Raw genomic sequence first — 144,179 nt, 5'->3', positions numbered from 1 at the left:
TCCATGGGAGAATAGTAGCCTGCATTGCTGCAAAAGGTGGATATACACTGTACTAGTGCCGACATTGTGCATGCTCTGTTGCCTGTGTCTATGTGCCTGTGGTTCTGTCAGTGTGATCATGTGATGTATCTGACCCCAGGAATGTGTCAATAAAGTTTCCCCTTCCTGGGACAATGAATTCACGGTGTTCTTATTTCAATTTCCAGGAGTGTATAAAAAAGCTAAGATAAGACATTGGATCAGTATTGCTTCGCATATTCCTACATTTGTCCGGAACTCAATCTGATGTTCCCCAAGGTCAGTCTGAACCACAGTACATTAGCAAAATGTAGCTTTCCTATTGTTCAGTTTATCTTGTTTGATATGTTTTCCTACCTTTCTAAAGAATCAAATCCAATCTTCTCCGAGATTCGTTTCTACCACTACTTTCAGTCTTAATTTCTGTAGGTACATAACGTGAACGATTCCTAAGAGACTACCGATCTAGCTGAGTTTTACCTATTATCTGGACAAAAATAGAATACAAAGAAACTTGTTTCACTCAGTTTATACGGTATCGTCAAGAAGTATGGATCATATGACATCCAGAAATGTCTTCTTCTCAACAAGATGCTTCGGAAAATACCAAAATTTCCAAGAAAAGTTGAAAAACGGGTAGAGACACTCAGAAAATGACTGCGAGATTACTGGATAAAGTTTGAAGCTCAAAGAAAGGTGTGGTTAAAATGACATGGCCCGCAACTGCTCGAAACGAAAGAGGAAAAGAAGGAATACGAAGAAACATTGCGAAAAAATTGTATGGGCAATTAGTCCCACGCATTATTCTTATTTCATTTGGGCACGCCCCCGTTTTCATTATCTACGGAGCTCGTAAACAAAAATCCTCTGCAATAACAGTATTTATTCCAGCTTCGCAAGCTAATCATCTGCCTCGTTTTTACTATGAAACTTATTTTTTATCTTTCTTTCTAGACTCTTGATTGCTTAAGTTTATCGGGTGTTTTCGGTGCAGGCTATTATTGACACTGATGAGGCTGGCTTGTCCTCTAATTAGTGCAGGCTGAGCAAAAAATCCTGGGCGACATTGTTCTTAATCGCTCATAATTAACGGTGGGCAATCAAGTGCGAGCGGACTCTGCCACTCATAACGGATTTGGCGGATTGGTTGATGGTCATATACTGTCCTCCAGACTTTTTTTTGAGTTATCAATCTTCTAACTGGTTTCATGCGACCCGCCACGAATTTCTCTCCTGTGCCAACCTGTTCGCCTCAGAATAGCTCTTGCAACCTGCGTCCTCAATTATGTTCTGGATGTATTCGAATATCTGTCTCTCTCTCTCTCTGCAGTTTTTGGCCTCTACAACTCCCTCTAGTGCCATGGAAGTCATTTCCTGATGTCTTAAAAGATGACATATCATCGTGTCAGTGTTTTCCGCACATTCATTTTCTCTCCGAGTCTGCATGGTTCCTCCTCATTCCGTACCTTACCAGTTCACCTAATTTTCAACATTCTTCTATTGCACCACAACTCAAGCGCTTCGCTTCTCTTCTGGTCAGGTTTTCTCAAAGTCCATGTTTCACTACCATGCAGTACTGTGCCCCAAACGTACATTCTCAGAAATTTCTTTCTCAAATTAAGGCCTATGTTTGACATTAGTAGACTTCTCTTGGCCAGGGATGCTCTATTTGTCATTGATGGTCTGCTTTTGATGTCCTCTTTGCTCAGTACGCCATTGGTTATTTTGCTGCCTAGGTAGTCGAATTCCTTAACTTCATCTACCTCGTGACCATCAATCCTGATGTTAAGTTTCTCGCTGTTCTCATTTCTCCTACTTCTCATTACTTTAGTCTTTCTTCGATTTACTCTCAGTCCATATTCTATACTCATCAGACCGTTCATTCCATTCTGCAGATCATGTAATTGTTCTTCACTTTCACTCAGGATAGCAATGTCATCAGCGAATCGTATCATTTATATCCTTTGACCTTGAATTTTAATCCCATTCATGAACGTACCTTTTATTTCCATCACTGCTTCTTCGATGTACAGATTGATCAGTATGGCGGAAGGCTACATCCCTATCTTGTGCACTTTTTAATCCGAGCACTTCGTCCTTGTCGTCTTATTATTCCCTCTTAGCACTTGTACATATTCTATATACCCCGTTACTCTCTGTAACTTATCCCTACTTTTTCTCAGAATTTTGATCATCTTGCACCATTTCACATTGTCGAACACTTTTTCCAGGTCGAAAAATCCCATAACTGCTCTTGATTTTTCTTTAGTCTTGCTTCCATCACCAACCACAATGTCAGAATTACCTCTCTGGTGGCTTTACCTTTCCTAAAGCCAAACTGATCGTCATCTAACATATCCTCAATTTTATTTTTCATTCTTATGTATATTATTCTTGTCAGCAACTCTTACGCATAAGCTGTTAAGCTTACTGTGCGATAAATCTCGCACTTGTCAGCTCTTGCAGTATTCGGTATTGTGTGGATGAACTTCCCTCAATGAGTTTAGAAATTCTAATGCAGTGTTATCCATCCCTTCTGGCTTATTTGATCTTAAGTCGTCGAAGTCCCTTTTAAATTCTGATTCTACCTCTGGATCCCCTATCTCTTTTGTATTGACTCCTGTTTCCTCTTCTATCGCATCAGACAAATCTTTCCCCTCATAGAGGTCTTCAATGTACTCTTTCCGCCTATATGCTCTCTCCTCTGCATTTATCAGTGGAGTTCATTGCACTCTTCATGTTATCACACTGGCTTTTAATCTCACCGAAGGTTGTTTTGATTTTCCTATATGCTGAGTCAGTTCTTCCGAGAATCATTTCTGTTCCGATTTCTTCATATTTTTCGTGCAACCATTTCTTCTTAGCTTCCCTGCACTTCCTATTTATCCAGTGTCTTGCATATCTGTAATTCTGAATTTCCCTGAACATTTTTGAACTTCCTTCTTTCATCGATCAGCTGAAGTATATCTTCTGTTACCCATGATTTATTCGCAGTTACCTTCTTTGTACCTACGTTTTGATTTCCAAGTTCTGTGATTGCCCTTTTTAGAGATGTCCATCCCTCTCAACTGTACTGCGTACTGAGCTTTTCCTGATTGCTGTGTCTAGTCAACTTCACTCCTTAGAACTTCCGTATCCCACTTCCTTGCCTATTGATTCTTCCTGACTAATCTCTTAAACTTCTGCCTACTCTTCATCACTACTACATTGTGATCTGAGTCGATATCTGCCCCTGGGTACGCTTTACAATCCAGTATCTGATTTCGAATCTCTGCCTAACCATGATGTAATTTAACTGAAACCTCCTAGTAACTGAAATTTATTACAACCTCAGTAAGTCTTTCTCCTCTCTTATTCGTCATCCCAAGCCCATATTCTCCTGTAACTGTTTCTTGTACTCGTTCCCCTACAACAGCATTCCCATAACTATTAGATTTTCAACTCCCTTTACGTACTGTATTACCCTTTCAGTATCCTCATATACTTTATCTATCTCTTCTTCAGCCGCCGACGGAGGTCCGAGTCCTCCCTCGGGCATGGGTGTGTGTGTTGTCCCTAGCGTAAGTTAGTCTAAGTTAGATTACGCAGTGTGCAAGCCTAGGGACCGATGACATCAGCCGTTTCTGTCCATAGGATCTTACCACAAATTTCCAATTTTTCTATCTCTTCAGCTTCAGGTTGCGACGTCGACATGTATATCTAAACTGTCGCTGTCGGTGTTGGTTTGCTTTCACGTAACAGTTCACTGTAATACACTCTTTGCCCTACTTTCCTATTCATAACGAGTCCTACTCCCGCCATACTGTTTACTGCTGCCGTTGATAGTACCCTATTCCCATCTGATCATAAATCTTTGTCTTCTTACAATTTCACTTCACTGTTTCCTACTGTATCTAGATTGAGCCCCTGTATTTCCTTTTCCAGGTTTTCTAGCTTCCCTACCACGTTCAATCTTCTGACATTCCGTGCCCCGACTCGTAGAACGTTATCCTTTTCGTTGGTTATTCAGTCTTTTCTCATGGTCACCTCCCCCTTGGCAGTCCCCTCCCAGAGATCCGAATGGCGGACTATTCCTTAATCTTTTGCCAATGGAGAGTCATCATGACACTTTTTCAATTACAGCCCACATGTCCTGTAGATATACGTTATGTGTTCTCCATATATCATCTGGTTTATCGTTTGCAGTCTGATTTGTCTGTTACAGGTTGTTCAAAAAGTGACCCAATCTTCCGGGAAAATGCTTAAGTCACAAAAGTTGTTGCCCCTTTTAAGGGACATAAGGAAGATAATGACTCAAACGCAAATATCTTTGTGGTAACTGAAAGTTTTATAAATAAAACATATTGTTTCAAACATTTTTATTTGTACTGATAAAAAATTGCTGGGACATAGTTGTCCCTATGTACATTAAAGGACAGTTACAGAACACATTACACTTTATAGATCGGAGAGCTACGAAAGTTGTGTATCTGTTGTGTATTTAATGTGAAATTCTGCAAATCAGTTTTTGTTTGAAGTAAAGCATAAATCAACATCAAACTGCGCACAAATATTGTAAGTGTGATCTTGAACATGCTTTGAGGCACAATAACCACATCTTTTCGTCATGTCCCATTTCATCATTTGGACTTAATTACAATATGTCCGCAACCTTCTTGAGGTTTTATAGCCACCAATAAATTTCTTTGTCGACTTGAATAACTGCCAGTTAGAGTTATTGTAATGCATTTTCTCAGCTGTAGAGATGAGAATGATGATTTCAATGCCGGCCGGCGTGGCCGAGCGGTTAAAGGCGCTACAGTCTGGAACCGCACGACCGCTACGGTCGCAGGTTCGAATCCTGCCTCGGGCATGGATGTGTGTGATGTCCTTAGGTTAGTTACGCTTAAGTAGTTCTAAGTTCTAGGGGACTTATGACCACAGCAGTTGAGTCCCATAGTGCTCAGAGCCATTTGAACCATTTTGATTTGATGATTTCAATCCTACGTCTGTTGACATTTTTAATATCTTACAGACGCCTTTGAAACTGATTCGTAGTTATTTTTAAATTCGTGTATAGTTGTAATTACATTTTTGTTTTGCTGAAAGACGTACGAAAATATGTGACGTTGCATCTCCGACAATAATAGAATTCTGATTGAGAAAAAAAAAAAGAATCAGAAATTAATTACTCTCCCTATAAACCATAAAGAAATCAGTTATCAAGTACCTGACTGCAAGTTTTAAAGTATTCTCTAAGAACTCCTAACAGCTGTTCTGCAATGCTCCTGTATACAATGAACAACTTACTTCGTCTTGCCGCTGCAACTGCGTGATTAGCAACACGGTGAAAATACTTCAAAAGCTATACTGCGATCCATGCAGAGTGCAATCATGGTCATAATAATTGCAATAACTACTGCCATATTTTTTATATAGAGAAACTGAATGATCAGGAGCAGTTTGGTCAAGAAGCCATAAACAGTGTAAAACATTTAAAGAAACCAGTAAAGTCTTTAATTTATTATATTCTCAAAATGGATTATTTAAATACACACAGACTTACAAAGACTTTAATTATTTCACGATGCATATGCTCAATAAACACGTCTCTGGCCACAAAAAAAGTAGGAATATTACTCTCAAAGTATGCATACACAAATCTGACAAAAACACTCCAGTGCGCAAGCAAGCAACAGTTACGTGCAACAAAAAGGCACATTACCCAAAATTCTCAATTAATACTCGTCTCCTACGGCGCTACTAAGATCACTGTAGGCTGCGACCTCTCATGTCGCGCGGCTTCTCTCCACCGCAGACTGCGTCCGAGCACTTCCGGATCCTCTCAACAACTGTTCGTTCGCTGGGATAATAATATCTCAGATTCAGAGTTTGTATATGCACACCACAGCAGAATCATTGGTCAACTTTGCAAAGAAGTATTAACACACAACTTTAACATTATTCACACCCTTGTCAAGAAGATCAAAGAAAGTTCTCAGGTAATTCTCAATCTTTGCCTTTCTGTCGGTCTTATAAGCCACTTTCTTCTGATCCGTAAGGTCCACCCCTCACGTCCATTTGTTGTACTTTCTCTTCATAAAATGACACTGAATACTGATCTTTTCAGAAGAATTAGACTGACACCTCTTCACAGTCGTACAAGTCATTAGGGAAATAAAATTATTCAGTAGATAAACTGGTTTGTTATTGACCCATTTGAGGATTCTCAGTCCATTGGTACTAACACTGTATGAATCGCTTCTTTTCATTTTGGTTTCTCGATGAAATGCCATTGGGATGTTTTTATGGTTGGTGCGTGTTCCGCAGGATCTATTATTTTCTAAACCAAGATAATACTAGAGTTAGAAAAGTTATCTATGTAAATATCACATCCCAGTAAGGATGAAGATTTTGTCAGTTGTAGAACTACTGATTCACCGAGTCCAATTTCAGGACCTGAGTTTTTTCTGTCAGTGTACGAATCAAACACAAATAGATAACCAATTTATGAATTACACCTGCAACACGTTTTGAAACCCCATTTGATTGGCTTATTTTTAACGTACTGTCACTAAAATTATCTTCTTTGAACCTGATCATATGCTCATTTATAGATTGGCCACTAGTTGCAATAAGAGATTCCTGGAAAGTTTTGTTCAAATGGACAACTTCAGGTCTCACTTTATACGCACGGCCTTTCTTTACTGACTGATCTGCATTGTTGGAAAAACGTAAGTACTTTAGATCACATTAGATCGGTGTAGTGTCGTAAACTGAGCTGCATAAGGAACACCTAAATCATGTTCAATTGCCCAGTAGTTTCTAAACGCAGGTAAAAATGTGGTACCCAATTAACAGGTCCATATCAAGAAATGCCTTGATTTCATCTTCATTTATGCTGAATGCATTGCAAGATTGTTCTGCAGACCGAATACTTGCAGGAATTAATATTTCGTGCAACAACGCTTTTAGACCGAAAGTGGAAGAAAAATGTCAAATGGCTGTAGAATTTCACCATTTCTACTGATAATAAACAACAGCACTTTCCCAATTTCATGATTCATATTATCACTAAAGTGTCCTCTGTTGGTACGTTATGGTCAATTTAAATTCTAGTAAATCTAGAAGCATTCAGGTACCTGAGAATTTGACTCTGATGCGACTTCTTCTGACTGCCTTCTTTTGCTTAGTGGACTAAGCGTTTCTTTTCCAGGATATTGTATAATAATATGTTCTCTTTCATTTTCCATATCTGCTAGAAAAATTTTATCCTATTCATCTACTAACAGATTATCTTTGACATAGCTATTGCAGGCCTTCAAAATCTGTATAACTCTTTCATCAGTGATTAAAAATTCTTTTTTTCTGAAGCGCATGACACAAGCAGACTTGAAATTATACTAGTACAAAGCTTTTTCCGCTTATTTAATGAAGAGAAAGATAGTAAATTTCCAACTGAATTTAAAATACTATTCCGCTTGGTTTTTTACGTAATAGTAACGATTTCATACCATAACATGATATCGAAATGCATGTACAAAATTTACCATTCTGGTAGACTGGGACAACTACGGCCCGCAGAATGAAAGTAAAGATTTCCACTGATGAATTGCAGTATTTTCTAAACAAATGGTGCTGAGTAAAAGAGATACTTACATGAATACAGTTTCAAGCTTTGGCGGTAAGGCAGAGACTACAAAACCCAGACAATAAGAGGATAAATGTGTGTGTGTGCTTGAAGCAAAAATCACCAACAATAACGAACGACTGGTGGCAGTTATGGTAATTTTTGCCCCGAAATATGTATGAAATTAAAGAAAACAAATATCTTTGCTTCAAGTAGATTACCTGTAGCACATCTATTGCGACTACAATTATCAAAGTAATTTATAAGTGGAACAAATGTGTCCCATGTACGTGAAAGGGTTAAAGGTTATCTTCATTATGCTGTTCACATAATTGGTTACAATTTTATGAGTTCCTAAACATACCTCGTAACGTTTCTTGAGGTATGTTTGCAACATGTCATTCAGTTTCATCCTGCAATTCGGAAATAATGTGAGAGTGAGCTTTCTTGTTGAGCAGCATCCTTAAGGGGGACAAATGCGAAGTTGCAATAGTTTAAAAAATCTTATAAAATCCAAATTTTTCAAGGCAATATAACAAAATTTCGCACAGTGGTTAAGGAGTGTTATATGGAAATACACATACGTTTTCATGCTTGTTGAAGTAATACGTTTTTAATGTTAAACAATTGAAATTTTTTCAAGAAGGTGTGCATAAATGTTCCTTTATTGAAAAATCTGTTAGAACGACAGTTTATTTTTGTACAAAGTTTGATATACCATTAAGAAAGATCCGTGCTACAGAATACTGATATCTTCTTTTTCTAGATTTTTACAGCTCTTCAAATTTTTTTGTAAAAGAATACCCAATCTTAGGGTTTTTCTCGTATGTAAATGCCTTATTATTGTCGTAAATAAAACTTCCTTGCACAGAATGTTTCACTACCATATTGAATAAATGCATGTCAATTTCAGTTGTATACTGTCAGTGGTTTGTGAGGGATAGATACAGTCTTAGACATAAAAACTGGCCGCCGGCCGGCCGCCACAGAGACTAAGTCCGAGTCGTTCACTTAAGGTGGCCAATAAAACTGACCGCCCCTGACAACTCTTAAGTCCGGCCATCTGCACAATCTGGCAACACTGTTAGATGCGAACGTATTAGGAGGAAGTATTGTCTACTTCCGAGATGTTCTCGGCTTGTGTGAGCCCGTAGTCTAGTGGTTGCCGACACGGTAGCTCAGCGTGTACGGTCAGAGGGTTAGGAGCCCTCTGTAATAAAAAAACTGAGCTAATCGATCAACAACGAACTTAGATGGGTGTCTTACGACGTCCGCCCCGAGCAGATTCAACGAAGGAAAGCGAACAAAATGAGATTAAAAAAAAAAAAGCGTGTTCGGTCAGAGAGTCAGTTGGCCTCTGTAATAAAAAACTGAATGGAAGGATCGATCACCGAACTTGAACAGGATATCTTGCGACGTCCGCAACGACCAAACACAACGATCAAAAAAAAAAAAAGTGATAATCTTCGTGCATTCTAAACTTATGGTTGCCTGTTCGCGTCCAACTTTTTTTTTATTTTATTTTTTTTAACCACATTTAGGTCTAAGGTTATGAGTCTGATTGAGCATCGAAGACAATTCGCTTAACATTCTACCCACCAGCAATAACAAGTATTCCAGAAACAATTCCGCAGGACAGCTCGTGGCTGCGTCGCGATCATAACAGCTTACGCTCGAGCGTTTCCTCGCGCTGCAGTGGCTACCGGCCACCGGCCAGACGCCACCCTCCGCCTGAAATCCGGCGCCGCCCATGTGAAGGCGGCGTCACGCTGCCAGTGTATGTATCAATGCCATTTTCGAATTTGAAGTTCTAGTTATCATCTTGCAGTTAAGCATTGGATTTTGCATACTTGAAAATCATGAACTACAGTTAAGCATTGTAAAATTGAGTCGCAAGTGGAGAAAGGTGTAACATCTGCTACAAAACATTTACTTTGGTATAACACAGGGGTGAATGTAGAGGAGCCAGCTAGAAAGATTTGAACTGTGTTTGGAGCGAGTGCTTTTGGGAAAAATACGCCAGAAAAAGATATTCTTGTTTCAACAATGATCGTTCTGGCATGAACGATTTTCCACATTAAGGAAATCTCGACTACTGATATATGTGACAGATTACCATTTTACCATCATGCAACATTTGCATTCAATAGGCAAAGTTCAGAAGTCTGGTGTAGGAGTACTGCATGCTCTAATTCGAAACAACAAAAATCAGCGGAGTGACTATTATTGAACGTCATCAGATCGCTCATTGAGCATTCCTTTGCAGTACTGTTACTGGTGACGTGTTATGATGCCTTTATCGTTAACTTCCTAAGAAGAAATGAAAGGCTGAGCCCACCAAAAGACGTAGACTAGAGCAAAGAGTAGTGTGAACACAATATTTTACATTTGATAGCTCCAAAAGTATGTTTTCGGCAACGAATTCTCCCCAAGGGGTGTGTGCAACACAGCTGGAATTTGTTGTCAACAACTGAGACAACTTTCGGTCGCAGTGTAAGAAAGTCGAGCAACAAAACTACATCACCTGTGCTACTGCATGATAACTCACTATGTTGGTTTGAGAAACAAAACTATCCAGGAGATTGATAGGAAAGTCGTCTCTCAGGCACTTGTTTTGATAGGGAAGTCCTTTCTCAAGCACTTGTCCCTCTCGTCATATATTCATAAAATTTTACCTTTCCCGCTCTTGATCCATCAAACGTCAAGGCAATTCATTTCTAGACGAAAATACTCTTAAAACTACACTGGTTTAATGGCATCGTTAGAACCAGTGGGTTTCTACAGGCGTAGAATTCGCAAACAACTTTAGCACTGTCAGATTGTTTTAAATATCGTGAAAGAAAATTCAGCTGCTGATTAATTTCTCTTTGATGATTACTCTTGCGATTAGTAAACTAATGGAAAATGCAATTAAAATGTTCACTGTACTAATTCAAATTAAATTCAGCTTACTACAGAAACAATCACGACAGCAGTCTATCTTAATAAAGCATTAAGTGTCTGTAAGACGATTGAGCCTATTTTGAAACGAATTAGTAGGATATTACCGACTTCGAAAAGATCTGTATTTATTTCATTTCCTGTATCATTCGCAAGTATTATGAAAATGTGGCATTTCATAGATAAAATTATGTATTCACAACAACAAAAAATATGTCGGCAGAAAACAAAAGTGGCATTATGAAATTGGCAGTACCGTAAGGTTTTCGCTCTGACACTAAGGGTTACTGTAAGTAGCAAGACGAATTTTGCTCGAGCGTTATCTTACGATTCCCTTATTGAGTTTGTATCTGCCTACTTGTAGCTCAGTTACAAAAGAATTAAAAATCTGGCTTTCAGCGAGTCTCGAAAAGCGAACGAAAGCAGCTTGCACCTGGTAGCCAAGCATGTTACCTGGGAGCTGGTTTTTTCCTAAAGTGGGAAGACATCCTTTTGTGGTTGAATTGTTGGCATAAGTCAGTCAGACGTGTGCCGTTGGTCTAAGCGTTTCGGTATGTTGAATTTGTACCAATGATTTTTCTACAGGCTTTTTCTGTTCAAAATAGAGAGTTGAAGTCTCCCATTAGTATTTTCACGTCATCTTGGTGAATTTTGCTCATAGTATTTTCTAGTGTGTTCCGGAATTTTTCGACATTTTTGGTGTTTTTCTTATTTTCGATGTTGGTGGGGGCATGTGCATTGATGAGTGTACATTTTTTACTGGGGCTCTGAATGAGCGTAGTCGTAATTCGATTGTTGATGGGTGTCATTTCTTTGACAGAGTTGACAATAGACCTGTGTTCGAGAAAAGCAATGCCGAAGATTGGTACGCCTTTCGCTACATTTTGTTGTATTTTGCACTTGAAAATGCAATGGTTTCCGTAATGCAAGGTTTCACTGTCAGTTAGTCGTGGTTCGTGAAGAGCAAGGATGAGAATTTTTTGTTGGTCTATTTCTTTTGTGAGATTATTTATTTTTCGTGCTTGGATCAATGTATCGATGTTTAGTTTTCAAATGCATGTTTTCTGCTTGGCGGGAAATTTACAAGAGATCTTCGATATTCTCTGCCGTGCTAACCTCGACTCCCCTGATTCCGAAAATCCAACTGCCGCCTGTCGACAGCTGGGTTGTGTACCATCTGGGGTAAATTTTACTTTGCTTGCACAGTTCATGTTTGCTTGTGTTTCGCTGGTTTGGCTTGGGTGATACCAGGACCGGACAGGACCTGAGGATGTTGAAGCCTTTGGCAGCAATTATTTTCAGCTAAGCTCATTGAGCTAACAGACGGTGACCAGAGTATCGGTGATTTTCACTCAGGCGTGTCTGGATTTTGGCTTCAACGGATTGAGTAGCCGTTCAAGATTGTGTTTGTATTTGGTTCACCCCTAGTATTTGATTTCCTCGGTACCACCCATAGGGGGGGAGGGTTTCCCCTATCGGCCCCACGGGATTTTTATTATTATTATTATTGTCATTATGTCATCAGCAAATCCGATATGGTGCATCTTCCCATCGCTGAAATAGATGTGCATCGTTCGATTCAGTATTTCCATCATATAAATATGGGTTATAATTACGTTACATTGCTGCTGGTAGACATATTTCTTACTTTTTCTTAGGCAGTTGCTACCTGTTACTCCATCATAGGAATTTATGTGCGCTGCATTGTTGCAATACAGACGTTCAGATTATCTGATTTCTGTAATTTCATTTCGATACCAGATCGTTCTAATCGGATTCAGCAAGTCGGGCTTAATGTGGATATACGAATACGACTCTCATCATTTGATAGACTGGGTAAATCACATTCTTAATCGGACGGTTGAATCTAGATCACTTATTTATGACAGGGCCTGAATTCTTAAACCCTGTGGAAAATAATAATACAATGTGCTTATTACTAATATGTTACTTAAATATAAATATATGAACGAACGAGATAACAGTTTATTTACAGGATCAGAGCCCCATCCATCATAGCAGAGCAACAGTTTATTTACAGGATCAGAGCCCCATCCATCATAGCAGAGCTGTGCGAGATTGGTTTCAGGGCCAAGAGAGGATAAAGCTGTTGCCGTTTGTTCCACGATCACCGAACATAAGCCAGATAGAGAATATGTGGACAGAGGTAACAAGGTCATTGCCATGTGGACCTACAAATGCAAGCGACCTTTGGACGAATATAGAAAACGTATGGTGGGAAGTAAACCATCACGCTACACTGTCAACGACTTAATGAAATCATGGCCCCTACGCCTTCGAGAAATCTTACGTAATGATAGTGGGTGGGTTGGTCACTAAAAGTATACTCGTCCACAAAACCCATGTGGACAATTATCTGATAGTCGGTCAAGCTTTGCTTTGTCGCAGCTCTTTAGATACAAGTCCATTTACTTTCAGTCTCCTCCTTACAATTCTTGCAATGCAAGGTAATTGAAAAATCTCATCCACTTGACGCCAACTGAGGAATTGATTGGTGTATGTGTTGTTCAACACACAGTAGTTGTCACCCTCACTGGAATCAGTGACTGTTTGTGTGTGTGTGTGTGTGTGTATGTGTGTGGGTATTTTCGTGTTCACGCACAATCTGAATCAACACTATTAACATTAGAGAGACAACCAACAATAAATATTGCTTCAAATATGACTAAAGTATTTTAATGCGATGGGAAGTTGCAAACTGAATTTTTACGCAACCCAAGACCTGCATATTACGTTAAGTAAGATGTATTAACTCCATAGTTTCGTTAGCAGAGACAGTGCGCTCTTGTTGTCGAGGCTCGCGACAAGTGCAGCGATTAGCAGTGCCCAATGCCGCCGCGATTTGTTTATGTTGGCTGAGCGTGGACACTGCAGCAGACGCTTCGCCACAAACAAAAATAAATCACCTTGGCTCTGACTGCAGTGAGCGGATATTACTGCCTGCGTGTTCTTACAGTAACCAACGTGAGATTCTACTCACAGGTGCCATGGAGCAATTGCAACGGGTATCATGTCATCAGTCATCAGAATATTAACCAGTGATGAAATGTCCACTCTATTTGAATCCCAAGAAAATAGGAACCTTCTCAGAAAGGAATGTGAGGTGATATCAAAATTTATCCAACATACAAAAATTAACTGTAGGAATTTCGTGTATGCAGTAGTAGCACACAAGGAAATATTACGTCTTGGAAGCGTATATTTCATTTCCTCGTCTCATATAAACGCCCTTGTTTTAGTATGAAGTGGGAAAATAAACACGAAAAACTAAAGTTCCTGAGAAGCATATCAGTCATTTTCTTTTCTCATTTCTTAACTTTTGTTTTAGTATGAAGTAAAAAAATAAACAGTTTAAGTTTGTGAAGCATAATATGACACCAGATTCTTATCGTAGGCGCTATCGGAAACACAAAAAGCAGGGAGCTGTCCATTCTTTTGTCCAACAGTCTGTCTCCTTTCATGCATTACTCTCGCTAAGAGATTCTTATTTAAGGACTTGTGGGCATCAAGTTCTTCAAGCCTTATGTTATTGTGCTAATTACGGTATGGAAAAAATGTAACAAAGACGATTTCCCCTAAAGCAGTGGGGATATTTGCAAATGTCTGTATTCAGCAATGACTGCCAGCTGCCACAACACGTCACAGAATCCATGCGGCAGGCAACACAACTGTGCGTGCACTAAAAAAAATGGTTCATATGGCTCTGAGCACTATGGGACTTAACATCTATGGTCATCAGTCACCTAGAACTATGAACTGCTTAAACCTAACTAACCTAAGGACAGCACACAACACCCAGTCATGACGAGGCAGAGAAACGTGCACTTCAGATTTCATTCAGTAAGACGTCAGGAGATGGATGGAAACGTCAAATTAACGTCGCTTTCCGAGTCGTATTCAATCCAGAATGAGGTGTTATTAAGGTAGTTGAGCGTTCTAGCAGTTACACTTTTGTAATTCACATATGAGTATTCCGATAGCTAAAAGAACCCGTTATTGTGAAACTATCGGGAACTGCATTAATATCAAACTGCAAGAACTTGAGACAATACGTGGACTCTTCTGTTCGCTGGATGACCTATTACTGTTATTTAGGATTCTCTCCGTCCTAGGCGTAATGCAAATGGAACTTCAGAGGCGCTTTCCGCTATTCTTGACAAACATCAGCAACTTGTAATCACTGCGAATTACAACTGCGTGATGATATGGCTCAGATTGTCAGTAGATGTGGTGGTGTTATGCTGTCAAACTGCTTACAGTAACGTTAATGGTGGCACATATAATTAAGCGCTGACTACCTACTTAAGAAAAGATAGTGTTGTGGCGTCGTCGATTTTATTTGACCTCAGCTTGAGTAATCCGATTTAACGAACATAGTACTCCATTCGCGGGCTGCTAATGATACAGTATGACTACAGAGATCATCGTGCGGGTATTACATTAATTCTGCAAAGAATTGCTTTACAAATATTACCCTCTGCAATGCAGCTGGAATGACTCATTACACAGGTACGTTGCACTTGGTTAAGGGTTCAGTTCGCTGCAATCCTGCTTCTACTGTTCGTAAATACTTGTATACTTCATAAATGGTTCAAATGGCTCTGAGCACTATGGGACTTAACTTCTGAGGTCATCAGTCCACTAGAACTTAGAACTACTTAAACCTAACTAATGTAATGACATCAGACACATCCATGCCCGAGACAGGATTCGAACCTGCGACCGTAGCCGTCGCGCGGTTCCAGACTGTAGCGCCTAGAACCGCTCGGCCACCAAGGCCGGCATACTTGTATACTGACCATTCGTTATTTGACTAAATATAAACTACAATCTGATTCGCATATATATGACATGGATTAGCGCCGGCACAAAGCAGTGACTAAGGGTTGGATGCCGTTGAAGTCCCGTTGCACTAGTGGCAAGACAAATGTTCGCAAATCACCTCTACTGCCTCAAAAAGCAATTGCATCTTAAATATCGTAGGACCGACGTCCACACTGTCACAGCGCGTTGAAATACAGCTAAGACGGCAGATGAATATTTGTGACCGACTGGGCTTCGAACCTGGACCTCCTGCTTACTAGACAGATATGCTGATCACTGCAATATTATTTTTTAAAAAAAGTTTGAGAAGACTTTCAGCACCAGGTAGGCGGTGGCAAAGAGGGCAGGGGTCAAAGATCCGAGGCCTGGCCTCAATGCCTCCCACATACCTGTCACTGAGCAGCTGCATTATTCCCATGTATTCCACGTTTGCACCCGTATATGCCTTTAAATTGTGGAACAAAATTGAAGTAGTAATTAAGGTAAAATAAATTACATATTGCCGCCTCCAATGGCGTGCGTTTCTTGTAGAACATAACTTATAACAGTGAAAAGGGTTACGGAAAAATACATAACAAACATTCGTCCAGAAATATATACACAATTTAAGTTATTATGCCCTTAACCACAATCCGAGTTGGAGTCTCTCTTCAGTTACAGCTAACCAGTGCGCACCTATTGCACTATTGTAAGAACCGAGATGCAGTATTTTGGATTTAAAATTTTGTAAATTCGTTGTAAGAACTTATGAGACCAATCTGCTTAGGTCATCGGTCCCTAAGCTTACACACTACTTAATCTAACTTAAACTAACTTACGCTACGGACAACACACACACCCATGCCGGAGGGAGGACTCGAACCTCCGACGGTGGGCACTGTCGGGACACAGCAGCCAACCTCTTTACCGCACCTATCTACACATGCTCCTCGTCAGACGCGAATTCCCATCTTTGCATCTTTGCCGCATACCACATGCGCGGTACCCCCCCCCCCAACCCCCTCCATCCACCCACACCATTATTCCACTCGCTCGCGGCCACACTGTATTCCCGCTAGGGTCCGGACGATGTTGTGCGTCTAGCGCTGAAAACTATCTATGACCCGTCGAGACCCAAATACACTCCTGGAAATGGAAAAAAGAACACATTGACACCGGTGTGTCAGACCCACCATACTTGCTCCGGACACTGCGAGAGGGCTGTACAAGCAATGATCACATGCACGGCACAGCGGACACACCAGGAACCGCGGTGTTGGCCGTCGAATGGCGCTAGCTGCGCAGCATTTGTGCACCGCCGCCGTCAGTGTCAGCCAGTTTGCCGTGGCATACGGAGCTCCATCGCAGTCTTTAACACTGGTAGCATGCCGCGACAGCGTGGACGTGAACCGTATGTGCAGTTGACGGACTTTGAGCGAGGGCGTATAGTGGGCATGCGGGAGGCCGGGTGGACGTACCGCCGAATTGCTCAACACGTGGGGCGTGAGGTCTCCACAGTACATCGATGTTGTCGCCAGTGGTCGGCGGAAGGTGCACGTGCCCGTCGACCTGGGACCGGACCGCAGCGACGCACGGATGCACGCCAAGACCGTAGGATCCTACGCAGTGCCGTAGGGGACCGCACCGCCACTTCCCAGCAAATTAGGGACACTGTTGCTCCTGGGGTATCGGCGAGGACCATTCGCAACCGTCTCCATGAAGCTGGGCTACGGTCCCGCACACCGTTAGGCCGTCTTCCGCTCACGCCCCAACATCGTGCAGCCCGCCTCCAGTGGTGTCGCGACAGGCGTGAATGGAGGGACGAATGGAGACGCGTCGTCTTCAGCGATGAGAGTCGCTTCTGCCTTGGTGCCAATGATGGTCGTATGCGTGTTTGGCGCCGTGCAGGTGAGCGCCACAATCAGGACTGCATACGACCGAGGCACACAGGGCCAACACCCGGCATCATGGTGTGGGGAGCGATCTCCTACACTGGCCGTACACCACTGGTGATTGTCGAGGGGACACTGAATAGTGCACGGTACATCCAAACCGTCATCGAACCCATCGTTCTACCATTCCTAGACCGCAAGGGAACTTGCTGTTCCAACAGGACAATGCACGTCCGCATGTATCCCGTGGCTCCCAACGTGCTCTAGAAGGTGTAAGTCAACTACCCTGGCCAGCAAGATCTCCGGATCTGTCCCCCATTGAGCATGTTTGGGACTGGATGAAGCGTCGTCTCACGCGGTCTGCACGTCCAGCACGAACGCTGGTCCAACTGAGGCGCCAGGTGGAAATGGCATGGCAAGCCGTTCCACAGGACTACATCCAGCATCTCTACGATCGTCTCCATGGGAGAATAGCAGCCTGCATTGCTGCGAAAGGTGGATATACACTGTACTAGTGCCGACATTGTGCATGCTCTGTTGCCTGTGTCTATGTGCCTGTGGTTCTGTCAGTGTGATCATGTGATGTATCTGACCCCAGGAATGTGTCAATAAAGTTTCCCCTTCCTGGGACAATGAATTCACGGTGTTCTTATTTCAATTTCCAGGAGTGTAGTTATACAGGATGTTTGAGGAGGAATAGTAAATATTGTAGGAGGTAGTGGTATAGACAAATTGCAGAAAAACTGCCATATAACCCCCTGTATATGGATATATGTGTGGTGTCTGTTCTTTCGGGAGTGACCGAAAGAAAAGACACTACGAATCCGGGTTCGAACCTGGTCAGGCACAATATTTCATCTGGCGCCGTTGTTCTATTTTAATGCGCATGACAGCCTGGACATCTGTCCTTCAATCTTTAATTATCTATTTCGATTCGTAGTGTCTGTTCTTTCGGAAATGTCCGAAAGAACAGACAGACAGACACACACAGATAGACACACACAGACACACACACACACACACACACACACACACACACACATTTTTATCTTAAGTGCTATTCGGAAAATGTTTGGCAATTCAGTGATAATGCCAGACTGGAGCTGCATCAACCTACTCATTTTACTAGATATAGCTGTAATTTTCTGAACAATTCCTGTTTAATAAGTGACAGGGACAGTGTCTCTCATCGTTTACTTTGTCGGAAACCTGCTTCTCTCTGCCCTAGCCTACACTATACCAATGAGTGATTTCTCACATTCTTGATACCTCACTGGACGTGCTACTGCAACTGTAGCCAAAGATTCAAATCCCGCTGGAAAAGTATGTTTCAAGTCAGATGGTTTTGCTCCTCCCGTACTGTCATTGAAAACGATCACAACGAAATTAAGTATAGGTATCTTATGAAACCCTTGAGTTCATACTGTGGTGCTGTGAAGTTGAAAAAAGTAGTTTTTCACAATTATCAGATGACAGATGGAATTTGTCAGATTCCACTAATTACGATTGCATTATTAACTGTTGATTCACAGGCGCTTTTCTGCCGCTTATTGTAACTGTTATTTGAATGTTAGAGCTGGAAGAATAGAAACATAGAATTTTCGCCATATGGAATGTTCTAATTCACCCTAAGTCTTCACGTTTCGGACAAAGGCAGAGTATCCGTCAGGAAAGCTGACAACAATAAGACAGGCCATGCCTGTCTTCTGGTGGATGTGCCAATGACAGTTATCTCAATAACAATATTGCACAGCAAATATACATTGCCAACTCAACCACTGAAGAAGCTCCAAAACTGTGAATCGCGTCTGGTGAATACGCTTTCAAGGTTTCAGTCCGATTAAGTCAGTAAAACACAAATAATTGCCGCAGTTATTAATTTATGACATTTAGTTTGCATTCAGTGCATCGATGTATTACAAGTAATTGCACTCTAGCCCCTAAACCTAGTTACAGAAATGCGAATAAGACTCATTTACATATAATGAGGATCTTGCGGCCCTTCCACCCGCAACTTTGAAACGAAGCTATAGTCACTTCCGAGGTCACTCACAGAACACATCAGCTGGTATCCTTCCTGGCGGTATAACTGAAACTTGGCAACAGCGCAGAATATGTTTGGCAACTCCGTGACCGACGAGTTACTTCCTTGATGGCACAGAACTATCCTGCTAAATTCACTTGATATTATCGTATCATTTCAATTTAATACTGAGTGATTTTCGCTTGAGATGCGACATAAGGATATCAGTTAATCCTTTTGAGTCCACGAAAGTCGTGTCACATGGGAAATACAACTACTGTCGCCTCTTATGTTGCGGTTTATCTGCCATAGCGCTTACTGGGTCAATAAGTAAGTGGAAGACACCGCGCCTATTCGCTAGCTCCTAGGTAACGTGCTTGCCTGTCAGGTGCATGCTGCTCTGTTCGGCTTTCACAGTCCGCTGTTAGCAGCGGTGGGGCAAGGTCGTCGTACCAGTGTCCCCCTGTTAGCGCACCGCGCGCGCGAGTGTTTACTGTTTACCTTCCGCTGCGGCGAGTGTCACGCGTCCGTGTCTCGGTAGTGCCATGGCGCACTCGTATCGCAAGTCCACAATTAAGATCACATTTCAAGCGGACTACGTAAGACCTCGAGCACTTGACATTGAACGTTTCATCCGGGAAGAACTTCATATTGCACCTCAAGACATCATTGGGATCCACTTTTCTACAACACAAAGTGTCGTCTACATAAAACTAATCAATGAAAAGGCGTGCACTGATGTTGTGTGCCGACACGCTCATGGACTTAAATTTAAGCATCCTGATGGTCACATAGGAACTGTCACGATCGACCACGCTGGATTAGGCCTTCGCACTCTGAGGGTCTTCGAGCTGCCATTCGAAGTCCCGCCAGATGTTGTGATGACAGCTTTCAAACCGTACGGCAACGTGCTATGCCACTTGGCTGAAAAATGGCCAACGTTTGAGACGTACCCCGTCTTAAATGGAGTGCGACAAATTAAGATTGAACTGACGAAGCATGTGCCATCCTATTTAGTAATTGGCGGCTGCAGAGCCATTGTCGTGTACGACGGACAACCGCGTACTTGCGCCGGCTGTGGCGCCGTTGGATAAGCAGCTGCCAGCAGTAAGTCGTATACTCCTAGCTCACTTATTTGTTATATTGTTTAATTCTTAATTTCTTTGCGTGTTTTTGGTACTTACATTGTTTATTTCATAAATTTCGGGCGTATTATAATATTTGAGAGTTGCAGCATCGCGTTTTAGTACCTGAGTAAGTGTAAATTCGCGTAGTTTTCTGTCTTCTGTTTTTGTTTTGAACGGCCAGTGTCGGTTGGTCACAGCCAGTGTGCTCCCTGCCGCCATTGGATAAGCAGCTGCCAGCAGCAAGTCGTATACTCCTAGCTCACTTATTTGTTACATAGTCTAATTCTTAATTTCTTTGCGTGTTTTTGGTACTTGCATTGTTTATTTCATAAATTTCGGGCGTATTATAGTATTTGAGAGTTGTAGCATCGCGTTTTAGTACCTGAATAGTGTAAAATCTCGTAGTCTCCTTCCGCCGCCGAGCAGTGTGTCAGCAGTGCGCAATTAGGAGCATTACTGCATTTACTAGGCAATCTTGTATTTTAATACCCGTTTAAATTTTGTGTCGAATTGTTTGTGCTCTCTGTAGATTAGTTCAGACGTTCTTTGCACAACAGTTTTTAGCATGGGTAGGGACTGCAACTGCTATGTTCGGATGCAGGCTGAGTTGGCATCCCTTCGCTCCCAGCTTCAGGCAGTGTTGGTTTCGGTCACACAGCTTGAGGCTGTTGCCAATGGGCATCACTGTGGGGGTCCGGATGGGGGTTTGTCGGGGACGGCCAGCTCGTCCCACGCATCCCACGATCGGACTACGACTGTGGCTGCCAGGATACTGCCCACATTGAGGCTGACCCCTTACCTGTGGTAGAGTGGGAGGCCATCTCGAGGTGTGGCAGGGGGCGAAAGACATTCCGGAGGGTTGAACGGAAGGCCTCTCCAGTTTGTCTGACGAACCGGTTTCAGGCTCTGTCTCAGGCTGACACTGATCTTAGGCCGGACATGGCTACTTGTCCTGTTCCAGAGGTTGCCCCTCAGTCTGCAAGATCCGGGCGGTCACAGAGGGTGGGCTTACTGGTAGTTAGGAGCTCCAACGTCAGGCGCGTAATGGGACCCCTTAGGGATATGGCAGCAAGAGAGGGGAAGAAAGCCACTGTGCACTCCGTGTGCATACCGGGGGGAGTCATTCCAGATGTGGAAAGGGTCCTTCCGGATGCCATGAAGGGTACAGGGTGCATCCATCTGCAGGTGGTCGCTCATGTCGGCACCAATGATGTGTGTCGCTATGGATCGGAGGAAATCCTCTCTGGCTTCCGGCGGCTATCTGATTTGGTGAAGACTGCCAGTCTCGCTAGCGGGATGAAAGCAGAGCTCACCATCTGCAGCATCGTCGACAGGACTGACTGCGGACCTTTGGTCTGAATCAGAGGCTGAGTCGGTTCTGCGACCGTGTGGGCTGCAGATTCCTCGACTTGCGCCAAAGGGTGGTGGGGTTTCGGGTTCCGGTGGATAGGACAGGAGTCCACTACACGCAGCAAGCGGCTACACGGGTAGCAGGGGTTGTGTGGCGTGGACTGGGCGGTTTTTTAAGTTAGATGGCCTCGGGCAAGTACAGAAAGGGCAACAGCCTCAAAGGGTGCGGGGCAAAGTCAGGACATGCGGGGACCAAGCAGCAATCGGTATTGTAATTGTAAACTGTCGAAGCTGCATTGGTAAAGTACCGGAACTTCAAGCGCTGATAGAAAGCACCGAAGCTGAAATCGTTATAGGTACAGAAAGCTGGCTGAAGCCAGAGATAAATTCTGCCGAAATTTTTACAAAGGCACACATTGTGTTTAGAAAGGATAGATTGCATGCAACTGGTGGTGGCGTGTTTGTCGCTGTTAGTAGTTCAAAATGGCTCTGAGCACTATGGGACTTAACATCTATGGTCATCAGTCCCCTAGAACTTAGAACTACTTAAACCTAACTAACCTAAGGACAGCACACAACACCGAGCCATCACGAGGCAGAGAAAATCCCTGACCCCGCCGGGAATCGAACCCGGGAACCCGGGCGTGGGAAGCGAGAACGCTACCGCACGACCACGAGATGCGGGCACTGTTAGTAGTAGTTTATCCTGTAGTGAAGTAGAAGTGGATAGTTCCTGTGAATTATTATGGGTGGAGGTTACACTCAACAACCGAACTACGTTAATAATTGGCTCCTTTTACCGACCTCCCGACTCAGCAGCATTAGTGGCAGAACAACTGAGAGAAAATATGGAATACATTTCACATAAATTTTCTCAGCATGTTATAGTCTTAGGTGGAGATTTCAGTTTACCAGATATAGACTGGGTTAGTTCAAATGGCTCTGAGCACTATGGGACTTAACATCTATGGTCATCAGTCCCCTAGAACTTAGAGCTACTTAAACCTAACTAACCTAAGGACATCACACACATCCATGCCCGAGGCAGGATTCGAACCTGCGACTGTAGCAGTCGCGCGGCTCTGGACTGAGCGCCTAGAACCGCTAGATCACCGCGGCCGGCTATAGACTGGGACACTCAGATGTTTAGGATGGGTGGTAGGGTCAGAGCATCGAGTGACATTATACTGAGTGCACATCCGAAAATTACCTCGAGCAATTAAACAGAGAACCGACTCGTCGAGATAACATCTTGGACCTACTGATAACAAACAGACCCGAACTTTTCGACTCTGTAAGCGCAGAACAGGGAATCAGTGATCATAAGGCCGTTGCAGCATCCCTGAATATGGAATTTAATAGGAATATAAAAAAAAGGGAGGAAGGTTTATCTGTTTAGCAATAGTAATAGAAGGCAGATTTCAGACTACTTAACAGATCAAAACGAAAATTTCTGTTCCGACTCTGACAATGTTGAGTGTTTATGGAAAAAGTTCAAGGCAATCGTAAAATGCGTTTTAGACAGGTACGTGCCGAATAAAACTGTGAGGGACGGGAAAAACCCATCGTGGTTCAACAACAAAGTTGGGAAACTACTGCGAAAGCAAAGAGAGCTTCGCTCCAAGTTTAAACGCAGCCAAAACCTCTCAGACAAACAGAAGCTAAACGATGTCAAAGTTAGCGTAAGGAGAGCTATGCGTGAAGCGTTCAGTGAATTCGAAAGTAAAATTCTATGTACCGACTTGACAGAAAATCCTAGGAAGTTCTGGTCTTACGTTAAATCAGTAAGTGGCTCGAAACAGCATATCCAGGCACTCCGGGATGATGATGGCATTGAAACAGAGGATGACACGCGTAAAGCTGAAATACTAAACACCTTTTTCCAAAGCTGCTTCACAGAGGAAGACCGCACTGCAGTTCCTTCTCTAAATCCTCGCACAAACGAAAAAATGGCTGACATCGAAATAAGTGTCCAAGGAATAGAAAAGCAACTAGAATCACTCAACAGAGGAAAGTCCACTGGACCTGACGGGATACCAATTCGATTCTACACAGAGTACGCGAAAGAACTTGCCCCCATTCTAACAACCGTGTACCGCAAGTCTCTAGAGGAACGGAAGGTTCCAAATGATTGGAAAAGTTCCAGTTAGTCCCAGTCTTCAAGAAGGGTCGTCGAACAGATGCGCAAAACTATAGACCTATATCTCTGACGTCGATCTGTTGTAGAATTTTAGAACAGGTTTTTTGCTCGCGTATCATGTCGTTTTTGGAAACCCAGAACCTACTCTGTAGGAATCAACATGGGTTCCGGAAACAGCGAACGTGTGAGACCCAACTCATTTTATTTGTTCATGAGATCCAGAAAATATTAGATACAGGCTCCCAGGTAGATGCTATTTTCCTTGACTTCCGGAAGGCGTTCGATACAGTTCCACACTGTCGCCTGATAAACAAAGTAAGAGCCTACGGAATATCAGACCAGCTGTGTGGCTGGATTGAAGAGTTTTTAGCAAACAGAACACAGCATGTTGTTATCAATGGAGAGGCGTCTACAGACGTTAAAGTAACCCCTGGCGTGCCACAGGGGAGTGTTATGGGACCATTGCTTTTCACAATATATATAAATGACCTAGTAGATAGTGTCGGAAGCTCCATGCGGCTTTTCGAGGATGATGCTGTAGTATACAGAGAAACTGCAGCATTAGAAAATAGTAGCGAAATTCAGGAAGATCTGCAGCGGATAGACACTTGGTGCAGGGAATGGCAACTGACCCTTAACATAGACAAATGTAATGTTTTGCGAATACATAGAAAGAAGGATCCTTTATTGTATGATTATATGAAAGCGGAACAAACACTGGTAGCAGTTACCTCTGTAAAATATCTGGGAGTATGTGTGCGGAACGATTTGAAGTGGAATGATCATATGAAATTAATTGTTGGTAAGGCGTGTAACAGTTTGAGATTCATTGGGAGAGTCCTTAGGAAATGTAGTCCTTCAACAAAGGCGGTGGCTTACATAACACTCGTTCGACCTAGACTTGAGTATTGCTCATCAGTGTGGGATCCGTACCAGATCGGGTTGATGGAGGAGATAGAGAAGATCCAAAGAAGAGCGGCGCGTTTCGTCACAGGGTTATTTGGTAACCGTGATAGCGTTACGGAGATGTTTAGCAAACTCAAGTGGCAGACTCTGCAAGAGAGGCGCTCTGCATCGCGGTGTAGCTTGCTCGCTAGGTTTCGAGAGGGTGCGTTTCTGGATGAGGTATCGAATATATTGCTTCCCCCTACTTATACCTCCCGAGGAGATCACGAATGTAAAATTAGAGAGATTCGAGCGTGCACGGAGGCTTTCAGACAGTCGTTCTTCCCGCGAACCATACGCGACTGGAACAGGAAAGGGAGGTAATGACAGTGGCACGTAAAGTGCCCTCCGCCACACACCGTTGGGTGGCTTGCGGAGTATAAATGTAGATGTAGGATCGGCCTGCATTCAACGCCGACTGACTCAGACACCGGTTGGTGAAGTTCCATCCCTGGCGACGCCTACTTCACTCCTCATCACGTATGCAGCGGCTGCAACCGCAACAGCTGTTCCTGCCCAGGATCGTAACACCATATTGCAGTCAGTGGTCGATGACAGTGTGGCGGACAACATATCCCCCCCTACGACGTCATCGGCAGACTTGCCTCAAGACGGTGATCAATTGTGCCACCAAGACGAGCCTAAAGAGAAGATGGAAGTAGAAACGGAAATTGTCCCGACCTCTACCTTCTTACCAATGGAGACCGCATCAGATGATTTTCGCCCGCACTCTGACACAGAACAACATGTCCGGAAACAACGGTCCCCTCGAAAACGCAAGAAACGGCGCCATACGCCATCCGATGATTGCCTGCTTCGGATGTGTGACCCGGACGAACATCCCTGCGTCGGACGACACTTACGACTCTACCACCACAACTCACCCTTCCCATCATGATGCTACGGCGGATACAATTTCTGAGCCTCGGTCTGACAACATCACTTCTGCTACTGAACATGCGCGCAAGCGCCCTACTGACAGCACTAATCAACAGTTACCAATTGCTGCATCTGATTCTTGGGCGGATGATGTCGAGGATGAGCCACAGCACCAGGAGGATGCCGAAGGCAGAGATGCTCCCTCGGCTGTTCCCAGCACCAATCAACCACAGTGACTACGGCTGTATCGTCAGCCTCTGTGGGGCCGCCCCTGCCGACCACACCTGGCCTCCTACACAACCCAGTTGCCGACCTGGCTGACCCAACATACCGTCTAGCGACGATTAACATCAACAACATACGTGCCCGACATAAACTAGCGATACTACAGGATCTACTCAACGCAGCAGACATCGACATTGCGCTCCTTCGGGAGGTCGCAGACTTCAAGGGACCCTATGGCTACAAGACTTGGGTCTCACATGCGTCTGCCAATGGCAGTGGTGTGGCGATCCTCCTCCGCGAAGGTATATCCGCAGAAGACGTCGAGTATCTCCCTGACGCCAGAGGCATGGCTCTTACTATCCAAGGAGTCAAACTTATTAACATCTATGCACCGTCAGGATCTGGTCGGCGTCGCGAACGATCCACCTTTTTCGCTCATACAATCACGCCCCTCTTTATGGGCCGTAAGGACGCCTTGATAATCGGAGGGGACTTCAACTGTAACCAAGCACCTAAGGATCAGTTACCACATCATTCTCCCTGCGCAGACTTACGACAATTATAAATAATCTTCAATTGGTGGACTCGTGTGAACATGTTTGTGGCGATAGGCCCGGATTTACTCACTACATCAGCCATTCCTCCAGCCGCATCGACCGGATTTATATCTCGCGCTCCATATCTGTGGGGACAAGAGTTGCCGAAGTTTGGCCCACAGCTTTTTCTGACCACGAGGCCTACATCTGCGCTATTACCCTCGGCCGCCAGAAGGTATGGCACAGCCGTGGTCCTTGGAAGTTGAACGTCGCCTACCTAGCTTCTCAGGAATGCCGTGGGACTCTTGTAGCCGCCGGCGTGGCACCTACCGGTCTACACTGTCGTTGTGGTTACTCTGCGCCAAACCAGCCCTCCGAAAGACCTTGATAGGCTACGGCCGAGATGTTGCAGCATGGAAGAGACATACCATGGACTTTTACTACAGCATATTAAGGGAATGTACAACACTGCCGTACTCACTTGCACGGAAGGTGACAGTGAACCGTGCCAGGGCACAGATCATCAGATTAACACGTTGCCACCTTGAGGGTGCGATCGTCAGAGCGCGCACTCGAGACAGAGTGGCCCAGGAGGAACCGTCCATGTACCACGTCATTGCAGAACGACGGCGCCGACGCAGGATACTGATCCAAGCTATCACGACGGAAGACGGACGACGCCTTGACACCCTGCGCGACATAGGAAACGCCCTTCATGCTCACTTCACTAGGCTGTACTCGGAACATCGACATCCCCCAGAGGTGATCGCCGAAGTCTCTCAGCTCACTTATGGCACGATCTCTCCGACAGCGGCGGCGGATTTGACTGCAGATGTAACGGAAGACGAAATCATTGAAGCAATACAGGCTGGGGGTGCTCATAAGTCCCCGGGACCTGATGGCCTTCCTCTGGAATTTTACCGGACATACCAACAATTGCTGGCACCAGCATGGACTGATATTTGCCGCGATCTTATGTCTCCTACGACGCAGATTCCTGGGGCTTTCCTAGAAGGACTGATTGTGCCCATACACAAACCACGAGGCGGATCAAGGATCAGTGACTACCGGCCATGGCCTTACTCAGCAGTGACTTGAAGATTTTCACCCGGCTTCTGGCGGCACGCCTAAAGCGATCAGTACGATGTATTGTGTCACAGGACCAGGCTTCGTTAGGTGGTGACCATAATAATATTCGCACTGCATTGTGCCGATATGTAGATATGATCGCGCTAGCCAAAGCTCGCCAACTGTCGGGGGTTTTGGCCTCACTCGACTTCAGCCAGGCCTTTGACAGAGTCGACCACACATTTTTGATGGAGGTACTGCGACACATGGGGTATCCGGACGTCATAGTTAATGTACTGATGCGTCTCCTACGCGGCGCGACGTCCAAGGTGTTATATAATGGCCGTCTCACGCCGCCGATAGAGATCCAGCGATCGGTGAGACAAGGCTGCCCTCTTTCGGCGATATTGTACGCCCTCGTCTTGGAACCACTCCTCTGCGGCCTCCGACAACGCCTGACTGGGATGTCCCTTGGTGGACACACTTTTTGCTGCACTGCCTATGCGGATGATCTGGTACTCCTTCTTCGCAATAATGACGATGTTCGTGCAGCACTGGCGTGGGTGGCGACCTATGGCGCGGCATCGGGGAGCCATCTCAATCTCCACAAATAACACGCCCTGTCTATAGGCAGACGCCTACCCGACTAGAGCGTCGCACCGCTACGAATCAGTGACATAATCCGCTGTCTTGGCATTGATTTCACATCTGACATGAAGCGTTCAACAGCCCTTAACTATAGGCGTTTATTGAATCAGATGAGAGCAGGAATAAGTGACCACCGTCTGAGACATCTAGACCTCCTGCAACGGACACGGTATGCTAACGTCTATTTGGCGTCATGTATCCCCCATTTTACACAGATACTCCCGGTACCACATACCCTGGCTCACCGCATGTTGGCGGTTTTGGGATCCTTTGTTAATACGGGCATGTTATTTAAGATTCGTTACGAGTCCCTAACCCTCCCGAGGAGCAGAGGAGGTTTAGGCCTTTGTCATGTACAGGACAGAGCGAAGGCCCTGTTGCCGGCTGGTGTGGCCGTGCGGTTCTAGGCGCTTCAGTCTGAAACCGCGTGACCGCTACGGTCACAGGTTCGAATCCTGCCTCGGGCATGGATGTGTGTGATGTCCTTAGGTTAGTTAGGTTTAACTGGTTCTAAGTTCTAGGGGACTGATGACCACAGATGTTAAGTCCCATAGTGCTCAGAGCCATTTGAACCATTTTTTTTGAAGGCCCTGTTCGTCAACTGTCACCTGCAACTGTGGCGACGAAGTTCGAGGTGCCTCACAAGTCTCTTACTGGAAGCCTTACGACCAATCTCACTTGCACCCCTGTGATGATATCGGACATCCCAGCACCTTTCTTCTACATTAGCCAATTCTTCCTTGAATTAAGCTACATCCGCATCGCACTACTACCCACACGCTTGATGATGACAAGGGCGATGTATGCTGCCATGCAAATGAACAGGACGCCGAATATGATTGAAAGCAAACACCCCACTACAAAGTGGCGCGCTGTGGCTCAAATGGCTCTATGCACTATGGGACTTAACATCTATGGTCATCAGTCCCCTAGAACTTAGAACTACTTAAACCTAACTAACCTAAGGACATCACACACATCCATGCCCGAGGCAGGATTCGAACCTGCGACCGTAGCAGTCGCGCGGCTCCGGACTGAGCGCCTAGAACCGCTAGACCACCGCGGCCGGCTCCGGCGCGCTGTGTGGCAGGCAGTGAATGCCACCACCCTTGATACTGACGTGCAGTCTGCATGGTACGTAACTGTTAGTGGGAAACAGTTGTGCCAGTGCCGCCTACATCACATCCACCTCGCTGATACACCCTTGTGTGCCACATGCCAAGTGATTGATACGGACGAACATCGTTTCGAATGCGGGTCGGCAAAGGACGTTTGGTATTTGGTGCGTCAGATATTGGCTTTTCTCACACGCACGGCTCCCGACAGGGTAACTACCCGATCACTTCTTTTCCCCGATGAGATGTATTTCCCAAGAGCAAAAACGAACTCTGTGACGTGGGTCAGCGGTCACGCTGTTCACTACCTATTCGGTAATGGCGAAAAGACAGTACCCGATTTTTGGTATTACCTCAACGAACGACATTGTGCGATCGTCAAGAACCCTAAATATAGGCAATATTTTTCTAATTTTCTTTGGAGAGCATTCCATAATCCGCCTCGCAGCTGGGTTATCGATGACATGAGAAGACAACCATAGCACCTCTTCCCAGTTCCTTTTTTTTTTTTAAGAGATTGAACAAACAACGGAAACAACACAGCAACGAGAAGACAGTCATCGAAAAATTCGCAGCGGGCTATAGCATGGAGCATCCTTTGTCGTAACGGGACGACTTACTATTATTCTTTTTATGTAGCCGAAGAGGAGCGGCCTTCCTTTTATCCATTTGTATAAAAATAAAAAAAAGCAGAAAAACAAACCTTCCAAAATACCTTTTCCTTTTTTTGTTAAAAAAAGTGGTTAGGATAGCTAGCTATTAAAAAAAAGCCAGATTTTTAATTGTTTTCTAGCAGAGCTACAAGCAGGCAGATAAAAATTCAATGAGGAAATCGTAAGACAACGCTCTATCAAAATTCGTCTTGCTTCTTTTAGTAACCCTTAGTGTCAAAGCAAAAACCTTGAGCTACTGCTAAATTCATAATGCAACGTTTTTGGTTTCTGCCGACATATTTTTTGTTGTTGTAAATACATAATTTTATCTATGAACTACCACATTTTCATAATACTTGCGAAGCAAATCATGTGAAGTAACACTTCACCAACTTGTTGGGAAGGTGGAAAAAGCACTACCCTTTCTGGATGCTCTCTGTTCTTCCTGGATGTCGAGTAATATGATCTTCGAGTAAATGGTTAGATATGAAGAACATAGTGCTGAATGAACTCGTAGATGAGCTGAATGCGGGAGACTGCTCTTGAAAAGAAGAAGTAGACGATCTATTCACAGTAAGACTTAGAAAATTTGCTAGTACTGTTAAACCTATGTGCACTGAACATTGTGAAAAAGTATTTAAAGACGAGCCCCACGAAAATTGGTGTAGTATTATTTATGAGGATGCATGTATAGCACACATACTGAAAAATTATGTTTCTCTATGAAACTTTAGAGAGGGTTGTAGTGTATCTAGAGGTAGCCCTGGATGGAAAACTATTATGAACACCTCACATAAAGAATATTTTCCACTGCGAAAGATAATCTTATAAGCACTAGAAGCTGCTGTAGGGTAAACTGGGGTGTAAGCCCAGTGCGTACTGGATATACATCCCTGCAAAAAGACCAATGATAATTTATTGGCCTATAATATGAACAAAGTCGAACAGAAGGTGGCTGCTAGGGAGTCTGGCAAAGTGCAGAGACTGGCCTGCTTTCACAAACAGATGGAATTAGCAGGACATCCACTCTTGGAATGGGTATTATGCTAGACATGCCCGCCTTGCACCTGTGGCTTAAAATGGAGGCAGCGGCAGGGACACAAAGGCTAAAAATTGGAAATAACTGGATATATTTAGAATATAGGAATCCCACATCAGTAAGGCGATGGCTGGGGAAATGCCGACTAACTACACTAAATAACATCTAGCTGTTTCAATAAGCTTTGCCGTGTAACAGTTGGGAGCAGGGAGCAGTGGAAAAACGAACCACAACACCGTGCAGGAGACATAATATAGTGGTTTACTGACAGGTCCAAAACAGATGAAAGTACCAGGTCTGGTGTACTGGCTAGTATCTCTTTAGGGAAGATGGCCACAGTATTACACGTTTTTTTTCTGTCAGCATGTGCAAGGAGGTTAATTAGAGTAGACCCTACAAAAATCGTATCATCTACTTTTATTCAGACAGCCAAGCAGCTCTGAAATCTGTATCTACCCCTGCAACTAGATCGAAGGTCGTTGCAGAATGCCATGAAGCATTTTCTTTCGGTCATGTCCGAAAGAACAGACACCACACATATATTCATATACAGGGTGTTTCAGGTGGAATAGTAGATATTTTAGCAGGTGGTAGTACAGACGAAAAAAATTCAATATAAATGCGTCCACTTTTTAATGAGTACAGAGATACAGCTGTTGGTACGTAACGCTAACAAACTCAAAGCAAAGGCAAATGAGGACATTGAAAGTTGATTTTCAAAAATTCTCCAACCACCTTCAATGCACAATTGACTTCTCTTGATAACACCACGTGTAGCTCTACTGAGGTCGTCTTTGCGTTCTTTTATGAGGCCTGCACTATTCATAACCCGAACGATCAAATCGGCTCTTGTGTTTACTTGTTATTTGTACACTTGGCCTTTAACCATCCCCGCAGGCAAAAATCCAAAGAGATAAGGTCCGAGGACCTTGACGGCCAAGAAAAGTGCCCATATCTAATGATTCACCTTCCGGGAAATGTTAGGTTTGGATAATGTGTTACTTGACGACTAGAATGTGCAGGATCCCCGTCATGCTGGAGGAACATACGCATTCTTGCAGCCAAATGAACCTGCATTTCGGTTCTTACAATAGTGCAACAGGTGCGCACTGGTTAGATGTAACTGAAGAGAGACTCCAACTCGGCTTGAGGTTAAGGGCGAATCCCAAGCGCATGGCCACGAACAATTGGGAGCGGAAACTTAATTTTATCGGAACCTTGTTGAAGGACCATGACATGCGATTGTTAGACCGACTGCAGAAAGTTCACTTTATAAATACATACATACTTAGCAAAATATATCATGTCGTAGCAGTCTTACCGATACTGCAGGTCACTGCACATAAAATATTAGCTGTAGCCTCTTGGTATGTGTGGAAAAAAAATATCTTCAAAGTATCCCTCCACACGGCGACTTTGCAGAGGCAAAACGGAGGACTTGGAATTAAAGACGTGCTTTTAAACTAATACATGCCACTAAGACAGGCATCACGAAACTTCTGTTCCTCTCGTTAGATACTGGGAATAGGAACGCTCCTGTTAATGTAGCATGCCAGCCTAGATTACGTCCGAAAGTACTATGGCGATTGGAGCTGTATTAGGCTGCGTTCACACTACCGGCCGGGCCGAGCCGAGCCTGGCCGGGCCGCCGCCCGCTTCGATATCAAACACGTGGTTTTGAATTGCGGTGTTCACACTGGCGGCCGGGCAGCGCCGACACGGCGTGAGCCTCCCGGAGCCGAGCCGACGACATTCCGAGTGTTTAATATTGCCGGCGCGAGCCGACCGCAGGCGCGAGCCTGTGGAGCAGCACTACAGCTTCTGCAGTACACGCATCACACGTCTCCCTTCTGCTTTCTTCACAAGTGTGACTGCACACGTCTTTTATTTTAAGATGTTACCTCACATTTCACAATCAGTGAGGAAAAATTACGTTTATTATGATGGTACATGCGAAATTACTTTTATTTCATTTATTTAATCTACCGTATTTACATGCATTTACAACAATAGCTTGCCAGCGATCGCGGCATTGCCGCCACTGAATAGTTCGCACTTACTTGTAAACGGAGGCAGATATGAGTGTCACTGAGGGACGGAAATGTGTCCCTACCAGATGACAATGCATTGTAAAGTCATGTTGTGGCACGTTACTATAAGCTGTTGTCTGTGACATCTTTTTGCGATGTTCTTACTTTAATGGATGCAGAATAACATATACATGACATTAACTTGTGTCCATCAATTTGGTATCAGAATTTCGGCTAGTATGACAGTAATGATGCAGTTTCCAGATTATGGAACGAAGTAGCCAAGGAGTGTGTTTCAGATAGTACGCACAAATAATTATTTTCCTTTATAATTTTATTTGTTTTATTTACAGTGAAATGAGATACAAAAAAATACAGTAAATAGCAAAGTACTTTCAATTCCAAAATTTATTTGAGAGGTTTTTTAATTATTTTAAGTTGCATTTTTAACGAAATATTCAACAAAAGTGTTCCTGACAGTTTTCGAACGTAATGTGGAATTTCTGTTGAATGTGGCACCAGCTGTCTGCATATCAGCATTGTTACAAAACTTTTCAGCTTCAACATTGCATCCTTCTCTGTCAGTGACAATATTATGAAGTAGACAAATGCACTTGACTATGTGATCAGCTACGTCAACGGATGTTTCAATTTCCTTCCTCAGTAGTCTCCATTTATTGGTCATTATACCAAATGCACATTCAACAACTTTTCTTGCTCTGGAATGCATATCATTGTATAGAATCTTCTCGTTGTCCAAATTTCTCCGAGGAAAAGGTCTCATCAAATTCTCTAATAAGGGGTAAGCTTCATCTCCAAAAATGACGTACGGTAGTTCCTGACACATTCCTTCAAGTCTTGTTGGTAGCGGTAATAACAGCTCCCCGTTTGTAAGTTTCTTATATAACATACTTTCTTTAAACACACCTGCATCAGACTGTTTACCGTAGGCACCAACATCCACAGCTATAAATTTGTAATTTGCATCAGCAACTGCTTGGAGTACAATCGAATAATACTGTTTGTAATTGTAAAACATGCTGCCAGAAAGTTTAGGACATTGGACACGTATGTGCTTCCCGTCTATACATCCAACACAGTTTGGAAATCCCCATCTCGTATGCATTTCACTGGCAATTTCTTTAAATCGAGAAACAGTTGGCGTTGGTAAATGAATGGGAGCAAGTGACTCCCATATGGCCATACAAACGTCTTTCACCAACACTGATACGGTGGACACTCCTAATCGGAATGACGATGCTAGTGCATGAAAGGAGATGCCAGTGGACAGATACCTGAGAAAAAAAATCGTAAAATGTGTTACTCAAGTGTGGTGTTGGGCGAAGTTTTTACAGTTTTGTTTGCACAGTAGATATTTACTTAGTCCATGTCATTTCATAGTTATACAACAATAAATAATTAAAGAGACATTTTCTTGCATCCTTCTATATTATTTCAATTAAAATAATGAAATCGAAATGCAAAGACCTGAGAGACAGTTACAGAGAATAACTTGTATAACTTGGCAAAATAAGGTCATGTGATCCAGGGAATAGTATATTAAAATGCAATTCCACTCGGGCTTTGTTCTGTAATATGATTTTCCTAAGTTCCAAGAGCCATGCACAGTTCCTTGCCAGTGGAAATAGAACCACTGAGTCAAAGGGCATATCAGTCTGTCTATCTTACAAGGTAATGGAAAGAATTCTGTGAGGTCATCAGTGGCTCCACATGATGAACCATCGCCACTGCCAAGCGCTGCATCATGAAGAAAAACGAAGAAAAAGTTGGAAAATTCTGAAGGAGTGTATCTGCGATTCTTCGTTGAAGGCACAGCAAGACATTACCCAAAATGACGAAGCTAATTACTTACTGATGATTCTCTGGAGTCCCATAAACTCTCTTCCCCTCAGAGGTAAGCGTTTGTGAAATTTAAAATACAAAAGCATGACTACAATTAATTGGAGGTAGTGAATGCTGCACAAAGTTCTACTGCAAACCAAAAAGTGTGTACTAACGAATCTTATCGTTATACACAATTTTTCTTCTGCTGTTATACTTCTGCGAAAATTTGTGTTCTGTTTCGAAATGTTGTCTTGAATGTTCTGCAGCACATACTGAAATGTATTATGATTCATTCTGTAATATGAATAAAATTTTTCAGGATAGTTTTTAAGTTCTTCATGTAAAGAAAAAAACTCTCCTAAATGTCTGTCGCTATTTATGGGATGAATCCATAACCTCCTAGTTCTTCTGTACTTCAAAACTCGACGAGTTACTGCAGAGTCAAAACAATACCAATAAAAAAGTGAAGACATTGTTCTACACGACAGCACAGACTAGCCAAAGGAGAGCAGCTGTTGACAGCAGCTGCGTTTTCTAGTGACTTGCTTGTCAGCTGTCGAAGGGTGGGGATTTTTTTTAATTTATTTATTTGGCTTTCGGCAACTAGCAGCCATTTAGCCAAAGAGTAGGGATTACCTTGACGGTGCAGCGCAGCCCGCCAAGGAAGGAAAAAAATAATGAAGAACAATGAAACGCACATCTGTGTCGATCTACAGTAGTTTCATTAACTCTCCATATTTTTTTTTCTGTCAAAGTAGACAACGAGACTACGGAATTGCGCTTCAGTTTCTGCAGTAAACGTATCACAAATCTCCAGTTTGTTTTTGTGATTAGTTTTACACCACTGATCACTAGTAATTAGTGTTTTTCTGTCCTGCATTATATGACTACATTAAACCAAGCTGTAACCGCTCGAACTCCGTGGCTTGCGGACGCGGCACTGACGCCACTGAATATCTCGCATTACTTGTGACCAGAGACAGATATCAGTGTCATTATCATTTCAAAAACTTTTTGGTACTTTTAGCTACATTTCATTAGCAACAATGTATGGTCTAAAACGGATCTAACAGTAAGCTACCCGCTACATAACTTTTTCACTACAAGATTTGTAAATCAAGTGCACAACGTTGACAAATAGCATCATTTCACAATGACTGTTAAGAAATATGAAAAGATAAATGATTCAATACGAAGCTAAGAAGTTTCACTAGCACGTGTACAAAAATCAGATTTTTTAACAGCATAATTTCTTCAAAATCGGCTGGGAAGCGTTACGAAACTAAGAAATCACGCGAAACAAAAAGTAGACTTTTTCTTTTTTCACGACGTAAGTTACGCTTTTAAGGAAAAAATGAGTTCATAAAACGATGTGGCGCAGTCTTATATACCTCTAAGAATTTTTAGAACATGAAAATCGGAGAAGTGGATTTTCCCCCATTCCGCCGACCCGGCTCGGCGCGGCGCGCAGTGTGAATGCCGAGACAGTACGCGTCAGCCCGGCCCGGCCCGGCCGGCAGTGTGAACGCAGCCTAAGACTTCCACCAGCACAAACCAACATTAGAACCGTCTATGATTATATTACCAGACATCGTCTTCACAAACCAATTCCGGTAAATTAACCTACAAAAAACTGGAGGAACGTCTGGAAAAATATCACCAATAAAATTCTACCAACTAGAGTCAGTGCCGTATGGTGCGACGTTGTAAACGAAACCATACCCTCAGCGGAACGACTATGGAAAATCAAATTGAGACCATCTCCATACTGCGACAAATGTCGGCTTGTAGTAAGTGTAGCGCACATCTTCTTATGTGAAAATAGAATTAGAATTTGGAACTGGACTAGGAAGAAATTAGCACTATCAACAGAACCGCAGAAAGTCATATACCGATAACTGAAGCTTTACAACCCGACTGGAAATGTTATCCGTCCGCAAAGAATAACAGTTACTCGTGGCTTCTGGGACAGTTTGTCTTTTACGTCGTAATAAACAAAGCTTAGAACTTAGAAGAGTGCATGTTTTATATTGCAGAAGAACATTTTACGCTGAAGAAGAATAACAAATATAAGGCATCGTTTCAAATTTTTGTATCTGTTGCTTTATGTGGGCTACGAAGAGGTGGACAGTTTTCTTGATTAGAAGCAGAATACTATATTTTCACTTTTTTTTAATTCCTGTAATATTCTTTTACGTTGGTTCTAAAATCAGAACTGTTCTAATTTGGCAAAACCCCTCCGGCTCCGAATTTTTTTTCATTTATTGAAAAATATACCCCTTCCTTACAGACCTCATATGCATCCAGTGCAAAATAACGTAAATTGTGAATATATTTCTGAATGAATGTTTGTTATGTGTTTTTCCGTCGCTCTTTTCACTGTTACAAGTTATGTTCTACAAGGAACGCACGCCATTGGACGCAGCAATCTGTAATTTATTTTACCTTAATTACTATTTCAGTTTTGTTCCACAATTTAAAGGTATATATGGGTGCAAACATGGAATACATAGGAATAATGCAGCTGCTCAGTGACAGGTATGTGGGAGGCATTGAGGCCAGGCCTCGGATCTTCAACCCCTGCCCTCTTTGGCTCCGCCTCCCTGGTGCTGAAAGTCTTCTCAAACTTAAAAAAAAAAAAATAGTGCAGTGATCAGCATGTCTGTCTAGTAAGCAGGGGTCCAGGTTCGAAGCCCAGTCGGTCACAAATATTAATCTGCCTTCTTAACTGTATGTCAACGCGCTGTGACAGTGTGGACGTCGGTCCTTCGATATTTAATATGCAATTGCTTTTTGAGGCAATAGAGGTGATTTGCGAACATTTGTCTTGCCATCAGTGCAACGGGACTTCAACGGCATCCAACCCTGCTTTTTGCGTTTCCGATAGCGCCTACGATAAGAATCTGGTGTCATATTATGCTTCATAACCTTAAACTGTTTATTTTCTTATTTCATACTAAAACAAAAGTTATGATATGAGAAGAGGAAATGACTGATATGCTTCTCAGGAACTTTAGTTTTTCGTGTTTATTTTCTCACTTCATACTAAAACAAGGGCGTTTATATGAGAAGAGGAAATGAAATATACGCTTCCAAGACATAATATTTCCTTGTGTGCTACTACTGCATACATGAAAGCCCTGCAGTTAATTTTTGTGTGTTGGATAAATTTTGATATCACCTCACATTCCATAATATTTCCTTGTGTGTTACTACTGCATACATGAAAGCCCTGCAGTTAATTTTTGTGTGTTGGATAAATTTTGATATCACCTCACATTCCTTTGTGAGAAGGTTCCTATTTTCTTGGGATTCAAATAGAGTGGACATTTCATCACTGGTTAATATTCTGATGACTGATGACATGATACCCGTTGCAATTGCTCCGTGGCACCTGTGAGTAGAATCTCACGTTGGTTACTGTAAGAACTCGCAGGCAGTGATATCCGCTCACTGCAGTCAGAGCCAAGGTGATTTCTTTTTGTTTGTGGCGAAGCGTCTGCTGCAGTGTCCACGCTCAGCCAACATAAACAAATCGCGGTGGCATTGGGCACTGCTAATCGCTGCACTTGTCGCGAGCCTCGACAACAAGAGCGCACTGTCTCTGCTAACGATACTATGGAGTTAATACATCTTACTTAACGTAATATGCAGGTCTTGGGTTGGGTAAAAATTCAGTTTGTAACTTCCCATCGCATTAAAATACTTTACAGTCATATTTGAAGCAATATTTATTGTTGGTTGTCTCTCTAATGTTAATAGTATTGATTCAGATTGTGCGTGAACACGAAAATACACACACACACACACACACACAAACAGTCACTGATTCCAGTGAGGGTGACAACTACTGTGAGTTGAACAACACATTCACCAGTCAATTCCTCAGTTGGCGTCAAGTGGATGAGATTTTTCAATTACCTTGCATTGCAAGAATTGTAAGGAGGAGACTGAAAGTAAATGGACTTGTATCTAAAGAGCTGAGAGAGCAAAGCTTGACCGACTATTTCCCGCCAAGCAGAAAACATGCATTTGAAAACTAAACATCGATACATTGATCCAAGCACGAAAAATAAATAATCTCAAAAAAGAAATCGACCAACAAAAAATTCTCATCCTTGCTCTTCACGAACCACGACTAACTGACAGTGAAACCTTGCATTACGGAAACCATTGCATCTTCAAGAGCAAAATACAACAAAAGGTAGCGAAAGGCGTACCAATCTTCGGCATTGCTTTTCTCGAACACAGGTCTATTGTCAACTCTGTCAAAGAAATGACACCCATCAACGATCGAATTACGACTACGCTCATTCAGAACCCCGGTAAAAAATGTACACTCATCAATGCACATACCCTCACCAACAACGAAAACAAGAAAAACACCAAAAATGTCGAAAAATTCCGGAACACACTCGAAAATACTATGAGCAAAATTCACCGAGATGACGTGAAAATACTAATGGGAAACTTCAACTCTCTATTTGGAACAGAAAAAACCTGTAGAAAAATCATTGGTACAAATTCAATACACCGAAACGCTTAGACCAACGGCACACGTCTGACTGACTTATGCCAACAATTCAACCACAAAAGAATGTCTTCCCACTTTGGGAAAAAACCAGTTCCCAGGTAACATGCTTGGCTACCAGGTGCAAGCAGCTTTCGTTCGCCTTTCGAGACTCGCTGAAAGCCAGATTTTCAATTCTTTTGTAGCTGAGCTACAGTCAGGCAGATACAAACTCAATAAGGGAATCGTAAGATAACGCTCGAGCAAAATTCGTCTTGCTACTTACAGTAACCCTTAGTGTCAGAGCGAAAACCTTACGGTACTGCCAATTTCATAATGCCACTTTTGTTTTCTGTCGACATATTTTTTGTTGTTGTGAATGCATAATTTTATCTATGAAATGCCACATTTTCATAATACTTGCGAGTGATACAGGAGATGAAGTAAATACAGATCTTTTCAAAGTCAAAAGTCGGTAATATCGTACTAATTCGTGTTAAAATAGGACCAATCGTCTTACAGACACTTAATGCATCGCTACAGTCTGGAACCGCGTGACCACTACGGTTGCAGGTTCGAATCCTGCCTCGGGCATGGATGTGTGTGATGTCTTTAGGTTAGTTAGGTTTAACTAGTTCTACGTTCTAGGGGACTGATGACCTCAAGAGTTAAGTCCCATAGTGCTCAGAGCCCTTTGAACTTAATGCTTTATTAAGATACACTGCCGTCGTGATGTTTTTGTATTAAGCTGAATTTAATTTGTATTAGTACAGTGAATATTTTGTTTGAATTTTCCATTAGTTTACTAAACGCAACAGTAATCATCAAACAGAAATTAATTAGCAGCTGACTTTTCTTTCACGATATCTAAAACAATCTGACGATGCTACAGTTGTTTACAAATTCTACGCACGTAGAAAGCTACTTGTTTTAACTATCTCATTAAACCATAGTAGTTTTAAGAGTATTTTCGTCTAGAAATGAATTTCCTTGACGGTTGGTCGATCAAGAGCGGGAAAGGTAATATTTTACGAATATATGACGAGAGGGACAAGTGCTTTAGAGAGGACTTCCCTATCAATACAAGTGTCTGGGAGACGACTTTCCTATCAATCTCTTGGATAGTTTTCTTTCTCAAATCAACAGAGTGAGTTATCATGCAGTAGCACAGGTGATGTCGTTTTGTTGCTCAACTTTCTTACACTGCGACCGAAAGTTGTCACAGTTGTTGACAACAAATTCCAGCTGTGTTGCACACACCCCTTGGGGTAGAATTCGTTGCCGAAAACATACTTTTGGAGCTATCAAATGTAAAATATTGTGTTCACACTACTCTTTGCTCTAGTCTACGTCTTTTGGTGGGCTCAGCCTTTCATTTCTTCTTAGGAAGTTGACGATAAAGCCATCACAACACGTCACGAGTAACAGTACTGCAAAGGAATGCTCGATGAGCGACGTGATGACGTTCTATAATAGTCACTCCGTTGATTTTTGTTCTTCTGAACTTTGCCTGTTGAATGCAAATGTCGCGTGATGGTAAAATGGTAATCTGTCACATATATCAGTAGTCGAGACTTCCTTAATGTGGAAAATCATTCATGCCAGAACGATCAATGTTGAAACAAGAATATCTTTTTCTGGCGTATTTTTCCCCGAAAGCACTCGTTCCACACACAATTAAAATCTTTCTAGCTGCCTCCTCTACATTCACCCCTGTGTTATACCGAAAGTAAACGTTGTATTGCAGATGTTACACCTTTTTCCACTTGCGACTTAATTTAACAATGCTTAACTGTATTTCATGATTTTCAAGTATGCAAAATCCAATGCTTAACTGCAAGATGATAACTAGAACTTCAAATTCGAAAATGGCATTGATACATACACTGACAGCGTGGCGCTGCCTTCACATGGGCGGCGCCGGATTTCAGGCGGAGGGTGGCGTCTGGCCGGTGGCCGGTAGCCGCTGCAGCGCGGGGAAACGCCCGAGCCTAAGCTGTTATGATCGCGACGTAACCACGAGCTGTCCTGCGGAATTGTTTCTGGAATACTTGTTATTGCGGGTGGGTAGAATGTTAAGCGAATTGTCTTCGATGTTCAATCAGACTCATAACTTTAGACCGAAATGTGGTAAAAAAAAAAAAAATAACAGTTGGACGCGGACATGCGACTCTAAGTATAGAATGCACGACGATTACCTCAAGACCTTGGGCTCCCTCCAGCCGTATCATCTAGGAAGTAGACAACACTTCCTCCTAACACTTCCACATCTTACAGTGTTGCCAGATTGTGCAGATGGCCGGACTTAGAGTTGTCAGGGGCGGTCAGTTTTATTGGCCACCTTAAGTGAACGACTCGGACTAAGTCTCTGTGGCGGCCGGCCGGCGGTCAGTTTTTATGTCTAAGACTGTACATAAAGTTGCGAAAATGTAAGTTATGGAAAACCTGAATGAAAGATTTGACAGTGTTTGTACTAGGCCTTACCTTATCTGGGTGAACTAGTGCAAACCATATGCAATCTCCTCTTACTCCCCAAGTAGACTTTTCTTCGCTTGTCCCCTTAGCTTAACCTGATTTTCAAATGAGTAACAATAATGTCAGTTGCATCAATTCTCCTGTCCTCGATTTCCTTCAATATCGACAGTGTGAATGCTCCTGGATCAAATACTAGCCTCTATAGGGTCCGTAGTCTGCCAAGATTAACAAAGTTATAAACTAAACAATCATCATACGCTGCAGTTTCATGAGCAGTTGTGGAAACAAATGTTGTCCTGGGGCATGGCTTTCCTATCAGTTATTTGTAACTTACACACACTTTTGTAGAAGATCTGGATGTGCTAAGTAACGAAATATTCCTGACATTGTGACAGCATAAAACGAAAAAAAAAAAAAACAGCGGGAATAAATAAGATGAGGAACTACAGAACAGCCAAGGGGCGTGGCCCCATGCAAGTTTTTGACAATTATTATTTTCGTCGCACTTAGAAGTGCAATTGGAAAGTAATATTCAGAAACTGAAATTTCAGTATTGTGTAACAAATGAAAATCCGTCAACAAAATTTTCGCAATTATGGTCGCTTTCACTTGCGTACCCCCTAAACGTATCCCAAGAAGAAAAAGTCAGTTGGGGTCGAATAGACTGAAGGTGCCACAGACAAACAACTGGAAAGTCGTGGTGTTGTTGGCTCCTTGAGTTCTAGCACTGTCTTTCTGAAGTCACACAGACTGTAGCAGGTATTTAGGCACAGTGTTGTATCATCTGTCTGCAGGGCCTACTACTCACTGTCTCATGAAACAGTGTGAAGAACATTCACATAGGTGACGCTGCTCACAAAATTCACACTTTTTTATTGGATCCGAGGAGAGTCGTGCATTTGAAGTGCATTTCCGCATCCCCAACGCATTCATTATTTGCATTCACATATCTGTCAAGGTGGTGCTAGGCCTCGGCAGGCCAAAACAGGAATCGAGCTTCTCCCCATCTGATATTACGGATTGTATGAACCACTGACAGTACATTCTACGTTTTCCATCGTCTTCTAGTGACGATTCATGACCAGATCGAAATCTGTACTGATGCATCTTTAAACGCTCGCGGCTTGTCATCTGGGTACTACTAACGGGGAGGCATCAATTGATAGGCAAAAACGCGAGGGACTCACAGATTACACAGGTTTACCGTTGATAAACGTTTCTGGTGTGAACATTTTTAGTTTAACAATTTTTGCTCCACCTGACATGTTTGTTGTCTCCTGGAATTCATACGGCCATTTGATAGTGGACGTGTCTGTTGCAGCCTTATCTTACATTCTTTTGAAGGCGCCGGCCGGTGTGGCCGCGCGGTTAAAGGCGCTTCAGTTTGGAACCGCGTGACCGCTACGGTCGCAGCTTCGAATCCTGCCTCGGGCATGGATGTGTGTGATGTCCTTAGGTTAGTTAGGTTTAATTAGTTCTAAGTTCTAGGCGACTGATGACCTCAGAAGTTAAGTCGCATAGTGCTCAGAGCCATTTAAACCATTTTTCCTTTGAAGGAATTCTTAGTCTCGACAGATTTGGTGCTTGTGATGTACTAGGTGAGATTTAATCCCCTAGTGTAATGTGTAGCCCATTTCTTCCTTAGTGAAACAAGAAACATACCTGAAATAAAAAAGAAATGGTCTTCCGTAATGGTGCATCACATTTTAAACCCTCTTGGGCTTTAGAAACCTACTAACATAAAATATAAGAAAGAAATTTCTGTGCTTGTACGTCTAAAGCGCAGCACTGTAATGCCGTGAACAGCGGACTGTAGGAAAACCGGAAAAGAAGGGAACTGACGTGTTGGAGATCTGGTGGTGCAGAAGAATGCTGAAAAATTAAAGTGAGCTGATAAAAATAGGACGTGATTTTGCCACAGAAACAGCGAAGGGGCATGGAAGGGACAGGTACGAGAGGGAGCTCTATAGGGCAAATACCAGAGCGAAAGACAAAGACTGCAATTTACCACACGTATGGAGGAATATAATGTATGACATGGACATCGGTCGGTAAACGATTTCCAAGTTAGAGATCATTTTCTATTTCTTTTCTTAATTACGTTAATCACGGGAAACATAGAGAAACAGAGCGAACCAGCATTACATCAAACGTTTGCTTACATGAAATGATAAAATACCCTCTTAGTTACGTTTGGTTAGAATGTTAAGTGAGTTATAATTCTTGGGTTCATCATCAGTGTTTGTGGTTTCGAACGAACAAAGTTAGTCTTGACGTCTCAGTCACTTCATTACTTGCACTGACAAACGAATAACTTCATTGCTTGTCAGACCGAGATTTTCACTCTGCAGCGGAGTGTGCACTGATATGAAACTTCCTGGCAGATTAAAACTGTGTGCCGGACCGAGACTCGAACTCGAGAACCTTGCCTTTCGCGGGCATGTGCTCACCGACTGAGCTACCCAAAAACGTCTGACGCGCCGTCGTCACAGCTTTAATTCTGCCAGTGTCTCGTCTCCTACCTTCCAAACTTCACAGAAGCTCTTCTGTTAACCTTTGAGAACTAGCACTCCTGGAAGAAGTTTCATATCAGCGCACCCTCCGCTGCACAGTGAAACTTTCATTCTGCAAACGTCCCCCAGGTTGTGGCTAAGCCATGTCTCCGCAATAGCCTTCCTTCCAGGAGTTAAAGTTCTGTAAGGTTCGCAGAAGAACTTCTGTGAAGTTTGGAAGGTAGGACACGAGATACTGGCAGAATTAGAGCTGTGAGGACGGGGCGTGAGTCGTGCTGGGGTAGCTCATTCGGTAGAGCACTTGTCCGCGAAAGGGAAAGGTTCCGAGTTCAAGTCTCGGTCCGGCACACAGTTTTAATGTGCCAGGAAGTTCCTTCACTGCTTTTGTTGACATGCGACTAACTTCATTGCTCTACCAGCATCAAACACATTTCATTAACTGTTCAGTGTTCATTAAGGACTGTGCAAGCACGTAGCTTCATCTCTTTCGGGTTCATTATGGACTTTGCCTCCGGTACAGTGCAATGGAAGTGTCTTCAGGTGCGGAGTTGATAGATGTTAACTTACTGTACGGAACAGCAGATGGTAATGGCCGTGGCATTCAAAGTTAGTATCAGGAGAGATTTCCAGAACGGCGGTGCCCCGACGGAAGGAAATTTGAAGCCATTGGTCGTCGTCTTTGGAAGCATGGGACGTTTAAGCCTACTACTCATTACTGTGGGATGCCTGGAAGGAAGAGGAACCTCATCTGGGGGACGAATGAACGTGCATTTGACGACAACCCTAGCGTTAGCGTAATATAATTAACTGCAACAAGTAATGTTGACCACCTGATTGTGCTACATGACAAGCTGCTGTATCATGCTATGCTGATACATTCATTTCCCGTCCGTTTGCCATAGTGTGTTGAAAGAGTTGTAGAAACTGAGCTCTAACATGGAAATGAAGCGTTTCCGAACCCACAACCGTGTAATACATTTCCTTCCTCTACGTGTGAAAAACGTTTCCTAAAAGCTTGATCATGCCGTGTATGCAACCGCCGTTTGAGTCTCGTACAGAATCCCGTGTGGAGGACATAGTGATAGACATCCCTGTGGTTGTGAAGCAGCTGAATGGGTTGAAAATATATAAATCGTCATGTCCTATGGGATTCCAATTCGGTTTTACAGAGAGTACTCTACTGCATTGGTTCCTTACTTAGCTTGCATTAATCGCGAATATCTTGCCCAACGTAAAGTCCCGAGCGACTGGAAAAAAGCACAGGTGACGCCTGTATATACGAAGGGTAGAAGGACAGATCCTCAAAATTACAGACCAATATCCTTAACATTGGTTTGTTGCGGGATTGTCGAACATATTCTCAGTTCGAATATAATGAATTTCCTTGAGAGAGAGAAGTTGCTGTCCATGCATCAGCACGGCTTTAGAAAGCATCGCTCCTGCGAAACGCAACTCGCCTTTTTTTCACATGATATCTTGCGAACCATGGATGAAGGGTATCAGACGTATGCCATATTCTTTGACTTCCGGAAATCGTTTGAGTCGGTGCCCCACTGCAGGCTCCTAACTAAGGTACGAGCATATGGGATTGGTTCCCAAATATGTGAGTGGCTCGAAGACTTCTTAAGTAATAGAACCCAGTACGTTGTCCTCGATGGTGAGTGTTCATCGGAGGTGAGGGTATCATCTGGAGTGCCCCAGGGAAGTGTGGTAGGTCCGCTGTTGTTTTCTATCTACATAAACGATCTTTTGGATAGGGTGGATAGTAATGTGCGGCTGTTTGCTGATGATTCTGTGGTGTACGGGAAGGTGTCGTCGTTGACTGACTGTAGGTAGATACAAGATGACTTGGACAGGATTTGTGATTGGTGTAAAGAGTGGCAGCTAGCTCTAAATACAGATAAATGTAAATTAATGCAGATGAATAGGAAAAAGAATCCCGTAATGTTTGAATACTCCATTAGTAGTGTAGCGCTTGACACAGTCATATCGATTAAATATTTGGGTGTAACATTGCGGAGCGATACGAAGTGGGACAAGCATGTAATGGCAGTTGTGGTGAAGGCGGATTGTCGCCTTCGGTTCATTGGTAAAATTTTGGGAAGATGTGGTTCATCTGTAAAGGAGACCGCTTATAAAACACTAATACGACCTATTCTTGAGTACTGCTCGAGCGTTTGGGATCCCGATCAGGTCGGACTGAGGGAGGACATAGAAGCAATTCAGAGGCGAGCTGCTAGATTTGTTACTGGTAGGTTTGATCATCAAGCGAGTGTTACGGAAATGCTTCAGGAACTCGGGTGGGAGTGTCTGGAGGAAAGGAGGCCTTCTTTTCGTGAATCGCTACTGAGGAAATTTAGAGAACCAGCATTTGAGGCTGACTGCAGTACAATTTTACTGCCGCCAACTTATATTTCGCGGAAAGACCACAAAGATAAGATAAGAGAGATTAGGGCTCTTACAGAGGCATATAGGCAGTCATTTTTCCCTCGTTCTGTTTGGAAGTGGAACAGGGAGAGAAGATCCTAGTTGTGGTACGAGGTACCCTCCGCCACGCACCGTATGGTGGTTTGCGGAGTATGTATGTAGATGTAGATGTAGATAGTAAAGCATAGTTATTACAGGTCAGAGCATCCTGGATTTAACTTACACCAGGAAGCTAAACTTCAAAAAACAACAGACCGCTTACACCATTTTTGGCCATGTGAGAAACCAGTCAAATGGCTACTGGTCCACCAAAATTACTCACAATTTGTATCAAATTTCTCGTCATGATAATAATAATAATAATAATAATAATAATAATAATAATGGAGTGTGGTATGGAGTTTCTCGTGGCTGAATTATCGGCCGATGTTCGAAACAACAGTTAGTACAAACGTTTATCTTCGTATTTTAGAGAGCATGTCTCACGTACAGCAACATAAACAGCAGGACTTTTTGTCCTGCAAGACGGAGCCACATGGCACACGTCCTGCCAGTCGTTGTATCCATGAGACCTTTCTAGTCGCCGGTCTTGTCTGCTGGTGGCTTTTATCCATGAGGACATTTAAAATGTGTACGAAAATAACCGTAAAACGGTAGACCAACTGACGGGTAACGTACATCAGACTACTGAAACGATATTACAGTTCTACTTTAAGTAAGTCTGAATGCAATTTCATAAGCCCGAAAATTCGTAGATATTCATGGCGACCAGGAAATAAATGTGATTTTTAAAATTCTGTAATTTTTAAAAGTGTTTTCTAATTTTGTATAAAAATGATGATTTGTATAACAAGATTTGTATTCTGTAGTTTTATGTACAGGCGTTAAACTTCATAATAATACTTGCACTTTGATTGTTATTGACCCCGAGATCCCCGACACGATATTAGAATTGAGAATGCGTAACACAACCATACGTTTAGAAGTCCTGTGATCACAGGAGGAGAAAATGAGAAGTCACTTCATTGCGTTATACATGCTACTTGATTACACAGTATTATCGTTTTTATGGAACGAAAAATGGTGAAGATGTATTGCCACGGAATAGCTATGTTCGAAGTAAACTCTAATAAATTACCTCTAATTTAGTGGTTGTGTTTCAGCGTACACAGAACCCAAAACTGCAACGGTTCAGCTCGCTTCTCTGTATTTCAAGCGCATTACAGTTCCTAGCGTTGTATACCTTCGTATGTAGGCAACCCACCACACACAACTGAAAAGCGGTAAGCCTAGTTATGTGATACGGTGGGTGTCAGATCAAACTGACTTGAACAGGACTTTCGTAGTTAGCAAGAAAGAAAAATTAGAGCTCAACATCCCGTCCATGTCGATGCACTAGCCACAGAGCTTGAGCCCGGATTGGACATAGCTGAAGTGCGAACTCGAGCTTGTGTTTGTTTAATGAAGAATTCCGACCTTTAGTTCAGGTGCTGCAGGGATACAGCAAAGGCTCTAGATCATTAGGTTGGGAAGCAGATGATTTTATCCACTACGCCATCTCATTCAACTGCATATCGTAAATCGTCAAATGGAAGATGAACTTTTGTATGTTTTCTCAGAAATTGATGGTCCTAAATAAAAAGTGTAAATTATCAAGATCGGCTTGCTTTACTAGGCATGGTGCTGTTGGAGGTGATACGCCGCTGTTTGCCTCCAACCTTTTAACTGAGTTATCTAACATTTTGTAGTGTAGGGGGGGGGGGGGGGGAAGGGGACCTAGTTCAGCGTGGCATCCAAACCAAAGAACAACGTCATTTTTTATTTTAATAAACACTGCTAGCGGTGAAAGAAGTGATAAGTAACAGATTAAAAGCTTCAGACTGACCGGGGATCGAATTCGAAAGCTTTGGGTGCATAGTGCTCCCATTTGTTGCTTCTCTATAATTTCAGACAGAAACGAGTCATTCACATAGTAAAAGGTAAGAAAAGAAACTTATCGGCTTTTATAAGTATACCCTTTAATGTAAATGATGTATGTTTTTGTTTTGATGCCTTTAAGATTTTAAAATACTAAGCTTCAGAACTGAATATCATGTTAATATGAACAGTCTGAAATAAAAAATTCCAACTTCGTAATGTCTAAATCTTTCCTTAATAGACTAATTGACATTGGTCTTTTAAAACTTAAAATTTAAATTGTCTAGAGCTTCAGCGTACGCTTTGACTTACTTTGCTGTAAAGTGTTTGGATTTTCCTGATACGCTTTTGTTTCCATTTTAAGATTAAGATATTTCAATAAATTTTATAGCAGTATACAGCACGTACTGTGTTGCTGGTCACTGTAGCCCCATCTCAGTATATGAATCAAATTAGTACATTACAGGTCTAATAATTTTTTTCCTTTAGATCAATAATTAAAAAACGGATTTGTATATGTGACAAGCAAACACCTGTAATGAGTCATGGCGGATCCAGTTCATTTTTTCTCGGACTTCCCGGTGCCGTATTTCACTGAAGCGCAGATAGGAGGCGCGAATTTAACTTGCTGAGTTCATAGACGATTGCTGGCTCAGAGAGTTTGAAATAGGACGGCACTGGGTTGTGAGGGGATAAACAGCAGGAGGGGCGCAGCGTAAGGGTATCTCACGTGCGTTTAGCGGCTCTTTCGACCTTTAGCTGTGTTTGTGCCTAGATCGACTTGTCACTCCTTGGGTAGTGGCAATCACATTGCTGTATCGACGGTGTTCTCCTACGGCCTTCAGTAAATTTGCACTTCTCTTTTTATCCATGCTGTGCATACTTGGACGTTTGCAGTTTTGCCCTCGTCGTTTTCGCGCATGCATAACTGGAACATTTTGCGGCCAGTATTGCTCGCGCTCTTATATCTATGCCTCTACCGTTGGTGCCTTATGGATCGCTAGAACATTTTAATTTATTATGATTAATCATGGCTGCAACCGTGTTGTACTTTTGCATTTATTACATTGGTGGAAATTTTGTGCGCAAATTAATGACTGTCCTTGCGTTAGCGATTGTGTACCACTGAGACCTATACTTGCTGTCGATTACCGAGATCATAAGGCGTGCAGAACTTACAAGTTCAACGGTTTACTCGTGAGACTTACCTGTCACCTCATGTGTATGGCAGTTTGCTGTTTGAGCTGTAGTGTTTAATGAAGTTCTTTACTCAGTTTTACTAGCATGGTCATGAGCCCCGTGGCATAATTCCTGTTCACAAAGTTTGATATTATTTTACGTTTTGTAAGGTTTCTAATGTTACCTTTTAATTATTTTAAGGAAAATACCCTGTATTAGTAAGAGAGTTTTGGAACTAGGTTCTAGACGATGTCAAGCCTAAAGATTGATTCAAGGAAATACTGTTTTTAACGCCTAGTCACTAATTATTCCCTAGGAGGATATGCCAGGCATTTATTTGTTGTATCTGTTTGATTCTGGTAGGCAACTGGTCGTGAATTTTTGGTGTAACGTTTACCTTAAGTGTTTGGGTAGACGTTCATTATTATACACTCATGAAAAAAGTTTTGCATCACCTCGGTTCCAAAGCGTTCCGGAACCTGTACAGAAAATTGGAAGGCAACGCGAGTGCAGCAAAGTGGAGGTTCCCTGCTGTTTTGGGGTTGCATTATGCGGGGCTGACGTACGCCGCTGGTGGTCGTGGAAAGCACTGTACGGCTGTACGATACGTGAATGCCATCCTCCGACCGGGAGTGCAACCATATCGGCAGCAAACTGGCAAGGCATTCGTCTTCATGGACGACAATTCGCGCCCCCATTGTGCACATCTTGTGAATGACTTCCTTCAGGATAACGAGATCGCTCGACTAGAGTGCCCAGCATGTTCTCCAGACATGAACCATATCGAACATGTCTGGGATAGATTGAAAAGGGCTGTTTATTGACGACGTGACCCACCAACGACTCTGAGGGATCTATGCCGAATCGCCGCTGAGGTGGCCTGCCATCCAGCAGCGCTGCTCAATCGCTGGTGGAGTACTGGCTATTCTTCGTCTTTCACTGTCCTTCTCAATACACACACCAAAAAAAGTTTTGCATCGCCTCGGTTGCGAGAGTTCCGTAACCTGTACAGAAAATTGTAATAGATATCAACATGAACATCATTTCCGCCCTTTTTATTGCTCCTGAAAACCACACATTGCATGTTGTACCACCATACAGCGAGACCTTCAGAAGTGGTGATCTAGATTGCTGTACACACCAGTACCACTAATACCCAGTAGCACGTCCTCTTCCATTGATGCATCCCTGTATTCATCGTGGCATACTATCCGCACTTTATCAAGGCACTGTTGGTCCAGATTGTCCAACCTCCACATTGCTGCACTCGCGTTGCCTCCCAGTTTTCTGTACAGGTTCCGGAACACCTCGTAACCGAGATGATGCAAAACTTTTTTTATGAGTGTATAATAGTTAACGTCTCCCCAAACACTTAAGGTAAACGTTACACCAAAAATACACTATCAGTTGAGGCATATGCAACACTCATCGGTGAAGAGAACGTGATGCCAATCCTAAGCGGTCCATTCGGCATGTCGTTTAGCCCATCTGCATCGCGCTGCATGGTGTCGTGGTTGTAAAGATGGACCTCGCCATGGAAGTCGGGAGTGAAGTTGGGCATCATGCAGCCTATTGCGCACAGTTTGAGTCGTAACACGACGACCTGTAGGCTCACGAAAAGCATTAGTCAACATGATGGCGTTGCTCTCAGGTTTCTCCGCACCACCATCCGTAGGTCATCCACTGCAGTAGTTGCCCTTGGGCGGCCTGAGCGGGGCATGTCATCGACAGTTCCTGTCTCCCTGTATCTCCTCCATGTCCGAACAACATCGCTTTGGTTCACTGGGAGACGCTGGATACTTCTCTTGCTGAGAGCCCTTCCAGTCACAAAGTAACAGTGTGGAAGCGATCGAACCACGTTTTTGACCGTCTGGGCGTGGTTGAACTACAGACAACACGAGCCGTGTACCTCCTTCCTGGTGGAATGACTGGAACTGATCGGCTGTCGGACGTCCTCCATCTAATAGGCACTGCTCATGCATGGTTGTTTACATCTTTGGGCGGGTTTACAGTCAGAGGGACTGTGTGTGTGTGTGATACAGAACCCACAGTCAACGTCTATCTTCTGGAGTTCTGGGGTGATGCAAAACTTTTTTTGATGTGTGTATTTTTATACTCCCCTACCAGTGATTTAAGATCTGTTGTCTTTAGGAAGTAATATTTACTATCTTGTTTTATGATGTATTTTTGGGCTAATAGCCGTGATCTCTTAAGAAGGTGGCGATTGTTGTTCATGTAATTCATATTTCTACGGCCTATTTATATTCTCTGTGGTGTTTGTTAGTAGCGCCTCTTAGCCTTGTGAAGCGCGAGTCTGACATTTCGGCGGCTGCCTGCCGGGAGTGCCTGTCGCTGTTGTGGCCCTGCGCTTGCCTTCCGGCTGTGTTTGAGGCGTGTCTGCTTTTGCTACAGTAGAACTGTTCATCTTGGCGTCTTGCCTTCTTTAAGTTAATTTTCGCCTTTCCCTTCTTAAGGTTCCGATATACCTGTTTTAATATCTTGCTAAAGATATATGAGCGATATTGTAATTAAATTTTGAGGTAGTTCATTTGCCTGTTCAAATATTTGCGTATACGCTTGGTGGACTGTGGAACATTTTAATGATATTTCCGTTCTGATTGCCATCTCCTTAGATTTCTGATTTTAATTATGGTTCACTATTCTTTACTTGAGCTTGAACGGTCATTGTATCCGTTCTTTCGATGTAAGAAAGTTTGTCATATCTGGCATGCTTGGGTGTTTATTCCAAACTGTCAGTTGTAAACAATAGCTGTGTCTGTTTAAGAAGATTGTGTAAGAGTTATCTTTTACTTACTTATAGTTTAAAGTAGATTTTATTGTTACTTATTTTTGTTGTTGCTGGCACTGATCTCTTGGGGTACCAAGCATTGAAAGTTCAGTCATATCAATCTGTGGATAAAATTTAAAAAGACTTATTTTCGTTTAGTAAACCTTTTATGTTCAGAGATAATTGCGATTATTGTATCTTATTTTGTGCTTTCACGCGCTTTGTGATTAAATATGATCATTCAGAGGACAAATGATGCAAAAATTGTGGACCCACCCATCCATTTGATTCTTTTCCTATCCAAACCTTTATGTTGAGGTTACGTGCAGCACACAAAAGTTATGATTCGAATTTGAATTTGTGATGAAAAGACTATTTTTACCATTCACACCTCATCTGACGATTCTTGGAATAAAAATTTATGGTATTTTCTCTATCTTGTCCGTGAGATGTTTCTATTTCGTTAACTGAATAGAAGATTTCAATCAAAACTTTCCATCTTCCAAATTTTCATACTTTGAAGTCAATATTTTCCCACAGAAAATTAACATTTGCCTCTTACGTGGAGCTATCCTCTCTCGTAGTCCCAAATTTACGGTTTGTTCTTTCTTGGTCTTATAACCTCTTGTGTATGTGATGTAATACTGATGAAACTACACTGAACAGCCAAAGTAACAGGTACACGTGCCTAATGTTGTGTAGGGCTCCCTTGAGCACACGGAAGCGCCACAATACGACGTGGCATGGACTCGATTAAGGTCTGACGTAGTGCTGGAGGGAACTGGCACATTGAATCCTGCTGGGATGTCCATAAATCCGTAAGAGTACGGCGGGGTGGAGTTCTCTTCTGATCAGCACGTTGCAAAGCATCCCAGATATGCTCAAGAATGTTCGTGTCTGGGGAGTTCGGTGGCGAGCGTAAGTACTCAAAATCAGAAGAGTGTTCCTCGAGCTACTCTGTAGCAATTCTGGATATGTGGGACGTCGAATTGTCCTCCTGGACATGCCCAAGTCCGTCGGAATACACATTGGACATGAATGGATGCAGGTGATCAGACAGGATGCTTGCGAGCTTGCTGCCTTATTTGTAATCAAGACTTAAATAGGTAAGGCAAAGGTAATGTTAATCAGAACACAAGGAGGAGTTGTGATCTAAATAACAATAGCTTTATTCATTCTTAACATCACGAGACAAAAAAACACCTAAAGAAACGTCACAGAATCATTTTCATTTGACAAACGCTTTCGCTGAAATGGGGTCTATGGTGGACAACGTGATCAGCTGGGGATCGACACTCGACACTAACCAGAACCAGAACACTAACTGCTTTATCTGACTTCATACACGTGAATCCGGTGTATGGCACAAAAACTACGCCACTATCAAGCATCTATACTCTCGTAATCCAAAAAGAAAAATATGGTTCGAAAGAACAGGGTGCTGAGAAACATATATTTGCGCCCTACGCCGTAGCAGCGAATACTTTACCCTTCTGCTGGTCAGGGCTTCACACCACGATGCGTTCGGCGACTGAAAGTCATGGACGGCAGCAATCTGTTTTTAACGGCGTGCACCCGAAAAACGCAAATACGTGATCTTGCAGTCGGCTAATTCGGAATGCATGAGAATGAGCCTCTGAAACCCCGGTGGATTACAATGTGCAGGTGGACCTGTTTTCTGGTCTGCCAAACCAGTTTGACTCCGTCCCGCGACTATTTGTGACGGAATATGTCAAATGTTTAGACAAATATGTACACCCAACCCTCAATCGTTGTGTGTGTCATGCTAGAAGCAGTACCTTTAACAGTTCAGAAGGTGACTGGTACAGGCTTGAAGTGGCACACTAGCAAAGGACATGAGTCTCAGGAGTCTCACCATTTAGGTAGAGACCTGCAGTTCTTTACTAGCGAAGCGCCAGTGCAAGAGTGACCACTTCTCTTTCTCTCCACTTTCCTCGCAAGCTCTGTAGCAAAGCACATTTACATCTTAGACTACTCCCACTTTAGCACAATCTAAGCACGAGCTGGAGCACCGTATTCGAAGATAGGAGACTGCTTTTTGCTCTGCATACACTGATTTGACCAATCAGAGACTTAAAACTTAATTGGGAGGAAAAAAAAAAAAAAGAGATTCAGCTTCGCGGCCTCTTTCTCGCGCGTTTACGCCGTGTCTTTTGCTAACAACATGACCAGGATAAAACCACAGCCTTCCATAAAAATATTGTGATCTCCCCTGCTCTGTCCATTTTCGCACTTTCCAACGAACGGCCATAAACTCGCTAAAAGCCTCCTGCCTTCACAAGTATGTATTGTAACAGAGTCTGGACGTCAGTGACTTGTCCCACGGAAGTTTGCAGAAAGCTCATAGTCGTCTTGTTGGCTTCCTGCCTAACAAAGGCCCATGCTATGCTTTATTGCCGGCCTTCAAAGCACTGCCCATTGCAACGGCGTCTCCTCGGCGCTAGTCATCCTACCTGGACGCGACTGGCGACCGCCCAGCGTCATCCAACATATCTGCACATTGAGACCACAGAACTCAGCAGTCGAAAAATGTTTTCACTCAGGTTCCGCAGAAACAAGTTCCGCAGAAACAACGCGCGCTCCTCGGCCCACAGTCGCCGTACGCTTTTACTGCAGTCATTTAACTCGCCACCCTATTGCTTTGAATGCAGGTAAAGCTTACCGCTATTCCTTCACTAGAGCACACAAGCAAGAGCGTTAACTACTGACCACCATTTCCTCATGATGTATGAAGTCAGATCGTAATAAAGATCATATTCCCTAAGAACATTAAGTGGCATGACACCAAATCAGAAGTGAGAGTGCCGTGCAGTATCTCTTGCTTAAGTACGTGTCACCTGTCAGAGTCATATATAGACATATCAGAGGTCCCATATCAATACAACTGCACATAGAGTCTTAACCAGCTTGAGCATTCCTCTGCTGAAATGCAGGGTCCATGGATTCATGAGTTTGTCTCCATACCCGTACATGTCCATCTGCTCGATACAATTTGAAACGATACTCGTCTCACCAGGCAACATGTTTCCAGTTATCAACAGTCCAGTGTCAGTGTTGACGGGCCCAGTGGAGGCGTAAAGCCTTGTATCGTGCAGTCATCAAGGGTACACGAGTGTGCCTTCGGCTCCGAAAGCCCATATAGATGATATTTAATTGAATGGTTTGGACGCTTACACTTGTTGATGGCCCAGTACTGAAGTCTGCAGCAATTTGGGTAAGGGTTGCTCTTCTGTCACATTGAACGACTCTCTTCAGTCATCGTTGGTACCGTTATTGCAGGACCTTTTCCCGGCCGCAGCGATGTCGGAGGTTTGATGTTTTACCGGATTCCTGCTATTCACGGTACACTCGTGAAATGGTTCTATGGAAAAATGCCCACTTCATCACTACCTCGAAGATGGTGTGTTTCGTCGTTCATGCGCCGACTATATCACCACGTTCAAGCTTACTTAAATCTTGATAACCTGCCATTGTAGCAGGAGGAAGCGATCTAACAGCTTCGCCAGACACTTGTTGTCTCATATAGGAGTTGTCGACCACAGCTCCGTATTCTGCCTGTTTTCATACCTCTGTATTTGAATACGTGTGCCTATTGGCTCAGTTTGGTGATTCTTCCTTTCTAATTCTCTAAATTATCCTAATTTTCGACACATATTAAAGATTATTTAAAATCTGAAATTATGTGTTTTACTTTGATTTGTCATATTATTTGGATAAACTGATTAACAAAACCATTTAACTTGTTATTTCTGTTCTGTGGGAAATGTAGGTCTTTGCTAACTTTTTTAAGATCTATCTCAATGAAAAAAAGTTGTTGATTACATTTACAGATTCCGTATTGCGCCAGCAGACGCTAGTTCAGTGATCTCAGGATTATGGTTGCCTGTTTCGCCGGTACCTAGTAACCAGTGACTGGCTATCTCTGTACTAGTACATTTTTAAGTGCCTAATAAAGCTGCACAGGTAGCTCCGAGGGTGTTGCCGAGCTGGGTGGTTTCCATTTTATTCTCGTATGTGTCAACGTCACTGTCGCAACCGACCCCCCCCCCCCCCCAACCCCCTCGCCAACGTCCGTCCCCAGTGATCCTGCATTGGAGGGTGCCAAACAGGTGAGCTGAGAAAGCATTAACACCCTTTGGTGGTTCAGACGTTCAGATTTCGTTGTATGGTTTTGAAAGATCCCTAGTGGTTCCACCTTGTATAGTAGAGCTAAACTTGCGGTCAGGTTACAGTCGAAAGAAGTATGACCACTTTGTTGTTGAAGGCCCAAGATGTCCTTAGAGAAGGGTTGAATCGTCCGTAGGGTGTCAGAGGTTATAAAGGTTGTAAATAACTTCGTCCTGTAGTCCATCGCACTGCATAATGGCGTTTTTCACTGTGAAATTTGTGGTAATGGCAGTGCTGGCACGGTACCTTCCAGCTCTGTCGACAAAAACATGAAGCAGTCTGCAGCCATGCTTCTGCGAAAACTGCCCAACTCCCAGGGCACTTTCATCTTCCCTAATGAGACCGCTTCCTGCCAATAAAGATGACCCAGAGACCACACCGTTAGAACACAACACCTTCCGAGCAAGAAAAACGCATATCTTTCCTCATAACAAAGGTGCTCACTATACCGTAAATAAAATTAACCACAAAATGATGGAAAAAATGGATCATTATCGTGTAGCGATGTATGGAAGTATTGTCGCATAGTTATAGTGTAAAACAATGTGCAACTGCGACTAAAAACTAAAGGATGTATAAAACTTTTAAAAACTTTACTTGTTGGTTCCATGACTGCTACAGAATGACGTCGTCCACATATGGCTATTGTTGCAGTTTATTATCCCACTATGTATGAATCCCATCTCACGGACTGGAGTTGGTAACTATGGATCCTCAGTTCTCCATCTTAGAATTCATTGGCAGAATAATTCTGTCTGAGAGCTGGCAAAAGTAGCTGCTCGAGCAGAATTGATAATGTGAGAGCTTCAGCAGCTAAATCCTTTGCACACTTATTTCGAGGTCGTCTCCTATACATCAGAATATTCGCTCTTCTAACCAGGCTCGAGATCTGTGCAAGGTCTTCCACAATTCCTTGCTGTTGTGGCAAATGATTCCCTGTAGGAAAGTCGGTGGAACAATCTTTTGAAATTATTTTTTTTTCAGGTTGAATGCGGCATCGATGATGTCGTTCAGCGTACATCGTACATCACGTGTGCCTATCAGTCAATGCCATTTATTAAACCACAGCAGAATACCAGCTCTGCCATTTCCAGGAGGAAATAAAAGGACTCATTTTCGATGTTAATATTGCTCACATGTCATGAAATCACTTATTTTGTTGTGATGGCAGCACAACCCCAAAATGATACGTATGGAATAGCTCAAGTGGGAAACAATTGTAAGTGCTATGCCTTACAGTAGCAATCACAGAGGACTAACTACAAAGGCTAAAGAGACCAACAAGAAACATGCAGTTAGCTGTTATTACTTTTATGTTGTAATTTCATGTACTGACACGTTCCATGACCTTGAAGATTTGCTCCTCAATTCGGTACTACGGAACTCAATGTGTAAATAAAAAAATGAATGAATAAATGAAAAAATAAAAAAGGTCAAAAGGAAGACAGCCTATAACACTAACACTCTATTCGCTCTTGCTCAGTTAGCGACTGTATTTAACAGTAGACTTTCTGCTGCAGCAGCTGAAAACAACTGACTTTTCAACAAAGTTTTGTTCACAAAGTAAATCCTTGAACGCTTTCATCTTCCTTTCCTTTGAACAATAAACAAATAAATGAATAAATAAGGGTATTGCCCCCCGGTAGGGAAATTAAACAACAGTAAGTATATAAAAATTAACCAACAGCTTTGAAATAATTGTGAGTCCTTTTTTAGTTCTGTCACTATTCATCGTGGCTAACACCACATTTGGAATGATTTCATGTGCTCTAGGCTTGAAATAACATAACCATCACCTGGATTTCGACGACAGGTGCACATTAAGTCTTCATCTCCCACCTTCTGGTAAAATAACGCACCTCTTACACGTAAGTACGTCACGTCTGCATAACACAGAATGTCTGACATTACATAGTACAGGAATAATAAACATAGCTTATACCACAGGCAGTAATTCACATGACAGCTTATGTAATGCATGCCTATAATTAAGGTTTCGTTCATGTGTTGATTAATGTTGATATTCTCCTTACTTTAAAACCTAAAACGACTATATACTTTACCAGTTCTGCTAGCAGTAAATTTTCTTTGACACACACTGTTTTCAAAGCTTAAATCTTCTTCCGAATTCTCAGTGTAACTTAACTGTTTTTCATAGTTAGGTTTACAATATTCGCACAGTCACTAGGACATATGAATGCCTCCGTAAATAATACTAGGAACTTACCTAATGTTTTAAAGTTGTTTTGTTATTTAGCACCCCATTCCGTAGTTTTTCCTCTTAAACATCCAGTATTAATTCTAATATTCTTAATTGCAGATCAACTTTTGGGAAACACTCTCTCAAATTAACTTAGAAATGCAGGTCGATGTACGTATATTGGCTGCTGCATTATATGTGGCTAACTTAAGTGACATTAGTTCTTCATCTTTCGTTCTCTCTTCTGTAACCATAGTTTCTACGAACTTTAGATTACACACGTTATCTCTATGTTTAGGCACTACCGTTTTGCTTACTGTTAGCTTTGCTGTATAGTTAAATTGACGTTTGTACACCATCTTCTGTCAAGTATATTGAATATTCTTTACCAAAAGTCTAGTTTCTGCTTTTAAAACGTTCTCGTTTGACTACTCTCAGACTTTCTAACATTCCGCGTGGTGTCTGTTGTTCTATGTCGTGTCTCCCTACCACTTTCGCGCAACGACGCTCTGAGCGTGTTTTTTAGGGAATTGACTAGTTTGAACCTAGGACCTGTTGCTGGTAAGGAGACGCCAGACCACACATGACATGTAGAGTGCAGAAGAGTTCAGTGAGACTAGCGATGATATAACCAAATACTTAATGATTTCAGCGTCAGCTCCACTGCACTCCCTGTAAAAGAATCTTAATACCAACTATATTTAGTGGAAGGGGTTCAAGGCTTTCCTATTTTTAGTTAGCTGGTAAAAATAGCGTCGAAAAAGCAGTTAAGTTTACCATTGGAAATTTTATTCTACTCACAAAACATTGTTTATAAATTGCACTATTGATAAAAGGAAATGTTTTAATACAGGATGATGAAAACCAACTGCATTCAACAAAAATGTGAACGAATATTCCCTGAATGGGTTTCGAAGTTCTAAAATGGATCGAAGGATGACCTATGCCATATCACATCTATAATCTAGGTTTAAATTAAGTTTCACAAAAGAGAAAACTATCAAAATGGTCTACAGTGACCCTCAAGTATCTTTAATTACTTATCCAACTTGTCGTAAATTACAGTGGCTGATGTGGCTTCTCAATAATTATATAACAGAAAAATCATCGCGTTTCAGATTTTAACTTACGTAGCAAATGTGAATACCATGAGCTTCAATTGACGATCGACACTAGTATTACGTAAAAAGGGGATATAGCAGATGATACTTCTGCAGTTCTGAGTGAAGCCTTATGCTCTCAAAAATGCGGCATCGCGTGCGTTCATTACCTTGGCGGTGTTCGTCAGGGGGCAGCGGCCGGCGCAGCTCCATACAGCTCGCCGTCTCGGAAGCAATTCTCCTTACTACAATTTACCGAAGTTGGTTTAAAAAAAAGTATCTGGCTGTGTTTTCATCTGACCAATCAGGGTCTCAATGTTAATCTTAAGCTCCGCCTACAAAAATTCTGTCTATCCAATGAGAAACGTTATACTTTTCGAGGTAGGGCACTGTTTTTAACATTTGCAACGTAACAGAGACGCGAAAAGGTCTCACGCTAAAACTTGCAGCTGGTGTGGCCCTTTTAGTGTTATCGTAAGATCTATACTGTTCTTCTGGAGGGCTCTAGCTTTTAACATAGGCTGGGGGGTGGTCCTGGTGGTTAGCTGGCGACGTGGGTGTCCGTCCCTTATCGTAGGGCCTTCTAGCTTAACACGGTTCTGCTCTCGGCTTCTGTTCTCGTTTCTCCCCCCGGAACTGCGTCTGTCTCACGGTGGGAAGGTATGACATGCATTTAGGCATTCTTGTGTTAGTCTGTGGTATTCCATTTGCTCACTCGTTACTCATATTACTTTGGTTAATTTAATGTCACGATTTATTCGGAGCTATGTGACATACTACTGGATTTGATTATCATGTCAGGGTTTTCATGGAAGGTGTTGGATTTGCCTGACACCTTACAAATATATATATATATATATATATATATATTTTAGATTTAGCAAATTCATACCTTATATCCGTCGTTAATTCTTCTTGCTTAGCGTCTAAGTTTCAAACGCTATCTCTCAGTTCACTATGTACTGAATCTACTTTTGCACTTAATTTGCCGAACTTAGATTTTAATTCGTTACCACTAACTCTCATTTATGAGATAAATTCCCCTTTATCACCTTTCAGTTCAGACCTTAATTCTCTATTAGATGAGTCTGTTTTAAATAGAAAATTCTGTACCCAGCTTGGTAAATTTTCCTGTCAAGAATCATTGCTATCTCTGTTAGTTTATTCCTCTTTTGATTCCATTAATACTTCATCATTCATATCCTTAACTCAGTAACTTCCTGCAGTTTCAGTTTCTGCTACAAAACTCTCTACTTCATCATGTATCTCTGCTAAGTACTTTTCATAATCATCTTTCCCTTCCATGAACAATTAGTCCAATTATTAGGTCTTTAAACGCATCTAAAATCTAACCATTCAGACGTGCAGTGTAGCTGATGGGTCGATCAGCCAGCACTTAGGGTGTGTGCTGCTTATGTTCTCGCAATGTTGAAGATACAGCCGCGGCCCCTCAGTTGAACAACCGCCAATGACGTTGTCGAGTCTGATGCTGCTGCCTAATGCCGCCACCAGGGACATGCGTTCGCCACTCCTGCAGTGGGGCTGAGGGGCAGTAAGCTATCCCTGCCTGGTGGGTATTTGACACACCACATACAGCCAGTGTCACTGCTAGCAAAGTCCTGAGGGATGGTTTGAACCTCTCCCCATGCCGACATGAGTCGAGCAGCACTTATGTTGGAATCGTCGCCGCCAATCACCTAATCGCCTACTACCAACCCAACTTCCTCTCAAAACAATAGATTGCCCAAACTATCCTGGCAAGGTCGCCAATGTTGCAGTCTTCCTATCGCCAGATAAATACTGAATGGTCTTATACAGTCTGTCAAATATGCATCTTCCTAACCCTGGATGGTCAAAGAATATTAGTTCCAATCCCAGGTGCTGTCACCAACCGTTGGGACCTAAAATAAAATTTCCAGTGAAAGGGCAGGTCCTTTAACATGGTTGCCACGACTAAAATGTTCGTCTGACTGCATAGTATTAAAAATATTCTTCCTTGCACACAATCGATAAAATCGGTAATTATCTAAGGAATTCTGGCAGTTCCAAAGAACATTTTGACCTATCCCCAATTACCTCTCCACATTGAATTAAATGAAACTGTTCAATATTGAACTTCAGTAAATGATTACGACAATATACTATTACTTTAGAAACACAAGACTATAAATGCTGTACCTCGGTTTTTCATATGTTCTAAAAACCCAAGATACGACCCATCTGCTGTTTATTTCCCCGCTGTTGTCTAAGTAATTCAGTTCTAGTTAAGATTCAAATCAATAATTCAAGACTGACCTGAACTGAAATACAATATCATGTTAGTTGAAAATGAATACAAAAGCAAGACTGGATAATAACAATATTTCAAATTATATTTCACATTATGCAGCAGTGGCACCCAGGAGTTCTTTGGCGGCCAGTATTATTGTCCTGCTTTCGTTGCTCACGCAGCAGAGAGACAGGTAATTTTATCTTCCTGAATACTCCATGGCTTGTTACAATATCTGGCTTTCCACGACATATTTTTAGTGGTAATTTCACTTTGCTGCCCAGCAATATTAATTTATAGCGTCTCCTATCTTTATGACATACTTGAGGATTAAAATTTCATACTGACAAGCGTCATAGGCGAAGTATCACAAAAGGAGCAAAGCAAGTAATGACACATATTCACCATGAACGGAAGTTGATGCTGAGTAGCAATTATAAATGAAACAGTCTCTGGCCGCATGATGGTTTTATGACTTTCTTTATTACGTGATCTCAACGATTTGAGGATTCGCCAGGAACGACATACGGTTCGTATTCCACTTTAAGCTGTAGGTGCCTTTACCCCAGTTGGATAACCACAAGAGATTAGGAGCACGCAAGTCGCTGATGTGAAAACGAATTCAGAGACTTGCATCAGGCCAGTCAGCAACACGAAATTATTATTATTATTGCTGGACTGTTTTCGGATAAATCCATTCCCATATTCAGAGGCACCTTAAACACACATCTAATCAATTTTTGGTGTTCTTTTGCCAATCAGCCTACGGGAAAGCGTGCAAACGTCACGTCCATGACGCCACAGCAAAATGAAATCTCAACGCTAGGTAATATATGTACATAGCCAACTGTGTACATCGTCTGTTACCCAGATGTTCAGGTAGGAGGCAGGTCCACTCGTGTTGTAGAATAGAGGCGATCTGTGTCACATCTGACGGCAAGTACAATACTGGTGCAGGGACAAGCGTTTCGGAGCACAACTTTCAGTGCTCGTCGATGGACATGGGGCTCCACAGCAAACAGCCTCTATGGGTCCCCATGTTGACTCACTGACAAAATAATTTACGACGAGAATGGTGTGGGGATCGTCGTGATTGGAGCATGGAACAATGGAAATGTGGTTGGTCGAATGCATTATTTTTGTTTCACTAAGTCGATTATAGTGTCTGGTTACGCGATCATTTAGGCGAAGATCTGGTCAGACCATGCACTACTTCATGGACTCAGGACTGTGGGGACCGTGCTATGCCATGGTAGACATTCAAATGGCTCTGAGCACTATGGGACTTAACATCTGCCCAAGACTTAGAACTACTTAAGCCGGCCGGAGTGGGCGAGCGGTTCTAAGCGCTACAGTCTGGAACCGCGCGACCGCTACGGTCGCAGGTTCGGGCATGGATGTGTGTGCTGTCCTTAGGTTAGTTAAGTTTAAGTAGTTCTAAATTCTAGGGGACTGGTGACCTCAGAAGTTAACTCCCATAGTGCTCAGAGCCATTTAAACCATTTTTAGAACTACTTAAACCTAACTAACCTAAGGACATCACACACATCCATGCCCGAGGCAGGATTCGAACCTGCGACCGTAGCAGCAGCGCGGTTCTGGACCGAAGAAGGCAGACATTCACCTGAGCTTTCATGGGTCTGTGGTAGAAATCGAAAGCATGAACGGAACTGCAGGCCAGCTTCATCCCTTCCCGTTTGGTATGTTTCCCGACAGCTATGACATCTTGCAACAGGACAGTGTCGCAACGGCAGAATTGTGCTGCAGAATTTTGAGAAGAATTATAGTGAACTCAAGTTGCTGACTTTGTCACCAAACTTGTCCAATCTGAGCCCGATGGAACATACGTGGCACGCTAACAAGTGGCTACTTCGTGTCTACAATCGGAACGTGATTTATGGTAACTGGGTAAAACTTTGGAGCTGCTTATCTGTGGAAACGTCCCATAGACTTATTGAATCCATAATATACAATCGCTGCTGCATCACATTCCTAGGGTGGACCGACACTTATTAAGTATGTGGTCATAGTGTTTTTGGCTCATCGATTATGTAGTTCATGTCCTGAGGACAGTTTGTCATGTTAGAGAGTATGATCACTAGACACTTTATGATACATAATTTTCCGCTGCCGTTGAGGGAAAATGTGTCTGCCAGTCAACAAAAAATGATTTCTAATTAATGCAGATGTAACTGATAACCAGAGGACAACTCATGCAGGAAATTCGCACCACGTGGTCCCTCATGTTACGAAGTCTTCCATCGTCGTCATAGCGACACGCTGTCGTACGGGCTACTCGGACCAGCTGTCTCAGCCGCAGCTGGTGGTGGAGCGTCGCGTAGATGGGGTGGTCGCGGGTCGCCGGTTCCTGCTCTTTTTCCGTTATTGGCTTTTCGCGACGAGACCGCCGGCAGCCCAGTTCTGGTTATACGGCGCTATCGGGCGGCCGGCAGCGGGCCAGCGCCACCATTTAATTACGAGGCGGGCCCGGGGGCGTCCGGCGGCGGTTTTATATTTGCGGTCCCGTGGGCCGTGAAGCGCCGCCGGCCGCTCCTTATCCCCCGCAGCCAGCGGCCAGGGCTGCCAATCTTGCAAAAACAAAACGCGCGCGCTATCTGCGCGGACCGGCCAGGCACGTTTTATTCGGCGGCCAGCGCCCGACCCCACGCCGCTTTTTCGGCTCGCATTGTGCCCGCCGCAGCGCCGGCACCAAAAACCTTTTGTGCTCCGCCAATGGGCGCCGCCCTTTTGTGACGCGTTTATTGTGAGGAAAAAAAAGGAGAGATAAAAATGTGAAAACGGACCGAGAATAAAATGGAAAGCGACAGCGATTCGCGATCCCCCGTCGACCGCAAGTGGCTTTGTTTCGGGATTTTAACATCGTCCTCAGCTTTGTTTACCCTTTCTGCACCAGTAAAAATGATAAATAACACCCGTTGTGTGATCTGTGTCCACCGCTGTGTCAGCTTTTTAACTGCCAGAAGGCAACAGCGTTTATAGTGCCGTTCGCAATTCCACTCGACGGTGGTTGGCTACCGCAACGAAATAAAGCTGATATATGGGCAGTAGTCATTAACTTCTGGGAGTGAGTGCATAGCGGCCGTGTGGTACACTATAGCACATAAGAGACACCTTGCCAATTATTCTCTCGTCCCAGCAAGAGAAATGGAGTGGGTGAACTATAAGCAGAATTTCAGTTGTGACAGTGCTTTGACTACGTGCGTCGGATCCTGAGGACGTCGCAGTTGAAACGCCGGACAAACATCAAGTTCTGCCAGAAATTAGGCAAAACCATTATCGAAACGTTCCAAATGATGCTGCAAGTTTTTAAAAGTGGCTCCAACGTATTTCGTAAAGGAGAGGCAGTTTGGAAGATGATGTGCACATTGGCCGGCCACAAAAGGTTCGAAATGAAAATAATATTGAAGAGGTTGCAATGTTGGTAGCTGTTAACCGCTGCCAACCGGAGACTATCTCGCAGCAGCAATAACATGAGTCAGCCCTACGTGCTACAAAACACTGACCTATGTCCTCAACATGTCGCGTGTTACCCGTCACGGTGTGCCACGGATCCTGACAAATGTGATGACAGTATGACGATTTGTGGGGACCTGGTCAGGAGAGCCGACGATGATCCGATGTTGCTCAACTGGATCATAGTTAGAGACGCAACTGAAGCAACAATCTGTCACCTGGAAAACGCCAGTATCGCCAAGACAGAAAAAACAGCGAAAAGACAGGTCAGAAGGCTAAGGCGATGCTTCGACTGTTTTTTGATTCGAATGACATTGTTCACATGGAATTCGTCACAGACACTGCAATGGTGAACAAAGCCCACTATGAGGAAATCCTAGGCTGTATACGCGATTCAATTCGTCGTAAGCGTCCCGAGCTCTGGCATGGGAAATTTTGGCTGTTGCAACACGACCAAGCCCCTGCACATCACCCCATCCTCCCCATAGAGGTGTTTGCCAGGCGACAAGTCGCTGTTTTGCCACACCCTCCATACAAACCTGATCTCGCACTGTATGGTTCTTGTCTCTTTCTCCACATGAAAGCACTCCTACATAGATTTCATTTGGCTGAAGTCCGCCACCGGTAGCTGATTGGTCAGTGCGACAGAATGTCAGTCCTGAAGGCCTGGGTTAGATTCTCGGCTGGGTCGGAGATTTTCTCCGCTCAGAGACTGGGTATTGTGTTGTCCTAATCATCAACCTTTCATCCCTATTGACGCGCAAGTCGCCGAAGTGGCGTCAGATCGAAAGACTTGCACCCCGAAAACGGTCTACCCGACGGGAGGCCCTAGTCACACGCCATTTACATTTGGCTCAAGCCGTCATGAGAACTGCAAGAAAACCCACAGAGGCCCTTCCTGCCAACATTATTCAGCTGTGCTTCCAGCACCTATAACGACTTTGGCAGAAGTGCACAGCTGCCAACAGCGGCCATTTTCAGGGAGGCTGTGGATCTGCTTAAGCGTATACCATGATCAAACGCAAGAAAAAAGTCTACGCCGTGTTACGTGGCATCTTGTGAGGCGTTGGGACATCCAGGTTCTTGTGAGCGCCTACTTTCCAGGTGCCGGTATCGAAATTTAATTACTTTTGATGAACACTACGAGCCAAAACATTATGACAACCTGCATAATAACTTGACCATCTTCGAAAGCTAATACGTCACCGATTCTGCGTACCATGGATTCGACAGCTAGTTGCTAGGTTTGTGGCGGTATGTCGCCCCACATGTTCACGCACGTGTCATGTAATTTTCTTAAACGGCGAGCCGCTTATTTGTGTACATGGTGATGGTGCCTGATAGCGACCCAAATGGGTTCCATTGGATTCATATCAAGCGAGTTCTGTGGCCAATACTCAACGTGAGTACACTATCATGCTCCTCAAACCACTGTAGCAGTTTTGCTTATAAACACGGACAATTATCCTCCTGGACGATGACAGGTGGTTCACAATTGCCAGCGTGTCTTCGATCTCTACCACAGGTCCTATGCGAGCGCAACAGAAAGTCTCCCACAGCATAATACTGCTCCCACCAGGCTGCTTACTTGGTGCGGTGCACATTTCGAACCGCCGTGGAAGACGGCGTTTGTGGAGACTACCATCGTCCTGGTGTAGCAAAAACGTGATCCATCCGACAAGACGACACGCTGATCCACGTCCGACCTCAACGATCCCGTGGCCACTGCAGTTAACGATGTCGTTGAACCAACAGATGAACATGTAGTGCTCGAGTGCCCCATGTCCAACAGGGTACGATGAGCGCTGAACACTTATGCCTGCAGAAGCACTGTGCTCTTTAGTCAGAGATGCCACAGATCGGCCACAGGCGAGACTTCAGATCCCACGTCCTGTGAAGAGTCGTGGATGTCCAACCACCTATCGCTCAGTGGTAATTTCAGTGTCGTTTTACCACTTTCTATAGACGCTCACTGCAGTAGCACGTTAACATTCGACCAGCTACGCGGTTTTCGAGATACTCGTTCACAGACTCCCGGTAGCAATAATATCACCTTTGTCAAAGTCACTTATTTCAGTAAATTTCTCCATTTGCACGCTGCGCCCACACGCCTGCGCCGTCTGCAGCTCATACAAAACAAAGTACTCAAAATCATAAGCAATGCTCCACGATACACACGCATCGCGAACCTTCACCGGGAAGACCGACTTGAGACTCTCACGGAGGTAATCCACAAACTCACCACAAGACTATACAGAAACTGCAGACATTCGCAGAACCCGTTTATTCTGAATCTGGGGAACTACGACCACAACCATAGATGGAAACATAAAAGACCAAAAGACATACTTGTAAGGACGTAACATCTATGGCCAAGCACACGCAAACACAACGGTACAGGTGAGCCCCTGTTAATCAGACGACATTACTGGATATCCAGCTGGAACACACTGCCGAATAACAGGCATCACGCAGGGAAGCCGTATCGTACACTGCATGTAGACAAGCTCCACCCCCCCCCCCCCCCACACACACACACAGTTAGATGATCTATGGCCGATCTCCTACTACTATATAGCGATCTTGATTGTTCCAGGAATGCAGCGGCTGCAGCAAATTGGGATACATCGCCATCGCTTACCACCGTAATGATGCATGATACCCATACTAACAAACCCAACCTTGCATGAACTATCGCAGCTAGTAAGCCACTACTGCTCGTACTACCCATCCCAATGTGGGAAGAGGTTTTTTTCCCACGGCACGAGGCTTGGCACTTTTTTCCCTCTGGTGTTCAAATTGCTACCCTCATTCGCGTTTCGTCCACTATCTATCACTTGATGAACCGTGTTAATGCGTAGTCTTATCCAGACGCACGGATAACATCACAGCCCAGCATCCTGTGATCCACTTACTAGATAACTAACATGTTGACGGAGGTCTGGTCACCACGTTGGTGCGGGCGTGGAGGGGTCCAATCTCTCTCTCCATTTGCAGACCGTGTCCTCGTTAGTTATATCCTTTTCTTACCGTGTCACGTTCACGCAGCGGCACTAGGCAACATCCAGCCTCACTGCCCATAATGTTTTGGCTTATCAGTATACAGAAGTAAATACGTTCCAGTACAGACGAGTCCGAAAACGACTTACGCAGGTAGAAATGTAAAGTGTTACACCACTAATACTTTGACCGAACGTTAAGAAACTGATACTTCAATATTTTCGTGCCTTTGGAATATGTTGTTGTTGTGGTCTTCAGTCCTGAGACGGGTTTAATGCAGCTCTCCATGCTACTCTATCCTGTGCAAGCTTCTTCATCTCCCAGTACCTACTGCAACCTACATCCTTCTGAATCTGCTTAGTGTATTCATCTCTTGGTCTCCCTCTACGATTTTTACCCTCCACGCTGCCCTCCAATACTAAATTTGTGATCCCTTGATGCCTCAGAACGTGTCCTACCAACCGATCCCTTCTTCTGGTCAAGTTGTGCCACAAACTTCTCTTCTCCCCAATCCTATGCAATACTTCCTCATTAGTTATGTGATCTACCCATCTAATCTTCAGCATTCTTCTGTAGCACCCCATTTCGAAAGCTTCTATTCTCTTCTTGTCCAAACTATTTATCGTCCATGTTTCACTTCCATACATGGCTACACTCCATACAAATACTTTCAGAAATGACTTCCTGACACTTAAATCTATACTCGATGTTAACAAATTTCTCTTCTTCAGAAACGTTTTCCTTACCATTGCCAGTCTACATTTTATATCCTTTCTACTTCGACCATCATCAGCTATTTTGCTCCCCAAATAGCAAAACTCCTTTACTACTTTAAGTGTCTCATTTCCTAATCTAATACCCTCAACATCACCCGTCTTTATTCGACTACATTCCATTATTCTCGTTTTGTTTTTGTTGATGTTCATCTTATATCCTCCCTTCAAGACACCATCCATTCCATTCAACTGCTCTTCCAAGTCCTTTGCTGTCTCTGACAGAATTACAATGTCATCGGCGAACCTCAAAGTTTTTATTTCTTCTCCATGGATTTTAATACCTACCCCGAGTTTTTCTTTTGTTTCCTTTACTGCTTGCTCAATATACAGATTGAATAACATAGGGGAGAGGCTACAACCCTGTCTTACTCCCTTCCCAACCACTGCTTCCCTTTCATGTCCCTCGACTCTTATAACTGCCATCTGGTTTCTGTACAAATTGTAAATAGCCTTTCGCTCCCTGTATTTTACCCCTGCCACCTTTAGAATTTGAAAGAGAGTATTCCAGTCAACATTGTCAAAAGCTTTCTCTAAGTCTACAAATGCTAGGAACGTAGGTTTGCCTTTCCTTAATCTTTCTTCTAAGATAAGTCGTAAGGTCAGTATTGCCTCACGTGTTCCAGTATTTCTACGGAATCCAAACTGATCTTCCCCGAGGTCGGCTTCTACTAGTTTTTCCATTCGTCTGTAAAGAATTCGTGTTAGTATTTTGCAGCTGTGGCTATTAAACTGACTGTTCGGTAATTTTCACATCTGTCAACACCTGCTTTCTTTGGGATTGGAATTATTATATTCTTCTTGAAGTCTGCGGGTATTTCGCCTGTTTCATACATCTTGCTCACCAGATGGTAGAGTTTTGTCAGGACTGGCTCTCCCAAGGCCGTCAGTAGTTCCAATGGAATGTTGTCTACTCCGGGGGCCTTGCTTCGACTCAGGTCTTTCAGTGCTCTGTCAAACTCTTCACGCAGTATTGTATCTCCCATTTCATCTTCATCTACATCCTCTTCCATTTCCATAATATTGTCCTCAAGTACATCGCCCTTGTATAGACCCTCTATATACTCCTTCCACCTTTCTGCTTTCCCTTCTTTGCTTAGAACTCGGTTTCCATCAGAGCTCTTGATTTTCATACAAGTGGTTCTCTTATCTCCAAAAGTCTCTTTAATTTTCCTGTAGGCAGTATCTATCTTACCCCTAGTGAGATACGCCTCTACATCCTTACATTTGTCCTCTAGCCATCCCCGCTTAGCCATTTTGCACTTCCTGTCGATCTCATTTTTGAGACGTTTGTATTCCTTTTTGCCTGCTTCATTTACTGCATTTTTATATTTTCTCCTTTCATCAATTAAATTCAATATTTCTTCTGTTACCCAAGGATTTCTACTAGCCCTCGTCTTTTTACCTACTTGATCCTCTGCTGCCTTCACTACTTCATCCCTCAAAGCTACCCATTCTTCTTCTACTGTATTTCTTTCCCTCATTCCTGTCAATTGTTCCCTTATTCTCTCCCTGAAACTCTGTACAACCTCTGGTTCTTTCAGTTTATCCAGGTCCCATCTCCTTAAATTCCCACCTTTTTGTAGTTTCTTCAGTTTTAATCTACAGGTCATGACCAATAGATTGTGGTCAGAGTCCACACCTGCCCCTGGAAATGTCTTACAATTTAAAACCTGGTTCCTAAATCTCTGTCTTACCATTATATAATCTATCTGATACCTTTTAGTGTCTCCAGGGTTCTTCCATGTATGCAACCTTCTATCATGATTCTTAAACCAAGTGTTAGCTATGATTAAGTTGTGCTCTGTGCAAAATTCTACCAGGCGGCTTCCTCTTTCATTTCTTAGCCCCAATCCATATTCACCTACTACGTTTCCTTCTCTCCCTTTTCCTACACTCGAATTCCAGTCACCAATGACTATTAAATTTTCGTCTCCCTTCACTGTCTGAATAATTTCTTTTATTTCATCATACATTTCTTCAATTTCTTCGTCATCTGCAGAGCTAGTTGGCATATAAACTTGTACTACTGTAGTAGGTGTGGGCTTCGTATCTATCTTGGCCACAATAATGCGTTCACTATGCTGTTTGTAGTAGCTTACCCGCATTCCTATTTTCCTATTCATTATTAAACCTACTCCTGCATTACCCCTATTTGACTTTGTGTTTATAACCCTGTAGTCACCTGACCAGAAGTCTTGTTCCTCCTGCCACCGAACTTCACTAATTCCCACTATATCTAACTTTAACCTATCCATTTCCCTTTTTAAATTTTCTAACCTACCTGCCCGATTAAGGGATCTGACATTCCACGCTCCGATCCGTAGAACGCCAGTTTTCTTTCTGCTGATAACGACATCCTCTTGAGTAGTCCCCGCACGGAGATCCGAATGGGGGGACTATTTTACCTCCGGAATATTTTACCCAAGAGGACGCCATCATCATTTAATCATACAGTAAAGCTGCATGCCCTCGGGAAAAATTACGGCCGTAGTTTCCCCTTGCTTTCAGCCGTTCGCAGTACCAGCACAGCAATGCCGTTTTGGTTATTGTTACAAGGCCAGATCAGTCAATCATCCAGACTGTTGCCCTTGCAACTACTGAAAAGGCTGCTGCCCCTCTTCAGGAACCACACGTTTGTTTGGCCTCTCAACAGATACCCCTCCGTTGTGGTTGTACCTACGGTACGGCTATCTGTATCGCTGAGGCACGCAAGCCTCCCCACCAACGGCAAGGTCCATGGTTCATGGCGGGGGGGGGGGGGTTAGGAGGTATTAGATATAAAAAAAGAAATGATTTCATAATTACTGAAGGGAAACGCAATTCTCCAGTAAGTTGCGAGAAATGGTAAATTCTGTGGTCATACTTTTCCTGAGTAGCGAATCGAATGGCGTATTCTAGTAGAATAACTGAAGGTCTCAAACTCTCAAACTACACTTCACTCCACTGACGCTTTGCGGAATGTACGAATCCTTACCTGGCCTTCTCGGTCTCGTGATTCGTCATTCATAAAGCATTTTATGGATGCGATGGTATGCCCTGTACTTTCACACCAGCCCCCAGCCAGCAGTCTTCATGATCTGACACAGCACTCACAGGGTGATATAAAAAGAAAGAACAGATTTCAGTTGCTAATTACAGACAAACTGTGAAACTTAGGAACACATTGCGCTTGTCATTTGATAAAGTAAGTTTGTAAGTTTTTATGTTTGCACAGATACTATACCACACACTCAACATAAGCACTGACAGCTGTGAATCAACAATTGCCAGTTTATAGAATCGACAGCTTCAACAATTCAATTTCTCAGCTCTTGAAGAGTAGCTGCTGTAAGTTGGACAAAGACGCTCTCTTTCATGCATTCTCACAGAAAAAAAATTGCGAAGTGTGAGACCTGGTGGCCTAGGAGGCAAAAAGCAATGAAAAAGATCTTAGTAAGTCGTGCTTGGGTAGCTCAGTCGGTAGAGCACTTGCCTGTGAAAGGCAAAGGTCCCGAGTTCGAGTCTCGGTCCGACACACAGTTTTAACCTACCAGGAAGTTTCATATCAGTGCACACTCCGCTGTAGAGTGAAAATTTTACTCTAGAAACATCCCCCACGCTGTGGCTAAGCCATGTCTCCGCAATATCCTTTCTTCCAGGAGTGCTAGTTCTGCAAGGTTCGCAGGAGAGCTTCTGTGAAGTTTGGAAGGTAGGAGACGAAGTACTGGCGGAATTAAAGCTGTGTGGAGGGGGCGTGAGTCGTACTTGGGTAGCTCAGTCGGTAGAGCACTTGCCCGTGAAAGGCAAAGGTCCCGAGTTCGAGTCTCGGTCCGGTACACAGTTTTAATCAGCCAGGAAGTTTCATGTCAGCGCACACTCCATTGTAGAGCCAAAATTTCATTCTAGGAAAAGATCTTGTTATCCTCCTTTCCCAATCCAACGTAGTGTGAAGGCGTTGTTAAGTTAAGGCCGCACCTCAAGCTGAAAGAGAGGCGGGGCGCCGTCATCCATCAAAATAAAGTTATTGGAATCTTTGTGAAGTCAAGAAAACAATCATTTTTGCAGCATGTCCAGATATGAAATTCCTGTCACGGTTCTTTTCCGCAACAAGGAAAGGTCCATAAATTTTTTTGTGAACAGAAACGACACAACACAAATTCAGTTTCGATGAGTCTCCTTCATGTTCGACGGTGCCAGGATTCTGTGATCTTCAAATTCTTACATTATGGCGGTTTACATTATCCGACAGGTGAAATTCGTCCGAAAAGACGAGTCGTTCGCAAAAAGCGTCCTCTGCCGTATCCTAGGGAACTGAAATGAAAAATTCGAACCTTCTATTATGGCTGCTGGGGCGCATTAGCTGCAGTAACTGCAACTTGAAACGCTTCATATGCAGGTGTCGTTTTAGAAAGAGCCGCACTGTTTGTCAGAGGAAGCTGAAGTTCGTGGTCTGCCCGTCTAGTCGTCTTCCGAGGGCTCTGTGTGATCGCATCTAATGCACGCTCGACATTTTCATCAGACGTGCGAGGTCGACCAGTGCTCTTCTCTTTGCATATGCAACCAACTTCGAAGAATTTTGGGAGAATTTACGGACGCTCAATGACTAAGCTATCAGCCATCAAGAATTTTGTGTGGCAGTTATAAATCTGCTTGTGTAGAGGCGACTTCTCGCTGAATCGACAGTGGAGTGCACGTTGCACTTGAACAGTGGTTTGACTTTGCGCAGCTTCCTACACGTAGAATGATTTATCTTCTACCACCAAGTTGCTACACACAGCCGACAGCGCAGCTGTGTCTGAACTTTGAAACTTCCTCTGTCCAGTGACGGGCGCAATGTGTTACTATACAGGGTGATTCAAAAAGAATACCACAACTTTAAAAATGTGTATTTAATGAAAGAAACATAATATAACCTTCTGTTATACATCATTACAAAGAGTATTTAAAAAGGTTTTTTTTTTCACTCAAAAACAAGTTCAGAGATGTTCAATATGGCCCCCTCCAGACACTCGAGCAATATCAACCCGATACTCCAACTCGTTCCACACTCTCTGTAGCATATCAGGCGTAACAGTTTGGATAGCTGCTGTTATTTCTCGTTTCAAATCATCAATGGTGGCTGGGAGAGGTGGCCGAAACACCATATCCTTAACATACCCCCATAAGAAAAAATCGCAGGGGGTAAGATCAGGGCTTCTTGGAGGCCAGTGATGAAGTGCTCTGTCACGGGCTGCCTGGCGGCCGATCAATCGCCTCGGGTAGTTGACGTTCAGGTTTCATAACTAACCTTTTTCGTAGGACTCTCCATACAGTTGATTGTGGAATTTGCAGCTCTCTGCTAGCTCTGCGAGTCGATTTTCCTGGGCTGCGAACAAATGCTTGCTGGATGCGTGCTACATTTTCATCACTCGTTCTCGGCCGTCCAGAACTTTTCCCTTTGCACAAACACCCATTCTCTGTAAACTGTTTATACCAACGTTTAATACACCACCTATCAGGAGGTTTAACACCATACTTCGTTCGAAATGCACGCTGATCAACTGTCGTCGATTCACTTCTGCCGTACTCAATAACACAAAAAGCTTTCTGTTGAGCGGTCGCTATCTTAGCATCAACTGACGCTGACGCCTAGTCAACAGCGCCTCAAGCGAACAAATGTACAACTAAATGAAACTTTATAGCTCCATTAATTCGCCGACAAATAGTGCTTTGCTCTGCCTTTTGTCGTTGCAGAGTTTTAAATTCCTAAAGTTGTGGTATTCTTTTTGAATCACCCTGTATTTTATAGTTTGTCCGTAACAAACAACTGAAATCTGTTCTTTCTTTTTGACTCACCCGGTATTTCAGGCTTGGAAAGAAATTCCTCAGGATGACAGTTTGTTTCCTATGCCACATCGAATAGACTTACTTTCATCACAGGGTTAACACAATGTTTCATTGTGTGTCAACTGAATGATTCTTTCAATTGTTCGTAACTACAGTGAACTTCACCCATAAAAAAACCCCTTCTCTTACAGGAAGCTTGAAAGTTACTGCGGATATCACATGGAATATTCTATGAGGGAACACCTGGTTCCTGCTGGCTGAAACCTCACTGATTCTCTCTGTCTTTCCCACCTCGTCCTACACGGGTTCGGGTCAACTGACCGAAAAAGACAGAGGAGTCATCTCCCTCTCTCAAGTCTTCCTATCGTTCAGCATTCATACAAGTAGTAACATGTAGGCTTTCACTGCCGGCGTCAATCTCTGTAAAACATCTGACGTTTCAGCCTTTCTTATGACGTAGACTAATTCAGCTTTGTAGATTCTGATGGTGTCATACTGCGTTTCTGATAGTGTCATACGGCCACTAGCGTCAAATATCTTAAATTTTATTCGTGTTCGGTGAGAGGAAGGGGATGTTAAGTAGGACTGTTCGTGGTTTGGCCGACTTGCTGGTACAGTGGAACCTCGTGCGGATCCTTTTTTGTGACAGTTTCTGTCGAACATCGTCACATGCGATGAAATATGTGTTCATCACTTCGAACCGGAAACAAAACGACAATTCCTGGGATGTCGCCACACTACCTTTCCTCTGAAGTGAAAGGTCAAAGCCACATTCTCAGGCGGTAAAGTCAAGGCGTCAGTCTTTGGGACTCTGACGGGGTTGCTTTGTTTTATGTGCTCTCTCATGGTGCAACGATCAACACTGAAGTATTTTGTGCTGCCCTCATTGAACTGGAGAAACGATTTCAGTGTGTTCCTTGCCAAAAAATAGAAACGAACTTCTCCTTCTCTATGATAACGCAAGGCCTCACAGAAGCCTGTGTCCCCGAGAGGAGTTCACAAAACTTCATTGGGTTGTTCTTTCTCGTCCAAGCCACAGTCCGCATTTCGCACCTTCCTACTTCTATGTGATTGGCCCAACGAAGGGTGCACTCCGCGAGAAGCAGTACTTGGATGATGCAGCAAGACGTTGGCTCCGACATCGACCAGCAGAGTGGCACCACGTGAGAATACAAGTCCTCTTACTAACGCCATCACATTGAACGGAGAATATGTTGAAAATAGGTTTGTGTAGCCAAAATAGTGTGGAAGAATATGGTGTATTGAAGGGCTTAACAACTGGCCGGTTTTGAGCGCGAGTACTCGCGTCTGCTCAGGCACGTGCTCGCGAGTAGGTGCAAGGTCGCGTAGTAGGGAGGGAGGGGAGGGAGGGGAAATGCGCGCGCACATTTGAATTCGCGCCGACTGTGTAACGTTAAAAGTACTACGATCAGCTCTAACAGTCACTTCGCTGGTTAAGAATCATGTCAAGTCGCCGTCGTGTAACCCCAACCATGCTTTCGCAGTTCAACCCCCATTGGTAGGAATTGTATCTGTTTACAGAAAAAGATGGTGTTGCAAAATTACTCCGAACACAGGCGCAATTGTAAAGGGCAAAAAGTACAAGATAACAGAGAATCCCACACTTCAGTGACCCCTTTTATTGTGTAACAGTTCACAAATTACTACGAATGTAGAGGCATACACTAAGCTAATAAAATTATGTGGCAAGTGTACATTCTCCTTTATTTGTTTCATTTGTCGCAGTAATAATTCGTGAGTGATATCCCTGCAGGTGGCCGCGGATTTACATTGACTGGCGGCAGCCGTTGTGTGCCCCACGTGACTCTCCCCACTCTCCGCTCTGGTCCGGTAGTGGGGGTAGCGTGCTCGCGCTGCTCCGTGCTCGCGCCTTGCTGCTCGCAGCTTGCTCCGCGAGCCCGTATGTTGTGAAGCCCTGGTGTATTGGAATTCTATTTAAAAGAAACCTGCTTTCACAAACAAAATGTGTGTGCGTTACTTACTGAATGCCCCTCGTAAGCGTTATAGACGGAAGTGACTGGGTATCAAATGACAGCAGTATCATTTCCGATGGAGATATTTTCACCGCTTGCTTGTCTGCATTGACGATAAACGAGATGGATTATCTGACAAAGTTAGCACTCATTACGAAGACACATGGGGTCTCCAGCACAGCTGGAAGGACATAATGGTTTCTTTCGAACGCCACATGCAAACAACGTCGTCTGCTCTGTCAGTGGTGAAATGGCTACCTAATCGTGCTGCGCTTAAACACCTTAACGAATCTGGCTCTAAATAAAGTTACTGATGATTCCAAAGTATACAATTAAGTTTTTCTTCAATATCCGGGCAACATTTACGTGAAAGTAACGTAAAATCTGTGTATTTATGTGTAAACAAATATAACGTGTGAGTTTATAGCATTTAATCCATATCATTCTATTTCCGTGGCTTTTCGGATTATATGGATTTTAGACTATCGAAATATTACATTATTCCGGTGCCCCCCCCCCCCCAAGTGCAGATAATCGAGTTTCCACTGTAATAACACGTCGTCCACCGCGAATTGGCCGTATTTTCCTGTTGTCATGGAAAATCGAACATATCGCTCGTGCTCTACTATGCAGGGGCTAACAGGCGTACCGGTTTCCCCAGTGTAACCGGTAATGCACTGAATGTATCTCGTATACGTACTCCGTTTTAAGTGTTGTTGAAGATGACACGCTAGTAATCCCACAAGGATTTTAATGATACATAAGTAGCCCCCTTTTATTGGTTACCAAGAATTTGGGGCTGACATCATCTGCTTCTGCACCTTTCTACTTGACATTTCAGGCATACTACTGCAGATGAGCAAGGTGGTCACCCTTGGCCATGACATTTGCTGTCTGACAGCTTCAGTTGCCGTTAGCTATTACCTCAATTCTTTCGATCTTAGTAAGAAGATCGAACTAGAACTCAAGGAATTAATACCGCTGATAAAGACAGCATTTGACGTAAATTCGCTCCCAGTTCGGGCTCTCATACGTGTAGTCTCATTCACGCTACCAACCCACCCGTTGTCCTATTCAGAATAAATGGACATGAATATCATTGACGGTCCTATGATTTTGAACCTTTTTTTCCTATGACATTGCTTGGAATTCCATGTTTTCAGTAAGGGTAATCGAACGATGCTATGAATGCAGAGAAATTTGCAGACGAAAACATAACTTGAGGCGTATTCCAAGGAAGTGTTGCAGGATTATGGAGACTCTCAGCCAACCCCAGTGGCATACGCTACAAGAGAGGTGTTCTGGGTCAGGGTGTGTTAGACTGGTAAAATTTCAAGACCGTACGTTCCTAGAAGACTCAACCAGTGTATTACTTCCTCCCGCTACATCTCTAGAGAAGATCACGAAGGTTAAATCAGAGAGATTCGAGCTCACACGGAGACTTACCAGCAAATGTTCTTCCTCCGTATCATTCGCAACTAGACCAGGAATGGTGGAAGTGACAGTGTTGCACTAAATACCCCCCCCCCCTCCCCGCCATACACCATAAGGTGGCTTGTGGAATATAGATGTACATTTAGATGTAGGTCTCCAACTTATTTCACATGGTTTTAACAGACTTCGGCTCCAAAACCATATAGTTTACAGTAACGATTATAGCTGCCCAAGAGTACCACATTCGAATCACATCTCTCAACGATTCTGATGGTAACGAAAGATGGTCAATACTGGTTGGAACTTTTGACTGACACACTTGTAAATGTAATATAGCTGGTCTTCAGGTATTACAACAGAACTCGAAATACTATCTCTCACTTTTCGTCACAGGTATTGACAAGAATTTACGTGAAAATGATGTGCTCTGAATTTGGTCTTGACGTGTGACACTCTAACCGAAAAGTAGCTTCAGTAAACCGTTTGATTGGATAAATAAAGAGTAAATGTACTCGTGTGACTAATTTTCATTGTGACAATAAATTCTTTTGAAACTCAACAGCATAAATAGTGGTACCATTAAGTGTGATTTTCTCTTATTCTCCCAGTCTGGACTTGGTATAGTCTGACCGTCTTTTCTTTTGTTTTAAATCGAAGAAGGCTACGTAGCAGGGATGAAATTTATTGTTATCATTATTCGCATTTGGCTATCTGAGGACCCCGTGAAACGGCTGCTTTGTGACGTTCTGTTCTTTCACTTTTTTGACTTCCCGATACTTTTTCATTTCTGTTCTCTGCTGTTTTCTTCTTTCTTCCGTTCATGTCCCTTCTATGTTCTTTTGTGTTTTCTTCTAGACACCCTTGACCTTTTGCATCTTTTCCCTGAATTCACCTGTTTTCTATTTCCTTTGTCTGTTATTCTCACAAATTGAATTTTTTGTCAGATTCTTGGTATTCATTATTTTTAAGTGGTTATCTATTATATTCTTATTTTTTATACCCTTCTTGTTGCTTCTCCATTTCCAAATCCCACTGTCATACTATCGACACAAAATTTTTCGAATTATTCATCTTTCTTTCTTCTCCTGATTTATCTCCTAATTTATTTAAAGGTTTACTTTGTTTATGGAGCGTCAATCTAATACATAAAAACACCCAAGTTTAAGCATCACAATGAAATGCCTCAACGGACAAGAATTTTCTATTTTACGTGTTCTCTGTTAAGTGGAATGCCATTTACATTTTCTGGTTCTATTTCTATTAATTGCTTTCTTCAGAGAATTTGGCTGGATTATTTGTCCCAAGTATTTAAAAACTGAAACCATTTTTACTTTCCGGTATTCTGATTCCAAACATTTTGATGCACCTTGGTCGGTCGCGCTTACGGTTTTTGCAAGAGAAACTTCTAATCGTGTTTTTTTCTGTTAGCTCTTTGAGGATGATTATGGGTTTCTTTGCATCTTGTAGGCTCTCTGCTAATACTGCAAAATCATCATCAAAAGCTAAGCGGCCAATTTCAAGCTTCTCTCTCATTTTTCCAAATTTCGTTGCATTCCCCCTCCTCATGTTCTTTTTCTCCATTCTTATACTACTTTCTTCGAAATGCAACCGAATAATAGTGGAGACAGACCCCCCCCCCCCCCTGCCTTACACCTGTTTTAATTTTCGAAATGTTTTGATATTTCATCCAAAAATTTAAATTTGGAAATTGTATTGGTCAAAATTTACTTAATGATTGGCATTGTTTTATTGTCAGCTCCAGATACTTCTACTGAACAGCGTATCTCTATGGACAAAATCGAAACGTCCCCTTAGAAAAATTATACATGACTGTGCTTAAACTGACACACAATATTTTTAGCGCAACGCATTCTGACTTTTAATAATCCCTACAAAACAATGGCCCTGACTAACATTAACCTATACCTTTCACAAATCACTTACCTCACAAAAATCTTCGTTACTCGAACTACTGCAATACAGGGAGCGCCACTACTGCCAGCTAAATAAAAGATTCAAACTACAGAAGGCACTAACTACTGATAGGCATAGTCAGCAAGTGAAAGATTTTGATAGAGAACAAACAATGTATTTACCTTAATAGTGTTGAAACATCAGAATATACATAGCAGTTCATAATATCCAGTATTAAAAATTTCAAAACTCCTCCATCTCTCTCCCCACATCCACCACTGCTGGCGGCTCACCTCCAACTGCGCAACGCTACGCGCTGTTCACATCCAGCTGCCGCTGCCCAACACTACAATGGCAGACAACAATGCAAACTAGCTACAGACTGCACACAGCACAGCCAGTGATTTTCATACAGAGCGCTACGTAACGTTGCCAATAAGAAAACATAAACAGCCTACTTACATAGCCCCTATGCTCCCCACAAAAAATTTTGCAAATTGTTTTGGGCAGTGGCCAATAATGATTTGATAAAATTTTTCATAAATACAATAACGAAGATATCAAATGCACACACATATTGATACATTGTTGGTCAAAAGCTAAAATTTTCTCACAGTCCATAAAGACAGTCCTGATCATTCATCATAGTAAAATTGCAGTGTTTTTCTCAAAGTCTGAACAGTAAAAGAAAATGCACACGAAAGTAGTAGATTTCCATGAAGTCTTAAAAAGTAGTGTTGTCCTTCCAACAGAAAGACAGTGCTGACTCTCGACATGCAGACAGGTAATGGGCCACAACAGAGCAAACCCACAGCAAAGTCATTCGAAGTTTTGAAGAATATTGGTAGGTAGGTCATCACAGAGCAGACCACTGTAGTCCTGGTAGAGATTACGGTATTGGTGGGCCACCAGAGGTGCAGACCCACTGTAGTCCTGGTAGAGATTGTGGTATTGGTGGGCCACCAGTGGTGCAGACCCACTGCAGTCCTTGTAGAAATAATGGTACTGGTGAGTCAGCAAAGGTGTAGACCCACTGTAGTCCTTGTAGAAATAATGGTATTGTTGGGTCATCAAAGATGCAGACCCACTGTAGTCCTTGTAGAGATAGCCAGCAGCCATCTGTTGTGACTGTGCAGGTGCACAATCACCATTGAAGAGTCTTGCAGATAATAGAGCAAGTCCATAACCACCATTTGTGCACTCACAAAGTTTTTGGAATTGTCCTTAGAACCAGCAATGCTGTTATCCAGTCCCTTGCTGAATTATTAACACACGTGCAAACGCTAACAGTCCCTACTTCTCACATATTGTCCATATACTATGACCAGCAGAAACGTGTGCAGTGAAATGTAACTTACAAGTTAATAATATGATGAACTGGTGTCAATTACAATTTTATAACATAAGAATACAATCACAAATGTACAAAATACATCATTAAAGAACATAACAATACAGATAACATTTGTAGTACAGGCTTTACAACAAAATAGAAATAAATATATACATCAATGTTACAGGAATTATGAGATAAGTAGATACATAAAAGATCAGAATAAATTTTGAAACATCAACTTCACACATGAGCATTAAAACAAAACAGAATAAATAATGTCTAAGCATATTTACAAGGTAAATAACATATTATTAATGCCAATTATATTTGAGCATAACGTTATTCCTCATCATAGTGAATATAGCTTAGTATTAGAAGAAGAAAAATTCTATGAAACTACGCAGAGACAGGAAGAAAACAAATACACAAGGGTACACAAACACATAGTGGGATAACACAAAAGGAAAGGACAGGGTTTGTTTTACTGCAGTATTTTGCATGGAGATCTCCCTTGGTTCATCATTATTCCCAAAAGTCCTATCTACACCTGCTTTCTGTACTTTTTTCGTATGACTTCTCAATCCATTTCTTCCAATTCATTGCAACTCATGCTCTTATATAGTCTACCCCCTCTTAAGCTAACTTAAATCTACCGAGCTCAGATATATATACCAAGGGACGAGGCAATGCAGCAGCACATAACAAATTAACACAAACAGCAAGGACAAAAAAATACAATTGGCGAAGTAAGCAACAATATTACAACTAATATAAGGCAATGAGCAGCAAACAAAAATAAATCAGTAGTAAACTGGCTTAGCAGAGTAACACAAAGTCAAATTCAGTAACACTATGCCTGGCAAACAGCAGTAACTTATACCTAAACATGACATAGCTCAAGCATAAAAAAACATTACACTAAAGACAATAATGCAGACAAGGGAAATGTATATTCACATCTTAATGTCTATGTAATTAAAGTGGTGCACCACAACAACATATTGTAAAAAAAATATTACCATGTACTTGAAAATATTATTATGTATGCAGTTACTGTTACTAGTCCCTTCTTATTGTTCTTTCCTTTCCAAGTGCTCCTTTTTTGAAGAATGTGGATCACAAAATTATTATTTAATAGATCTGTTGACAGAAAGTGTTCACATTAGCAAATGCATTTTATTTTATTTTATAAAACCAATGCTGCAACACAGCTGTAAACTAGATATCAAATGAAATAAACAACTACGAAAAGCAAAGCATAAAAATATCATTCAATAGTCATGTGACATTTCATAAGTTAGTAGAAATTCTCTCAACTCTGGTAGAAAGACGCTTGTCATAATCAGGTGTGCAGATGTAAGTATCTTTCCAAGTAATGAGCGTGTCGTATTTGCGATGCTTTCTCTAAAGGAATGTCAAAAGCGAGGATAATGGCCTCCCCTTTTTTTCTACCTGTGCCTCTGAAAGCCACACATTAATGGCTTTTTTTTTTTCGGGCGTCTGTCGCACAGCTGGGTGCCCACGACGCATTACGTGGAAGTGGTCACTTAACTTTCTTACTGAAATATTTATGACAGCAGTTCCCGCTACAGTGACAGTCTCATATAAAAATATTTCACAGGTCAAGAATTTGCGTTACAAATCTGTGGAAACAAAATGCTATTGATATAACAGTGTCCAAAAAATTTTCGTCGGCATTGTAATACATTCACGCATTTACATACATTTCATAACTCTTAAAGTACGATTCTTGGTTTCCAACAACCTTTTTCGCAAACCAGAGTCCCTAAACACTACTCATTATTCCTTACCTTATTCGTCAACACTTCTTCAATATTTCATCATAACAGATACGTAGCATAATCAAATAACTCATATAGCATCAGCCTATTAATCATAACCATACCTCAGCAGCATAATACACATCGTCATAGTAATAACATCATAACTCCTCAGTCAACTCTCAAAATCGTCGTAGCTTCCTCCAATAATTAAAAAAAATTCTCTGCTCATGTCAAAAGTGTCATCTGCCTCAAACGTACTTTAAAAATCGTGATCCCATACCAAATATATCATTCAAAGCTCTCATAATATCACAATGGGTCCGAAAAAATATGAACAGTTCACAAAGTACAGACAAAGTACAATTTCTCAAGTGTGAAGTTATCTAACTGTGTAATTGCGTAAACATCTGTCACTGACGTAGTAAAAAAAGTTTGTCTCTCTCAGTTAAATGATCAGATACCTGTGTAATTTGTGTTAGAGAAATATGGTACCGATGTGTAAAGTTGTATAAGCAAATAGCATATTAGCTAGGGCTCCTTTTGCTTGCCAAACACATGGTACACAAAGTAAGCGTGTACCCCCCTGAGGATTATTGTAATTATACCCTCAGGTGTTACAGATTACAGCAATGGAATGAAACGTATCACGGAAAATCTTTGTATCATTGTACTTCAAGTATCTTTAAAAATAAATGATTTAAGTACAAAATTAATCACTCCAATACGTGTACTGTAGCGCTAAACTGTGCGTCTTGTTGTAAGATAATCTCTGTGGAAGTGTCGTAGTTATCATCCTCCGAAAGCTAAGTTCTGCAGAAGTCAATGTACTTACCTCATGATATACAAAAGTGAAATGCTTTGCGTATAGATATCTTAGTTATTACGCTTATTGCCGTGATGCAGAAAGTACTGTGCTGTAACTTATTGTTGTCCTACGGAAAAGGCTGTCTCCTTGAAGCTATACCACAAAAGTTACTACTAAAACATGCTTTACTTTACAGAAGAATTCCGAACAACTGTGCAGATATAAAACAGATACACCACAAAAGCAATATTGTAAATTGTCACTCATTAGTAGCGTCGTGATATAATCGTGTAGCTGTCACATAAACCAACCACTGTGTCATCTGGTATCTCTCAGAAAGTACTTTAATTCAGAATGTATTTTCAAGTAAACCAAAATGTTGCATTAAAATCTCATTAGCAGTACTGGTAAATGTTCTAAGTATGTGAGCCTTATAGTCGTTACGTAATCGGGCAACTAACAAGCAAGAATGCACCCACACAATAACACTGTGTCATCTGTTCGCAATAACAATGCATTCGTAATTTCTGTTTAAATAAGTTCTCTTGGTTCTTGAGTGGTTATTGAACTTCAAAACATTGTTGTATGTTAACAGTTTCTAAGTGTGACAAAGAGTACTAGTAACGTGAAGTGAAAAATTTTATAACAAAGACTAAGTTAAAAAGCACATTTTCTCTCAATAAACGGTTTTACGTGTGAAATGTGTTGTACACCTTTACTCTTCCTAGTGTGCAGAGTTCCAACTTGAACGCAATTATCATGCGCTATACGTCGGTAAAGAATACTGGAATTTTTCTCAAGGTTAGCGTCTATGTTATTTTTCCCTGAGCCAGCGGGCGCAAGTGGCTGCCTGCGGTGCGAGTCATTGCCTATTGTCTCTTTGTTGGCGCGCGTTGTTATTGGGATTTGGAGATCTAACTTCTAAAAATTCACCGTGACGAGAGGGCCCTGCCCTGTTTAAATCCCGCCAGTTCTGATGCAATTCAGGTCTGTCGTTACGATCACATCATCTGTCGTCATGTCAGTAGTTACTGTAGTTTCTTTCTTGTGGGTTAAGTGGTGGAGAATTTCTCCCTGAATCGTAACTGCGCGCTGGACCATTGCGTCTAAAGTTATTCTGTCTCCCGTAATAATAATTATTTTGGTTCCCATATTGTCCGTTTCTCTGATTGTCTCTGTGATAGTCACTACCGCGGAGAGGTGATCTTTCCCTGTAATTATTACTACTCTGCCAACGGTTGTCATATGGGTGGTGTCTGTTTTGGGCACGATTTACGTTGTAAGAATAGTCTTGTCATGTCCAGTTATTATTTCTTTCATCGCGGAATTGCGACGGATGTGACCTGTAATTGTTGTACTCCTGTTTTCGCGTTCCGCGATTGTCAGTGTCAATTTCCAGTTCTTGTAACAGTCCCTGAAAAGCTTCAATGTCGTCTTTGCAACGTCCTGCTAAAATAATATGTCGTAAATGTTCAGGCAGTTTGATTAAGCGAATGCGAATGAGTTCTGAGGGGCTGTATGGGTTTGAAAGATACTGATTCTTATGCAACATGTCTTCAAAATATTTCACAAGACTGGAAAATTCAGATTGTTCGAAATGATTCATCATTATGATGCTATGTTTTACTCGGTCTTGTGTAGTTTAAGACCAATACGCTGAGAGGAAGGCATGATAAAATTCTCCTTCACTGTGGCAATCGTGAATGACCGATCGCATTCTTACAGCTGGTTCATTCTCTAAATAGCCACACACAAATTCTAATCTGTGCTCTAATGACCAGTTGGGAGGAGAACAATGAGAGAATTGATGGAGCCACGCTTGTGGATGAATGTCGTTGCCAGAATTCTTAAATGTTTTAAATTTACGTGTAGTAATGAACAGCTTATAGTCAAAATCATCAAGTCGGCGAGTCACATGTCGGTCATTGTTACGTCGTTTCGGCGGTTCCATCTCAAAATCCAATGCGCCTTGCCAATTTCTTTCATAATTTCCGAAGTATCCTGTATTCTTATTTTGTGGTTGTTCCGTATTTCTATGTCCCTCTTCCCGTACTGGAGTGCGAGTGTCCTCTGAAATATGTAATTCTTGTATTACCTGCGTCAACTGATCTTGTACTTCCCGGATTTCTCTTTTGTACTGTGTATTGATTTGATTTTGATTTTGTTTGAATTTTCTAATTTGTTCATACTCTTCTGTGTCAGTGAAGGCTACGAGTCTTGTGTCATTCAGATCATCATGTACCTTTGTAGATAAGTTAGTGACCTGATCCAAAAGTTCGGCTACTTTCTCAGATAGTGAACACATTTCCTCAGTGTGTTTTTCTGAACCAAGTTTCAGAGTGTCCATTTGTGTTGAAATCGAATCTACTGTGTCCTTTAAGTTTTCCTGAGTTTTTGCAAGTTGCGTAACCGAATCGGTAGATGAAACTGAGTCAATTTTAGCCCACAAGGTCTCATGATTTTCATGAACAATGGTTTGCAGTTCTTTTATGGCTGCTTCGTGATTCTGTAATGCATTTTCATGCCGCGAAAAAATAGGTTGAAAATGCTCACAAATTTGTGTTTTTACGTCATTACAGACTTTTTGACATTTCGATTCAATGTTATGTAACTCAGTAGTTAAATCTTCACGTGTTTGTTCAAGTGTGGTGTCTAACTTCCGAAGATTTTGTTCCATTGTGTCTAACTTTTGAAGCTTTTGCTGTGTTTGTCTCTGATTTTGTTCCATTGTGTCTAACTTTTGAAGATTTTGTTCCATTTGTTGCATTAATTGCAATAATAATGCATGGTGTCTGAAACATGTTCCTCAGTGCTTTTCGGCAGTGAATTTGCACCGGCAACATTCACATTTTGACAAGCGGAAAATGTGTCTTGACTCATTTGAGAAAACGGTGAGAACCCAAAACCTGAGTCTACAGTATTTGCAATATTGTATTCTGTCATTCCCAATTCCTGAGGCGAGCTGTTGCCGACCGATCGATCGATAATGCTTCCCTGTTTACTACCTGTTTCACTGTCTACACCATTCTTTGACGCCCGCTCCATTTCCCTATGCACAGTTACCAAATTACTACTTTGAATATTAGTTAATTCATTACATGGTGGCGTTAACACACTGCTTTCGTCTTCACTGTCATTTCTCAGTTTACTTTGGAGCCTAGTATTACGTTTTTCACGCGCCATTATTGTCACAATATTTCACAAGACAACACAGAAAAACACAATTTGAAGAGCCAAAATAGGGGAACACATTAACATAGCACTGAAAATAATATCTAGTTAATTGCAAGCGCAGCTGCGAAATACTTGGTGCAAATCTACATGCATGCCACAACTGTTTTACTGTACAAGAATGAAAAACTACAACTACAAAGGAAATTCTCTCTACAATTACGTGCTAGCAATAAACAAAATCTACATTAATTACACAAACTACAAGAAAAAATCAGAAGATTCCAGTGAGGTATCCTCGGCTAAGGGTCGACATATGAAACGTCCCCTTTTAAAAAATTTATACATGACTGTGCTTAAACTGACACACAATATTTTTAGCGCAACGCAATCTGACTTTTAATAATCCCTACAAAACAATGGCCCTGACTAACATTAACCTATACCTTTCACAAATCGCTTACCTCACAAAAATCTTCGTTACTCGAACTACTGCAATACAGGGAGCGCCACTACTTGCAGCTAAATAAAAGATTCAAACTACAGAAGGCACTAACTACTGATAGGCATAGTCAGCAAGTGAAAGATTTTGATAGAGAACAAACAATGTATTTACCTTAATAGTGTTGAAACATCAGAATATACATAGAAGTTCATAATATCCAGTATTACAAATTTCAAAACTCCGCCATCTCTCTCCCCACATCCACCATTGCTGGCGGCTCACCTCCAACTGCACAACGCTACGCGCTGTTCACATCCAGCTGCCGCTGCCCAACACTACAATGGCAGACAACAATGCAAACTAGCCACAGACTGCACACAGCACAGCCAGTGATTTTCATACAGAGCGCTACGTAACGTTGCCAATAAGAAAACATAATCAGCCTATTTACAAAATGAAGGGTTTCTTTTTTTAATCAACGAAGGATACATAATTCTTTAGGGGTCGAAGTTCCTTACAGCTAATTAAGAGACTTTGGTTTAGTACCAGACTGACACCCGATCTTTCTCTCCTGAACACTCCCTGGTATTCTCCCAATTTTTCCTCTATTTGATTTTCTAGCATATTTTGTACAGTTTTTGGCAGGATTTTATCTATTACTGGGAGAACAGATATGCTTCTGTAATTGTTTCATTTGTTTTGCTCCCATTTCTGTGTAATGGATGAATAAGCTGTGTACTCCAGTTTTCTGGTATTTGTTCACTCTCCCAGATATTTTCGATTCCTTTTTGCATTTACTTACCAGTTCCTTCATCCACATTTCTGCAGTGACGGTGCCTTCCCCCCGGAGCTTTGTTGCTTTTTAGTTCTTTATATATTTTTAATAAGTAAAAAATTATTTACTGTTCTAAGAAAAGAGTAAATAAACATATGTTGCAAGAAAACGAATTTCTGACATTTTTCTGTTGTGAGCCCAACACCCCATCTTCATCGGTATCAAAAAATTGATCGAATAATCTGTTTTTAAATTTTCTTCGCCCACTGAAGGGGACACGCAGTCTTTTTAAGGGATGGATTGTCCCCCTTGTAAGTCACAGAATTCAGAAAGTGTTCGTTCTGCTGTGACTTTTTATTTAATTATTGGCTATTTTCATTTCCATTTCTTAATATTAGTTTATTCATTGGTTAGTACTCTGTGTAACACACAGGAATTCACCTACGGTTGAGTAAAAAACAATATTAAAAAATCCAGCTGCTGTAGTTATGTATAGGAGTAGTTATGATTACGTAAGTTTAACTGTTTTCTCAAGACATTTGTACATACGTGCTGATTTCACAGAACGGGAACTTTTTCCTCTTCGTCTTTGAGTGCTGTTTCCTTCTCAGATGACCTAACCAAGGTGGAATGTTCGACACAGTAAACCATTCTGTAAGATTCTACAGCGAAACTCTTCTCCATCCATGACCATGTTTCCCGTCTACCTTCCCCTCAATGATAAATGATATTAATCTACAGCAGTCGCTTAAAAAAAAAAGTGTTCAAAATACTCTGCTTTTGACAAAGTTAGGATATCAATGTTTTTACCAGCACGCTAAAACACACGTTATCCATCCACTAGATTCTTAACTTATTACAGTACATTCACATGTTAAATGCTTTTCGCCTGTTCATGGATGAAGCGTTGAGTGTTCCAGATTACAGTCCATACAGCAGCACTGATACACATCACTTCAGCCGTCTATTACAAAAAGTAAAAGGAAAAAAAAGAAAAAGAAAAATGAAACTACGTGGGGCTAGGAAAAAAAAATGACTAAGTGAGATTTTTGATAAATACGGTGTTTCCCAAACCTTTTATGGCTTTTGGAACAAAATTACCGAAACGATACTTATGTGTGTGTTGCCCGAGGAGTCAAGAATGGAAATGTTGAACCGCAGCACATCACAAACACCGAGATGCGTGGACACGAGGGTACAGCACACCCCGTTATTACTTTTGTAATTACAATTTAGGCTACCGAAGGCTGGCCGGCCGTGTTCACGTGTCATTATACTTTCGTTCCTTTTACACGAATTTAACGGGCCGGCATTATAACAAAATTACTCATTTTCGCGTTAATGTTCGAGAAGCGCGTCCGTAGACTGGGTGGCACTGCCGAATTAGGACTACGCTGGTGGGCCGGGCGTCGTCCACGCCGGATCACTGGTGCTGCGGACTCGCCAGGGGTCTCACTGGTGAGCACGCTTGTAGTTATGTTCTACAATGGTAGTTGGAGAGATGTGTTAATTATATAACACAGCAGCGACTTCTTTCCCATCATTTCACAAATCGAAGACGAGTTGTAGTTTTTACTACACAAAATGTCTGGTAATGCAAAAGAATACTACTACAGAATCTCTATTGCAGAAATAAATCCAGTGGAATTTATCTCGGTATCGTCAACCTAGATCCTCAGGTCATGCAGGTCAACTTTATTAGCAGTAGAGTAACTATAAAGCAGTTTGTAATTCGGAAGTAGTAGCGGCAACAATGTCCGACGATAACCATTTAATTTAAATTCTGCCAATTTCCATACACGGATACGCTGAGGTGTACAGTATGAGAGACTGTTACACCCTGAGGACAGTGTATCTAGGATGTTTCCTGGTCGGTAGTTGAGTACAGTGGCTGGATTTTAGAATAGCATGAATGTATGCGCACTAGACACAGCTATAAGCTTCGAATGAAAAACAGCCCACAGTTGCACTAAATTATGTTTGTTTTAAACCTTGACCATGGTTTCTGCTATAATAATGTAGCCATCTTCGGAAGTCATACACACTAATAAATGAAAAATGCCTTAGCCCAGCGTCTGCGTCAAGACCAATAAAATTGGGCGTTAATGACCATTGAAGTTTTGCGCCCTAAAACCAAAAACAAAAAAAAGACCAATAAAATAACTTCAACAGACATTTTATTGGTCTTGACGCAGACGCTGGGCTAAGGCATTTTTCATTTATTAGTGAGTATGACTTCTGAAGAAGACTATATTATTATAGCAGAAACCATGGTCAAGGTTTAAAACAAACATAATTTATTGCAACTGTGGGCTGTTTTTCATTGGAGACAATTTCGTAACGGTTGATGTTGTCACTGCCATGATAAAAATAACAGCTATAAGCAGTTTCCTCGCCATTTTCTACAGTTTTTGTTGTTACGGGACATGAGGCTGCGCCTTGTGCACCATTTGTAAATATTTAGAGTTCTACACATTTAAGAGCAGTATAGTATACTGAAGTTATTTGGAAGATATTGTTAATTCACCAGTTCCACATTTTTAATCAGTAAAAGTCTATATGCTTTTAAAGTTATTTACCTAATTCGTGGACGATTAAGCCATACTTCGTTGATCATGAATATCCTATAACTTAAAACGATGAGATCTTTTAGCATGGAAAATGTGTTGTTTGCAAATGAACTGTGTTTCTTTAATATCTTATCAATTTTATTTATCTTTAAAATGGAAATTTCCTTCAGTTTCCAATAGCTCCTATTTCAGAATGTATTTAATGTGTAACACACTTTTGGTAATACTTTCATTTAATTTGATTTATTTACTGAGAAATGGTTTGCAGTAGAATACTATTTTGATACACTCTTATACAGTATTGAAAATATTTTCTCATCTGTAGCGTTCTTAAATTTCGATAAAATATTTGTTCGCGGATACACGACTACGTTGTATATTGCAACTTTTTTTCACAATTGGAAAAATCTTCCTTTTTGTAATTTCAGAAAAAATGTACAGCACACAGAAATTAAATGCCATCAATTTAAAAAAAAGGAATAAGAAAATTTATTAAACTTCTGTTACTGGGTTCGCTGGCTAGAGGTGAAAGGGTGAAGGTACAACACTCCCCCCCCCCACCCTCTGTACGGCCACCATTTGTTGCGAGTGTAAAATAACGTCGAAGATGAAGGAGGTTGTGTCCGCGGAAAAAAAGATAGATGTACTGCATAAGATGGATAAAGGAGAAATTTTCGAAAATATTGCTGCTAAAGTTGGTGTTATTTTCGACTAATGAAGTTACTATTAAAACTTGCAGTCAAAATAGCAGAGAGTCAGGCAAATGTGCGACCTAATAGAAAATTTAGCACGAACACAACTCATCGCTCCATTTATCACCCTTTACGCCACTTGGCTATACAATCGTTACTTTTTTTTTTGGGTTTCCTAGCAACTGATGAAAATTTCGAAGTACAACAATATTTGAAAATAAAATTAATGAAGTGGTTACCGAAGACAAGTATTTGTGACTTTAATACAAAGAGTTTATTTTATTCAATATAACTGAATTTACTTGCGAATAAATAAAATAACAACATTTTTCACATGACCACGTGTAAAGTTCATATAGTTGTGGAGTAAGCATTGTAGGACTGTTTTACGGAACTGTCATGCAACATATGCAAAATCATATAAATTCATATTAGAGATCCACCTTTGATGTGAATTATTAATCACGATCACTGTGTGGAATTGTATGTACGATAGGTAGTCAGTGTATGGGGTAACCTAAAACAGATTCACATGCTACTTGAGAATAAGGGAACGTTTGGAGGAACACTGGGCGGCAATCGTGGAACGTGGTGCCAGAACAATCAGAAACCCTGGAAGGCTCTTCTGAGAGGGGAGAACGAGGGGTAACGTTCATTGTGGAGCATTTATGACTCCAATTGGCGCCACCGTGCAGATGGACCACTGTTAAGACACCCTGTAGCGTTCGCTCACGCAAATGTTTAACGTTTTGGATTCAGGATGAATGTTAGCGAACGGCAATATTGTCATCGAATGTAGGAAACCGACTTTGTGTTGTATGCTGGATATCATAATCTTGGAGCTGAAAAGAGAACTCCCAGCTAGACTTTTGAAACCTGTGAGACCCTACTAAACACATAGCCCTCACAAAAAACTTTCTTTTGCTGATATTAGACCTACAGACATTAAAGGTAGGGTAATGGGATCAAACTGATATAAAATTAATATGCAAATTAATTAAATCCATCGATTAATTGCCCACCACAGCCATACCCACTCCAGGATGATGTCATGTGTTTTCTCAGCCTGCACGTAGCTCCCCGTCCACAGCTCCCTTCCCCTCCCCAACCCACCCCACGGCCTCCCCCACCTACCCTATTGGCGGAAAGTTCGAATTTTGGCGCGAATTTCTTTGTCACAGGGCTGGTACTCTTTGGTGTATATGGTCGAATGGTGTATATGGTCGAATTGGCGTAATGCACACTCATCTAGCTGCATTCGCAGTCTAGTGTATTGTACCTGCAAAAAGTGTAGGGGTGATTTAGCAATGATACAGAAAGTGGGAGCATTCTGCCATGTCATTGGCTGGTGTTGAATTTACGGAACAATTGATATACTTTGATGTACATATAGATAACCTAATTTCATCGATATAGGACCCTGTCTGGTATACGTACTTTGGTGTATATAGTCGAATGGACATACTGCACCGTCATCTACTTGCATTCGCCATCTAGTATATGGTACTTGAAAAGTAGTGGAAGGATGATTTAGCGATGATAAAGATATTTGGAAGCATTCTGCTGTGCCATTGGCTGGCGTTGAAATTACGGAACAACTGGGAAAATGGCTAAGATTGATCGCGCTATGAACTGTGGTGCATATTACAGTACATCGTCCCATATCAACGGTGTCTTTCCCATCCGGTCTGTCCACTGCTACGCTTTTGATTACCACATAATGATTGACTGAAGCCATTTGGTAGAGATGGAAAGAGCTTTGGTGGAACACTGGATATCTGCTACTTGTCACAGTGGAGCATGGGATTAAATGCAGAGCTCATAACTTTCAGATAGTTGTTTGGAAGTGTTGCTCAATGGCGCAGACTTGTCCTATTTCAATTGAAGACATAAAGTCTGAAAATGAGTCCGTGATCATATTTTTGGCACTTTATTTTACAGGCCCGTCTTGATCACACAAACTTTTACACTTCACTGTTACTGATTTAGGCTACTGCCATCTTCAGGTTATAAAATATTCTCAAGTAGTATCAATGTCAAACTAAATATGTAGGTAAATAGTAAGTGCTCACTTACTATGTACTTACATGTTTAGTTTGAGATTGATACTACATAAGAATATTTTATGATCTGAAGACGGCAGTAGCTGAAATCAGTAATAGTGAAGTGTAAAAGTTCGTCCCATTTCCATATGCTGTGATACCCTTCACATGTTTTTTCTTTTACCGGGAAGACCTCTTTTCACTTCTGCTACCTCACACGTATTGTAAAGAACACCTTCCAGCGATGGTCAACACCGGAACAGTAATCATGTACATGACTGCAAAATGACGAAACAATGCTCTCTGAAACGGAAGACTGAGACATCAGCGACCCCGTCGCTGTGGAAGATGAGATTAACTGTAAAGGTCATCACCTTCGGATAGCTGTTGGAAACGCTCTACAATGCCATAAACTCTTCCAGTTTCCACATGTTGTGATGCCTTCAACATTTTTGTCACTGAGAAACATTACCTCTGTGTTTTATTTCTATCAACTTGTGTGTTACAGGAGCTGCATAGCGATGTTCAGCTTTCTATGAGAGTCATGGATCGAAACGTTTTAGTGTCAGTTTAGCTCCTGACATAGACCTCGAAGTCATAGTAGAAAAACAAAGTGTATGTGCGGTGTACACTTCTTGGATGCATTACGGCGGAAAAAACAATGTATTAAACAGCTTATGAAGAAACAATACAGGAAATCTCTCTTGCGATTGATAGTCTGCTGGATATGGTCTTCCTCCAGTACAGTCGATATAACTTTGGCAGGACTGTGCAATCGACTTCGACCACTGGTCAGCTGCTCCAATGGGGCGATACGTTTATATGTAATATGTTCGATGTCAACACGCAGACGGTATTTTTTTTCGATATATTGGAAGAGAGAGCCACGGTAAAATCTTACAGGAGGTTCTGTTACAAGGAGTGGTATAACTGGTTGAAGTTTGGATACAGATAGTTCTCTCAAAACTCCACCGATTTTGCTCATAAAACTAATAGAAATCGGCTGTATCTGTTTTTATTACCATCGTCACGATCGCGTGTTTACAAATAGGTGTTACTGCAAGGCTGGCCGGCGTGGCCAAGCGGTTCTAGGCACTACAGTCTGGAACCGCGAGACCGCTACGGTCGCATGTTCGAATCCTGCCTCGGGCATGGATGTGTGTGATGTCCTTAGGTTAGTTAGGTTTAAGTAGTTCTAAGTTCTAGGAGACTGATGACCTCAGAAGTTAAGTCCCATAGTGCTCAGAGCCATTTGCACCATTTTTTACTGCAAGTTCTGTGTTATTTCATACTTCATAACCTCTAATTGTAAAGTAGACATCATTTGAATTATAGCCTGTTGTGGAACATAGAAATGATAATGTTTTTTCGCGACATGTAAGTAAATTGTGTGAAACAGGCTGTGATTATCAAATTGCTTAATTATCAAATTGCTTACGAAAGTAGAACGCGATAATCTGCTATATGGTAGAAACTTTACAGATATGTCGGTAGAGTTGAGTTATGGATAAAAAATGTCAAACGGAAACATACAGATGGTATTTGATTTCGATGTATCGGAAGAGAGAGAAACGGTAAATAATAGTAGGAGGTTCTATTATAAAACAGGCTCTCACGATTTGTTTCATAAATGCCAGCGTGATACAGCATTTCATTGGTAAAATGGAAACTGCCATGGTGTACAAAAGAGCAACGTCCTCTTGAATTATAACTTGTCGTTGTAAAATGTGTTTTTCCGACATGTGACTAAATGGAGTGAAATACTGTATTCTGTAATGTATTTCACGTGCCTGAAATGTTTGTAATACACACGTGCATGACAGTTTATTTACAGACGCCGATTTGAACGCGAAACACGCTCTCAAGTCGTGTAATTTGTCCACCAAGCTGAAAGAAATTTATTAACATAGATGTTTTTTCTTTGGAGTTTAAATTATCGTTTTTTATTTACTTCGATGGCGGTTTCAGAACAAACGAGGACATTCTGTGGCGGCCAGTAATTTTCGTAGAAAAATAGTGGAAGTTTTTTTTTCTGGTTTTACGCAGGATGGACCTGTGTAAGGGGTGTATAGCCTGACCTCTGTATTTTTGCCATATGTAATTGGCGGAGGTGCATTTCGTTGGATGTCGCAAAAAAATGAGATGCAAATTGTATCCTGCAGTCAAAGGTAAAAATTGTACTGATTTTGCTCTTGAAACTACACTCCTGGAAATGGAAAAAAGAACACATTGACACCGGTGTGTCAGACCCACCATACTTGCTCCGGACACTGCGAGAGGGCTGTACAAGCAATGATCACACGCACGGCACAGAGGACACACCAGGAACCGCGGTGTTGGCCGTCGAATGGCGCTAGCTGCGCAGCATTTGTGCACCGCCGCCGTCAGTGTCAGCCAGTTTGCCGTGGCATACGGAGCTCCATCGCAGTCTTTAACACTGGTAGCATGCCGCGACAGCGTGGACGTGAACCGTATGTGCAGTTGACGGACTTTGAGCGAGGGCGTATAGTGGGCATGCGGGAGGCCGGGTGGACGTACCGCCGAATTGCTCAACACGTGGCGCGTGAGGTCTCCACAGTACATCGATGTTGTCGCCAGTGGTCGGCGGAAGGTGCACGTGCCCGTCGACCTGGGACCGGACCGCAGCGACGCACGGATGCACGCCAAGACCGTAGGATCCTACGCAGTACCGTAGGGGACCGCACCGCCACTTCCCAGCAAGTTAGGGACACTGTTGCTCCTGGGGTATCGGCGAGGACCATTCGCAACCGTCTCCATGAAGCTGGGCTACGGTCCCGCACACCGTTAGGCCGTCTTCCGCTCACGCCCCAACATCGTGCAGCCCGCCTCCAGTGGTGTCGCGACAGGCGTGAATGGAGGGACGAATGGAGACGTGTCGTCTTCAGCGATGAGAGTCGCTTCTGCCTTGGTGCCAATGATGGTTGTATGCGTGTTTGGCGCCGTGCAGGTGAGCGCCACAATCAGGACTGCATACGACCGAGGCACACAGGGCCAACACCCGGCATCATGGTGTGGGGAGCGATCTCCTACACTGGCCGTACACCACTGGTGATCGTCGAGGGGACACTGAATAGTGCGCGGTACATCCAAACCGTCATCGAACCCATCGTTCTACCATTCCTAGACCGGCAAGGGAACTTGCTGTGCCAACAGGACAATGCACGTCCGCATGTATCCCGTGCCACCCAACGTGCTCTAGAAGGTTTAAGTCAACTAACCTGGCCAGCAAGATCTCCGGATCTGTCCCCCATTGAGCATGTTTGGGACTGGATGAAGCGTCGTCTCACGCGGTCTGCACATCCAGCACGAACGCTGGTCCAACTGAGGTGCCAGGTGGAAATGGCATGGCAAGCCGTTCCACAGGACTACATCCAGCATCTCTACGATCGTCTCCATGGGAGAATAGCAGCCTGCATTGCTGCGAAAGGTGGATATACGCTGTACTAGTGCCGACATTGTGCATGCTCTGTTGCCTGTGTCTATGTGCCTGTGGTTCTGTCAGTGTGATCATGTGATGTATCTGACCCCAGGAATGTGTCAATAAAGTTTCCCCTTCCTGGGACAATGAATTCACGGTGTTCTTATTTCAATTTCCAGGAGTGTAGAAGAAAATGGATTGCACCTTTCTCATGGAAAGAGGGCATTTATTGCTGTTGCGATTGTGGTTTCCTTTTTAATAGATACTTGATTATAAGAGATGCATTGGAGTTAAATACAATTGTTACAGTGAATTTTTTCCTTCCTCAGAACGGCGGTCACTTGCAAGGGCTGTGTGTGATTGCTCTAGGCGGCTGTTCTTCGGTCAGAAGATGGCGTGTGGGGCGGGGCTGTGTCGGTAAATTTTTTCATGACAATTTCGATGTGTCATTAGAACAGTGGTGGTAGCGTGTATTGCCTTCAATTACCTGGGCTGCAGGGTGATCGTGAAACAGATGTCTGTAGCGAACTCTAATGTCAAACAGTAATAGATAGAGTCCTCAGCTGTATACTTACAGGTAATACACTTATTAAACTTATCTCTGTCCAATAGCAGCATCAAATCAATTGAACACATTTCTCACAAAAAAATAAAAAAATAAAGGTAATATCACCCATTCCAGCCTTTTTTTCCACAGGCTTGTAAGGTGAAGGATAGAGTTTGAGTGCATCTGCCACTGGTTTCGAGATGTACTGTGAATTTTTTTCCCAGCAGGATAACACCAGTTGTATGGTGTCGTCAGTTTTTGAGCTGTATTGCGATTTTAAGCAGTCCTTGTCCAGCACTATGCATGTATTTGTGTAATTAGGGCTAAACCTTGTGATTCATTATGTAATTAGGACCGATCTTTACCTCAGCTTCCCAATCAAAATAAATAAAGTACAGTAACCTAACCTTCCTTTGCTACATCTGAGTAGTTTCCATGTGTTGGGGGTGTGCATTTGGGCTTTCTGTGCAGAAGGACCAGGGTACGAGTCCAGGAAAGGGAATTCCCGTTTGTAATTTCCCGCCAATTCCCAGGTGAAGGGTGGGGCGGGATGTCAGCACAGTCCTGGGACAAAGAATTCTCTGCAAAATTCGAAATTCCCTCCAATAGCGTAGTTGAAGCAGGGGAACGGTGTGGGTTGGGGAAGGGAGCTAGTGTGGGGAATCTATGTGCCGGCTGAGGAAAACACATGACATCATCTGGGACTGGGGGATGGCGATGAGGATAGCGGTAATTAATTTGCATATCACTTTGATACTAGAATTGAGGTGGTGCCTCCATTACTGTACTACTGACATGGTTCATCTTAACTTCTTCCAGAGTGTTAGAGAGCACAACAAAGCGAAAGGGAAGCTGCCTCATCGACCGAGGAGAGAGTTAGGAGTGGCAAGGAACGACTTCTTCAAAGAAGGGAAAGCATTGGTTAACTAAATAAAACAAAGCCCAAGGAAGGGGATCTGAACTCCCCAAGGAACATTTTTATCAGTTGGAGCTCAGAAGATTCAGAGCCCACCCAATCAGATTAAGCCTGTTTTGAAAAACGCTGCAAAGAGAGGCTTCCTTGTCTGATGGTTCCGTTCAGAAAAATGGGAAATCGGATCAGTCGACACAACTAGTGCTAGCAGATAGACTTCGCTTCACAGCTGCTCTGCGTATGCATTTCGGTGAATTAGAAAATATTCAGCCATCCAACACTTACCCACTGGAGCTGCAACTGACTGAAGTGGCAGTTCTTCAGTCACTGACATCTACGTTGTGGTGAGATCAAGCCACTACTGCGTGAGAGTTAGGGAACTCCTGGTCAGTTTAGAATTACAACCTGAGAGCCTCACTCTGAAGATCTACCTCGCAAAGTCATGAATAGTTTGCTTCAAAAATCCACAAAAGTTTCGACAGATTACCATCAGTAACCCATTTTCTTCAATAGTTCTATTCTATACTAACCAGTTTCACTACATTCAATTGTGTAATTCATTATAAGTCCCCCCCCCCAGACCGTCATGTTAGATTTGTCAGATTTGCATTTTGTCTGGTTGCCACGATTAAATATTTAATGAGAAGTTGACACAGATTGCCATTACTGTTATGTATGATGAATTAACTGTCAATGACTATGTGAATACAATTTTGCTTCATTGTTAATTATCTAGCTTTAATATTCAAATAGATCCAGTTAATTATTATGCATATTCCACAGTGACAGAACACCTCCTTTTCTCCAAACCACAATCCACCTACAAAAACCGTCAGTATATTAGATGTGAACACATTATACTCACATATCAAGAATCAGTCACACGTTGGCTCTCAGTTCTGATGTCCGAAATAGTCCACTAACTTAGTGAAAATTGGAAATTAAAGTTCACTGAACGGATCTGTAGCGATTGAAAACCGATTATAAAACTGTCGAATAATATGTATTTAGTTTCTTACTAGCGCTACTACGCTGCTTGACAACTGCTAGGAAAAAACCGGCACCTGCTAAGAAACAAGCGAGACTTGCTAAGGAACAACCGCCAGTTGCTTCAGAACAACCAACAATTGCTACGGAACACCAGACCAATGACAGCAAAAGGATATGTAGAGGGTGTAGGGAAGCCAGTGCACGGATCCTCTGTCGACAGTCCATGCGGTGCTGTGTTTGACGGAGGTTTTTATGGCACGAGACTGTGTGGCATTCATTGCGGTACAGAAACATGTTTACAAGATATCATTTGAGTGATTACGATCGTGAACGAGTAACTGGACGGCTCGAAGCCAGTCATAGTGTCACCACTGTTGGCACGGTCATGGGTGTGTCCAAAAATGTCACCTTGCGATTAAAACAGGCTACTGAAGGTGAAAATGATATGCGAAAGCATCCTGGTGGTTGTGGGCGGATCATCATACCGCAAGAGGATCGATATGTGGCCCTAGAAGCGAAATGGAACAGATATCTCACTGCTAGGCAGATCGCTGCAGACCTTGCAACCGCTACCGGTAAACGTGGCTCTGCCAGAATCATTTCGCAGCGATTAAACCAGGCTGGTTCGTATGCTCGGAAGCCTGTTAAACGCATCCCTCTGTAGCCAGGCCATCGCCGAGAAAGAATTCGTTGGTGTCGGGAGCATGTTGATTGAGGTTAACAACAGCGGTCCAAGTGACGTTTTCCGACGAATCTCACTTCATTGTGGCAAGTGATTTTGGCCACCAGTTGATGTGAAGAGAGCGGTAATACGATACACATCACAGAATGTTCATAAGCTTCATCGGTATGGCCTAGGCGTTATGTTGTGAGCAGGAATTAACCACACTGGCCGAACACAGTTGCAGCACAGTGGTATTGCAGGGAGATTATTCTGGATCATGTCCATCTGTTAAGGGGTCGTAGGTCCCGAATTTCTGTATATGGATTACAATACCCGCCCACAACGGACGGCAGAGGTGTCGGACACACTGGAAAGTGAAGATATTCAACGTATGGAGGAGCCTGCTTGCTCCCCAAACCCAAATCTTACAGAGCATGCCTGGAATACTCTTAAAAGAAGTGTTTCTCGACAAATACCACCTTGCCGAACTGTGCAAGAACTGAAAATCGCCTTGAGAGAGGAGTGGGCCAATATTGCCCAAAGATTCCTCAACTGCCTGGTAGCCAACATGAATAACAGGTGCAAAATGAACGTTAGTGCCCGAGGAGAACATATTCATTACTGATAGTCCGATGATGACCTTTTTACTAGGAGTATGAACTGTCTCAAGCATGAATTTCACTTATGTACGTTATCCTACTTTCCAATGTGATGAGATCAGTATCGTTTTTAGTGCAGATATACCACTCTACTTCTATTACATATATGTGGTGTTTTAGCTCATCCATCATTGTATCTGTTTATTCCTGTCCAATAACATCTCTGTTCCTCAGCAGATGTCAAGCTTTGTATTTGGCGAGAAATTTATTGTAACAGCTTTATTTAGTTCACTGCAGCACACTATGACACACTGCAAAATGCAAATTTCAGCTTGCTTCAATGCCCGACACCTATCGAAAGTTAAATTTCTCGCAGCCTGCGAACGGTTGTTACCCGCGAATGATGAATGAAGACGAATTCAACATAAAGCGTAAGATTTAAAGTCTTTCACACTCGGCGCATACCGTATGCCATTCAAAAATCTTTCTCCATCGCTGCCTATTTCCGCCGAGATAGCACCCGAGATTCAGACACTAATGACTCTGAGACACTGGTGCGCCTCGCTTATAGAGCGCCGCTGATGACAGAAATTACTTTTAGGATCTCTGTTCAAATTCTGCAAATGAAAAGGTTATACTGCACATATATAAAGATAACCGTATTGCGGTCATTTTCTGACTGCAAACTACATGATAAGCGTTCGATTTCCTTCTTTGTTGCAAAATATCTACTTAAACCTTTTTGACGTTAGTTTATACAAAGAAAAGATATTTCTAAATTAACATAAAAATTAAGTGGCCAGTTATTACCAGTTGTCTGTCGATGACTTGCACCTAGCGTACTGATAATTTACAAAACATGCACCACACTCACACGGCAAAAGCCTTTGTGGAGAATTGCGTAATTTGGTATAATTTGTTCAACTACAGAATTCTTTATTTCTTGTAACGTTAAAACTGCTTAGTGTGTCAAAGTATGATGATCACAGACTATAGACCAGAGTAGTGTTTTTCATTTGTCACTTTGTTTGAGTTTGTAGCACCTCAGGTTCTCATGCACTTAACTTGTTAAAGAAATTGGCGTAAATGACTGTTAATTTTGTGACTTCAATAGTTTCTGGCGTTAAAAAAATTCTAAATGGCTTAAAAGTATTCTAAGTGGCGATGGACTCTCTCATTGATGCACTCAGTTTGGGAACTTTTGAATTATTGTAGAGTTACTGGGCTGCGTGACCATATTTTTACGTAGGCATATTTTATATCAGTGAGCATATTTGCGCTGACACCCCTTTCGTCCCGTACGTGCAAATGTGACGTTTCTTGGCGACAAGGAGACCCACCACGTGTTCGGTGCCTCTGGTGTCGCGCTCCTTGTCTGACAGCCAACAGAAGTGGTTACTCTCCACCCCTTGGACTGGACTGTCGCCACCCCTTCCGAAAGGTGAGCGCGTTTAAAAAGAGCGCTACAGCAGTGCACTCAGCATTCATTATATCATAACATAAACTGGCAGCCTCACAACAAGAAGGGAAAGGGAGAGACACATGGGTTAACCCATAAGAAAAAATTTTCCATCGTACCTGAGGGAGCTGCAGAGGGTTTGGAAGTAATTTCAAGGTGTCGTAGGAACTTACAAGAAAACTGATCGCTCAAGAAAGCTGATCTAGGTTGTTCGCATAGTAGAACTGTAGGAAATTGTTTTGGATGTTTGGAAGAAGTTACATTAATAAAGTCTTGTCGACTTTGCCGCAAAGTATAGACAGTACGGGCGAAGGTGCAGCTATCCCTGTATTTCCAACAACGTATAAACAGCTGCACGCTACTCTGGAATTCATAGTTAAGCGTCTGGCAGAGGGTTCATCGAAACACCTTCAACCTATAAGAGACGATCAGTCATTTCCTGTTCGAACATGGTATAGTGCAGAATCGGTGTACCAGTCAGGAAAAATCGCGGAGAGCATTGAGGCAATCATCCCACAGACGGATCGGATTGAGATACCCGTTTGATAAAATAACGTGCCCTGCTGCACGAACTCCGTAACTGCCTGCTGCACATCCTCGTCCGACAGGAATCATCCACCACTCAAGGCCTTTTTTAAGGGAAGGAAGGCGTGATAATCGCACAGGGAGAGATGAAGACTGTAGGGTCGATACTCGACTGTCTCCCACTTGCATTGCAGATCGACTGGCGCCTCGCGCCGAATCGCGACTAGCACGGAACGTGGTGCACCATTCCACAACGCTGGTCTTCCACAGACATTCTTCATTCTTAGATGCAATTGTACCGGTATTAGTTCTCTTCGGTAGCCAAGAAAAGAATAACAGCGCGTTAGTGGTAATTATGTCACCATAGTTCACGCTTCGCACCGACGTGGGAAAGACAAGAATGCCGCACTAAGCCCTTGCCTACATGTCGGTGCTGATATACCAGCATCGGAGTCAACCTACGTCGCATATACGCCGCAGCAATGCCCTCAAACGGAAACCCCTTACATTTCAGTAACGTTCCCTTCTTGAGCAGCACGCGGTATAAACGCTTAAATCCATCAGTACGTACTTTGATTTCTATTATTTTATGACAATTACGAAATTCCAAGCGGCCAAATGATTCAGTTCTGACACTGAATTACCTTGTTATAGATGAACGGAGACTGGCAGTCGTTACTTTGCTCTGTTGCTATGAGCTGTTAACAGTGAAATGAGTGTTGGTTAGATCAGTAAAAAACAAAATATTCATTTTTATTTCAAAGTATCCAGTTTAGGATCCTCTTTTTTTTTGAGTCATCAGTCTTCTGACTGTTTTTCTGCGGTCCGCCAATAATTTCTCTCCTGCGTCAAACTTTTCATTTCAGACTAGCATTCGCAACCTATGCCCTCAATTATTTGGAGGGATCTATTCCAATCTCTCTCATCCCCTACAGTTTTTACCCAGATGTATTCCAATCTCTGCCTTCCTCTGTAGTTCTTGCCTTCTACAACTCACTCTAGTACCACAGAATTCATTCCCTGATGTAACAGGTGTCCTATCATCCTGTCCCTTCTTCTTGTCAGTGTTTTCCATGTGTTCCTTTCCTTGCCTCTTCTGCGACAAAGCTCCTCGTTTCTTACCTTGCAGGTCCACCTAATTTCCAACATTATTCTGTTACACCATGACTCAAATGCTTCTTTGCTCTTTTGTTCCGGCTTTCCCACAGTCTATCTTTCATTACTATACAATGTTGTAGCCCAAATGTATATTCTCAGAAACTGCTTTCTTAAATTAATGCCTAAGTTTGATACCACACTTATGTTAAGAAGAAACAGAACGTCTTGAAAGACTAGAGGTAAGACGTCCATATTCACAGGACATTTACATTAGTATGTTCTGCAGAATAATTAGTGTTTCAGTCACCTCGGTTCAGGTTGTGTCCTGCTGCCTGGCAGGCGTAGGGTCCGCCATGAGCACTGAGAACTTGTTCCATGCGTGATGGCATCGACGTGTATATGGCGCCAATGGCGTCCTCCGATACAGCTGCATTCGCCTGGTTGCGAAGTTCGTCTGTAGAGGTTGGCACTGGGTCACAGGCTTCCACCCGTCGTTTCACCATAGCCCATGCAATTTCGATTGGCGACAAGTCTGGTGATATGGCGGATCAGGGCAAAAGACTAACATTCTGTTAGTTCGTGTCTTGCTGAAATATGGCGTCCAGAGTGTTGCACAGAAAACGTATGGCTACGGGTCACAGGAAATCGTTCATATCGTAGCTTTAAATTATACAGCCCTCACACTAATAACTGAGAACCTGGAACTTGAACCATTATAGATTTACAGTATACAGGTGAAATGTTACCTCCTTCTTGGATTATCGCTTTTGATATTGGTTTTGTTTTGCTATCAGAGGTTCTGGGGTTTGGCAGCGGACGTGTAATCTGCAGGTCACTCTCACGAATCAGAAAAAAATGGAAAAACTTTCGCAGCGATTTCCCGCCTTTAAGAATTTGTTCCTTCATAGGGAATATAATAATCAAATCTTTCCACTCAAAAGTCCCCAAAATGATGCAATGAGGGGAGGGATCACCGGGAGAATGAAAGCGCTGATTAAAATATGCCATTGTGACTGAACATATTTATAAGATTTTCAATAGTGAAGGGCCACCTTCTCAAAGTCATGAATTTGAGCGAAATAAATAGATCACTTTAATTAATTTAGCTTATTTAATTCAGGTAGAGTACACGATATAATCTGAGGTCAATGATGCTCACAATAATATAGAGTTTGTTGTAATAATGATATAATAAACTAGCCAGAAGCTAAAAATCCTGGATTCTTAACTGCCCAGGAAATGCTAAGGATGGGTTAAATTTTGGGTGAAAACCGTTTAACTGTTAACAGAAAAGAATTGTTCACAAAGGCGATCGACTTATCACTCCAGATTATACCCCACTTATTTATGAGCAGTAGAAAGTAGTAACAAAGAAGACTGCTAGCGGACGCCCAGCAGGTCTGAGCAGCTCTCAAATGCAATTAAAGAAAACTGTTGAATGCTAAATCCCAACTCTTAATAAATACAAATGTAACGTAAGTCGCGATTTAAACGTCACGCGAATATGCGGGTTTGCACAGAGGTAAAAGGACTGCACTGCCGCGAAATTGCAACAATTACTCAAACAGTAAACCTGTCTGAGGCTGCAGACCAGCGTCTCGACGATCGGGTACTGGAGCTCGTGGGCCCACGCGCCCGTCTCCGTCCTTAGCACCACGACACTCTCTCGCTCCGGAACACAAAGTCCTCAAGGGAAGAGTCTATCACGGTTACCGGCCTGACAACCCAGCATTTCTGTTCCCAGTACCATTCGCAGGGGAGAAATTGCTTAGCTGTCTGAAGGTTGGCGCACTGATTGCTGACTCGTCACTCTTTGGGTAAACCAGAAATGGAGGGGGCAGCTGTTGGAGCTCCAAGAATAAGAAAAGTTATCAGGTTGTGGAGGTACGAAACAGCGGAGTCGCATATTTCAACGCCCCTGAAGGGACTCAAGGGAAATTTCTAACTTCAAAGAGCGCGCTTTGTTCTGCCAAAACAGAAGAGCGGTCACAGGTACCCCGTGCGTTCTTAAAATATCACGGACCTTGGGAAGTTTAGGGAAAGAGCACTGTGTTCCAAAGCGTACAGCCCTCCGATGCACGAGGACTTTCTGGTCAAAATCGACTACTCGAAGTCCGGGCGCCTTTCGTACCTGCGTGTAAATCAGCAACCAACCACGACGCGAGCGTGTCTGTGATGGCAATGTGTGCCTTGTGTCGAGTTCTAAATTTCCGAATATGCTGCACCTTGCGCATGCACACAGACAAGGGACTCTGGTGCGTCTGCTAATATCGGAAATTATAATATGTTCTGGTCGAACTCACTCCTATTATAAAAATGAATTTTTTGCTTTCGTGTCTTTTTAATTTTTATTATTTTGTTTGCTTTGCTTCCGTGGCACACTGAAAAGTTACACAAGGTCCCGATATTTTTCTTACTAGTGTTCTATAAGAGAGGCGAAATTTCTGAAAGCAAAAAGTCCTTATGTTTTACGGAGTAGAACTTTCATTGCGCATAAATAAAAAAGTGAATAGATAAACGTATTTTTATGAAAATTGTTTCAAAGAAGAAAAACTGAAAATTATTCGACGAGGAAAAATTTTCGTTGTTATCTGGCACTTAGCAAGAAACAAGATTCAAAGGATAAAGCAAAAAGGTGCTATTTACTGCGTTCTACAAGTTGTCCAATGTTTTTGCAAGTACATATTTTCTGGAGAAAATATATGCATACGTTCTGTAATGTCTGGATGACACTCCTCCTATTCTTTTAGTTCTCAGGAGTGTAAACACCCATGATCTTTCACAAGGACTTCCACTTCAATTCTGCTTGTGCAATTAATAATCTGTATTGCTGACATTGCTTGTTCCTAAATTTTATTACTATATTTCAATTTTTTCGTAAGAAGGATAGTCCCTCATAACCTCACTTCCACTACTCACATGCCAGACTGCACAGTAGACAGCTCTCACAGTGCCGGTAATTTTAGCCCCGACGTGTAAGGGAAAAAGACCACTCCAAGCAGAGAAGGCTAACATAAGTACTGGAATAAAGCGTCAGGGGCGCTGTGGTAGATACTCTCGTCTCGAGTGCTCAATTGAAATAACAAAGACGATCGTGTAGAAGGGGATTCACACAAGAGAGGATTGTAACTAGGCTTCCACAGTCACTACCTGTGTCCGTTCTCCCAGTACTGCTCAGGAAAACAGATATTCTCAGATACTTCAAAGATCGCGTAGCGATATGTAACAGACTAGTTATGTTACACCTCAAACAAAGCTTGAAAAAAAGTAACTTCCAACTGAAATACACTCCTGGAAATGGAAAAAAGAACACATTGACACCGGTGTGTCAGACCCACCATACTTGCTCCGGACACTGCGAGAGGGCTGTACAAGCAATGATCACACGCACGGCACAGCGGACACACCAGGAACCGCGGTGTTGGCCGTCGAATGGCGCTAGCTGCGCAGCATTTGTGCACCGCCGCCGTCAGTGTCAGCCAGTTTGCCGTGGCATACGGAGCTCCATCGCAGTCTTTAACACTGGTAGCATGCCGCGACAGCGTGGACGTGAACCGTATGTGCAGTTGACAGACTTTGAGCGAGGGCGTATAGTGGGCATGCGGGAGGCCGGGTGGACGTACCGCCGAATTGCTCAACACGTGGGGCGTGAGGTCTCCACAGTACATCGATGTTGTCGCCAGTGGTCGGCGGAAGGTGCACGTGCCCGTCGACCTGGGACCGGACCGCAGCGACGCACGGATGCACGCCAAGACCGTAGGATCCTACGCAGTGCCGTAGGGGACCGCACCGCCACTTCCCAGCAAATTAGGGACACTGTTGCTCCTGGGGTATCGGCGAGGACCATTCGCAACCGTCTCCATGAAGCTGGGCTACGGTCCCGCACACCGTTAGGCCGTCTTCCGCTCACGCCCCAACATCGTGCAGCCCGCCTCCAGTGGTGTCGCGACAGGCGTGAATGGAGGGACGAATGGAGACGTGTCGTCTTCAGCGATGAGAGTCGCTTCTGCCTTGGTGCCAATGATGGTCGTATGCGTGTTTGGCGCCGTGCAGGTAAGCGCCACAATCAGGACTGCATACGACCGAGGCACACAGGGCCAACACCCGGCATCATGGTGTGGGGAGCGGTCTCCTACACTGGCCGTACACCACTGGTGATCGTCGAGAGGACACTGAATAGTGCACGGTACATCCAAACCGTCATCGAACCCATCGTTCTACCATTCCTAGACCGGCAAGGGAACTTGCTGTTCCAACAGGACAATGCACGTCCGCATGTATCCCGTGCCACCCATTGTGCTCTAGAAGGTGTAAGTCAACTACCCTGGCCAGCAAGATCTCCGGATCTGTCCCCCATTGAGCATGTTTGGGACTGGATGAAGCGTCGTCTCACGCGGTCTGCACGTCCAGCACGAACGCTGGTCCAACTGAGGCGCCAGGTGGAAATGGCATGGCAAGCCGTTCCACAGGACTACATCCAGCATCTCTACGATCGTCTCCATGGGAGAATAGCAGCCTGCATTGCTGCGAAAGGTGGATATACACTGTACTAGTGCCGACATTGTGCATGCTCTGTTGCCTGTGTCTATGTGCCTGTGGTTCTGTCAGTGTTATCATGTGATGTATCTGACCCCAGGAATGTGTCAATAAAGTTTCCCCTTCCAGGGACAATGAATTCACGGTGTTCTTATTTCAATTTCCAGGAGTGTAGCTGCATCAGCGTTGCTTCGAAATCAAGACGTCCCGTGCTTCGGCATAGCTGAATCGCCGAACGAACCTCGCGACAGCTGGTCGTATTTTCGGCAGTCTTTCGTTCAGTCTCGTTCGGCGGCCGGCGACCGCGCAGAGAACCAGTTTCCCGAGTCGCCGCGGGTGTTTATCGTAATTCCTGGGAGCCGCGTAGCGGGCGGCCGGCGCCCGAATGTATGCAGCGCGCGCCGCGGCGGTAATTAGAGGTGTCCCGCAATTATAATGCATTAGGCGCCGGCCCGCTATAATCTGGCGGGCTTTTAACACTGCTTCGACAACAGTTTGTCGGTCAATTACTGTGGCGCGGCGGAGCAGCAGGTGATGTGACGTCACAGGGCGCCACCTGCCGGCACCCCGCTGGCGCCACCCTCGCTGGCACGGAGCGAGTACACAGGCGAGAGGGTGCTGGCGCCAGTTAACGCAGGGTGGCCGCTTGCAGACGGGCTCGGTGGCGCATGCGCGAGACTGTACAGTTTGTAAAGGGCCCACACACCAACGACAGACCGCAGCTACCTGTCGTCAGACTAGGCGATCTGTAGGTCGATCCCATTCGTGTGGGCAAATCGCAGATCCCAGCGGTCGATCACTGATCACTTACAATTCGCAAACAATCTGATGAATTGCTTGCGACGGCTTGATCACGTGAGGTAATATGACCGCCTGGCTTCGATTCGTTTATTTGGTTACTAGCTGACAAACTTGGCACTACGTGTCTTCATTTTGGCAGTTTTCAGTTAGAAACGAAAAAGAAAGGACTTTGTAGAGTGAAAACACCTTTGACATTCATCAGTAAACACTTCCGGGCTAAGTTGCCGTGGTCGATCTGTAGAACTTCTTCTCCCTGACGTTTCGTTCTCAACTACGGAGAACATTCTCCGAGGTGAGTCGACGACTGGCTGCTAGGAGTTTCTTTTTTTTTTTTTCTTTATTGATTTTCAATTCTCCCCGAAGGGGGCTGCTGGGAGCTGGGGCCGCCGCTTATATGGAGATCGTGGAGGGCGCCACCGCACGTCACGTGGCGTCGATGTGTAGCTATCTCTGGCTATCGGCTGTTCTCTCGATTGCAGGCAATCGATTGTCACGTGATTGATGCAACGTCGACCGCCATATCTTGTCCAATTTTAATCCTTCTTCTTTACGATTAGAATTGTATTGATGTTTGTGGATTTCAATTGCCTCTCTATACATACGTGTATAATAATGCGACGTCCTCGCTAGCACGCTTTTCTCACCAAATTTTATTTCGTGATCTCCATCCTTAAAAACATGTTCCGCTACTGCCGATTTGTCGATATGTCCCAAGCGACAGTGTCTTTTGTGCTCCGTCAACCGTGTATTGATGCTTCTTTTTGTAGTTCCTATGTAAACCCTGCCACAACTACACGGAATTTTATATACCCCTGGGGTGGCTAGGGGGTGACTAGCATCTTTTGTTGATCTTAGGCATTCACTAATTTTCTTAGTAGGTCTGAAAATAGTCTTCACCGGAAACTTGGCTAGTACTTTCCCAATGCGATCCGTGATGTTATGGATGAAAGGAAGAAATACTTTTCCAGCTGATGGTTGTTGCTGTCTCCTATTTTTAGGCATTTTTCTACTTGGGTGAAGTGCTCGGTTAATCTCGTTTTTCGTATAACCATTTTTCGCAAAAGCCATTCGTAAATGATTTAGTTCTTCTTGTAAGTAGCCTGGTTCACAAATATTATTGGCCCTATCCACTAGTGTTTTTATGACCCCCCTCTTTTGCCTAGGGTGGTGGTTTGAGTTCTTATGGAGGTAGCGATCAGTTTGTGTACCTTTCCTGTAGACCTTATGGCCTAAGGTCTCATCCGCCCGTTTGATAACTGATACATCCAAAAAGTTAAGTTGTCCATTCTTCTCTTTCTCCATAGTAAATTTGATCTTTGGGTTGATGCTATTTAAGTGCACCAGGAAATCATTCAAGTCTTCTTCCTCATGATTCCATGTTACAAAGGTATCATCCACATACCGATACCACTCCGAGGGGCTTTTTTTGGCCGAATGCAGTGCTTGATGTTCAAAATATTCAATGAATAAATTCGCAATTGCCAGGCTTATGGTGCTTCCCATGGCTACCCCATCAATCTGTTCATAAAATTCACCATTGTATTGAAAATAGGTCGAGGATAGACAGTGTTGGAACAAGGCCACTATATCAGTAGGGAACATATCGGCTATATGAGAGAGAGCTTCATCAACTGGAACCATAGTGAACAAAGACACTATATCAAAACTGACAAGGATGCCATTAATATAATGTAATAAACAAATATATCAATAGATAGATATTCAGCAATCACAGGCCCTGCAGACCACGCGCTGTTTCCACCAACTGCCTCCATTCCTTCCTGTTTTGTGCCCGGTTCCTCCAGGTGTCTTAAATTCCCAGGGCAGCAAGGACCTTCGCCAGGTCGCCCATCCAGCGCTGCCTTGGTCGTCCAATGGGGCTTTTGGTGTTTGGTTTCCCGTCTAGTGGCATCTTCGCCTGTCTTCCATCTGGCATACGGGCTACATGGCCCAGCCATTGTATTCTTTTGCTCTTTATCTTCTGTAGGATAGTTGGTTGTCGCATCAGAAGGTAGATTTCCTCGTTTTTCCTCCTCCTCCATTCTCCGTTATCTAATACTGGTCCCCATATCTTCCTCATTACTCTTCTTTAAAATATTAATAGTTTTTACCCTTTCTCGCCTAGTCATGCTCCATGTTTCTGAACTGTACATTACTGCTGGGCATATCACTGTGTTGTAGGTTTTCATCTTAGTGTTCACTGAGATCAATTTAGAACCAAGCGTCTCTCTGAGGGAATGCATGCATTTCGTTCCCACTGCTATTCTTTCCTTGATGTCCATTTTTATATTGTTGTCCGTGGTAAACCAAGATCCTAAGTATTTCAACTGGTATACTCTCTTGAACCTCTTTCCATCTATTTCAAGAAATTCTACCTGCTCTTGTCTTCTTGCTAATTCCATGAACTCTGTTTTGTCTCGATTCACTTTGAGCCCTACCTTCTGTGCATTATTGTCCATTTTCTGGTAAATTTCTTTCAACTCGTGCGCTTTTTAATAGTACTATGTCATCTGCATATGCGAGACAGTTGAAGTTACCGTTCATCTCTACTCCAGCCCACTTCAGTTGCCTGCATTCTTTTATTACTTTCTCTAAGATGACATTGAACAGAACACATGAGAGAGCATCCCCTTGTCTGAGCCCTGTCTCAATCTCGAAGGTTTCTGATGTGCCTCCTCGGAAACGTACTGCTGCCTTTGACCCTTCCATACAAGCTTGCACCTTTCTCACTAGCTTCTCAGGGATTCTGAAGTCCTGCATTGCATTGTACAGGCTATTCCTGTGGATGCTGTCATATTCACGTTGAAAATCTACGAACAGGCTGTAGATATCTTTATCATATTCCCAATGTTTTTCAAACAATTGTCTTAGTGTGAATATGTGATCAATTTTCGATGGGTTAGTCGAAACCAGCTTGGTACTCTTGTACACTCCTGGAAATGGAAAAAAGAACACATTTACACCGGTGTGTCAGACCCACCATACTTGCTCCGGACACTGCGAGAGGGCTGTACAAGCAATGATCACACGCACGGCACAGCGGACACACCAGGAACCGCGGTGTTGGCCGTCGAATGGCGCTAGCTGCCCAGCATTTGTGCACCGCCGCCGTCAGTGTCAGCCAGTTTGCCGTGGCATACGGAGCTCCATCGCAGTCTTCAACACTGGTAGCATGCCGCGACAGCGTGGACGTGAACCGTATGTGCAGTTGAAGGACTTTGAGCGAGGGCGTATAGTGGGCATGCGGGAGGCCGGGTGGACGTACCGCCGAATTGCTCAACACGTGGGGCGTGAGGTCTCCACAGTACATCGATGTTGTCGCCAGTGGTCGGCGGAAGGTGCACGTGCCCGTCGACCTGGGACCGGACCGCAGCGACGGACGGATGCACGCCAAGACCGTAGGATACGACGCAGTGCCGTAGGGGACCGCACCGCCACTTCCCAGCAAATTAGGGACACTGTTGCTCCTGGGGTATCGGCGAGGACCATTCGCAACCGTCTCCATGAAGCTGGGCTACGGTCCCGCACACCGTTAGGCCGTCTCCCGCTCACGCCCCAACATCGTGCAGCCCGCCTCCAGTGGTGTCGCGACAGGCGTGAATGGAGGGACGAATGGAGACGTGTCGTCTTCAGCGATGAGAGTCGCTTCTGCCTTGGTGCCAATGATGGTCGTATGCGTGTTTGGCGCCGTGCAGGTGAGCGCCACAATCAGGACTGCATACGACCGAGGCACACAGGGCCAACACCCGGCATCATGGTGTGGGGAGCGATCTCCTACACTGGCCGTACACCACTGGTGATCGTCGAGGGGACACTGAATAGTGCACGGTACATCCAAACCGTCATCGAACCCATCGTTCTACCATTCCTAGACCGGCAAGGGAACTTGCTGTTCCAACAGGACAATGCACGTCCGCATGTATCCCGTGCCACCCAACGTGCTCTAGAAGGTGTAAGTCAACTACCCTGGCCAGCAAGATCTCCGGATCTGTCCCCCATTGAGCATGTCTGGGACTGGATGAAGCGTCGTCTCACGCGGTCTGCACGTCCAGCACGAACGCTGGTCCAACTGAGGCGCCAGGTGGAAATGGCATGGCAAGCCGTTCCACAGGACTACATCCAGCATCTCTACGATCGTCTCCATGGGAGAATAGCAGCCTGCATTGCTGCGAAAGGTGGATATACACTGTACTAGTGCCGACATTGTGCATGCTCTGTTGCCTGTGTCTATGTGCCTGTGGTTCTGTCAGTGTGATCATGTGATGTATCTGACCCCAGGAATGTGTCAATAAAGTTTCCCCTTCCTGGGACAATGAATTCACGGTGTTCTTATTTCAATTTCCAGGAGTGTATATCTACATCTACATCTACATCCATACTCCGCAAGCCACCTGACGGTGTGTGGCGGAGGGTACCTGCAGTACCTCTATCGGTTCTCCCTTCTATTCCAGTCTCGTATTGTTCGTGGAAAGAAGGATTGTCGGTATGCCTCTGTGTGGGCTCTAATCTCTCTGATTTTATCCTCATGGTCTCTTCGCGAGATATACGTAGGAGGGAGCAATATACTGCTTGACTCTTCAGTGAAGGTATGTTCTCGAAACTTTGACAAAAGCCCGTACCGAGCTACTGAGCGTCTCTCCTGCAGAGTCTTCCACTGGAGTTTATCTATCATCTCCGCAACGCTTTCGCGATTACTAAATGATCCTGTAACGAAGCGCGCTGCTCTCCGTTGGATCTTCTCTATGTCTTGTATCAACCCTATCTGGTACGGATCCCACACTGCTGAGCAGTATTCAAGCAGTGGGCGAACAAGCGTACTGTAACCTACTTCCTTTGTTTTCGGATTGCATTTCCTTAGGATTCTTCCAATGAATCTCAGTCTGGCATCTGCTTTACCGACAATCAACATTATATGATCATTCCATTTTAAATCACTCCTAATGCGTACTCCCAGATAATTTATGGTATTAACTGCTTCCAGTTGCTGACCTGCTATTTTGTAGCTAAATGATAAAGGATCTATCTTTCTGTGTATTCGCAGCACATTACACTCGTCTACATTGAGATTCAGTTGCCATTCCCTGCACCATGCGTCAATTCGCTGCAGATCCTCCTGCATTTCAGTACAATTTTCCATTGTTACAACCTCTCGATACACCACAGCATCATCTGCAAAAAGCCTCAGTGAACTTCCGATGTCATCCACCAGGTCATTTATGTATATTGTGAATAGCAACGGTCCTATGACACTCCCCCGCGGCACACCTGAAATTACTCTTACTTCGGAAGACTTCTCTCCATTGAGAATAACATGCTGCGTCCTGTTATCTAGGAACTCCTCAATCCAATCACACAATTGGTCTGATAGTCCATATGCTCTTACTTTGTTCAATAAATATATCGTTCTCTATGAATGGTTGTAACTTTCTGAGGATAATGCAAATGTATCAATGCAGTATCCAAATTAAGAAACATAATACGGAAAACACAAAGCCTCTGTAATTTTTATTTAACTCAGAACCTGAGTATAAACAATATTTCTAGTAAGCTGGGAGTAGCTGCTTCGCTTGTCCGCAACGCGATTTTGCAAACATATCTCTATAGACGGCTATTGTTTACACCCACAGCCGTTTGCGCTTCGCAGCTGAAAGCTGTTAAAGGCGTTGACAGGCCCCAGGGATTTCCGTAAGTTGACTCGACTGTAGGAGTGTCTTTGCAGTAAAGAATAAATGCTTTAAAATTTTCTTCACGATGTGGCAGTTTTCCACGCATCTCAAAGTTTGTAATGTTATATCTCCTGAATTATGTGAGGAGCTATGATGTACTCTTGTAGATGCATTTAGCAGCAAATGTGGATAATGTGTGCTGAGTTTGTTCCGAACAGAATTAGTAGACAGAAGTAATATATTTAAACGTCGCTTATGATGTGGCAGTTTTCCACGCATCTTAGTGTTTAATACGCCATATCTCCTGAACTACGATAGGAAAGCGGTTCTTACCCAACAGTGATTGTTATCTGGCGTTAAGGAATGTGTCTACCAAGTTTGGTGGAAATCACTCCAGTGGTTTAGGTGGAGATGTGGAACATATACACATATACATCCATTATAATTAAATGTGTGGTTAAGCATGGTTGTGTAGTTTTGTTTAATTTTACTATGACCATGTGCATTAAGGACTTTACGTTGGAATTTATAGTTACTGAAGGAAGTGTTAGTCGCGATGTGCTGCGATTTTCAGTCACTTATAAAAGAGGTAGATGCGTTATTAAAATGTTAAACTTCTAAACAAAATGCGGTACTATTAAGCGGGCATTTTAATATAAATGACTTACCTAGTTTAAGTTCATATGCAATTCGTATAATATGTCCCACCTTCATAAACTTTAAAACATCATGTCGGATATCTCTCTCTCTCTCTCTCTCTCTCCCTCTCCCTCCTTCTCTCTCTCTCTCTCTCTCTCTCTCTCTCTCTCCGTCCCTCCCTCTCTAGGGTGTGTATGTATGTGTGTGTGTGCGTATGTATGTGTGTGTGGGGAGGTGTTCTTATCAATAATTTTTATTTTCTATATGTAATGTGAAATACTTAGTGTAATATACGCAATGTAAAATATGTCAGGCTTGGTTAGATTAAGAGAGGCCCTGATGGCACCAATCTTGCCAAGCTACAGGGTCACAATTATTGAAGTATACGAAATAAAATCGTAATAACTTCTGAAATGTTTGGATTAGTACATTCAAACTGCACATTTGGCAGCGGGGCATGATGGGAACTAGCATGCGTATGTATGGTTTGGTTTAGTGACGATGCCCACTTTTATTTGGATACGTTCGTCGATAGGCCAAATTGGGGCATTTGGGGAACTGAGAATCCGCATTTCGCGCTCGAGAAGTCTCTTCATCCTCAACGGATGACGGTATGGTGTGCAATGTCCAGTCTCGGAATAATCGGTGCGATAATCCTTGATGACACAGTGACTACCCAACGGTCGTGAAGGTTTTGGAAGGTGATTTCACTCCCATTACCCATAGTGACCCTGATTTCGACCAGATGTGGATGTGGTTCATGCAAAACGGAGCTCGGCCCCATCGAAGCAGAAGAGTGCATTCTGACAACGGCCTTGTCAAAGAGGGCGGAAGAGGCGACTGAGTTACAGGTCACTCTCTCGAATCTGCCTCTAAAGGTGTAAGAATCACCAATGATCAACGGCATGAGGAGGCAGAAGGCAATGGAAACCACTGAGTTAAAGACACATAAGATGTATCCACAGGATATGTTGCCTGTAATTGAAAAAAATATCGTGATGATCTCTCCATTGGCAAAAGATTCCGGAATAGTCCTCCATTCGGATCTCCGGGAGCAGACGTGACCACCAAAAAAAAAGATTGAATAACCAACGAAAGGATAAAGTCTTGCGAGTCGGGACGAGAAATGTCATAAGCTTTAACGTGGTAGGGAAGCTAGAAAATCTGAAAATGGAAATGGAAAGGCTCAGTCTGGGTATAATGGATGTCAACGAAGTGAAATAGAGAGAAGACAAGGATTTCTGATCAGAGGAGTGCAGGGTAATATCAACAGCAGCAGAAAGTCGTATAATGGAAGTAGAATTCGTTATATATAGGAAGGTAGGGCAGACAGTGACTTACTGTGAATGTTACTGTGGTTCTCATCACAATCGATAGCAAACCAACACCAACAACATTAGTTCAGGTATACTTACCAACATCACAAGCCGTAGACGAAGAGATATAGAAAGTATACGAGCTATTGAACGGATAGTTCAGTAAGTAAAGGGAGGTGTAAATCTAATAGTTATGGGGGATTGGAATGCGGTTGTTAGGGGAAGGAGTAGAAGAATGGTTTACTGGAGAATATAGGCTTGGTGTTAGGAATGAGAGAGGAGAAAGATTCAGATCGTAACAGTGAATACTGTGTTCAAAAATCACAAGAGGAGTAGGTATACTTGGAAAAGAGCGGGAGATACGGGAAGATTTCAGTTAGATTACATCATGGTCAGGCAGCGATTCCGAAACCGATATTAGATTGTAAGGCGTATCCAGGAGCAGATATACACTTAGATCATAATGTAGCAGTGATGAAGAGTAGTCTGAAGTTAACGAGATTAGTCAGGAAGACTAACAAATGAAGAGATACGCTTGAAGTTCTGTACGACAGTAAGAAATAGCTCTGTAGGTACTACAGTTGAAGAGCAATGGACATATCTAAAAAGAGAAGTCACGGAAGTTGGAAAGAAAAAAATAGGTTCAAATGGTTCAAATGGCTCTGAGCACTATGGGACTTAACTTCTGTGGTCATCAGTCCCCTAGAACTTAGAACTACTTAAACCTAACTAACCTAAGGACATCACACACATCCATGCCCGAGGCAGGATTCGAACCAGCGACTGTAGCGGTCGCGCGGTTCCAGACTGACGCCCCTAGAACAGCTCGGTCACACCGACCGGCGCTATAGGGAGAGACGAGTTATATACAATATGTGCAGGAGCCAAGAGGGAGTTATAAGAATGGACGACCAAGAACGAAGTGTTCGCATTAAAAAGGGTGTGTAGCAGGGATGTAGTCTTTCGCACCTATTGCTCAATCTGTACACCGCATAATCAATGATGGGAATAAAAGTTTCAGGAGTAGATTTCAAATTGAAGATGAAAGGATATCTATGAGACGATTCGCTGATGTCATTGCTATCCTAAGTGAAGAAGAATTACGGGATCTGCTGAATGGAATGAATAGTTTAATGAGTGCAGAATATGAACTGAGAGTAAATCTAAGAAAGAAGAAAGTAACCAGAAGTAGCAGAAATGAGAACAGCGAGAAACTTAACATCAGGATTGATGGCCATGAAGTAGATGGGTTTAAGGAATTCTGCTATCTAGGCAGCTAAATAACCAATGACGGACGGAGCAAGGAGACATCAAAAACAGAGTAGCGTGGGCAAAAAGGGCATTCCTGGCCAAGAGAAGTCTACTAGTATCAAACATAGGCCTTCATTTGAGGAAGAAATTTCTGACAATATACGTTTGTATGTTGTTTTGTTTTGTGTGGTTCGTTCTTATGGGACCAAGCTCCTAAGGTTATCGGTTCCCAGGCTTACGCACTATTTAATCTAACTTAACTAACTTACGCTAAGGACAAGACACACACCCATGCCGGAGGGAGTGCTTGAACTACCGACGAGGGAAGCCGCGCGAACTGTGGCAAGGCGCCCCAGACCGTGCGGCTACCCCGAGCGCCCTCTACGTTTGGAGCACTGCAGTGTATGGTAGTGAAACATGGACTGTGGGAAAACCGAAACAGAAGGGAATCGAAGCATCTGAGTTGTGGTGCTAGAGACGAATGCTGAAAATTAGGTCGACTGATAAGGTAAGGAATGAGGAAGTTCTGCTCAGAATTGGAGAGGAAAGGAAAATGTGAAAAACTCTGACAAGGAGAAGGGGCAGGATGATCGGACACCTGTTAAGACATCAGGGAGTGACTTCCATGGTACCAGAGGGAGATGTAGAGGGCAAAAACTGTAGAGGAAGACAGAGATCGGAATACGTCGAGCAAGTAATTTGGGACGAAGGTTGCAAGTGCTACTCTGAGATGATGATTTATTTATACGCAAGGCTACCCGGCCGGGTAGTACACTAAGATCTATCTCTGATCTTAAGAGCGTTTTATTTGTGCTGAGTTAGAATGTTGTGTAATAAGTGATTTTATGAAGCTGATCCCCAGTTAGATTTACCCCCTAAAAGATACCTATGAGTGCCTATGAGTATAAGTAAGCTGGGCTTTATCCTATGAAGATTCAATACTATCCTTGCGCATACGGTAAGCGGTGTTCCCATTTCAGTAGAATATTCATAAATACGTAAGAGTAGATAGGGATCATGGAGTAGTAGCGACGGCTTACAAAGAAAAAGGTGTGTACCTCTTTCTTAGTTCCCGCCATCGTTGCATTACTGTTTCGAAGACTCAGTGGAATAGCAATTTCAAAATTTTCCGAAATTTTTCGTCTGTATTTTACCGTAGGCCTTATACCATTTAATGTTTCAGTAATTAATGCGCCGCGCGGGATTAGCAGAGCGGTCTGGGCGCTGCAGTCATGCGCTGTGCGGCTAGTCCCGGCGGAGGTTCGAGTCCTCCCTCGGGCACGGATGTGTGTTTTTGTCCTTAGGATAATTTAGGTTAAGTAGTGTGTAAGCTTAGGGACTGATGACCTTAGCAGTTAAGTCCCATAAGATTTCACACACATTTGAACATTTTTTAAAAATAAATGCACTGGTTTTGGGATACAGATCTTGTTCTTTCAGCATTAAGAAGGGATACCTGCGGTCCACTGAGTCATAATTCTTTTAGAATGTACAAAGGTACAAACTACTTCTATATTATAACTATTTTTGTTGGCCGAGTATTAGTTTCAGAGCTAAAATTGTAGACAAGATCCATTTGGTCTGAAAACTGTGTGATAATCGCCAATTTTGCATTCACGTTATTGTTGTTGTGCTAGGTCATGGAGACACTAAAATAGAATTTTGTACGGGACAGGAAGAAGGGAAATCCCTCAATAATCATAAACATTATTTTGTATCCCTTTTTATATAGTGGCTATGTTAATGCTGCTTTCCAGTCAAGCAAGATTTTCTCAGTTTGTTGAATGTATTGCATGACCAATGTATTTATTTTCGGCCAAGTAACTTCAATAATTCTGCAGCAATTCCATGTTCACCAGATGCTTTGTTCCTTTTTTAACGTTTCAATTCGTCTAGCAAAGTGTTCTTAATGTTGTGCTTTTGAATCTGAATTGATTGTTAGGGCAACAACGGGTACAAATCTAACGGCATTTTAGAAGTTTTTTTAAAAATATTTGCAAAATTATTTGTAGTTTTTTTTGTTGTAAAGTGCTTCCTTCTTGAAGCAGAGATTTAAGAGCTGATTTCCTTCAAACTTTGTTTTAAAAATCTTATAAATAGTTCAGGTATTTTTTGAAAGTCTTCTTCAATTTTACGTTGACTGCTCTGTTATTGTCTTTTTGTTTATCCAATTAATTTTGAAACTTCTTTTCTAGCCAGGAATGTGTCACGCATTTCCTAATTTGTTACTACTCCGTTTTTTCAGTTCTCTGTGTCGAGATTTCCTGCTTATTTACCATCTTCATTCCACCAACCATGTTCCTTTCGTGTTTGTGAAAGTAATTGGATTCGGACAGCTTGTGTTTGAATTGCTCCCACCTTTATCGAGTTGATCTGCTGAAAGTAGTGGCTGAACTTTACTAATATTAAATTTAGAAATTACTGACCTCCTTTAACTGAAGTTTTGGGGCTAATTTAGTTTCACTCATGATAGGTAGTCGTCTATGTCAATACTTGCTTCTTTGAGTACATGAACATTTAAAATCTCCATATGAAATGGATATGAGATTGCCATATAATCAGTTTAGAATTCATTTTCATTTTTGTTGGGCGTTCGCCATGCTTGTTTTTAGGCTGTTGTCTTAAAATGACTCAACAAATCCTACACAATTCTACCAGTCGTTTTTTATTCTGAGTGGTTTACTCGTGTGCAGGAAGACCACCAAACATTTTCCTGAATTTTATCTCTGTATCTGTCATTCATATTACCCACATGGTTTTGTAGAATTTTAGAGAACATATTTTCTGTCGCACCCTATGACTTATTTACATTCCCTGGGTTTCTTTTATTTTCGTGGTTAATGGGCATATGTGTATTAATTACAGTGTACATTTTATTCTCAGATTCGAAGGAAACAGTCACTAATCCATTGTTCACTTTAATTATGGAACCGTTAATGTCTTGTGTGACTGCAAATCAGTGCCCAGATCACATGTATTTTTGAGGAATCTTCTGTTTTACTTTTAAACAGTCTATAATATCCAAAAATCCGTGGTGTTCTCAGGTGCGAGTCTTGTTTCTTACATGGCTAAAATTGTAAGTTCTTGTTCTTTAAGTGTTTGGCCTAATTTATAGGGCTTGCTTGCATTTAGAAGTGAGTTAGTGTTGATTATACAATAAAAAGCTTTGATCTTGGGCTTGAGTTGCCCAGAGGTCTCAAAATTCTGGTCATTTGTGAGATAAGATCTCAGCCTAGTCACTCCAGAATCCGATAGAGTAACGATTTATTACCCTCTGCGGTAAAATGATCCACATTTGGGAACATAGAGTTGAGTGTGCAAAAATTTCTCAGTGCTAAAGACTGGAGTGTATAGTATGAGAATCTGAAGTTACGGCCGCACCTTTGGCGAATATACGCTGACCATGTTGCCTCTTCATCCAAGTTGGAAGCAAAGCGGATTTTGTCAAATGAAATGCTATTCCGCTTGTTCTGCCGTACTGAGATCCAGTTTCTCCGTTTCAGTAGCAACAGGGTCTGCACCATACGCTACCACGTGAACCTTGTCATTTTAAAGAGATTGTTACTTCATAACTGCTTCTTCCTCAACACCTGTACGATGATGATGATGATGTTTGGTTTGTGGGGCGCTCAACTGCGTGGTTATCAGCGCCCGTACAATTTCCCAACCTTTGCTCAGTCCAATTTCGCCACTTGCCTGGATGATGATGAAATGATGAGGACAACACAAACACCCAGTCATCTCGAGGCAGGTGAAAATCCCTGACCCCGCCGGGAATCGAACCCGGGACCCCGTGCTCGGGAAGCGAGAACGCTACCGCGAGACCACGAGCGGCGGACAACACCTGTACGATGAAGCCCCAGGTCTGGGAGCGGTAAAGTGGAGTGAATCACAGCGCTAACAGCCTGGTGTAAATACTCTGCTGGTCATTAAAACTACGTCGCCATGAACGTGTGCTAACAATAAAATTTTACGTATTTTTGTGTACAGAGAATATCAGGAAGAATACATGGTTAAATTTATAATTAATTGGGTGTACAAGGTACTATTTTTATTTCACAAAGTAGCTGCCACTGGCAACAACAATCGCTCTAACCAGGCTGGGCATCGAATCGAAGTGATACGGGACTCTCGGCAACCAAAAACCCGATGTTTTCGATGGGGGAGAGATTGCGGAAAGTGCTATCCAGGAAAACAGTCAGATAACTGGAATGGTTACTGTCCAATGAGCGTAAAAGAGTGGTCACGGATGGACTGAGGACAAAAGTGTGAGTAGCCATGGATCCATCCAGAAGGACTGCACCACGAGATGATCGGTTTGTTCGATGGGTTGTGATGAACAGACGGATGACAACAGCTGTAATCCGGCTGAGGTTACAAGCAGAGTGTCACCACCAACTGTCGGGAAGAGATTACTAATGAGATTTCAAGCTGCAAGACTGAGTTTACCGTTGTAAGAGAACAGAGATTTGAATGGTGTAGACCCAGAGTCAACCTAGACATTCAGTGGCATTTTGAGGTGGGCAATATGTTTGTCGAAATGTAGGAGAGCTGTTGAATATGATAAAAGGTAAATTGGTAAATTTTTGACGGTAGATTGAGTGCTCGACAGTATTTGGCAATAAAGATTAACCCACTTGTAATAATAGTCATGACACAGGTTTCAAATGACATACCCCAGCAGGAGAGTGCAAGACCCCTCTGCTGGGATCTATCCCGTAAACACCTTGAGGACTTTACTGATCTTTGACTGACCTTCCAGGTTCCCTGTTTCGTTATCCGTAAAGCATGTGAGATGCGGTGGGTTGACTTGTACTTCCATACCAGCTACCAGCCGGCAATCTTCATGAACTCAAACAGCATGTGTTCCAGGCGCGCCCAGAAATTCCCGAAGATGACACTCGGACGCTGTTTACTCATATGCGACAACGAATACACGAGTTTTCGTGCCTTCATGGGTCACACCTCATAGCGATGATGCTTTCATTTACGTCAGCATAGTTGCCTAGTGCCTGTACCCATTTAGCATCTGATTTACACCTTTGTGGTACGTGACTGACTTAGAACACATGTACTGTAAATGGTGAAGACAGACGCCAGTTACAGGACAAGATAATGGCATGCGCATTCAGACATTCCATTCTTCGTGACAGAGAATCGAAAGCATGTGATACGTTTCTTATGGTTGGGTGGTGACGCACAACTCTGTGAGAAAAAGTTCATTTGGGAAAAGTAATCAGGAGAAGGTATGTGATGGTGTGGTCTTGAAGGGAATACTTAATTGCTGGATAGGCAGTATTTGCACCTGTCAAATATATTTTATTCAGCATTAATTTTCCTCTTACTTCTATATTTCAGCCATATGATTCTAGGACAAATTATCTATTAACTTGCGTCTGACATAAAGCAACGCAGCATTTAAGAGGAGATTAAATGTTTAATTTTTATTGAGGAATTTCTCTTCTTGGCATATCACAGCTCTTTCTCTTCTTTCCCACAACGAAACAGCATTTCCGGAGTATCGTAAAAACTCTCATCTATTCTCTTCCCTATATGTGCAGGTATGTAATTTTTTATGCTTAATTTTACTAAACATACTATCAGTAGTATTAGAGTTGTCGTTTCTAACTGATATCTTTTCCCAGCTATAGGTTCAAAAACGGAAAACCTCAGCATCTTAGTTATAATCCTTTCGATTACGCTTGCCGTAATTGCGCTGTTTGGAAAATGGATGGAAAGCGAACAGAAATTCTCATAGACGTGAAGTGTAAATATTGATTCTTCAGCAACTAGTCTCAGGGTACAAGACATTACCCATCCCCTTAAATGACGACATTGGTCACTCTAGTCGGTGATATAACCCTCCCGCAGTGACCTAAGTCATGCCTGTGAAGTCATGTATGTGCTAGTCGGTACTATAGAATCATGCAATATACTGGCGCGACATGGAGACATGGAAATGGAAATGAGCGTTTGGCGTCATTGGCCGGGAGGCCTAGTGCGGGGCAGGTCCGGCCGCCTTGGTGCAGGTCTTATTACATTCGACGCCACATTGGGCGACCCGCGCGCCGCATGGTGATGAAATGATAGAGAACACGCAACACTTAGTCCCTGAGTGGAGAAAATCCCCGACCCAGCCGGGAATCGGACCCTGGCCCGTAGGACGACAATCCGTCACGCTGACCACTCAGCTATCGGGGCGGACATGGAGACATAACAGAGTGCTAGAAACGAGCTTTCGTGTAAGGAGATGCCCATGATCACATCGCAATGAAATCACCCGATTTGTTGGTGCATCAATGCAGATTGTCTGATGTATCTATGAGGAATAAAGTCCACACACTGCCCTGGAACACTAACACTGCATAGTAACAATAGACGTGAAAGTGTCACGCGTTGTCAGTGACAACTGAGTTAGAATTTCCAGCTGTCAGTGAGCTATAGAGACTTAAGAGCCTTCATCCATCAGGTAAATGAAATTTACAAATAAACAAATACTGCAGTTTCCTTAAAGTAGACAAAAATAAAAAGAATACAGCAGTATTACAATCCAAAAGAAAAATGAAAGAAAACAGGAACCGACCCATCACGAAGGAATTATCCGAATGGGACTAAAATCGGTAGGTGTGATGAACATGTACAGACAAACAAGTGTTTGCATTTTCTCTGAAACGTAAGCCGAGATTGGCTTGCCATAAAGTGCAACAAAACGGGACGTTGAATATAGTCCACTATCACTGTGCTGCAAGGATGGCGCAGCTGACAACCAAAGGTGTCCTGGAATGGAAAAAAATGCATCCCAAACCATCACTCACGGTTGTCGGACAGTACGGCGGGTAACACAGGTTGGTATCCCACTGGTGCCCAGGGTGTCCCAAGACACGTCTTCGCTTGTCGACGGGGCTCATTTCGAAGCGGGACTCATCAGTGTAGACAATTCGCCTCCAGTCAGTGAGATTCCAAGCCGAATATGCTCGTCACCACTGGTTGTTGGTGTGCAAAGGTCGATGGCGGACTGCGCACGGGACACCTTAAGCTCAGCCGCACTCTGAGAGCCACCTATTAATGGTTCTTGTGCTCACTGAAGCATCACTTACATGTCAGTTCCATGATAATGATGGACTGATGACCTCAGATGTTAAGTCTCATAGTGCTCAGAGCCATTTGAACCATTTGAGATGATAATGGTGAATCCGTGGCCATGAGTGCCTCCCTGACGACTGCCAGGTCATCACGTTCTGCCCTCTTTGCAGGTCGATCACTTCATTCTTGACGCTGTTTTCGGCCATGGTTCACCCATTCCTGCCAACATCGTCGAATAATGTCATCGCTTGTGTTCAAATGACGAACGATTTCCCCATTATTCCAGCTGCTTTCTTTGAACCCAACTACACGTCCTCTCTCAAATGCTGACACCTGCATATTGTTCACGCGCCTATATGTGAGACACAGTCACTGTCCAACTGAATACGCGGAATGAAATTCTCAATGACTTAATGCTCTGGTATTGCCATATCCCCACACTGATCCACTGGCCGTCAAAGTTCACAATTATACATTTTCCGACGATACATGTACGAATATCAATTTGTGATTAATTTGCATAGCCCCTTCGAGGTGCGTTGTTGTGTGTATCCGACAGTGTTAATTAACAATACTGAGACTATAGATGATAAACATTTCGCAGAAAAAACAAGCGACGTAGTTACAGGAGGACAGTGGTAACACATAAAGGCGGTTTTACGTCTTGAGCGGGTTTTCGCATTAAATCCTGTTTTTGATGGGGACGTCCAGCGGAAGTACGTGTGTCAGAAGGCAGCTGCAAGGTGCGGTAGCCCATAAACCTTGTGCTCGTCTGGCTGCCTAGTTGCGGCTTCATCAAATATTGTGATTGTCCGCGCTCTGTGGCGACGAGTGGGCCGTGTTTTTTGTGTACCTCACCCCTGAAGGAGGGTGAGGGCTGCTAACCCGCAGGCTCTCCATTATATAGCCCTCGGCGTACTACACAGAGGTAGAGGGGGTAACGGTGTGGTCCGCATCCACAGCCCCTGACCCCAACCCCACCCCTTTTCGTTCCACCGCCTGCCACTCCATTCACCTTTGGAGAAAACAAACAGCCGTCCCGAGAGACGGACACGATAATTACACGCAGAAGGATGCATCGCTGAGATTAATATGCCCACCGACAGGTGCTGACGTTGGCCGTCGATACCTGATATAATACCATGGCTCGATGTAGCGAAGCTGATCAGGGTCTCTTACAGCTGTCGTCTCGTGTCGTATTTATACAATTAGAGATTTCCTTTCAATTAATTTAGGCGGCACTGCAACCAATGATGCATTTCTATAGCTTCTTCAACATGCTAATGATGGCAAATAAGTTGAATTTTGTATATTTATTAATCATTTTAAAGAGTAAGTATTGATTCTCGCTTTGTGTATTTTACCAAAAGTGTCTGCTAATATCTTGAATATGGATGTTTCAAAACAGACAACCTTTTCATCATCAACGGTGACAATAGCAAACATCAGTGCCGTTCCATTTCAAGTAATAGGTGTAGTGGACTTCAACGAAGGCGAACGTCCAGTAAGACCTGTACTGTGCTTAACAGTAGTCCGTATATAAAATAATTTAGGCAGAAATGCCAAGACAAGATCTTAAAAAAATGTGTGCAAGAAGCTGATGTTTCGCGAACTAACTATCGGGTCTAAGAGTGCTTCCCGGACTTACAGGGTAACTTGTCATTTTCCCTGGCACGCCAGATCAGTTGCTGCACGGAGCCTCCATGAAACTAGCAATGATCTTGGTGGACCAACTGCGCGAAAAAGGGAACGCCTGCTATCCTACTAGATTTGACCGTGGCCATAATCGCTACCTAATGGTGAAAGAACCCATTGCAATCAATGAAAAAGCTGCTCCTTACATCTAGCAAATGAATTACATAGATCTGGCAAGAAGTGATTTATTCAATAAGACAATAAGCCGAATTAATGATCTGAAAGTGAAACAAAAATAAATTAATACGGAATAACACTGTCTCCAGCAGCGGAAGTCGCTGGATAACAATACGAAAATGTCGGTAACTAAACAAATGGCACTACATTGAAGTTTGTAAACTGACAGTTGAGTACAGAAAGAAAACAGAGGACAAAACTAGCAGTTAGTTCAAAAATGGTTCAAACGGCTCTAAGCACTATGGGACTTAACATCTATGGTCATCAGTCCCCTAGAACTTAGAACTACTTAAACCTAACTAACCTAAGGACAGCACACAACACCCAGCACTAGCAGTTAGAATATTAGGGAAAAGACGGACTCCATCGCTTAGCATCAATAGCTTCGCAAATATCTCTGCCCTTCATTGAATCGGTCGGTGGAGAAAGAAACTATGTTACTTTTTCTTATCTTTCAGGAGAGACAATAAACTGTCTTATTGTTAAACTATTTGACAGATTGCATTGAAATTTTCGACATTTGTTGGGCACTAATCATACTTAATGTGAATGAAAACAATTTTCATGTATTCTAAACAGTATCTTAAAAAAAAAATAACTGAAAATTTATAACACAGTTCCTTTCGGTAGCCAACAGGGGAATTTAGCACTTTTCGTGAGTATAACACATTCAAAATTACACACTCGGCACACTTCAGTCCGCCTACTTTTCAAAATTCATCTGTAGACCATATTCCAAATGCTCGATTCTCTTCTGTTACACTTTTCCCGCAGTCCGTGTTTAACTACGACACAATGCGCTTCTCCAAAAGTACGTTCTCAGAAATTACTTCCTCAAATTAAGGCGTATGTTTGACTCTATTATATTTCTCTTGGTCAGGAATACCCTTTACGCCAGTGCTAATCTGCTTTTTATGTTCTCCTTGCTCCGTTCGTCATGGGTTATTTTGCTGCCTGGGTACAAGAATTCCTTAACTTGAGTTACTTCGTGGCCATCAATCCTATTGTTAAGTGCTTACTTTTCACATTCCTGCTATTTTTCATTTATTTTGCCTTTCTTCGATGTACTCATAGTCGATGTTCTGTACTCATTAGACCATTCATTCCATTCAGTGGATCTTGTAATTCCTTTTTACCTTCACTCAGGATAGCAATGTCATCAGCGTATCATATCACTGATATCCTTTCACCTCGAATTTTAATCACACTCCTGAATCGTTCTTTTACTTCCATCATTGCTTCTTCGATGTATAGATTGAACAGTAGGGAAGAAAGACTACATCCCTGTCTTACCCACTTTTTAATCGGAGCATTTTGTTCTTAGTCAGCCACTCTCACTTTACTTTACCTAGCGTTTTTTCCAGGTCGACAAATACTATGAACGTCTCTTGATTTGTCTTTAGTTTTGCTCCCATTATCAACAGCAATTTCTGAATTGCCTCTCTCGTGCCTTTACCTTTCCTAAGTCCAAACTTATCGTCATCTAGCACATCCTTAATTTTTTTTCCATTCTTCAGTATATTATTCTTGTCAGCAACTTGGATGCATGAGCTGTGAAGCTGACTGTGCGATAATTCTCGCACTTGGCAGCTCTTGCAGTCTTCGGAATTGTGTGGATGATATTTTTCCGAAAGTCAGATGGTATGTCGCCAGACTCCTACATTCTACTCTCCAACGTGAATTTTTAGTTTTTACTTACTATTTTCACTTACTTTTATGGTATCAGCTGTTGTAAAACTTACCATTGATTGGACCACATTATTTCACTCTCTGTTCATCACTTGGTTCAAATAGAATTTGTTCCATAAGTTTCTTATTAGCCACGCTGACCTTATGCCTTCAATGAATAGTACATTATCTCAGTATTTCTACAGCACTCCCGTTTCGCAGCCATTTTCTCTTGCATTCACCACTCTTGATGCCTTCGGCTGGTGTGTTTGTGTTGCGACGCTGCCTTGGAGCCCCCTCCAGTGGCTTGATATCACTGTGTCGCGCACTGTAATTTTCACCAACTGCACCACATGGCTGCACGTTATTTGCCGATGAGTATAATAACCTTCCAAACAATTTTCTTCTCTTACCAGTGCTTTTTATTACCAAATTTCTATATAAAATTGTATCGATACTCACAGTGAATTTAACTGGTCATTTAACTACATAAAAGTTTCAACTACTTTTCAATTAATAAAATTGTGAGCAATACAGAAGGTTCCCGAACTGTGGTTACCTAACAATCTAACCTATCTTTTTCGTGGAGATAGGTAGAACATTATGAATACCCCTCGCATGTATTTCAATATGTGAAAATTTAGCTTGGTTTGTGTACTGAGACATAAACTAAAATGATAGAATTAAAAGATGTTGTTGGACATGTCCCAATGTCGGCGAAAGACGATAATGATTCGGGATTCGAGACGTGAATCAGCTTAGAATCTTTCACGGAAATGCATCCCATAAAGTGTATTCAGAATTGTCAAACCAAAACAGCGTTATAAAAGTCACTAAATTATTCATTACCATACACAGAATTCATCGAAAAGGAGCAGAAAGAGCTTGCATCAGGTGTTAGCCTGCGGTCAGCCGGCTCTGGCAGTTATAAACCCCTGGGTAATCACTCAAGGCGGAAAAACAGAACAGAAAACGTAATGTGGGACTTCCTGCTCGCGAAAATGATAATTTAGTGCCTGTTACTGGAACGACGCCGTCGGAGTTTTGAGTGTCAACTCGAGGAAACCCGCAATCATTAGGCGCCGAAAATGTGCCAGAGAATCTTCCCCCTATAAAACAGTACCCAGGGCAGTCGTAAATAAACTTACAAACGCGTAATTCTCCTTTTTCCCTTCTCCTCGGCCTAAGAAACAGCTACGGCAGTTAAATGGTACAGGACCCACAGCTAAAGTGAAGAACGTTCCCATTTTGGAAGGCAGCTGGCCTTTGTGCTAGTGAAGGAGTATGGGTTTACCTACAGCAAGTTCAGAGAGCCTAATGTTACGGTTTTAAAGGTAAAATGCAAGCTCATTCGTAATGAAGAGTGACGAAGGAAACAAAACGCAGGCGACAGGTAATTCGTGCTAGTTTCGTACGTCAACCGACAGTAAAGTTCACTTACATATTGAAAAAAAAATCATTTTCATACAGCAGTGCTGCTATTTAACTTCAAAGATGCTTTTGGCCTTGTATACACTGACCCAAATGAAAAGAGGTTTATCACGAAATATATTTACTGTCTTTTGAGCGACGGGGTCCAATGTACAGCATGCTGTTACAAATTCCCTTCTCCGTTGTCGTTTACCCACCGCTGCCGTCTGCCGTTCTTCTAAATCTATCGCTGACTGTTACGGATCTTCATGGAGACTATCCCTCCACCTCTTCCCTTGCTCCTCCCTGAGGAGACGGCATTCAGGAGCTTTCCTGGCCGTCTGTAGTCTTCCATCCGAGCCACATGTCCGACCCACTAAGTCGCTTGCTTTTCATGTTTCCTGCTATTAGTCGCTTATTTAGCCTAACTAGGTTAGGGCCTTAAGGTCCTCTCTTACATCTCACCGGGAGCAGCACATACCAAACGTATTACAAAACATTATCAATAACAATAATGATAACTATACTGGTAGTAACACGAGGGTCGTTCTGTAAGTAATGCCCCACATTTTTTTTTAAAAAGCCATTCATATACATGGACAAACGTCCTTGCTGGTGCTTCACATTTGATGTTTGCTCTGTGCATCGGTGAAGTTTCGAACCGATCTGGCAGATGGCAGAGCCGTGGTACAGCGTCAAAATTAAGTCTACACACGACTCACATTCAAAGCAGCGTGCTGTTATTGAATACTTGTGGGCAGAAAAAGAAGCTGTGGTGAACAATCATAAATTTTTGTGTGCAGTGTATCACGATGCTGCAGTTGATAGAAGTATAGTCGAGAGATGGGTGAAGAAAGTCACAGCCTCAGGAAATGCAGAAACAGAGCTCCATGGTCAGCCACGCTCGGGACGTCCTGTCAAGGCCACTGCTCCAGACATGCTGAATCGTGCGTGTGCCATTATTCGTGCCGGCCGGTGCATCACAATTCGGCAGTTGGTTCTACAGTTGTCGGTCAGCATTGGAAATCCGTCTGCAATGATCGAGACGCTCTGATACTCAAAGAGGTGCTCACGATGGGTTTCACGAATTCTCAAAGCGGACCACAAGATTCAAAGAAAGGCGATTTCATCTGAATTGTTGGAGCGTTTTGAGACCGATGGCGAGGCCTTTCTGTCACGGATCGTTAAGGGAGACTAAAGCTGGGTGCATCACTTTGTACCGGAAAAAGTGTCAGTACATGGATTGGCATCATCTTCATTCATCACAAAAGAAGACATTCAAGACAATCCCCCTGCTGGAAAAGTCATGGTGACAATCTTCTGGGATTGTGATGGCGTCATTCTCGTGGATGTGATGCCGCCGGCCGGAGTGGCCGAGCGGTTAAAGGCGCTACAGTCTGGAACCGCACGACCGCTACGGTCGCAGGTTCGAATCCTGCCTCGGGCATGGATGTGTGTGATGTCCTTAGGTTAGTTAGGTTTAAGTAGTTCTGAGTTCTAGGGGACTTATGACCACAGCAGTTGAGTCCCATAGTGCTCAGAGCCATTTGAACCATTTTTGATGTGATGCCAAGATGGTCAACCATCAATTCAGAGGCATACGTGAAGACTCCAAATAAACTCAAGAACCGTTTCCGATGTGTTCGATTGGACAAGAATCCAGTAGAAATCTTGCTTCAAGACGATAATGCAGGCCCACTCACAAGTTTGAGAACCCGGGAACACATCGCCAAATTGGGTTGGACATCATTGCCTCATCCACCCTACAGTCCAGACCTGGCACTCCAGGTGTTCCATCTGTTTGGCCCGCTTAAAAATTCTCTACAGGGAACGACGAGATTGTCAGCCATGCAGTGAAAACGTGGCTACTCCTATAGGACAAGAGCTTTTACTAGCAGGGAATACATGCTCTTCCACAACGTTAGCTTGCGGAAGTAGAACGTGATGGAGACAACGTACAAAAATAGGACTTGGACAAGACATGTTGATGTATATTGTCACCTCTCTTCTATTGTCACCATTGTCTTCTAACAGACTATGATTGTGTGCTCAGTCCAGCCTACATGCTGGACCGTAATTATCCCCACGTCCTTTGCAGAGGAACAAAATGTTATTTCTGTGACGTTTGGAATTAATGGTGGAAGGGATTCTCTGAACTGAAGGGCAATAAATCTTTTGTGAGCGATTAGACAGTTTGCTTTTCGCATGGGTTGAGTTTCAAACCTAAACTCTGCACCCAAACTGATAGGGCAAGTAAACTGACATTTACATGCCAGATAGCTGTGTAAAGGTTTTTTGGACTTGCAGTTAGGCATAAGTGAATGTCGTCAGAGTATAGATGACATCTGCAGTGGGAGAGAATAGTTGCTACATCATTAACATCTAATGAGAAGAGTAATGAGCCCAATACTGATTCTTGTGGGACCTAGGATTCTACGACCCTCCAATGTGACGTTTTCGTTCCAGTCATTACACACTGTTGGCGAGATGTAGGATTTGAGTGAAAAGGCTGCACTGCACTTGAAGAAAATTTTTGACTAGTAAGTCTAGCAAGTAGAATGTCGAAGTCGGCAGTGTCGAAAGCTTTGCTGAAATTGGAAAAGTTTATCAATAGCTTGTTTCGGTCGGTTAGTCACATTTACAAGAGCAGTCGTCGTGCTGCGACTCTGACGGAAACCAGCCTAGTATTCATGTAGAAGGTTATTTGATGTTAAATAAATAAATTAGATCGGCAGCTCGGTACAGTTCATCTAGCTCATGATTGTGTCTGATTCTCCTTTCACCCGCGTTTCTGTCTAACATCGGAACAAATATCATCGGCAGCACTTATCTCTGAAATACTAGAAGTTTATGAAACTCCTGCTTTCGGATACTTCTTACAGCCATGTACTACCACGGGGTGCATCTTGAACTGTCTCGCTCATGAAAAATTGTTGTTGTTGTGGTATTCAGTCCTGAGACTGGTTTGATGCAGCTCTCCATGCTACTCTATCCTATGCAAGTTTCTTCATCTCCCAGTACCTACTGCAGCCTACATCTTTGTGAATCTGCTTAGTGTATTCATCTCTTGGTCTCCATCTACGATTTTTACCCTCCACGCTGTCCTCCAGTACTAAATTGGTGATCCCTTGATGCCTCAGAACATGTCCTACCAACCGATCCCTTCTTCTAGTCAAGTTGTGCCACAAGCTCCTCTTCTCCCCAATTCTATTCAATACCTCCTCATTAGTTATGTGATCTACCCATCTAATCTTCAGCATTCTTCTATAGCACCACATTTCGAAAGCTTCTATTCTCTTCTTGTCTAAACTATTTATTCTCCATGCTTCACTTCCATACATGGCTACAATCCATACAAATACTTTCAGAAACGACTTCCTGACACTTAAATCAATACTCGATGTTAACAAATTTCTCTTTTTCAGAAACGCTTTCCTTGCCATTGCCAGTCTACATTTTATATCCTCTCTACTTCGACCATCATGAAACATCAGTCCGATAATTATCATCCTATATAGAAGATTGTGCGTGCATCACATAACGAGTATTAAGTATTTAACCTTCCATTCATTGGGGACTTACGTCCTTAATGAACATTAGTATCAGATGCAAACCCGATGGGCACGAGTACATCCTCGTATTTGTTGTAGCATGGAAGCAAGCAGCCTCCACATGTAATATCGAGGAATTATTTGCTATTTCTGAAACAGATTGTGTCAGAATTTGAAAGCTACTGGCTGGAGACTGGTACGGAGGTATACGTCATCCCACCGCGCCCCAGACACGCTCTTTTGGTGACAAATTAGGGAATAAGGTAAGTCAGTCAAAGATCTCTACCGCTGCGCCCCGAAAAAGTTCGGCGAGTGAACTGAGAATTTTTTGAAGTTTTATTCTTACGCGTGGCCTGGCAGTAGAGGCCAGCTCGGACGAGGTGCTCATCAATTAAGTCACTGGGAAGTACTGCTGACATTACGTCAAATCATTCCTGCCAGACGGGCTTGCTGCACCGGACGCGGGAGAGGCACGTAGAACCGCGAACGCTACAATTCTGTGTGACCAAGACTGAAGTAATATTTTGTAACTGGGGCACTTGCGTGTTACCGAGAAACTCACACGGGCCTAGCAATCCGTGCTCGGGGCAGAGCGAGCGACGAATAGCTGAGCGGACAAGTAATAGAAAGCGAACTTGCTCGTCGCCCCCTCCCCTCCCTCCAAAGTAGGACTACGTCAGAAGCTTAGCTATAATCGTATAAATAATTGAGCTTGGGAGATTAACACACTCATTTGTGGCGATGTCCTGTCTGGGTCTTGAACTGGGAAGAATAACAGAAAAGCCATGACCCACCCTTGGTGATGAAAATCGGTTGGCAACCTGCCACTGATTAGGTTATCGAATTCAGGTACGAGGCGCGCCTTACCTGTGTGACGTGGTGGCTGCGGGACTTAGTGGAATTTCACCAACTCGGGGAACTGGGCCCAACCAACCTCTGCCCTCTTCAGCCGACGGACGGACTTCAAGCTATCCACAATCTGGACGGGGGGCCCGTGCTCTGGCAGCCTCCTAGCCACCTAGACGTTTACGGCACTGTCCGTGTCTACCCCTAGGGGTTGACTGTTTGTCTGGGGCTTTGCTGCTCAGCATCAGGCCATCTAGCGCCGGCTATCGCACCCAAGCGGACGACGTGGGGTGCTTAGCCGACACGATTGTGGAGGGCCAGGGCGAGCCCCACTAGCCCTGGCCTGCTAGTGGACCGCGGGCACTGCGGCACCTGCCGCTGCGACGCAGTACAACGAACGTCATCGGTGTGATCAGGAAGTCAGCACAGTCCGCAATGGCTACATTTCCACGCACGTATGGCATCCCTGAGGTGGGCCGGAATGGTGTTTAAGTCTGCTACCACTGTCTCACTGTACGCCCCGATGTAAATCTGACATCTCCCTCACCACCTTCTCTCACCCATCCTGACGCTTAGCATTCCAGAACAGACAGGGTCATTACACTACATTCCTCAAGGCGCCTCAGTGTAAATTACAGTATAGTGGTCTTTCACTATCCTGCTTGAGTACACAATTTGGTTCCTTGGTCATGAAGGGTACGACAGCAGCGTTTGCCATCCTTTCCGTGTAATGTCGAGCATTCAGTCTCATATCCGAAATTGTGAGATCAGTCCTATTATCATGTCCAGTGGCTGCCAACACCACGATTCCTCGAGACGGAGAAATTTGGGTCTCGAGAACTGCTGCTTCCTACGACCTTTCACCAGGTCGTCTACAGGAACATTGGCTGCTATATGACAGCCACGAACACATGTGAACGCCACACAATGGCACTCCGTGTCCCAGCTCACTCTGGCTCTACACCACAAATGTTTCACATGTCTGTGGTATTTTGTAAGCAGTAAACTATACTTGGCAACTTCATACCGCAATGCAGCTGCTTGAAATGTGTTCTGTGGGATTCGTAGTAACACTTTGCCTGTAACGTCTGTCCAGATTTCAGCGGCTGTCAGTCGTCTCTTCGTCAGCGTAACTCGAACAAACCCACGATATTCTCATGGTGTAGTGCTTCTTGGAAAGTCTCTGCCCACTCTTCTTGCACACTCTTACGTTCTGTCGGCACACGTTCTGATGTCATTGTACTAGAACCAGCTGTCCATGTGACTCGTCGGTATGGTGCTCCTGTGTCTCTCATGCTAATGACGCGACTTACATGACTCCGAAGATCTGAAAAATAGTGATAGCTGCATGTACATATCCTCTGAATTTGCTGTGTTGCAGTCTTCTCCTGAAAAGTTTGAGTAACTTTAGACTCACCTGATACTCACCATGCCCTCACACCATTCTCCATTTGTAGGAAGCTTTCTCGTGTACTGAAAATATTGACAGTAATCTCGAATGAGGATAAAATTCTGCGTTAACGTGTTCCACAGGCACAGATATACTGAAGTATCAGTTCGAGAGCCTTTGGTCAAAGTAAGAGGGTTGGAACCTAAATAGTGGCACCTATGTATTCACAACAGATACGAAAGAGTTACATGTTTGCACGTGTTACTATCCTTCAAAGTAGTCACCAGCATTGTGTAGAACCCGTTGCCAGCGATGTGGAAGGCGTAGTACACCGTTAGCAGAGTCTGTGCTGTTGATGGCGCGAATGGAGCGGTCTACTGCCTGTCGAACAGTTCTGAAGCGAATGCCACGAGGTGGTTCCTTCACCTTCGGAATCAAATCAAAGTCACAAGGACTTAAGTCCGAGGGGTATGGTGGATGGTGCAGTACTTCCCAGTCCCATCGACCGAATAGAGCAGCCACAGTTTGCGCTGTATGCGCCCGCGCATTGTCGTGCAAAATGATAGGTGCGTTGCGCAGAAAGTGTCGCCGCTTCTTTCGCAAAGCTGGTCGCAGGTGACGCTCCAAAAACGAACAGTAGTACAGTGCATTGACGGTCTGCCATGGAGGAACGTAATGCGTTGGGATAACACCATCACAGTCGTACACAAGAATCACCATAAATTTAGACCACTAATTGGTGCTGCAATCAGTTAATAAATGGAAGATGGCGGCAACAGGAAATTTAAAACGTGCAAGATAGCGGTGGCGGTAAATTTAAAAACACAAGAGGGCAATGGCGAGAAATTTAAAAATCCAAGGTGGGTGGAAATGACGTAGCTGTTCTTCTTACTCCTTCTCCCTCCCGGCGCGAGGAGTGGCCGCGCGATTTGAGGCGCCATGTCACGGATTGCGCGGCCCCTCCCGTCGTAGGTTCGAGTCCTGGGTATTTGTGTGTTCTTCTTAGCATAAGTTAGTTTAAGTTAGTGTAAGTAGTGTGTAAGTCTAGGGACCGATGACGTCAGCAGTTAGGTGCCTTAGGAATACACAAACATTTGAACATTTTCTGCCTCCCCACTAGCTTCCCTCTTCCCATCCTCATCCCTCACCCTGTCTCCTCCTTCCCAGTCAGTCTCAGGGTAACATTCAAGTTATGCAGTAATTCACTTCATTTGTGTAAAAATGACACTATTTTCGAAAAAAATAAGTGAGCTTCACATGCATTGGGATCATTTTCAAAGATATTTGCTTAAAATGTTGTTACTTTCAAGGAAATCTACCACCTAAAGTCTTAATTGCACACACACACACACACACACACACATACACACACACACACACACACACACACACACACACAATGCGTCTTCATCATGTCTATGATTTACACATCATAATAAATTTCCTCTCTGTCTGTCTCTCTCTCTCTTTCCACCTCTGTCTTGTCATTAAATATCATCTTATATATTTGTCTCCAAAACATGAAAAAAATGTGTCCAAATCTGCCTCGTAATCATCGTTTCTGTGATTTATGCACCACAGTATATTTCATATTTTTTCTTTCCATCACCATCTACTCATGAAATTTCCTCTCATATGTCCTACCACACATCAAAAAATTATTTCCACTTCTGCCACAACGTAGTCATTACAGTATACTACAGAGGAATGAAAGAGAAAAACGTGAAACAAAAAAATACTATAGATATGCATTTTATTGTAAAAAAATTTCATACAATAAATAACAGCGAACTTTGACCTGTAGCAGCAATCGTTTGACATATTATGCTACTGCACGTAGTGGAAATATGTGAATTTAATGTTCATCCTACTTCATTTTGAACACTTTTTACAATATAATCTATTCAAACAGTAAGTTGTTACAATTTGAGTGAATTTTAGATATTTTCATAAATCTCTCCTACCGCAAGCTCTTTGCTTTCCATATATTTGGAGGTGATAGTATGGACCAAAACAAGAAAAAACTGCGAGGTAAAGACGGGGTCTAAAATACATACCTTAAAAGCTATGGGCATTTGTTCAATAGAAGAGATGTACTTTAGAGTGGAACATGAATAAGTGTTCACAGCCTGTGATGTGCATGCTTTCGACACCATGTTTATTGCTCTTTCTTATGATTTTGGTCCACACTACCACCTCTCAAAAATGGCAAGAAAAGAGCTTAGGAGATTTTTCTTTTACAGCTCTTAAGGAAAGCTTGTAGAGCTCATGTTTGCCGGACGTTTTTGCTTCTAATGATTGTTGGTGTGTCATATCCCAGAATACTGACCTTGCCTCCTGGGACATCTTGTTTACCATTACGCTCCTTCTTGTAAGGTAACCAATGTAAACCTGGTTCATCTTCTGTCTGAAACTTCAGAATCGCATTTTCAGCTCTTTTAGGTCTTTTGGACAAAGCTTCTCTCCTAAAGTGGACTCGGAAATGTGTTATTTCAATTTTTTAGCGTAATATTCTAAGTCAATGTGAGCAAGCTCTCTCGTAGAAAGCAGAGCATTTTGTTGCATAAAGTTTGTGATCAGGTCCATTTTTCCTACATGATCATAAATATAAGCCATTCCTTTCATGAAGTGCTACAGTGTAAATTGTATGATTACCTCTATACAACTCAGTTAAATGTTTACTAGCAAACTTTGCATCATTAACTGCTTTACCAACCCTCGCAGCTCAACCAGCTATTTCTCCAAGCGCTGATAATACAGTAAGGTCCTTGCATCTATGGAAAGACGAATCTGATTCATAACTCTCTCCTTCATGAAAATTGTCCAGAATTTAAGAACTTATATATGTACTAAAATCGCTTCAGCAATATAAGTATAAATTTCTACTTCTTTAACGATATTGCTTGTGATGAGAGCAAGAACATATTAAAGGCATACATAGCTATGGCTCGCCGTTGTAGTGTATATAGGTTTCATCTATGTCAGATATATAGCAGAATTCCGAAACAGTTAGTTAGAAACAATACTAATCTAATTATTTTTCTCAAAGAAGAATGTAATTTAAGTAGGTATGTATTTTAGAGCCCAGGTTTTCTAGACTGTTTTTGTTTTGGTTGATCGTTCCTGCCATATCCTTGAAAACCAACCATTTCTCCAGGGACAATCTATGTATGAAGCAGAGAGCATTGGCAATTAAGCGCCTCCTCGGAGTTACTTGAAAAGCTGTGCCATGAACTATAACTACAACACATTTCAATTAGACCTATTTGGTACGAGTCCCACACATCTGAGCAGTATTCTAGGATTGGTCGCACGAGTGATTTGAAAGCAATCTCTTTTGTAGACTGATTGTATTGCCCTATTCTACCAACATCGAAGCCATCTATCACCTTTTCCCACAGTTGAGCGTATGTGATGGATTTCATGTCCCTACAAAGTGTTGCACCTAGGTATTTGTATGGGTTGATTGATTCAAACAGTGGCTCACTTACATTGTAGTCATGGGATACAACGTTTTTTCGTTTTGTGAAGTACACAATTAGCATTTCTGAACATTTAAAGCAAATTGCCAGTCTTTGCACCACTTTGAAATGCTATCAAGATATGACTATGTCTAGTTCGTTAGAGCTAACTGCATCATCTGCGGAAAGTGTGAGGTTAGTACTGTTATTGCTGCAAGGTCACTAATATACAACATACAGAAGAAGGGTGCCAACGTACTTCCGTGGCACACAACCCGAAGTTAATTCTACATTTCTCAATGACTCACTATTCAAAATAGCATGTGGCCTCCTCCCTACCAAAAAATCTCCAGTCTAGTCAGAAATTTCGCTCGATACTCTATACAACCGTACTTCTGATAATAAGCGTTGATGTGGCACTCACTGAAACGCTTTTCGGAAATCGAGAGAAACCGCATCTGCCTGTCTACCTTGATGCCTGGCTGTCGGGATGTAACGTGGGAAAAGTGTCAGTGGGGTTTCACATGATCGATGTTTACAGAATCCATGCTGGTTCGCATGGAGGTCATTCTGTTGGAGATATTTCTTTAGGTTTGAGCTCAGAACAAGTTCTAAGATTATAAAACAAATGGATGTCAAGGGTTTTGGCCGGCAGTTTTGTGCACCACTTGTGCTACTCTCCTAGTAGTTGATATGACTTGTGCCTTCTTCCAACTACAAATGTTCCTGGGTACATTCGGTCCCCCTACCCTTCGCCGTATGATAGTACGTCCAGCACCGTCAGCACGATCATTTTGGTGGAAATTTGTGGTAAGTTCTTGTGGGACCAAACTGCTGAGGTCATCGGTCCCTAGGCTTACACACTACTTAATCTAACTTATTCTAAGGGCAACACATACACCCATGCCCGAGGGAGGACTCGAACCTCCGACGGGGGGAGCCGCGCGGGCCGTGGTAAGCAGCCCTAGACCGGCGGATACCCAGTGGCGATCATTTTGGTGGTTCAGTTGTTATGGTGTGGGGAGGCATTGTGTTGCATTGGTCAAATTGTCCTCAAAACCTTGGAACAAGGTATACTCACCTGTCGAGTCTACTGTGACGCTGTACTTCTTCTCCAAGTGTGTCTTTTCAGGGGTGAATTCGGCCCTGGCCTCATTTTTATGGATGGCAGTGAGCGACCATATCGAACTGAGGAAGAGAAGAAGCTGTTGGAGCGAGAGGATGACTTACCCGTCCAACCAACTTAAATCCCACCAAGCAAATGCGGGATGCGTAGAGAAGACGTATTGCAGCATTTCCAGATGCACCAAGACCGTCCAGTAGTTGTCAGCCTCACTGGTGGAGGGAAGGGACCTCCTGTCGCAAGAAGTCATTAACAACACAGCGGACAGCATGGAAGAACTTTGCAGGGTGTGCATTTCCGTCCGCACAGACCCAATTAAGAGCCATGCCCCCACCCCCCACCCCCCCGTTTGTAATGTTCTGGGGACTATCATAAATCACGGCGACTCCATTGTTATTATTGTCTTTGAATAAATGTCATATACGAAGGGCTTATTTCAATAGTGGTACAAGTCCACTTTTGTTCATTCTGAGATACAGAGTCCTAAAGTTAAATGAGCACTGAAAAATCTGCAGTTGAGTTACCAGACATATTCAAGCATATGGCTTCTTGCTAGAGATGAACCTTTCTTTCTGTTTGTTTGGACCATTAATGTCAGAAGCGTTATAGATAGGAAAGTGGAGGTAATGGACTTGTACTACTTTTTGAAATAAACCCTTCATATGTTCGTCTCATTGCGAATTTCTTTCAGTTACCTTCTGAACTATGCTGTAGCAGTGCTTACTATGTATGGTCCAAGTTCCATCAAGCTATGTTGCTGGTCGTGACGCATCAAGCGGAAGTTATTTTCATCCGTAGGTTTTTCACACCAGTGTATACCACTGAACTTATCAGGGATGCGAGAATTAAATTACGAAAATATCTCGGATTTTCATTTGTAAGGAACATTTGATAACCGACTTCAGCATTTCTGCTTTTGCTTTGCGTTTCTGCTTTTACTTTGTTGCCACTTCAGTCTAACAGCTAACCCTGAACTGTATCCCACAACGAAACTCTGTCTCGAAATCTGGCAGAAAATCCGAAGAGATTCTGGTGGATTTTGGAGGACACCAGCATTAGGATACAATGGACGGCTTCACTGTCCAATAGCAACGGCACCGTTACTAACGACAGTGCCAGTAAAGATAAGTTACAAAATACGGTTTTCCAAAAGAAGAGGAAGTAAATATTCCACTATTCAAATCAATAAATGCTGCTAACATCAGTATTTTAGAAGTAAATATCCTTCGCGTAGCGAAGCAACTCGAATAACTAACATAGGTAAGTCTTCCGATCCAGACTGTACACTGTGTCTGTTCGTTCGAAAGAACAGACACCACGAAAATCCATCAGCTGTCAAACACTGTATGTAAATTCAAGGGGGATCAGTGTTATTAGCTGCAGCGGAATAAGACTGCTGATTCCTCTTAGGATCCCGCAGCAGCTAATAGCAGGTATCCCCCTTGAATTTACATATACGTAGTGCTTCAGCGCTGCTATATTTGGGTGGTGTCTGTTCTCTCGAAGAAACAGACACTGTGTAGTCAAATAACTGAATAGCCTGGCCGGGCAATGGATACACTTCCTTCAGTGCGAATGCACAAATACGTCCGACCTCCTGTGGGAATATCTAAGTAGCGAACAGGAGTATAATGGACAGGGAATGCGGATAGCTTGCGCTCGACGGGAGTGTGGATCGGCCGTAACGCCCACCGAGATAGTCCGTGCAGTAACGATAACCCTGTGATCTGGAACTTGCAGTAGTTACCGCACCTACCTCGTAAGCAGGAGGTCCCGGGTTCGAATCCCGGTTCGGTTCACATTTTCGTTAGCCGCCGCTGATCGTGCTTAATGTCCCGCTGAATTTGACAGCAGTGATCCCCCTTCGATTTACATATAGCGTACACAAATCAAATTGCTTTCAGAGTATGATGATTTAATAGTTTCATACCAAAGGGTCACATACAGTATAACCGCCTGCTCGACAACAGATCCATACCTAACGACTGGAAAGATTCACAGGTCACACCGGTACTCAAGAAAGGAAATATGATTAATTCGCTGAATTACCGAACCAAATCACTGATGCCGATTTGCACTAGAATTTTATAACTCATACTGTGTTCGGACATTTTGAATTACCTAGACGAAACAACTACGAACAGTTTAAATTGGAACTTTTTTTTTGGGATCATCAGTCTTCTGGCTGACTTGATGCGGCCTCACGTGTGTTCCTCTCCTGTACCAACCTCTTCTTCTCACAGTAGCACTTACGTCCTACGTCCTCAATTATTTGCTGGATGAATTCCAGTCTCTGTATTCCTCTACAGTTTTCAGCCTTTTCAGCTCCCTCTAGTACCATGGAAGATATTACCAGACGTCTTAAAAATGTCCTGTTGCTCTGTCCCTTCTTCTTGCCAGTGATTCCACATATTCCTAGTCTCTCCGATTCTGCTCAGAACCTCCTCATTCCTTACTTTATCAGTCCGCCCAATTTTCAACATTCGTCTGTAGCACCATATCTCAAATACTTCAATTCTCTTCTGTTCCGTTTTCCCACAGTCCATGTTTCCCTACAATACCATGCTGTGCTCCAAACTTACATTTTCAAATATTTCTTTCTCAAATTAAGCCCTATGTTTGATGTTAATAGACTTATCTTGACCAGGACTACCATTTTTTTCCACCGCTAGTCTACTTTCGATGTCCTCCTTGCTCTGCCAGTTATTGTTTATTGTGCTGCCTAGCTAGTACAATTATTTAAGTTCATCTACTTCGTGAGCATCAATCCTGATGTTAAATTCCTCGTTGTTCCCATTTCTGCCACTTCTCATTACTTTCGTCTTTCTTCGATTTACTCTCAA

Source organism: Schistocerca cancellata, chromosome 6 (assembly GCF_023864275.1).
Source record: "Schistocerca cancellata isolate TAMUIC-IGC-003103 chromosome 6, iqSchCanc2.1, whole genome shotgun sequence".
Taxonomy (NCBI): Eukaryota; Metazoa; Arthropoda; class Insecta; order Orthoptera; family Acrididae; genus Schistocerca; species Schistocerca cancellata.
The sequence above is the reverse complement of the archived record's forward strand: the minus strand, read 5'-3'. Positions refer to the sequence as shown.